Here is a 139,632-nt window from a genome sequence, read left to right on the forward strand (position 1 = left end):
ACTGCAGAGCCGTACAAAAGGCTGGTGGTCTGCTTTGTTGGCATCCTGCCTATCCATTACCCTACGTCAACAAGTTTGTTCAAAAAATACCAGTAAGAGGGGCGTCTTGCTGGCTCAGTCAGTGGAGCACTCAATTCTTAATCTTGGGGTTGTAGGTTTGAGCTACAGGTTGGGTGTAGACATTACTTAAAATCTTAAAACAACAACAACAAAGTTACTGCATGGCTTGCAGGAGTGCTATGACGCCAAACTAAAAGTTAAGACACTAAGATTCCAGATGTGTGCTCTCATGGGAAGGATTTAAAGACATTGGTTTAGGGGCGCCTGGGTGGCTCAGTGGATTGAGCCGCTGCCTTCGGCTCAGGTCATGATCTCAGGGTCCTGGGATCGAGCCCCACACTCCGCGGGGAGCCTGCTTCCTCCTCTCTCTCTGCCTGCCTCTCTGCCTACTTGTGATCTCTCTCTCTCTCTGTCAAATAAATAAATAAAATCTTTAAAAAAAAAAATAAAGACATTGGTTTAAATCAAAGATGTCCAATTCATAAACACACAGTCTAAGGAAAAGACCATGGACCCTGGATCCGCTGTTTTCCAGTCTCCAAATAGCAGCCTACATGTTCTTTTCAAAATACAAATATGATTATGTCACTCCTTGCTTAAAACACTTTGGTGTTTCTTACCTTACCCCAGAATACAGTCCAAAATCCTAATACAGTCTGACTTGGCCCTTGCCTACTTTTCCTCCTCCAATGGCACAACATTCTGCCTCACTCTCTATCCACACTGATCTCCTTTCAGTTTCTCCTTCTCAAATAAAAATCATTGTACATTTATTATGCCCCAGGCACTGTGTTAAATACATTACATTTACACTTAATTCCCTCAGAATCTTACAAGATAAGTGTAGTTATCTCCACAAAAGAAGTAAGTGCCTTAACACTGAGAGCCAAGTGTGAAGTCTAATAAAAGGATTCACTACATGTATTTCAACTATTTGCAATAAAGACTTGCAAAAATATGAAAATTTATTTTCAGATCACAAGCAAGCACTACTCTCAAGTTATTCAGTCATGTTTCTTTAAAACAAAGTAGCTATAAAAATGCAATAATGCTTCCACTTAACTCAGGTCAGACCTCTGACAATCTCTAGTCTTGTACTAAAAGTTGGTTTAAAAAACTCTGAAAGGCTTATCATGAAATCCATGAATGTTACACAACAGGAAAAGCAGAATTATATGTAGATTCCAACAACTTAGTAAACCATATCATGGTATTATATGTGGACACAATAGCCAGTGAGCAGTAAAAGCTGGTAGATCATTTAAAAAGAGTAGACCAGATCTCATTTTCTTTGTTTTTTCTAAACAATCTGAAGGCATTCAGTTTTAATGAATGATAATACAACATACTCAAAAACACGTCAGTGCATCACAGTTTAGTTCAATATTTGAGATTTAAATAGGATTTAAGGGAAGCCAATCAAGCATTATATAAATATTCTCATTTTAAAAAACTAAAAAGCTTTGATATTCATAGATTTAAGCTTTGGTTATTTTTAAAATTCTATATTATCTCTAAAACACTGCCTAAATGGGTATTAGTGTACAATATAATGGCTAGTCATATATTAAAATATTCAAAATATAATTTCTTTGAGAACTTGAGAACTCATTGCCCTAAATATAGGACATGAGTCTATTGTGTTAATGAAGACATTTGTGAGATTGTATTGTGTTTGAACATGTATGTGTAAATTTAAACACTGAGCATGAACAATTTGTAGCTGTTTTCTAAGCCACAGGAAGTGAACAAACCTTGTAAATTTTAGGTTCATTTATTCAGGAGAACAAAATGTATTTACTTTTTCTCTGTGTTCCAGTGTGTCCTCACTTATCCTACCATACATATACACACATGTTTTTAGGATTTATTATTTTTCTGATTGCAAAAGTAGTGACATACATTGTACATATTTCTGAAAATGCAGAAAGGGAAAAGGAAAATTTTAAATACCACAACTCAAAGATGATTACACCCATTAAAATTCTAGTATATGTTCTTCCAGTTTACATATTTATTCTAACAAAACTATGAAAATATTATAGAAACTGTGTAACTATTTTTAATGTAACAATTACCTTGCCATGTTCTTAAATAGTTTCTCAAACACAGCTTTTAAATAACTATGTGTGGGTTTTTACTGTAACCTAATTCAAGAAACTTATGGAAACTGGTAGACTACAAAATGGAAAAAAATATTAACTCTCATAGCATAACATTAGTTTAACCTGATTTTTATCATTATTGAAAGGAAAAATAATCTACATTATACTTTAAATTAAAATAAATTGAGGGGTGGCTGTGTTGCTTAGTTGGTTAAGTGTCTGCCTTCGGCTCAGGTCATGATTTCAGGGTCCTGGGATCGAGCCCTGCTTTAGGCTCTCCACTCAGCGGTGAGTCTGCTTCTCCCTCTCCCTCTGTGATCACTTTTGCTCTCTCTCAATTACATAAATAAAATCTTTTAAATAAATAAAAATAAATTGAAATATGACTCCTGAATTTAAATATATGTTCAAATTATTCAATAGAACAAGAACTCTGTAACATTCAAATTTTTCAAACATGGGGAATCATGGGAACAAAAATACATTGTTACAGGTTCTAAAATTAAATAATTAGTTTGATGAGGGTTGTAAAGACTATTTCTTTTACATAACAATAAAAAATAAATAGCCCACATAATTCAGGATTGGCCATGGTTTTGTTTTTGTTTTTTTTTTTAGTCACGTAATTTTTTTTAAAGATTTTATTTATTTATTTTAGATAGACAGTGATTGTGAGAGAGCAGGAGTGGGGGAGCAGAGGGAGAGGGACAAACAGGCTCCCCACTTAGCAGGGAATCCATTGCTGGATGCTGGGCTCAATAGGAGCTCAATCCCAGGACCTCAGGACCATGATCTGAGCCAAGGGCAGATAGTTAACTGACTGAGCCATCCAGATGCCGTTGGTCACATATTATTTTTAAGAGGATTCTTTCTGAGGGATTTACCCAATAAAGGAAAAGAGGAAATTCAGAGCACACAAATTACGGTCATATTTAAAACATAATTTTGAAAAAAGTTTATACTTATGGAAATATTATAAAGAAGGTTACAGCTTCCTTTAACCTCCCAGTCTTAACCTCTTACGTAAACATGATAAATTTAGCAAAACTAGGAAGTCAAAATGGGTGAAACACTATTAGCTAAAATTCAGATTTCATCAGTTTTTTGAGTAATGCTCTTTTTTTGTTCCAAGATCCAAACCAGGATATAAAGATAGTCTTGGTGTGTACTTAGTCTCCTCCAATAGCTGTCAATATCTTAGTCTTTCTTTGTTTTCCATGACTTTGATACATTTGTAAGGTACTAGTATCGTATTTTGTAGAATGTTCCTCAATTTGGGCTTGTTTGATTTTTTTTTCTCATGACTATACCAGGATTAGGAATTTTTGCGACTACTATAGAGGTTATCATCACATGATATCACAAGGTATATAATATCAACATTACTTATCTAGTGATGGTAAACTTAATCATTTGATTAAAGTAATGTCAGCCAGTTTTTAATGATAAAATTACTATTTTTCCCTTTCCATTCTACTTATTGGGAGTAAGTTCCTAAAATCCTGATCACCCTGAAGGGGGGAGAACATAACTCAACCTCAGAGAGAAGAGTATCAAAGCATTTTTACACATATATTAAGTCACCAGAATAATTAATAAGTATTTGAGAAGGTATACTTTCAGGTTATGCAAATATCCTGTTTCTCTTTATAGTGTTGCCCCCTAATTTTAGCATTCATCAGTACATGAATCATTATTGGGCTGTGCTATGATTTTCTTTTTTTTTTTTTTCCATTTTATTTATTTTTTCAGCGTAACAGTATTCATTCTTTTTGCACAACACCCAGTGCTCCATGCAAAACGTGCCCTCCCCATTACCCACCACCTGTTCCCCCAACCTCCCACCCCTGACCCTTCAAAACCCTCAGGTTGTTTTTCAGAGTCCATAGTCTCTTATGGTTCGCCTCCCCTCCCCAATGTCCATAGCCCGCTCCCCCTCTCCCAATCCCACCTCCCCCCAGCAACCCCCAGTTTGTTTTGTGAGATTAAGAGTCATTTATGGTTTGTCTCCCTCCCAATCCCATCTTGTTTCATTTATTCTTCTCCTATCCCCCTACCCCCCCATGTTGCTTCTCCATGTCCTCATATCAGGGAGATCATATGATAGTTGTCTTTCTCCGATATTTACCCTAAAGATACAAACATAGTGATCCGAAGGGGCACGTGTACCCGAATGTTTATAGCAGCAATGTCTACAATAGCCAGACTATGGAAAGAACCTAGATGTCCATCAACAGATGAATGGATAAAGAAGATGTGGTATATATACACAATGGAATACTATGCAGCCATCAAAAGAAATGAAATCATGCCATTTGCGACGACGTGGATGGAACTAGAGCGTATCATGCTTAGTGTGCTATGATTTTCTATTTCCCTCATTATTTTTACATTTATTATTTAGAATTCTTTTGTAAAAAATATTTGTCTTTTGTCCTTCATTCATTTATTTATTCAATTACTTATTTGTATCAGTATTGACTCACAAATATCTATTTTATTCTTTGAGTTATAATTCATTACTATTGCTATTTATTTTGTTGCTCAAATTATTCCATCTTTGACTATATGGTTCTTTCAGTTTGGTTCCTGCATCCTCAAAGCAGAGAAATTTTTATTTCTTTTTTTGGATGTCAAGGAAGAGGAAAGGATGGGTACACAGCACCACTCCCACAGGGCCAGGTAGAAATTATACTGCTGTCTCATCTCACCACACAAGAGCTAGAAGTACTTGGCTTGGCCACAGAACTCAGGTTCTAGGAACAGCCAGGCTAGGTATCAACTGGTCCTTACAGGTCCTTAGAGCAAGAGGACATGAAGGGATCAGGTGAGTTGGTAAGTGCCCCACACACCATGGATTGTGTTGTGAATGACAAAGCAGAATAATTTTAAGTGTACAGTCAGTGCCTTTTAGCATATTTTCAAAGTTGTACAATGGCCAACTCTAATTCTAAAACATTTTCACCATCCCAAAAAGAAATGTTGTTCTTCTGGCACTTCTTTTTTTTTTTTTTTTTTTTAAGATTTTATTTATTTGACAGAGAGAGATCACAAGTAGGCAGAGAGGCAGGGAGAGAAAGAGGAGGAAACAGGCCCCCCGCTAAGCAGAGAGCCTGAAGCGGGGCTCGATCCCAGCACACTGGGGTCATGAACTGAGCTGAAGGCAGAGGCTTAACCCACTGAGCCACCCAGGCGCCCCTCTTCTGACACTTCTGACACCAACTATGTAGAGTTTTCTCCACACCAACACCAAGTGGGTGTCCAACAGACCCCACAGGTTATGAGCTCAGTCCCACAAGACTGTGTCTACTTCAGATGCTGGGTACAAATGGGGTGCTCAGGCTATCCACACTTCTGCTTAGCCAACTACAAATTCAGAAGTTCCCACACCTATCATGTTCAAAAATTCACTAAAGAATTCACAGAACTCAAAAACCACTTTACTTATATTTTCTGATTTATTATAAGGGATACAACTCAGTTCAGCCAAATGGGATACATAGAACAGGGTATGGGGAAGAGGACTGGCACAAAGCTTCTATGCACTCTCAGGGACGCCACATTCCCAGCAAGCACATCGATGTGTTTAACAGCCCAGAAACTCTCTCAGAACTCTTATCTATTTAGCAATTTTTAATGGAGATTTCATATTGTAGGCAGTGCTGATTGACTCACTGGCCATTTTTTTTTAAGATTTTATTTTATTTATTTGACTGGCAGAGATCACAAGTAGGCACAGAGAGAGGTGGCAGCAGGCTGCCCGCTGAGCAGAGAGCCTGATGCGGGGCTCAATCCCAGGACCCTGGGATCATGACCTGAGCCGAAGGCAGAGGCCTTAACCCACTGAGCCACCCAGGTGCCCCTCACTGGCCATTTTTGACTGAATTCAGTCTCTAGCCCCTCTCCCTTTCCTGGAAAGTCAGTGGGTGTGGCTAAAAGTTCTAACCCTTTGGCAACCAACTCCCATCCTAAAGCCATCTAGAATTCCACTAGGTATTATTTTATTACCATACAAAAGACAGTGTCAAAATAAAATAAAATAAAATGGAGACCAGGTTTGAAGATTCCCTCAGGCAGCACACAAAACCATGCAAGCAAAACTTAAACTAGCTTACTTCATGAATGTAAGCAAAACTTAATTTAGATTATTTCTTATAAATGCCTCAGATAATCATAAATAAAACTTAAGCCATCTTCCTGAAATAGTATAAGATAATCACTTTTAACCAATCCCTGCCATCTGGAATCTCCTTTGTAATAAGCAATTATTGTAAAGGTTACAACATCCTCATTTTCACTTTATAAGCCACCCTGTAATGTTCTGCCTCTGAGCTTCATATCACTTCTAAGTTTGACGTCTCCCTGTTTATAGTTTGTTTCTCACCCAATATAATATTCATATCAAGTAAAGCTCTGAATTTTCTTTTAATAAGAGTACATTCCAAGTTCTTTAGGAGCCTCTGCTAGGAACACAGGACAAACACCAAATACTTATTTTTTATTATACCACAAAACCCCATTTCAGTTAGAAGTCATTCCACATTCCCCGTCCTCTGGCAACCACTAATCTATATTTTGTTTCCATGGACTTGCATATTTTGGACATCTCTGACAAAAGGATTCATGTAATATGTTCTTTATTATGTCTTCTTCGTTCATTTATTATGATGTTTTCAAGTTTCATCCATGTTATAGTACAATCAGAACTTCATTCCTTTTTTTGGCAAAATATTATTCCATAGGATGGATATAATACATTTTGTTCCTCCAATCATCAGTTGATGAACATTTAGATGGTTTCCACCTTTTGGCTACTATATATATATATATACACATATATATAAAATATATATATATAAATATATTTTATATATATAAACACATGTGTGTATATATATAAAAATGATGTCCTATTTTTTGCTATATATATATATATATATATATAAAATGATGTCCTATTTTTTCAATGGCAAATCCAATTAAAAAGCTTTTTTTTTAAAAATGAATATATAAACTTTTATGTATATATATATGGAATCGCCAAACACTTAATAAAATTAAATTCACTAAATTTAGTTATATACTTAAATCACATATAAGATTATATATAAATCTAGAAATATTGCTTTGTTCCACCTAGAGCTTGATGAAACAATTTTATTCAAACTCTTCACATATATCTCCAACATTTGATTCTTCACCATTAGCACAGCCATTCATACCATAAGGACATTTCAAAATTGGTGGCTAAGAAATGGATAGACAATTCACCTTTACCAAGTCTATAAAGCCTTGACCTCTAGAGTCTTCTTTGAAACTCCAAGTCATCAGAAAAATGTTTACTTAAAATCTTGTTTGTATTATTAGGTTAAGAACAAATCTTTTGTTAACAAAAGACCCCCAAATATAGTACTTCAAAGAAAGTAGAAGTACGACGCTCTTCCGAAGTATGATGCTCTTCCATGTAACATTCAGAGCCACGCAAGTAGAGTGGAATCAGAAGGCAGACTGCTCCTTGATGTCACCCAGGGATCAGGGCACTTCCACATTATTTTGCAGATATCCCCTCAGAGTATTGCCTTTATCGGCATGGTTGAAGATAGCTCACTACCATAACAGTTAAGGTCCAGTCTATACAAGAATAGAATAAAAGATGGATCTACAGGGACGCCTGCATGGCTCAGTGGGTTAAAACCTCTGCCTTCAACTCAGGTCATGATCTCAGGGTCCTGGGATTGAGCCCCGCATCGGGCTCTCTGCTCAGCGGGGAGCCTGCTTCCTCCTCTCTCTCTGCCTGCCTCTCTGCCTACTTGTGATCTCTGTCAAATAAATAAATAAAATCTTAAAAAAAAAAAAAAAAGATGAATCTACCTACCCAGTTGCTTTTTTAAAGGCAAGACTTAAAAGGTGCATTTATAATTTCTACTAACACACCATAGGTAAAAATTAAGATATGTAACCACATCTAGTTCTAACAAGGCTGAGAAATATCATCTCCAGTTTAGGGCCCATGTGCCCAGCTGGAAATCAGAAGCTTCTCTTGCTAAAATGAAAAAGGGAAGAATGGGCATTGGGGATAATTAGCAGACTCTGTTAACAAGTCTTATAAATAAATTCAAAATTAAAAATGAATATTGAAAAAGAAATTACTGAGGAAGTTTAACATGAAATGCTATATTCAGAATATACTTTTAAAAATAAAAATGTGTTTCTTTAAAAATTTAGTCCTAAAGTACCTCAAACATGCATAAATTATAATCTATCTTGACATTTAAGAAACTAAAGTTGAGATCTTTGGGATCTACTTTCAGTGATCTAGAGAAATAGTGGAAAATAGTGCAGAAAAAATCCTTAGATAAGCCAGGACCCTCAATGTAATGCCTTCAAACTCTCAAATATTTTATCTGAGCTAATAAAAACAACAATAAAAATAGCATAGTTTTTGTTTCATCTACTTTTATCCACCTATCCTGAGTTAAACAAGTAGGAAAATGCCTAGAGCAGGAACTAAAAGAAAAAAACCCAAGAGAGGGGTTCAGTTTATTCACAAACTAAATAATTCCTCCAGCGACTGTAAAGAGGCCACATATTACATACTAGAAGACATCACTTCTTTTATAGAAATAGTGAAAGTTCTAAAAATTACCAGCCAATGGGTTATTTTTGGCTAAACTATACTGTGTGAGCTTTATTCCGTGCAGGCTTAACATATGTTAGATATGTTCAGAAAAATAAATCAGTTCAGCATGAACCAATAATCAGGTGGCAACCAGATCAGTTAAAGCCAAGTTCTGACTTCCTTGATGAAAACTCCCTAGTAGGTTAATAAATGAGTTTGGAGTATCAGAGTATTAGGGACTATGATAACTCCAGTCACTTTTTAAAACCTAATTCCAACATTTCCTGATGTCCTCTGACTATAGGTGGCAGCTTAACAAAGTTGAGAATTCTAAGAGAACTAAACAATCTTATCCTTAGAAGTCCTGTTTGAAACAGGACACCTGCAGTAATAAAGGTTGAACCATCTGAACATGTCTAAAGAACACTGATTTCCCAAAATGAGAATGAAAGAGCCCATATATGAACTGCTCTGTTCAGGGTGGACTGTCAGCAAGTATGTTGAGGTATTTATATAAATTTACCTATAGAAAAGAATTTGCAGCATTTGGAGGTCTGGCATGAGTACTACCTTTCATTAAGCTTAACTAGAACCATTTTCACAATTTGGATCTTAGAGAATGTGTATTTTTGGAACATCACATATATTTTATATAGAAAATAAAAGTGTTTTCATTGATTATTATTTAAAATAAAGTTTCAACTGATAAACAGAAGTGACTAAATAACTACATTGTCATACATTTATTAATGTCAACAGACATTTTTAAATACTCTTCAGCTAATTAAACCACCGTTCCACTTTTGAACCTCATTTTTAATATTTTCTATTTATTTGATCATTTCCTACTATAAGTTTAATATCACATTTTATATAAAGTCTACTTTAATGAGAATTCCTTGTGAGCAAATAATGTTTTCACATTGAAGCGTAGCATATTAAACTATGTTAAAAGGGGAATAGTAAGAATGTTTAACCAAGTTTGGAATTCAAGCAGTAGCTTAGCCTAAAAAAAGCTATTCCAACAGAAGACCAGTTAAGTGTTCCACTGTCAGAAAAATGTTTTTAAAACCCAGACTCACAATTCAAAGAAAAAATCATAAAACTAAATAAAATTTAGTGTGTGGAAACTTAAAATTTGGAAGAGTAACTTGGAATAATAGGTCAAGTTGCTTAACTTGTATGCAAAACAATTACACTATTTTAGGGAACCCAAGAGCCCTTATTTATTAAAAGTATGTAACAGAATAATCACTTTTGATTCTTGTAAACAATAAAATAACAAGAACAACAACAACAACAAACTAAAACTGGTGCATCCATTAATTCAAGTAAAGCAATAAAGTAGAAGAACAAAAATCTGAAACAAGTTATTCATTCTCTAAATCAAGGTACATAAAAAGAAAACACACCAAAAAAAGACAAACCATAAAAATTCTCACTTGATAATTACTCAGTGCAGGTCTATAAGGTAGACAAATAGAGTATTAAATCTCAAAAATCTTTCAGAGATTGTGCCCGTTATTAAGCTATTGTCTCTAAGCTTCAAAATCCAGACCTCTAACCCCACTTTCTGGTACAAGGGCTGGAACCTTGTAAGCCACATTTCTGCTTTGCCAGCTAGCTCCACACTGCACTCTTCTGAAAAGCAATCCTAAAGAAGGAAGAATTAATTTGTTCCTCTCTGCTTCCTGTTTGCTTCCTCCAGGCTTCCTATGTATTTCATTTTTGTTAGCATTGTCCCAACACTTATTCAACCCAGCAGCATCTTTCCATAGCAACATCTGAATCTAGTTTGCAGTTGTTCCACACTTGCCAAACTAGTCTCATCAAGTCTTCCTGCTCCTGAACTATTATCACCAATCTGGCAATGCTCTGCCTCAGAGGTCTGGGTCTCAGGTCAAGGGGGCCATTCCCCTAAGCTTCCAAGTCATTTCAATTTTATTTTAGTTGCTCTAGCCTTAGTAGTGGCAGTTGTGGTGCCTCAGTATTCTCCTTTCCCATTTTCAGTTTTCTATTTAGCTTTATGCCAAATTCATGAGTCTTAATATTAACGTCTATGTTTAAATAACAAATATGATTTCTGTCCTGACTGAACTCAAAGTGATTGTCCAGTAGTTCCTTAGGTGCTATCAAAATCACTAAGGCTTGGGAGATGCAAGGCATATCTATTATCACATTACATAATTTTCTATTTGCAAAATAATCTTATTTTCATAAAATAAATCTTAACCAAATATTCTTGGTTCCTAGGGATATACAGAAAAGAGTGATTCTCAACTTGAGTGGAATGGAGATAATGGAGCTTGAGATGGAGACTTAAATTAACAAAAGGTTTAGAAACACAATTCAAGTTGAGTCCTTTCATAATATAAATAAACAACCTAAGCATCATTAGACCTATAAGCTACTTGAGGAAAGGAACTGAGTTTTGTTTACCAAAATATGTTGTATAATAAGCATTCAAAATAAAAACTTGTATGAATAAGAAAAGTTAAAGAGAGTACCTAAGATCAAAAAGCTAGTTAGTGGCAGAATTAAGCCTCAGTTGGCTGTCTTATCCTGCCTGTCCTATTTTTATAGCAGTGCCCTATTAACACTGCACTGAGGGCCCAAGAAAGCAATGGTAAAGGTTGAGTTCCTCAGGAACCAGATCTGTACTGTATTAGGGGTATTAATTACGATCAACCCCTGGAGGAGAATGGGGAAAGACAAGGAGTAAACAAAGAAGAGGTTGAACTACAGTGCAGTACCAAGGGAGGTTGCAGTTGACTCTACAAGGAGTTTGAAAGATCCCATGATCCTTTGGAATATGCTGAGTTATGCTGAGCTGGCAAAGAATTTGAGCCTTTAGACGTCTATGTCAATCAGCCATTGGATCCAGGCAAACCCAGAAAGGAGTATGACCTTCAGTGAGGTAGTTCAATCAACCTACGCAATCCCAGTGGAGGCTGACTTCTCAGCATTTTCTGCTGGCAGTCCTTCCAGGAGCTGGGGGTAGAGGGAGTAAGTCCTTCATTCCTGGAGGGGGACGGCGGGGTGGTATATCACTGTGTCCACTACAGTCCAATCCTCATGCTACTAAATGCAAAGACATGCATTTTTATAGGACAAAAAAAGAGAGAGACACACATAGAAATGGAGAAGGCAATGTGACTCCAGAGGCAGAGCTGGAGTGATACAACCACAAGCCAAGAAATGCCAGTAGTCACCAAATGCTGATAGAAGCTGAAAGAGGAAAGAAACTGATTGTCCGTTGGAGCCTCTGGAGGGAGCATGGGCCAGAACTGTAAAAGACTAAATTTCTATGGTTTTAAACCACCAAATTTGTGGTTATTTGTTACAGCAACCCTAGGAAAATAACACAAGGATAATAAAGAAAAATGTTATGGGATGAATAGTGTTTTATGAACCGTAGGTAAGACTTAGATATGTGGTGACTAGAAAGAAGGGGAAAAAAAAAGATGGGAAGGTAAGCATTACAGATGAAGGAAAATGGCAGTAAGACAGAAAATCAAGGGAACAGTACTTGACTGAACTGTAAGAAAAAAAAAAGTTGTTCAATTAGGCAAGAGCATATGTTATTTGAAAGTAAGCAATGATACAGATTATTGAAGATCCTGAATGTCAGCCTAAGAAGTTTAATTTAACCTCAGAAAAGAAGTTTGAACTTCCCTCTACAGATGGTCAAGATCCTCTTGCAACTTGTGAGGACAAAATGTGTGTGTGTGTGTGTAAGAGAGAGAGAGAGAGAGAGAGATGGGAGTCTGGGAGTAGGTAATAATATATGCTAAATCCTTTGCACACTTCTGTCCTATTATTCTCTTATTTTCTATTCATCTCCTTCTGCCTCAAGACTCAAGGGTTAGGTTTCTTTCCCCAGGACCAAGCAAAAAAATCTGGCATGTATTTCTGATAAACAGTAAATGAGTGAATAAAAAATACTGTGTATTTTTTTATTTTCATTACTAAGCATGGTAGGACAAAGTAAATCAGGATACTGAATAATACCTGAATCACTTTTACTCTTCAAGGGTCTGATTAAGATAATTGTATTAAAAATATACATAAATATTGAAAGTAGAAGAGATTTGGGCTCAGTGTGATTCTCAATTCTGGAATGCTCCAGAAACAGGACAACAACTGTAGCCAAATCCCATCAATTAGCAGTGGTTCTCTAGAGCACAGTTTATAAGTAACATAAGGTTTGTGCCTTAATAGATTAGCGATGTCTGCTAGAATGCTGGATTAATAATTGACAGCCAAATGACTTTTGTTTCCTATTTCACTCTCGCTCCATAAAAAACCTTTCATTTTATGTCTTATGTGAAGTACAGAAAGAAAAATTCCTCAGTGTAGGTTTCCAATAGTTAAGCATGGTTAATCAAAGGCTTACTGCATTCAATTGTGAAAAAGAAACCAAAGGTTGTAGTGTAAAGGGGATAGAAGATGGTTCTGCTGCTTGTATTCTACGGTTTCAGAGTATTAACTATTCTGACTTGGAAAGAAAGGGCATGTCCAATTGCTTGCCTGCGAACTGCAGTCAGGTTTTATGATAAAGCTAACGGTTCTGGCCAAAGAAAGATACTCAGTGGGGCCTTGGAGAGTTGGAATATGGGCCCACCCGCCAGTAGAAGCCCAGCAGGAAAAAATGGACTCTGTAAATAATGAACTCCAAAGTTTACACTTAAAGTTTTGAGGCTCAACCCAGAGAGAGGCTAAACAGCAGTCGCTGGAAGTGAAGTCAAGGCTGAAGGAGGCCACCATCTTCCGTGACCATATGTAGTACCCACACCCAACGTGTGAGGGGTGTACCAAAACAGGTAATTGTCTTTTAAAGGTTTAAGACGTAGTTCATGAAACAAGACAGAAACACGAACATTATCACACAAGTTTTGTTACCCTTGTTGCTTTTGTAGGGAAGGTAGGGTGTCCACCCTCTGAGGAGCAAGTTGTTGTAGGGGTGCCCCAGTTACCATTTTTGTGATGTGGAGAGGAGTTCCAGGTTCAGTGTGGGTAGCTCTCCTAAAGCTCTGAAATCATGGCTTGGTCTTTGATAAACAGCCCTCGTACATCTTTTCCAACTCGTCAAACTCGCCGGCTTTTCTCTGGAAACGCGCGGGAGAAGCAACCACGCCAGCACGCTTTCCACAGAGCCAAAAACCTCACACCGCTGCCCACGCCCCCTCCCGCCGCCACGCCCCCACACCCCCCACCGCCACGGCCCTTCCCGCCGCCTCGCTGGGGTGCAAGCGCATTCCGAGTCTGGCTTTAGGTACTGAAGAAGCGGAGAGAATTCTCTTTAGCCATGCCTTCCTCTTTTCTAAACAGGCGCTGTTAGGGAAGGGACTAGCTGCATGATTACTGTTTTTGTTTATTTTTTTAAGATTTTATTTATTTATTTGACAGAGATCACAAGTAGGCAGAAAGGCAGGCAAAGAGAGAGGGGGAAGCAGGGTCCCTGCTGAGCAGAGAGCCCCCATGGGGCTCCATCCCAGGACCCTGAGATCATGACTTGAGCCAAAGGCAGAGGCTTAATCCACCGAGCCACCCAGACGCCCCTTTATTTTTAATCGCCTTGTGTATCTGGACGCTCATGTGTTCATTTCACCCCCGTCTCTTGTTGGAACTCACTTTGCCTAAAGTAGGAGTTGCTGGTTGGGGATGAAATTTGCTCCTCCCGGTTGTTAAGGTTCTGCTCTCACAGGCGGATCGCGTCCTTTACGCAGCCAGTCCTGACAGATATGAAAAACTAAATGACTTGTCATAGACACTCAAAGTCAGTTCACTGACATGACAAAAATCCCCTTACAAAAAAAAATTCTGCGTTGTTCCATGCTACTTGCATCATAAACCCAGACTTTGATTTTCCCAAGCCAGACAAAAAAAGTTCTTCTATTTATTAACAAGGACCTGCCGGGAGGAGCAGCGCACGCGCAAGCCACCCGTCGGCTGTGAGGCGCCGGAGAGGTCGGTATACACGCTTACCTTGTGCTTTCCAGCTGTAGTGAAGGAGTTTCTGGCTTGGTCTCAGGCCGCCATGGGGAAAGTGAATGTGGCCAAGTTACGTTACATGAGCCGGGATGACTTCAGGGTCCTGACCGCGGTAAGAAGTTCGCTGTTTCTCCCTGCCCCCAGTCCTTTCCCACCGCGCGTTCTTCTCTTCTGCGACTCGGCTGAGAGCTGCGTGCGCTATAGGCCCTCTAAGGAGACTCAGGCTGGGAATGAGGAAGAGAGGACCCCGACGGTCAGATTCTCAAAGCCGTTGTTCGGAAGCTTTTGTCTTTCCCCAGACTGAGCAAAGTCCTCTCTTTTAATCATTTCCATCTTTTTCTGCTCCCCGACTTGTGCTCCAGAGCTACACTGGCATCTCAGTGGCCTGGAACGCTTCTCTGACCCTGGGCCTCCGACACCCCCCTCCCCGCCCCGAGAAGAGTTGAAGAAGACTCCTGAGAATTGATAGCACTGAGTTCCTCACTCACAGATTCCCTCACATAGCTTTTATTCGATTTCATTCTGTCAACACTTACTTGTCTGGGTTTTAGTAACAATTTTGGGGTACAAGACGAGGGTAACAGATCATCGAGTAAATGAGTAAATAAATGAGGAAGACAGCATCTGATAATAAGTTGTGAAGGTGATAAAGAGGAGAATACAATAGAAACTATTTGCACCTTTTGGTCTGGGGAGCATGAATGCCATCTTTAAATGGTGTAGTCAGAGAAGATTGCCAGAGTGAAAGAATCTTGTCTGTTAAGTGTTGTAGCCAAAGTGCTAAGGCCTTTTGAAAAAGTTCCAGTCATTTGGTAGGTATTGAATAAATATTTGCCAAATTAAAGAAAGACTGGCAGGGGAGAGGGGGAAATAGGAGCGGAGTGAGAAGGAGGTAATCCAGTGACCTTGGAAACAGCTATACTAAGTGAAAAGCTGAACTAGAAACAGTTTTTGAAGAATGGAAAGGCCAGTGTGGCTGGAGCATAGTGAGCAAGAGGTTGACTGGTTGGAGATGAAATTGGACAAGGTGAGACAGATCATGTGCTATAGAGCCTTGCAGGCTTGGTAAAGAATTTGGAATATATTCTAAATATAGGGGAGCCACGGAAGGTTTTAAGCGGGGAAGTGACAAAAACATTTTAATAGTGGTAGCCTTACGGCACAAAGATCAACAACATGTAGATTAGGCATCTCAAGAATAAAACAATGAATTTTTTAGAAGCTGTTATCTTTTGCATAAATAGGCAATACTTAAAATATCAAATTCAAATTCAGTATGAAATTTAGAAGGCACTCAATTCATCTTCACTTTCTCTAAACACCTACTGTCACTTCTGAAAGATACCTTCCTTCTCTGTTTCCTCACCACATTGATTTATTCCTACTGTGGGACAGAAACAGGGGAGCCAAGAAAGAGTATTAGAGGTTAGGGGCGCCCTGGTGGCTCAGTGGGTTGGGCCTCTGCCTTTGGCTCAGGTCATAATCTCAGAGTCCTGGGTTCGAGCCCCGCATCAGGCTCTCTGCTCAGCAGGAAGCCTGCTTCCCCCTCTCTCTCTGCCTGCCTCTCTGCCTACTTGTGATCGCTGTCAAATAAATAAATAAAATCTTAAAAAAAAAAAAAGTATTAGAGGCTAACAAGGGAATGAGTTAAGGTGTGAGATTTTGGTTGGGACATCATAACAGTTCCAGTTTTATCTTCCAAGTCTTTATCTCTGCAATATTTAACTTCTTTTTTGAAGCTCACCAATAAATGACCTACTTGTTAAATATATTTCGGTCTCTGTTGAGTCTTAACCATCCTTGATATCAGCATCCATCTTTCCTTGACTCTTTCTTTACTTCTCAGGCACTCCTACATCAATAATCATACTTTGACTGGCTGCCCTTACCTTTTTTTTTTTTTTTTTAAAGATTTTATTTATTTATTCGACAGAGAGAAATCACAAGTAGACAGAGGCAGGAAGAGAGAGAGAGGGAAGCAGGCTCTCTGCTGAGCAGAGAGCCCGATGCGGGACTCGATCCCAGGATCCTGAGATCATGACCCGAGCCGAAGGCAGCAGCTCAACCCACTGAGCCACCCAGGCGCCCCCTGCCCTTACCTTTTAATGTGAACTTCCCCCAAATTCTGTCCCTCAGCCCTCCTTTGTCTTCCATTATCCCTTGTTTGATTATCCTATCCACTTTACAGCTTTATCTGTCACCTCTATCAAATAACTGACAATTTTACCCTTTAATTATGACTTCATTACTGAGTATAGGTACATCTTTCCAAATTACCTTAAACATCTTCGTTTGAAAGACCTTCCAGAACTTTGAGTTGTGATTAATGTCCTTAGAACATCTCTGTTCATGTATCTGCCTTGTGTAAACACCTTCAGGGGTTTTCAGTTTTCCTCAACAAGAAATCTAAAACTCCTTGATCTACATTTCAAGGCCTTCCATACCTTTCTCAAAAGCATTTTCAAGTGCCTTTTCACAAATTCTGTTTGCCTTCGTATCTGAGGTAGCACTATCCTAGCTGTTGCTGTGCTTTGTATTTTCTTGCCTGTGTGTCATGTCCAAATCTTTTGTCTTTCTCTGATATTCTGATATTGTGTGTTTTTTTGGTTTTCCTGCATCTGAAAGTCAATCTCAAGTGCCGCTTCTTTGAAACTGATCCCTCAGCTGGAATTATTTTTGTTCAGCCCTGAGCTACTTCTTTTTTAGCTCTGCCCGTTTCTTTTCTTCTAATAAAGTTAGATGTCTAGGTTCTTATTTCCACAATCAGATAATAAATTCTCCAGGGGTAGGGATTATTTTTATATATTTTTAAATCTTCCACCATGGCTGCATATGATACTTTCGTAGTAAATAACTTCTCAATGAATATCTGAAATACGTATAGTTTTTGAAGATAAATATTTAGATGTCAATAAATAGCTTAGTATTTGCCACATCAGTAACTGTTAAGTACTTGCAATTTTTACTCTTAGAGTTTAGTAGAGAGGCAGAATATGAATATCTGTGATTATATAATCAGATTGTGATTAGAAATATTTCTAGAATTACATCTCAGAGTTGGCTGGGTAAGTGCATGGTTAGAGAAATTTGAAGAAGTTAATTACTTAGCAAAGTTTTGGTAGACAACAGCTCTATGTTGATTATGATTACATATAATTCCTTTAATTTCAGGTTGAAATGGGCATGAAGAACCATGAAATAGTTCCATGCAGTTTAGTTGCTTCTATAGCCAGCCTTAAACATGGTGGCTGTAATAAAGTTTTAAGAGAATTAGTGAAACATAAACTCATAGCTTGGGAGCGTACCAAAAGTAAGTATTTATGACACCATTTGTGATTTTACATGTATCTGGGTTCCCCCAGAGCAGGTGTTTCAAAAGGTGGAAAGTGAAAGTTGCCAAACCAGCAAAGTACTCTTTGTAGACCTGAAAGTGGCATACGTTTACCATATTCTATTAGAGCCTTCACAGGGTCCACCCAGATCAAAGAGAGTAGAGAAATGGCCTCCATCTCCTGTTAGGAGATTAACAAGTTCTAATTGGCAGAAGAGCAAGTAGGAGAGAATTAATGCCACTATCTTAGGCAAATACATTGTACTGCACTACTCTAAAGCATTAATTCTCAGACCATCTGCAATGAGGGTTGTTTCTTTTTTTCAACCTATCATGCATCCATATTTTAGTAAAGTAACAATAAAAAAGTAATTACTGGGGCGCCTGGGTGGCTCAGTGGGTTAAAGCCTCTGCCTTCAGCTCAGGTCATGATCCCAGGGTCTTGGGATCGAGCCCCGCATCGGGCTCTCTGCTCAGCAGGGAGCCTGCTTCCTCCTCTCTCTCTCTGCCTGCCTCCCTGCCTACTTGAAATCTCTGTCTGTCAAAGAAATAAATAAAATCTTTGAAAAAAAAAAAAAGTAATTACTAGAAAAGTAAAATTTAAAAACTGATAAAATAGAGGCACAAATTCCTTACTAGAGTTGAAGACAAAATAACTTGGTCTAAGTGATATAAAAATTTCTTAAGGTAACCACTTCATTTCAGTTTCTGTGTCTTATCACAGACTGGTAACAAATATTTAGAGACTGGTCTCAGTTTGTGAGTCACACTTTGAGTAACACTGCTCTAGAGAAAAAAATGCAAATTATAGGAAGAAATGCCACACTCTATTAAAGACTGGGTAAGCTAATCATTCCAACTAAGATTTCTTATGTTTAAATTGTTCTCATGACTTGAACTAATGTGACTTGATTGTACAATGTAAGTAACATACAGTCTTTTTTGTTTTATTTTGTCTAGCTGTCCAGGGCTACCGATTGACAAATGCAGGCTATGATTACCTAGCTTTGAAAACACTTTCTTCTAGACAGGTAGTTGAGTCTGTTGGAAACCAGATGGGTGTTGGCAAAGAATCTGGTAAGTGCTAACAGTACTACTGAACTCATTTTCTTCGCTCTCGTTTCTATTTATATTTCCCCCTGAGAAAGCATGATCTTTTAATTTTTCCATTTTTTCCAACTGAGCAGTGAATTGAAAAGTTGGTTGGAAACAATATAGATGATGAAATTACCCTTAGGTTAGGTTATTGTTTTTCATAAGTCTGTCACTGAAAATTCAGTTATAGCAGGAATTAATTTTCTCCTAATGAGAGATCTTTGGCAAATATTTTTTTTGCTTCTGTTTTATATATGGTAAATGGATATTTGTAATAGTTAAAATGTGTAACACAAAGGAGTATTAGAAGACAGTGAATATTTAAAAGCCACAGCACATTTTTCATCATAGAAATATGGTAAACGTAGATATTTGTAAAACACAGAAAAAAGCATTCTAAAATAGCATTGAGCAAATAAGTATTGCAGGAGTGCTATTTAGCACTGTTATGTTTATAACACTCTGTGTGTGAGTGTGTGTGTGTGTGAAATTTATTATGTGAAATATATAAAATGAGGTAATGAACATCTTTTCTTAGATATGCTGCCTCTTTTATTTAAGAACTTCACTACATGGAAATGATAAATAGTACAAAAGAAAGTACAAAAAAAATAAATCTTACTCCTAACCCAGGTCTCAATCTGTTGTTATTACTTCCCATAGTTGTTACTCTTGACTAATATCTTATATAACCTTCTAGATATATTTTGTTAATACTAGTACATAAGGTACTGACAATATATGGATATGCATTCACATATCTTTTTAATCACAGGTGAAACCAAATATTACTTAACTATTTTACACCTAGATTTTTTCCACTTGATGCTTTTATATATATATATATATATAATTTTTGAGTAATCTCTACACCCAACCTGGGGCTCCAACTTACAACCCCAATATCAAGAGTCCTATGCTCTACTGACTGAGCCAGCCAGTTGCTTCTTGATGCATTTCTGATATCATTTCATGTTAACAGATGGGTCTTTTTCATAGTTGCAGAGTTTACCTAGTAAATCAGTAATTGATTTACCAATCCCAGTTGTTAGGGCATTTATGTTACTTCATCTTGTCTTTTGTAAGTAATGACGTGGTAGACATCCTTGTGCACATATCTCTATGCAAATGTGCAAATAAATTCATAAATACAGTCTTAGAAATTGAATTATTAGAGCAAAGGTTATGTACATTTAAAACTTGAAACTTGTAGTAACAAATTTCCCTTCAGAAGTTTACACTAATTTATAATCCTGCCAATGTGAAAGATAGTTTCTTGATGTGTGATAATTAAAATTTCTCATGAATAATTAGGATGTGTTTTAAATATCAGGATTTCAAATAGCAACTATTTTTTGATAATTACAATACTTATGGGAAGATCTCCATTCTGATTACTATAGGATTTTATATATATATATATATATTTTTTTTTTTTTTTTTTTTAAGATTTTTATTTATTTATTTAACAGAGAGCACAAGCAGGGGGAGCAGCAAAGGGAGAAGGAGTAACAGGCTCTCCACCAAGTAGGGAGTCCAATGCAGGGCTCAATCCCAGGACCCTAGGAATCACGACCTGAGCTAAAGGCTGACACCTAACTGACTGAGCCACCTAGGCACCCCTCCAAGATTATATTCTAACAATTGAATATTATTCATTGAAGCAGTTGAAGGATTGAGCTTCATATTGTTGAAAAAAGGTATTAAATCACTTCTCATATATGTAGGACACTAAGGGACAATGAGATTTTGCCACTAAATTGAACTGAGTATTGAGCATCTTTGGGAGCAGTAGCCTTTGACACACCTCATCTCTTTTCTTTTGTATCAGATATTAATACATGTCATCTTATTTTGTATTGTATTTAAGAGAAATAATTTTGCTGAGTAGTAAATATTCCTGGTTATTGGGAAAGAAAATTTGATGCAAATCAAAGTTTGATACAAATGAACTTTTTGGAATGATAGTATAATAATGGTCTTTTCTAAATCTTGGCTCTAGATATTTACATTGTTGCAAATGAAGAGGGGCAGCAATTTGCATTAAAGCTTCACAGATTGGGAAGAACCTCCTTTCGAAATCTGAAAAACAAACGTGATTATCATAAACACAGGCATAACATGTCTTGGCTTTATTTATCTCGTCTCTCTGCCATGAAAGAATTTGCCTATATGAAGGTATTTGGTAAAAAATTTTATATTTCTTAACCAAATAATACATGTAGTTGAAAAGATGTAGTGACAGTTATCAGCCTGCTGCCCCTACATCTCTCTACCCCCAGTCCCAATTCTTTCACTTACTTTTAATTATTGCTTTTTTCTGTTATTTGCTTTTCTGGTGACTTTTTTTTTTCCAATGTGAAGGCACTTTTCATTGTTACTAATGCAAATCAAGGCAAAATGTGTTCAACAATATTAATAAAGTATTATCTTGTAATATAATTTTCTATAATATTAACAAATAACCTTAATAATTAATGATGTAATTGCCTCACAGATGTTTGTGTGAATGTATATCTATTCAGTATACATAAATATGCATACGTTTGTCTCTAATTGAAAGTCCCAGGGAATTACTATAGTAGTTATCTGTAGAAACCTTAGTGTCTCAGGTAAGTTGACTAGTATTTTTCCTTCATGCAATAGAAAAGAAATGTCGATTTACAAATATGCATGCATATTAGGAATGGTAAAAATCTTCAGCCTTTAACCTTTCACCTTCAAAATTAAGTTCAAGATAGATTTGTTAAATATCTTTTGTTTTTTTAAGATTTTATTTATTTGAGAGAGATAGAGTGAGAGAACACAAGCAGGGGGACTGGCAAAGGGAGAGGGAGAGGGAGAAGTAGACTCCCATTGAGCGGAGAGCCTGACATGGGGCTCAATCCTAGGAACCTGGGATGATGACCTGATCTGAAGGCAGATGCTTAACCGACTGAGCCACCCAAATGCCCCAAGATTTGTTAAATATCTTTAATAACCAAATTAAATATCTTCAACAACATTTAATTAAGCAGAAAATAGTATCATATTGTTATTATTCTCCAAAATAATAGTGTTTCTTTATTACTACTTATCTTAACTTTTTAAAATTTTGATTTATTAAAAATCACTCTAGGGGCACCAGTCTGGCTAAGTTGAAAGAGCATGCAACTCTTGATCTCAGGGTTGTGAGTTTGAGTCCCATGTTAGGTATAGAGATTACTAAAAATACATACATACGTACATACATTTAAAAAAAAAAAAAAAAGGAGTCACTCTAGTTTATGACCAGTATATGAAACTCTTAGGAGTGTTCTTTGAGTAGGTTATTTTAATTCATGTGCTTAAATTTTTAGTAATCATGGGAGAATTCTCAAGACAATGTAAGTGATGCTGATAACATACATGATAGATGTTTCTTGTCTTAAAGTAATGGTTTGTAACCAATGATAAACAATCAGTAAGTAGGCAGTTTGGTAGGGATTGTTACAGATCTTCCCAAAACTGTACTAGGTGTTTTCTCAGATGTTTATATGAAGGTACTAGAATAGAACCAGGTTGTGCATAAATATGCTTCTTAAATTTATTCCAAGAGTGTAAAATAAGATTAGGCGATACCTTAAAGGATTAAGCCATAGTGCAAGGGCTAGACCACTATGACAATAGTTAAGGTTATTATATGCTATTGAGCTGCCAAGGCATGTTCAAAAGTACTTGCATTGGGAGAAAAAAAAAATTATTTAAAGCCAAACAAGCAAAAACCTTTGGGAAATGGGAAGTAATTCAGTTCCTCTCACAAAAAAGGTAGGAAGTAAACAGCTTTCTAAAACTAACCCTGTTAATAGATAATATATTGAATATCAGTTGCATGCCTACCACTGTATTAAGTAGCTGGCATACAGTGGGATGAAGGTGTGTATACCAAAGAAATAAGTAATGCAGTCAGTGTCTTAAAATTGGGAACACAACATATATATATATATATATATATATAGAATAGTATAAAAATTAAGTTACATCTTATATTTAGAGAAACTTCTGTAGACTAGAAGAGTTGATAAAGGAGGTTTCATAAAACGAGTAGGAGTTGAGTAGAGTCATGAAGCATGCATATAATTTGTCTCTAAGGAGAAGATAGTAAGACAGTGTACTTTGCAGAGGAGCCACTATGGGCAAAGACATGAATATGGATGTAAGCCCTGTGTGTACTCCAGAGTGCTTATTAAAAAGAGTACTGGAAAAACTAGGACTGGATAAGTAGATTAAAGAGAGTTTTGAAAACCAGGAAAAGTTTTCCAGACTGAAATCAATACTTACAACATTGTAGGTTTTCTTAAGTAGAACATTGACATAACTATTTAAGTTTGGTATTGGTACACAGAATAAAGGTTAGATATCGTGGCAAAAGCTAGAACCACTGTTGGAGCACATAGGTGTAAGTAACAAAGGCCTACATTAAAATAGTAGCATTCCAAATTGTAGAGGGCATAAATTTCCCAATTACAACTTATTTCCATGTGGGTTTTTAAAGATTTCATTTATTTATTTGAGAGAGAGTACAAAGGGAGAATGAAAGGGAGAAACAGACTCCCCACCAAGCAGAGGCAAGCCCGATATGGGATTCAATCCCAGGACTCTGAGATCACAAACTGAGCCAAAGGCAGACACCTAACCAATTGAGGCCCCCAGGCACCCTCCACGTAAATTTTTAAGTACACTCCCAATTAGTGACAGAAATTTAACAAAATAAGAAGACATATCCTAAGAGACTGTAGGCTTCTTGGGGACAGACTTTTTAACATTCATTTTTGTAACCCTAACACCATGTATAATATTCAGTAAATGTTCAGTAAATTAATGATTGGTGAAAAAGTGAACTAAGTAAACTGGTTTAAAATTTTGTTTTATGTATAGTTCATTTTTGCTGTGAATAAGCCATATATAAATAAGCATGTGTTAACTGTAATTTTGTAAAGACTTCTGTGTTTTTTCTTCTGGTTGTGAGCCAGTACGTTTGCTTCTATTTTTCCCTAAAAATTAATGACGTCTTCATTAGTTTATACCTGTTTTGCTATGTTTCAGGCATTGTATGACAGGAAGTTCCCAGTCCCAAAACCAATTGATTATAATCGCCATGCAGTGGTCATGGAACTCATAAATGGCTATCCTCTGTAAGTATTTATTATTCTGGAAACTATGGATCCTAATAAATAAATGTAAGGTTTAGTTTTCAAAATGTGTATTTTTAATTAAGTGGAATATTTAATAGAGATAAAAAATTAATAGAAAGCTGTAGTCTCATGCAAATTAAAAATTCAGTTTTTTTCTTATGTTATGGATTTTGTAATCTCTGTGATTCGTTCAACAAGTATTTATTAACAATCTAGTGTATACCAAGCACTCTTCTAGGATATACCAAGGCTCAGCAGTGAACAAAACAAAATCTCTGCCTTCATAGAGCTTATATTCTGTTGGCAGGAGACATGCAATAAATAGCTAAATAAGGAAATGTATGAAAGGTTGATATCCGGGATTTATAAAGAACTCCTCAAACTCAACACACACAAAACAGATAATCATATCAAAAAATGGTCAGAAGATACGAACAGACACTTCTCCAATGAAGACATACAAATGGCTATCAGACACATGAAAAAATGCTCATCATCACTAGCCTCAGGGAGATTCAAATTAAAACCACATTGAGATATCACCTTTCACCAGTTAGAATGGCCAAAATTAGCAAGACGGGAAACAACATGTGTTGGAGATGTTGTGGAGAAAGGGGAACCCTCTTACACTATTGGTGGGAATGCAAGTTGGTGCAGCCACTTTGGAGAACAGTGTGGAGATTCCTCAAGAAATTAAAAATAGAGCTTCCCTATGACCCTGCAATTGCACTGCTGGGTATTTACCCCAAAGATACAGATGTAGTGAAAAGAAGAGCCATCTGTACCCCAATGTTTATAGCAGCAATGGCCACGGTCGCCAAACTGTGGAAAGAACCAAGATGCCCTTCAATGGACGAATGGATAAGGAAGATGTGGTACATATACATGATGGAGTATTATGCCTCCATCAGAAAGGATGAATACCCAACTTTTGTAGCAACATGGATGGGACTGGAAGAGATTATGCTAAGCGAAATAAGTCAAGCAGAGAGAGTCAAGTATCATATGGTTTCACTTATTTGTGGAGCATAACAAAAAACATGGAGGACATGGGGAGATGGAGAGGAGAAGGGAGTTGAGGGAAATTGGAAGGGAAGATGAGCCATGAGAGACTATGGACTCTGAAAAACAACCTGAGGGTTTTGAAGGCGCGGGGGATGGGAGGTTGGGGAAGCAGGTGGTGGGTAATAGAAAGGGCATGTATTACATGGAGCACTGGGTGTGGTGCAAAAACAATGAATACTGTTACGCTGAAAATAAATAAAAAAAAATAAGGAAATGTATGATTATCAGATGGTAGAAAATGCAGTGGATAAAAATAAAGCAGGTAAGGGGGACATAAAGTATTGATGTAGGTGGAGGAAACTGCTATTTTCACATAAGTGGGCAGGAAGAGTCTCATTGATAACGTGTTTTTTGAGCACAGTCCTAAAGAAATGAGAGAAAACCATACAGCTATCTAAGAGATCCAGAGAGAGGGGACAGCAACTACATAAATCCTGGGATAGGAACATGCCTAAATGTTCAGGGACCAGTTGAGAGGCGGGTGTGGCTGGACTTAAGTGAGTAAGGGCAGAGAATACAAGTGATAAGATCAAAGAGGCTGCTGGGAACTAGATCATTTAGGCTTTAAAGGCCATTGCTAGGAATTTTTAATTTCTTTTTTAATATATTTGATATATATAAACTGTGTAACATTTTGATTTCATACATTTATATATTGCAGTGTCATTGCCAATGTAGCAATAGTTAGGACAAGGGCTTTTTTATTTCGATTGGGATAGGAAGAAGCTATGGAGGATTTTGGAGAAGAGACATGGTGTGACTTTTAATAGGATTACTGTGGCTTTTGTTTTGAGAATAGACTGAAATGAGATAAGGACAGAATTAGGAAGACAAATTAGGTGATTATTGTAATAATCCAGGCAAGAGATAATGGTTGTTTAGATCAGAGTTGTAGCTTTTAAGGGATAAAAAGTGGTCAGATTTTGGATATATTTTTTGGGTAGAGACAACATCATTTATTTGGGATTGGATATTGATATGAAGGAAGAGGAATGTCAAGGGTAATACCAAGGATTTGGGCCTGAATAAAAAATTAATTGGAGGTACAAAGTTTTCATTTACAGAAATGGGAAAGATTATAGAAAGAGCAGCTTGGAGTTAGAGGGTAAATTAGAATCAGAGGTTCAGTGTGGAACTGAGATGTTAAGTTTGAGAAGCCTTAAGAGTTCAGAGAAGTCTAGATTGAGGTCAGTATATATATAGTGTTTAAAGCCATGAGCCTGAATGAGATCACCAAAAATGATTGTAAATAAAAGCTCCTAACAATAACCTTTGAGAAATGCCAAAATTTAAAAGTGAAAGAAAGATGAAGTACTAGTCAAAAAAAAAAAGACTAAGACTAATAAATATGGAAAGAGGATAGCCTGAAGAGTTGATATACCAAGGGTAAAGTGAAGGAAGTATTTCAACAAGGGTGAAGAGTTTAACTGACAGACCAAATAATGACTACTGGACTTAGCAACATGGAAGTCATTTGAGCTTTGACCAGACTTATTTCTTTGGAACAAGGTGGATGAAAATGTTTAAAATCAGTTCATTAGAATGGGAGGGAAGAACTGAGGAGAAGTTTGGCTCTAATTATCAGAGAAAGTCTGTAGTGGACAGAAGATAACAGAATTGAGGCAGTCATGGCTTCTTTTTAAAAAAAAAAAAATAGCTGTTATATCTGTATGCTGATAGAAATGAAGAAAAAGTTAGGGAATTAAAGAATGGAAATATTAATACACATATGTGCTTGCTTTCATGAAAATCGTAAATGAATACAAATAACCTATTTTCATACTTTCAGATGTCAGATACACCATGTTGAAGATCCTGCATCAGTATATGATGAAGCTATGGAACTGATCGTCAAACTTGCAAATCATGGACTAATTCATGGAGATTTTAATGAATTTAATCTCATTTTGGATAAAGATGACCACATCACCATGATTGACTTTCCACAGATGGTTTCAACTTCTCATCCCAATGCTGAATGGTATATGCCAAAACTGATTCTGGATATGGGTGTGTTTATGTGTGATGTAATAATTTTTTTCTTAATTTTTCAACATTGTAATACTCTCATTTGGGTCAGTAACTGGTTTGAAACAGCTGATATTAATGGTCTTTAAGATTTATTTATTTGAGAGAGCATGCATGCATGGAGGGAGGGGCAGAGGGAGAGGGAGACAATCCTAGAGCAGATTCCCTGCTAAGCACAGAACCGGACATGGGGCTCAATCCCAGGACCCTGAGATCATGACCTGAGCTAAAATCAAGAGTCGGACACTTAACTGACTGAGCCATCCAGGTACCCTAAAATTTAGTTTTTTATTAAAGGATGTCAGACTAGGATAATCCCCCCTATAAGAGAATCTTTCTTATTCAGTGTTTTAGAAGGGAAAAAAATGCACTTTGATCCTGTTTTTAAAACCAGCAGTCATTAAGTATATACTGTAAATGGGAAATCTGAAGAAACTGCCGCTTTATAACCCATCAAAAGAATTTGAATTACTTGTGTAATCTGACAGACTTTTGAAAGTCAAACTTCCTTAGTCTAAGAACCCTTTATTCATACTTCTGGGTGAAAGCCCAGTTTTTGAAACAGGCCTGCTCAGAAAAAGTAGAGACAGAGAGAAGGAAACCGTAGAATCTCGTCTTCTCTGCTCCATGGTTGCCTCCAAGAGTGTTTCACCGAGTATAATTTGATAATTATGATGGTCTTAATAAAAATTGTGATTTTGGAGTGGACTTGGTTGCCAGAACAAGAATATCTCTCCTCTTTTTTAGTTTTTATTTTATTATTAGGAAAGAATTCATGTAAAACCTCATCCCTGACACAGGACAGAATCACTTTATATACTGTGATAATCTCATTCCTCACATTACTTAACATATAAGCTAGTCAAGTTGTGAAATATGACAGAATATTTTCCCTTGTATTTTATGATGAAACTGATGGTAATCAAGTTACAGTTGAATATTTTTTCTCCTCCTGTTCCAAGTTACAATATGAGAAACTTCTCTTTATTCCTGAAGATAACAACTGCTATCACTTAGATAATAGAGATAATGAATTCTTGGAAAGTAGGAGTTCAAACCAGTTTGTGTTCAGTCAAGATTTCCTTCCTCCTAATCTTCATTAGAAAATGTCTATACTTATTCTAGAAAAAGAAATGTCCATTAAATATAAACTTAAAGAGTATTCCCAACCAAACAATTACTAATAGATTGTTAGGTGCTTGGGTGGTTAAAATATTTTTGGATGATGACTAATCACCATTTTTATTATATGGGGTAACATAGTCACAATGAAGGAACATCCAAGAACCAGCAGAATTAGAGAAGGAAATGATGACAAATCATGGCATTTGAAATGTAGGCTGCATTATTCCATAGGGAAACAGTGTGATTTAACTTGATATTTAATGGGCAAGTACTAGGGTATAGAAGTTGTGCTAAGCACCAGAAATTAAGATATAAATTAATAAATAATTAAAATATAAATAACACCTCTCTCTGCTTTTGAAGATTTTGAGATTTTATCTAGTTAGATGAGGCATAGACATATATAAAAAGATAATTTTAAAATAATTAAGGGTTTTCCCCCTAGTGTCCTAAAAGGAAGGAAGAGTGGCATTATCTTTCTGTTTCCAGACTTCATATTTTTCTAAAATATTAATTAATTAATATTCAAGCAGGTAGTCAATTCCACAGTACCCTGTTTCTTTATTCTCCCTTATCTAGGAACCTAAAGAATTTAACCTGTTCTCACTACTTTACAGTGGCCTAAAAGGCAACGTGATATTCACAGGTCCTTCTATGCTTGGACCAGATTAACATGTCTTCAGATCATTATTTATAAGCCACAGTATTATTTATCTCTCTTGGCTGTTGTTGCAAATTAGCTAACAGATAATAAAGGTATATAAACATAACGTAATTAATAGTCCCCAAACTTTTTCTATTTTATCTTTAGCTTTTGCAGTTGACTAGGTTCTCTTGGTATAGCTGATGAGAAGTATAACCAGACAGACTGGAAATTAAAGAGGAAAAGTGGAAACCCACCCCCACACCACAGATCCAGAATCTTCTTTTCTGAGATTCATATACATCTTATCTTCTCTTAGTATGTCTGTTACAGTATGGGAAGACCTTGAGTTTTCTAACTATGAGGACTTAATGCCTTTGACAGCTTTTATTTCCTGTTCATTTCTCTGCTTTTAGTTTTTCAAACACACTGGCAACTGATTTGTTTCTTTTGTTTTTTTCTCATGAGTAACTCCTTTTTCATACGATGATTAAGAGTGTCGTTATTAAGGGTATTGTCATTGACTAATAAGGGAAAACATGAGCAACACAGGCAATATAAAAATGATTCTTGCTTTTACAGGTATTTTGACAGAGATGTTAAATGCATTAGAGATTTCTTCATGAAACGTTTCAGCTATGAAAGTGAGCTTTATCCAACTTTTAGTGATATCAGGTTTGTACTCTGCTTTGTTTAAAATGATAAAACTTTAACCTGATTTATTTAGTTCTAAGAGTTTTAACAGTTAGTTTCTTTTAAAAATTTCCAAATAGTGACTGTAAGCACATTATAATTGTGGAGTATCATCATTGTTGAGTATCATTGCTGTCTAATGTATAAATGAAACTTAAAAACTAGAAAACTCCTACCTTTGGTCTACTAAGGCAATGTTACTGGATTTAGGGGAGGAACATACCTAGTTTCTTACAAATTCTCAAACTTTTACTACAAAGTGCAGCTTAATAGTGAATAACCCATTTTTAAGGAAGCAAGTCAAGTGTTCATTGGGGTTTATGTTTTCCTTAGTTCAGAAGAGAAGCTATATTTAATTGATTTATGGAACATAATTATATATAAATTCTCAAAGCAAAATTTCCCCATTTATTTTATATACTTAATTAATATACTGTTTTCTGATTTGGGATGATTGACATAACTTAAAAGAAGAAATCTTTAGCCCCTTTTGAAAGTGAATTTATTAAATAAATATCAACTGAAGTTAATACTTTGTACTAGTATTTGTTGCTTTCCATAGTCACTTTATTCTTACACGACAATATGCCTGTATCTTTTACATTTGAATACTTAACTAAGTATTAGATTTTAGGCAAAGAATAATCTTTAAAACATACAAACTACTAAACTCATTTGAGGATTATAATTTGTCAGAATAGTAAATACCCATGTCAGGTACATTTTTTTTCCTATTACTTAAGCAGTCATTCTTTTTTCCTAGGAGGGAAGACTCCCTTGATGTAGAGGTTTCTGCCAGTGGCTACACAAAGGAAATGCAAGCAGATGATGATCTGCTTCATCCAGTAGGTCCAGATGATAAAAATACTGAAACAGAAGACGAGTCTGAATTCTCACATTCTGATGAAGAGATGTTAGAAAAAGCAAAGGTTTATAGTTTAGAAAATCAGAGTGATCGAAAGTCTACAGATGAAAAAGCTGACTGCTGTTGCATATCATCTGGAGATCTTGAGCAAATAAAGGAAGATGATTTGTCAGATGAGAGTGCTGATGCACACAATTTTGAAATACCTGAATTCAGTCAAGCTTTAGAAGAAATAGAAGAGCAGGTTGTTGACAACAGTTCTGTAACTGAGTGTTCTGAGGAGAAAAACAAAACTGAAAATGACACCAGGCAAAATGGTAAAGCAGGTCAAGGAGGAATCTGCATGGGCTATGAAGAGTATGAAGATGTATGCCCTCATCTGATTGCCTTGTCATCATTAAACAAAGAAATCAGGCCTTTCAGGTATAGATGTCTGTGGATTGATTTGTTTTGTTTTGCTTTTTTTAACACTTTAATGTGGAGACCTATACTTTCTTTAGGGCTGGTAGATGAGTGGGTGTGTTTATTTTTTTCCCAAATGATGTAGCAGAGTTATATTTTTCCCCATTATGTGTAAATAATGAAAGCAAGTACCTTTTGTTGTTAAAATTCACATTCCCTTTACAACCTATTACGTCAGTTTTAAGCAGTTCTGCCTTAAAAATGCAAACCAATTACATTAAAAGAATCATTTACAAACAGTTGATAAGTTGATCTTTTTTTTTTTTAAGATTTTATTTATTTGATAGAGCAAGATCACAAGTAGGCAGAGGGGCAGGCAGAGAGAGAGGGGGAAGCAGGCCGCCCGCCAAGCAGAGAGCCCAATACAGGACTCGATCCAGGATCCCGAGATCATGACCTGAGCCGAAGGCAGAGATTTAACCCACCAAGCCACCTAGGCTCCCCAAATTGATATTGATAAATAGAACAAGTTGTAGATGGATAAATGTTCAGATATTTTTGTGATTTTACATCTAATGTGTGTTTGATTTATGTGTAGTCCAATAAATATGCAGTAAATGTGCTCTCTTCCTAAAATACCTACTTATAATGAATTTTCTCTGGTACTTTGAACCCTATATCCTTATTTGCTCATGTACAGTTAAGATTATATAATGTTACTATGTTATTTTTCTTGTAAGAGTTTTTTTCTTGCAAATATTAACACTAGCAAAAGATATAAAAAATTTAATATTTAGACTTGGAACAGTTTATCCAGAATCAAATAACTGTAGTTCAATGAAATGGAGTTTTTTTTTAAATAATTTTTATTAACATATAATGTATTATTTGCTCCAGGGCTACAGGTCTGTGAATCGTCAGGCTTACACACTTCACAGCACTCACCATATCACATACCCTCCCCAATGTCCATAACCCAACCACCCTCTCCACAACCCCCTTCCTCCAGCAACCCTCCGTTTGTTTTGTGAGATTAAGAGTCTCTTATGGTTTGTTTTCTCTCCCAATCCCATCTTGTTTCATTTTATCCTTCCCTACTCCCCAAACCCACCACTCTGCCTTTCAAATTCCTCATATCAGGGAGATCGTATGATAATTGTCTTTCTCTGATTGACTTATTTCACTCAGCATAATACCCTCTCGTTCCATCCATGTCGTTGCAAATGGCAAGATTTCATTTCTTTTGATGGCTGCATAGTATTCCATTGTGTGTATATATATACCACATCTTCTTTATCCTGAAATGGAGTTTTATTCAAAATAGTAATAATGACAAAATTAAATTAATAGTACACTTATTAGGCATTTCTCAGTACATGTTCAGGCTTATATCCTAAGGCTGTCTTAATCTTTAGTTTTATTGTGAAGCAGAACACAAATTTTGTGCCTTTTTTGTATAACCATATTCAGAATCTCAGGGCTATTACCAATAAATAGTAAGCTTGTAAAATTAAATTAAAATCAATTTAATTAAAATTAAATTAAAATTAATTTAAAAATTGAATTAAAATTAATTTAAAAATTAAATTAATTAAAATTAAATTAAAATTAAAATTGTAAAATTTAATTAAAAAATTAAAATCAGTGGCTGAGGAGGTTGAGTAAGTAATAGAAAAAAATCTACATAGGTTAAATAGTTTTAGTATGGAGTAATTTGTTCTCTTTGAACACGTTGGGCAAAATTTTTATTATTCAGAATGGAAACAAGATAACATTTTGATGAAAAATACTGTTAGGGGTTAATGTTGTCTGAGTTTCTTATACCTTGTATACATAAAAACTTTGAGCATGTGTAAAAAGTTATTTTCCATCATTTTTCTGCCTTAACAGAGAAGACTACGAGAGTACTCTGTGCCCTCAGTTGTTCAGGAGATGGCAGGAAAGTGTTACAAGGATTTACAGTGTAAGAGGCAGATACGCATAAAGTTCAGTGAAAGAAAAGGAGATGATTAGTGGGCAAGATATGAATTGTGGGGATGTGATAACAAATTGGGTGGCTGAAACATTCTACCATTTTGCAATTTTGATAATGACTATTTGAATGCTGCAAAATGAAGTGTTAAATTGGGCTGAATTGTGGATGGTTTTACCTACACAGAAATTTTAAATATAATGATCTTTCTGGCATGTATGTTTTTTAAGTTTTATTATAATGTAGGAATAATATAAGTTAATTGCCATAATTAAATAAAAAATTAACTGGATAATTTGTGGTTTTCTTTTTAGAGATGAAGAAAATACAGAAGATATTAAACAGTGCAGAACAAGAACTCTGAGTGTTACTTCTGCAGGCAGTGTTTTAAGCTGTTCAACAATTCCTCCGGTAACTATTTCGCATTTTCCAAATGTTGATTAGGTCATAACCTAACCTAATGGACAGATTGTAGACACTCATATATGGTCCAGTCTTTGCAGTTTAATAATGAGGAAATTGAGGCCCAGTTGGTTACATGACTTTGCTCAGGGTTACCCAGTGACAGCAGTGCAGCTGAAGTGCAAAGATGCACCAGTTTCTCTAGCTAGTTCTTGAATTTTGAAGGAGAAAAATAGGTGATTTTAAAATGTTGGGTATCTTAACTTTTTGTTACACATTTAGCAGCTGCATTCAAAACAATTTCTTAAGGGGCACTTTCTGTGCAGGAGAGTAAACACAAATAGTCCAGATTCTGAGGAGCTTTATTGCCTGCCATCCTTCTCTGCAGGGTACCCTGTAGGAAGTTTATTTCCTTAGTCAAAATTTTTTTTTAAGATTTTATTTATTTATCTGACAGACAGAGATCACAAATAGTCAGAGAGGCTGGCAGAGAGAGAGGGGGAAACAAGCTCCCTGATGAGCAGAGAGCCTGATGCGGAGCTCGATCCCAGACCCTGGGATCATGACCTGAGCCGAAGGCAGAGGCTTTAACCCACTGAGCCACTCAGGCACCCCTCCTTAATCAATTTTTAGGGAAAGAAAGAAAATTACATTGTTGGTGTTTTTCCTAATGCTTAAAGGCATTAAGTTAAATACCACTGAAACCAGTTTTTAATGATAACTTAAAATGAACAAAAGAAAATCAGTTTAGAAGTTAGAAAGGGGAAAATAAAATTATGTGGAATGTGAACTCAAAATAAAAGAACTTTGTTTTTACAGAACTTCTGATTTCCAAGTTCATATATTTTGCCAGGAAGTTAAAATGTATGTCCTATGGATATAATACGAGATATTTACAAAATTAAATCAGAATTATCAAAGACAAGCCTAGGGGCACCTGGGTGGCTCAGTGGGTTAAAGCCTCTGTCTTCAGCTCAGGTCATGATCCTCGGGTCCTGGGATCGAGCTCCGCATTGGGCTCTCTGCTTAGCAGGGAGCCTGCTTCCTCCTCTCTCTCTGCCTGCCGCTCTGCCTACTTGTGATCTCTGTCAAATAAATAAAATCTTTAAAAAAAAAAAAAAGATAAGCTAAAAATGACATTCTATATTTTATAATATAGCACACTTTTAATGGTTATAAGAACTTTACTTGATAGGAACATTTAGAGCTTGTCAGCCTAAAATAAAAGTGTGTAATTCTGTAAATGTATTGATTTTTTTTATGCAAAATATATATTTTATATATATACATATAAATATATTTACTCTTTATTGTTGGCCTTATAATTTACCTGATATTCTGGATGTAAAATTTAAATCTATGGAATTTTTGAAACATCTATTAATTATATTAAAAAACAAAAGTCTTCCTTTAAGTGTTAGCAACCTGTATTTATTAAGAATTCTCACACTTTTTTAGGGGTGCCGGAGTGGCACCATCAGTTGAGTGTCTGACCTTTGGTTTCAGCTCAGGTGTTGATCTGAGTCCTGAGATCAAGTCCCAGGCCCCAGTCAGGCTCTTACTCAGTCTTATGTTTAAGGCTCTCCCACTCTCTCTACCCCTCCTCTCTCTCTTTCAAGTAAATAAATAAATCTCTTAAAAAAGAAAAGAATTTCTCATACTCTTAATGCTACTTTCTTAAATTCTAAGTTATACTGTCTCCTGTATACAAAAATGATGACACTAACATTATCTTTAGATTGTTTTGACTTTATCCCATTTCCCTTATAGCTAACAGGAACTTAAAGGTTAAAATGGGGTCAAACCAGAATGAATTGCATTATAAAATACAAATTTGCCTTCTAAAGAGAAAAAAGAACTCTTAAGCCTAGTTTGATCAAAAAGTTTCCCTGTAGTCATTGGAAACAAATTGATCATCTTAATTCTTCTTTCTTTTGGAAATTTGGTCACACTGTTTTCCTTGAGGTCTTTGTTAAAAGGTCAGGAGAAAACAATTTTTGTTACCTCTCTCGCGCTCTTTTTTTTTAAGATTTTATTTATTTATTTGACAAGGAGAGAGACAGCAAGAGTGGGAACAGAAGCAGGGGGTGTGCGAGAGGGAGAAGCAGGCCTCCTGCTGAGCGGGGAGCTGAATGCGGGACTTGATGCCAGGCTCCATCCCAGACCCTAGGATCATGACCTGAGCTAAAGGCAGACACTTAAGGACTGAGCCACCCAGCCTCAGTAACCCCTTTTGTTACCTCTCTTAATTTGATGATTATTGTTTCACTGTCTGGTAAAAGATTTTCTCTGTGTTCTTTGAAACTGTAATTGTAAGATCTGTTTTCTTCATATAAATATTTTTATAGTTCTCTGTTTATTGGCAGTTGCCACCTGTCAACCCTGTTCTCCCTAATATGTAACAAATTCTAATTAAACATTAAGGTATATAGCTTTTTAATAAATATATATGGCCAACAATAACAAAACAAACAATGGAATCAACAAAATGCATGATTTTTGTTAATTTTTTAATGTACTCTAATAATACACAAGTATTTTATTTTGTTTCTTCATTTTAAAAAATATGTAGTAAGCGAGATTTTTCTCTCCCTTTTTTAACATGAAAAATTAACCTTGTAGGATTCATAAATTATTCCGGATTAGGAGTAGGTGCATGCATAGTAATCTGTTACCTCCTTATTTTCTTCAGCTTCTTGGTATGATTATTCTATGATCTCATCAAAGTGAAAAACCAAGGGAAAATTAAAGCAGAACATTTAGAAAAGAAATTGATTTTTCTTTCTTGGCAATATTCTAGAGACCCCTGTGAACTCTTGTAGTTTAAATGTGGTTCGTGTTCTACTATTGTCTTCCTGGGACTCTTAGTTTCCTATTTATTGGTTGCCTTCTTTCCTGTTCCATCTCTTTCTCTTACCTACTGTACTTCTTTATTTGGCAGTACAGATTCCAGTAATTACATGAGTGAATGGGAGGGTCAGTACTTTTTATTACTAAAAATGTCTTACCCTGTTTTCACACTTGATTGGGAGCTTAAGTGTTTGAGTTGTGGTTTGGGAATAATTTTCCTTCAGAATTCTGAAGGTATTGCTGTTTTGTCCTTGTTGTAGTTAAGAAGATGCTTTTCTAATTCAGGATTCTGGTCTCCTGTCGGGGTGAGGAGGTTATGATAGTTTGCTAGTCTTCCTAAGGTATGGAAGAGTCCTGGGGGCCAGTCACACTTATTCTAAACTTGCAGCCAGCCCTACAGCTTTCAGTTCTGAAACTTCGGGATACCAGTTCCTTCTAAGTCTCCTGCCTTACTGGTTTGGGTGACTACATCTCATGGGGTTTTCTGCAGGGACTTGAATTCTGATTCTTCCATCTGTTTCTACCCTTTATTCTCTTGCCTTTCTTCCCATTGAGAATCATTAAGACTAAAATTAAAAGGGATAACTTGTTAAAGCCTGTTGATTGAGTGTAGTGTCCTTAACTGTGTTAAATAATGCAAAGTCTCCACTTAACTAACCTGGTCCAAAGTTTTATAGTACACATATACAACCCAAGAAACAGTCTATTATTAGGCAGACTAATTTTTCTAGCCCATTTTTACCTGTTATACTTTAATTTTTTAACTTGACAGATATTTAATAAATGCTTTTTTGTGCCTAGCATAGGGGAGGCATATTAAAAAGAGACTCTTGCTTCAACCTTTGCAGTATCTCTTTTTTAGGAAATAAGTTGGATGATGCAAGGTTATATACAATTAAATAACAGGCAGTAGTGCTTCAGACGAAGAAAAGGTTATTGGGAACAGAATATTCAGACTTTTTATTCATATTGTAAGTGACACTAGGAGCCTGAGTCTTAACAAGAAATCATTTGAATTTATATTGAGAAATTATTCTACGTTTCCCAGGAATTGTATAAAGACTTTTCCATGTAAATGCTGCCATCAGGTCATCCCTACACCTGAAGTTAGAAAGACTCTTGGATACATTTTGACCAGTTGTGAATGCTTTCAAACGTACTTTTCTACTGCAACGTCATTTCTACTTTTACCTTGAACACAGAGAAACAGTTTTTAATCTTGGGTTTTTTGGTTTTCCGTTTTTTGGTTTCAGTTTTCCTGATGGACACTAGGTGGCAATATGGAGATTTCTTAGTCAAAGAATTGTGTACTACTTTTTGCTATAATCTGTATTTTCTGTTGATAATTTAATTTCTCCTATTTTGTAACCATTAGTTTGTGTTTATTTTATTGTTGGTTCATATAGGACTATCAGTATTTGGAATTCAAGAAATTCATGCTCTTAACAGATCTTTTAAAATATTAGCAATGTAAATCTTTGTTTTATTGAATATTTTACTCCTTATCAAAGTGGTCAGTTATCAGTAATACTAACTCATGAAATCTTTCCAGGAAATGGTGAAACAGAAGGTGAAACGTCAGTTGACGAAACAGCAAAAATCAGCTATCAGACGTCGATTGCAAAAAGGAGAAGCAAATATGTTTACAAAACAACGAAGAGAAAACATGCAAAATATTAAGTCAAGCTTAGAAGCAGCCCACTTTTGGGGAGAGTAATATATTTAAGATCTTAAATATTTTTCAAAAAGTTATTAGGATCCCCTTTTAAGCCACCCGTAGTCTTTTCTAGACCAAAACAGATATATAAATAGATAAATAAACTCTCTTTCTTCTACTAATTTGATTCATATAGTATGTGTTCTTCCAAAGAATAAGTATAGTAATTCTGCTAAAGCAATCTAATTCTTCCAAGTATTTTAGGTAACTGGTAAATCTGCCAAAATTTGTTTTTCAAAATAATCTTTATTAGGAATATTTGGGTAGTTAAAAAAAAAAAAACACTATTTTTGTTGCTTTTTGTTCTAACTACTTTGTAGGGTTGTTTTGAGGACTACATAAGGTAATGCACAGAAAGCACTTAGAACAATGCCTTGCACTTTATAAACATTCCTTAAAGTGTAGCTATTAGAATGAAATTGTAACGATGTTTATCTTTCTGCTGTTTTCTAATGATTTGGTTGCATTCCATTTAACCACTAGAAGAATTTACTGTAATCTATTTTTTTTTTTAAAGATTTTATTTATTTGACAGAGAGAGATCACAAGTAGACAGAGAGGTAGGCAGAGAGAGAGGGAAGCTGACTCCCTGCTGAGCAGAGAGCCCAATGCGGGACTCCATCCCAGGACCCCGAGATCATGACCTGAGCCGAAGGCAGTGGCTTAACCCACTGAGCCACCCAGGCGCCCTACTGTAATCTATTTTTTTTAGTGCCGGTATTAAGGATCAGCCACGTAATGCATAATTTTATTTTCTGCTTTTTAAATTGGTAATGCGATCCTGAGAACAAAAAGTTGCCATGGTCTCACCACAGTTTCCACATTTGCCAGTTTTAATGCAGGCCTAAGCAGAAGAGTTAGGTATGTGAGGAGGTAGACAGGATAAGGAATGAAAAACTAAGCAGGGTGGGTCCTAAACATTGAAGAAATATTTGACAGTAGCAAATACTTAGTACAGGAAAGAAAGAAAATACGTAAGACATGGTTCCTCCCTCAAAGACTTTATGATCCACTGAGATGTGAAGATGGGTGCTAAAGTGTATGTACCTAATGATGAATTCAAGTCTCCTCAACATTGCCCCGCGGGCCAAAAGGGGCATCGCCTATGGTGAAAAATGGCCACTAGATGGCAGTGTCACTCCACAGTCACCTGGCAGACTATCCTAAAATTACTTGGATCTGTGACAAAAATAATGAATTTGTTTCCAAGAATGATAAAGACAGCAGATTCCCTTTCACCTTTGTAAAATTCATTCTACTATTTGCAAGACCTATCATCTAATAAATTACCTTTAATAATGGAGATGCAAGAAAATGTCTAATTCAATTCTTCTAAAAATTATACTAATTTGGGGAAGTGTTTATCTAGCTTTGAATTTTAGGTGTGCCTTTAAAGCATTTACTAAATAAATCTATTTTAAAACATTTTAATAGCATAAAATGGTGTTGAAGACAGCTTAATAGAACCATAGAATATTTATCTTGTAATACATACTATAGTTAGAATGTCAAAGGTAAACTGGGAATAAAACTGTATGACTTCACCCTCAGTTTTACTGAGTTGATGAAGTCTACTTTTGGGTACCTACTACATAAAAAACAGCTGCTACTTAAGGAACATCGAAGGCAAGTAAACATAGTTCTTAATAGCCTGAGATTTCCTGTGGTTTTCAGAACAAATTAGTCAAATGCACAAATCTAAACAAATGACCCAGTGTGTAATCATGACAATTTCTAAAAGATGTTTTTGAGTAACCATCAATTAGAAGTCAGTTTGCCTTATCAGCATGTAACCCTCATGTTTTAAAACACCCATACTGAATAATGAGCAAAAATAAAATAGAAGTGCACTACTAATACAGTTAAGACATGTACGATGATTGCTATTAAAACACTTTTGAGTCTGGAGTTCCAAATTTAAATACTGGTTCTACCATTTCCCAAACTTAAAGTGCTTTCTGTAGCCTGTCTAACCTCACTTTTTTGATTTGTGAAATAAGGACATTTAATAGTGCCTGTCTTAGAGTTATTGTAAAAATTAAATAACACCTGTAAGGAGCGTAGCACAGTGCCTGATAATGTGCTGTATGTTAGGAAGTACTGCTCAAATGATATCAGGTTACCAAAAGAAGGATTCCTGAGGAATCTTCCCTATTTCCCAGGTCATTGAATTTTAACCATGAACCTTTCAGTGTTGTTTTATCTAGATGCATAAATGCATTGCTTGTAGGCTTTCATCCTCTACTTGTTACTCTTATTAAATAAGTTTTTCCTACATGATAATGCAGTTCATACTTGTTTTAAATAACTGTGATATTGTAAGCCATTGGTCTGTTCTTTGGTGCATAGCTGGCTGGCTGTCTTTAAAAAGCTTTCTCTAGTACCCTGTAGATCTTTACAGGGTACTAAGCAGAAAATAATCCCTCTTTTAGTCATATACTCAATAAATTCTAAGAAAAAAACGAAGAGTTGCCTAATTAAATAACTTTCCACGTAAACCTGCTGCCTTAGAAGTTTATCAGATGCTTCCACAATGTGGAGGGATGAGTTCATCAGGTTCTCAGGGAAAGCACTACCCTGAGGTATAGATATTTTCAAGTCACATGCAATATTCTGGGTGGTTAAGGTTCACCATCTCCATTGTTCACCTCTCTTCAGAACATCTCCATAGAGAGCATCAGACCATATCTTAGTTTGACCTTGATTTGCTGTATGAAGGTCTCAACCATCCTATGCAACTGTAGAAGGCTGGGAATGAGGTAAAGTTCATAATGTGACTTACACAGTTGTTTTATAACTGGGAGTGTGGAAATAATTCCAAAGTCTACAACACTTGGAGCGAGTGACTAATACTGTTATATTTTAAATGTAATTTTTCTTTTACCTTAATATTATAAATAGACATTAAAATCAGCATTTTATATACCATTTACAATCAGATTATTGTAGCTTAACTCATAAATAGGAGTATGCCTCATAACACAAAAATATATTACTTGGAATATTTGTCATGATATTATATGCTTCCATTTAAAAAAGTAACCACTTGAATGAATCAAAAAAAAAAAATGCTTACTATAACTCCTGTGGATAGAGGTTTGGCTTACACAGGGAAAAAAAATACAGTGTTCAGATAAGTTTTGCAAATGCTTGATGTTGTCTAAAGATATTAGGGGAGTATACAGATTTTTAAAATAAAATTTTTGTTGACTGAAGGCCTCCGCTGTGTTTGGGGAGACAAAAATAAACATGGAACAATTACATGACGGTACAAAGTAGACTACTAAAGAGCCTGGTATCATTGATCTCATGCTGAGGAACTTCAAAGACAGTGGATAAGTGAAAGAAAGGCTAGAGTAATTTGGTGAGTTGTGGGGAAGACAGATTTGTTTGAATAAGTAGACTGAAAAATACTTTACGAATAGCAAGTCATGCAAAAGATGAATATAATATGCTGTAGTTGGGAAGGGGATATTAGGCAGCAAAGGACCAAATTAAAGATGATTTTGAAAATTTTTATGGAATTCGATATATTGCAAAAGGAGCAATTGTAGACTTTGAGCACTGTAGTGATTTGATTTTAAAGGTGTTGGGAGGGTGCTTCGCTGGCTCAGTTGATAGATCATGCAAGTTTTATTTTTTTTACAGATTTATTTATTTGAAAGAGAGAGAGAAAGCGTACACACACATGCACACGTGAGGGCAGGCAGGGCGGGGGTGGGGGAACAGTGTCGGGGAGAGGAGCAGCCTCCCCGCTGAGCAGGGAGCCCTGCAAGGCACAGGATCTATCCCAGGACCCTGGCATCAAGATCCTAAGCTGAAGGCAGACATTTAACTGAGGTATCCCAATCATATGACTCTTGATCTTAGGGTCATGAATTCAAGCCCCATGTTGGGGTAGACATTATTTTAAAAATAAAAAATTTTTAAAAATTTAAAAAATAATAAAGGGGAAGGGACAACTACAGGAACTTTGTCAATGTTGGCCAATTTTTTGGAAGAAATCTAACAAGCTAAAATATTGCACAGTCAGCTTAAGTATTAAGGTTAAGAAAATCTGGGATGAATCCTATTAGACTAGAGGTATAGAGATTCTTGATTACCTTATTTTTATTTTAGAGATGAGAAAGCATTTTTAGATGTAAAATTACTTGCCCAAAGTCACTTGGACTAAATAGGGTTGGGAATGAGTAGGAGGAAAAGATGGAATTGATACATAACCAGAAAAGCAAAAGGTAGAAGAAGCAGAGTACTCAAGTGGTTTAGAACTGCAAAGTCACCAAGGTCCACAAGCTTTGACTCATCTTCCTGGTATGGAGGTATGAGAGGAGACAGTCCCTACAACCAGGACAAGGTTTTGAGTCCTGTCCCGCACAAAATTTCCTCCCTTTATAGAAAACACGTTTTTGTTTGTTTTTTCCATGATAAACCTTTCATTTTTCTCACAGGTCTAAGAAAACCCATCTCAATAGACTGAAGCCCTGAGTGGAACACTTCTGGCTTTTCATGGCGGGGTGGGAGGGGAGTGGAACACTTCTGGCTTTTCATGACGGGGTGGGAGGGGAGTAGGGTGCTAGGGTGGGGAATAGTACTTTTTTCTTTGATCTCAAGGCTACTGAGGTACCTGGAGAAGATGAGAAGAATATATTATTCTCTAACTTGGTCTTGCTGTAGTTTTCATTTTGTGGAAAAATGGGGCCCTTTCTATACAGTTTTCTATTTCCTTTAAACAAATTTTTGAAAATAAATATTTCTTTTGTGTCAACAGGATGCATGCTAAGTGCAGTACTCTGGTAGTTAACTGTATAGGAAGTGAAATGGAAATTATAGTTTACAGTGTGAAATGGATGGGCACAGGCTTTTATCTTAATATAAGCTATCCATAAATATAGCCTGAATTGAATTAAGAGTAATGATGCAATCTTTACAGGAACCTTCATCTAAAATATATGGAGCTATGAAATTACTGGCTTGCTTGAACCTAACATATCCATCAACCAATCTCAGGTTTAAGTCGTTTATTTACAACCAGTAAACATTCTTCCCAGGTTTGTTTTAATCTAATATTATTAATTTTTTTCATAGTCTAGGTTTTCATTTTACTTTGCTTATTACTGTTGCAAAGACTTAAACATTCCAAAGAACTCATACCCCCAGAAATATGACTATCAAAAGAAAGGAAAAAAAAAAGGTAGCTTTAGTTAGCCTATGTAAACATGTGTCTCATCCCTCAGCATGCCTTTCCTTTATACAACAAAGACTCAGCTGAAGTTCAGACACCTCTTTTAGAATCAATCTGACTACATAAAGTCACAAGTCACAACTTGTATAAAGTTGGTTTTTGTTTTGGTTTTTTGGTTTTCTTTTAGCACCCAACAAAATAAACTGTCCCAGACAGAAGTCTGTCCCAGGCAGACGGTGAGGGTGGGGGGCATGGGAGATGGTTCCTGTGAGGAAATGTAAGGAGAGGGAGAAGAACCAATAATTAGATAACCCTATATGAGAGAAAATATTATTATAAAGTCCACTAGAAAAATTCACTCCATAAACAAAACATTAAGCTATTCTTTCCAAAATATATATTATGCTGGATGTCAGCCAGCCACAGTTAAGGTAATGAGTTCAGTTTTCACAGAACACATATCTAATGACCCAAGGGCTTGGCATCATTATTTCCAATCTTGTAAATGAATATTCAAATTCTCCCACCTTTAAGTGTCTCTTGAGTTTATCCTGAAAATTTAACCTGTCAACTAGTAAAACCTCCTCTGGTGAGATCTTTGTCCTCTAAAGTATTTTTTAAAGAACCAATTCTGACTTTTCTTCCAAGGCCAAATACCAAGACATGGCCGCATAATTGCTTACTTAAAACAGTCAAGAAGGGGCGCCTGGGTGGCTCAGTCAGTTAAGCCTTCAGCTTAGGTCCTGGGATCGAGCCCCAAATTGGTTTCCCCGGTCTGCTGGGAGCCTCCTTCTCCCTCTCCCTCTGCTGCTCCCCTTACTTGTGCTCTTTCTCTCTCTGTGTGTAAAATAAAATCTTTTAAAAAAAATGTCAAGAAGGCATGGGAAGGTTCAAAAAAACAGGTATATTTTCATTGTGCTTTCTGGTTCAGAGTGTTGATTCTGAATGCCCGGACAACCTTAAAGAGCAGTTCACTAGCAGTTTTACCTGGGGGGGAAGGATATTATTTTAAGAAAGCCTTTTTTGTAATATTGTATGAAAATGAGGAGATGTACGTTCTTCTAACCTGTAAATGGGATATTAATTCTCTATCTGTTCATGTAGTTAATTAAACAAATTAATACTTATTGATGATTTCCTAAATGTAGTGAAATATCAAGGTAAAAATGTCTGAGATAAAGTTATTTTATGTTACCTGTGTTTTTTTAATTTTGTCTGAGGTTGCTTTTCTAACTGACCTTCTCATAAATACCTTGAATCAAATATCTCATTGGTCCTTTCCCAGTTGAGAGTTTAAAAAGTTGATGCTAACCAGCCATTCATTCTTCCTACTAGTCTCTTCGGCTTTGTTTAGCTGACACTAAGCCATTAGTTATTGCCTCTGCAAAGTCAGTTTCTTCCTGGCCTTGCCCTTCTTCACCCTTCAACATACCCCCAGAAACAATCTGGCTCACAGCCCTGACCCTCTTTTGCCAATCCAGCTCTTAGGCCCTTCCAGCTCCCTTCACCCAACTCCCATTGGAATCTGGAAGGAGCTGCTATCAGTCATTTCCCATTGTTTTTGTAGAGGACATACTCTCTCTATTTAACTTTCTTTTTCATTTTATTTGCTTTATCTTAAATTGTAAATTTTTAAGAATCAAAACATTAGCAAGAAAGTGAAGAAATTATTTCAGGAAAGATAGTCTTCCTAAGTTTCAATCCATGTTTTCTCCATCCCTCAGTCACTTGATTCCCTACAGATGAGTAGCTATGATTTGGCTCAGGCTCAGTTACTTCAGACCTCTTCTTTGTGGAGTCTGCATGCCTGCCCACCTGGAATTTCACCCTCTTCACTACAGCCTCACCTGCAGGCCCAGTCTCCTGGTTTACTGATTCCAGCCTCCTCCTCCTCCAGGACAGAGCAGATCATGAAGTGGGGAGGCAAAGAGAAGAGTAGAGGTTCTTTCCTATTTTTAACTAAAGATGATACTTTGATACATTTATTATGTGTTTTAACATGATGGATGTTATTTCAATTGGTGACCCCCCACTTCCTTACCCTTTTTGTGCCTATAATGAGCCACTTAACAACAAAAATATTACTGGAATGATAGGAATGAATTTTCTTTTCCTGTTTCCATAGACTTTTTGTTGCATTGTGCATGAAACGGTGCAAAATATACCACCTTGATTTCTTACATTCTCAGAGTTCTGTACTCTCTGGGAGCTTAGTAAGTATGCTGTTGCCCTGAGCCTTCCTCTTTTACCATAGGGTAAAAATTTTGAATACTAAATATGTCAGTTGGATGCCATTTCTCACTCTTCTGAGTAGTACAGAATTTGTAAAGACATCATTTTGGTTTGCACTGTAGTCATCTACCCTTGTTTTAATACTTGAGTTTTTTTTATGGCCTATGACTACAGATAGTTGAGGTTGATGGTGAAATCTAGCATGTGAACCATAGAACCTGTATGAAATAGACATATTGCATAGGGGTTAAGCTTTTCCAACTCCATCAGGTCCTTTCTACATCAAAGACAGAGAACCAGGAGAAGCCACTGAGTTCGTTTTTTATGTCTTACCTCAGAACTCTAGGGTGAGAAGTCTTTCTGGGTGGGCAAGGGAAAATGTTTATCAGAGGATTTGGAAAACTTCTGCTGAAGCTTTGGACCTGAGCTGAAAGAAGAAACTATACTATCGAACTGGAATGTTATACAGTCCCCTTTCTATAATTCTTTTTTCATTTCTTAAAATATAACTCAGTAAAGATCATGATATTTTTATAGAATTATCTTTGCAAAGCTGTTGTGTCGTTCTCTAAGCAGACTCTTACAGTCAGTCTGCCTTCTTTAGAAAAATCTTGGGGAAGTTGAAGATTAATTTTCTTAACAAACTCCTAGTTGGCATTAGTGATGAGTATCTTTGAATTGACCCTATTAATTTGTATCTCTCATTTGTTGAAGGGATATCAGGTTTACTGTGGAATTGTAAGTGATCTATTTGAAGACCAGTCCAGCTTTTAGGAAACAAGTGTTTTTTCAGAAGGCTAGAAAATGTGTGATAATATTTGTGGTCATTTGTAATATAGCCACAGTATCATAGATGTTAAATCTGAATGAAAGCATCTGACTCAGCTCCCTAATTTTCTAGGGGGACCAATGGTGAGGACACTGAGCGCAGAGATGAGTAACTTCTTCAAAGTCATAGAGGTAACAAAATCAAATCCTAGATCTTACTAATATAAAATTCAGTGTTCTTTCCACCATACGACAAAACCAAAATATTTTTATATACTGCTAGAATTAAATTTATGCCCATTAAAAAGTCCATTATTGATTGAAATCTGAGTATCAACCAATTTTTATATTATCAGTCTCATTCCTTTGAGAATTTCTGTTTCTCTAATGGGAACCTTAAATATCCTGGTTTCCAATTTAGCATGACACTGAGAAAGTACTTGCGTTCATTTATATGTTGTGTCCAATCACTGTACAATAATGGGCATTTTGTCTACAAACCATCTAGTTTCTCTCTTAAATTTATAAACTCATGAATGGCAAGGATACTGATGATTTCTTTTTCAGCTCAGCCCACATAAAGTACACTTTGGGACCCTAAATAAGTGTCTTAACATGAAGCGCTACTTCTTTCAAATTCTTTCTTTAATAGTATCTTTGCAAAATGGGGCAGCCCCATGTCTCTGTTGTGCGTAAATATACTCCTGGGGGCATTTACTAAGTAATAGTCATTATGATAAGAATTATTATTACAGGGGTGCCTGGGTGGCTCAGTGGGTTAAAGCCTCTGCCTTCAGCTCAGGTCACGATCCCAGGGTCCTGGGATCGAGCCCCTCGTCAAGCTGCCTGCACAGCAGGGAGCCTGCTTCTTCCTCTCTCTCTCTCTCTCTCTCTCTGCCTGCCTCTCTGCCTACGTGTGATCTGTCAAATAAATAAATAAATAAAATCTTTAAAAAAAAGAATTATTATTACAGCCCCTTTTCTTCTGTTTCCTTTTATCAAGCCCGCCCTTCTACCAACTAGCTGAAGAAGCCTATCACATGCAAAACATTTTTCTTTTATATTGTCTTTAAAGAACTGTTTTCAGTTAATCATATACCACATAATTATGGAATCTGAAAATTGGAAAGAACATTGGAGGGCACTCTTTTGTGCCTACTCTAGAAAAGTATTTTAAGTAAAAGAGTGGTCCCCAACAAGTCTTCAGTAACTCATAGGTCACAGCCATTAAAAGTCAGTTCTGGTATAAATCCTAATTACTGCAGTGGAATCCCATGACTTATATTTATGTCTCCTGTGGAAAAACTATTTAACCTTGTTGTGAGTGGAACGGGAATTAGAGAAATGTACTAAAATCTGTTAAGATATTTTCGTAACTATATTCTTTAGAAAAAGACATATTTTGCTTCTGAAATTTTTAATAGAAGGAGTTATCATGAACTAAAAGGAAGTGAGTGATATCAGATTTCACTAAACTCAATCCTAGGAATGATTGCCTTGAAGAATAAATAGGAAAACAAACATTCTCAGGCAAGCCAAAAGACAGTGTAAAGGTTTTACTTACTACTACCCTCAGAAATTACTATAACTTGGGGGGGTGCGGATTTTAAACTTGGTTCCCATAGAGATGCTCCAAATTCAAATAGAAAGCATAATCTGGTCCCTGGAGATATCCATAATCTTTATAGCACTTCTTTACCAAAGAATTTAGATTGTACTAATTCTTAACTGGAAATCCTGAGCTGGAAATTCCTTTGTTACTAAAGTAATTTCCTTGAGAAATAACCTTCTTGATTTTATACTGGGGACAGCACATTTGAAGGTGGGGGACCAAAAGAAATATCCAAGTCAGAAAGCCGTACATATTCAGGCAGAATCTGGTTGGAGAGGAAAGCTGGTCCCATGATTACCGAGCTTCCCCTGCTAGCCTGTAGGTGGGTGTGTTTAACAGAAGGAAGCAATGGGAACCAGCCTGTCAGCCAGCCTTTAGAGCTAATTAGCTCAGCCTACAACAAAGATAAGTGAGCCTGGGAGGAGGGCCCCCTGAGGGGTCTTTAGATTCTGGGAAATGTCTGATTGGCAGATGTTAAAAGGGATTCTTTGGTAATCCTGTGCATCAATGAGCTGCACAAATTCAGTCCAGGACTGCAAGAATTCAGGCATGAGGACACTGTGCAGCAGGCTCACACAGGCAGACCCAAGATGGACAGAACCTTGGAATCCCTGAGACACATCATTGCCCAAGTCTTGCCTCACAGAGACCCCGCTCTAGTCTTCAAAGACTGTAAGTACTGAAGGAGAAAAAGTTTTCTGAAAATAGTCCTAAACGTCTAGTCACATCCTATTTAAGTATGATTTCTCCTAAATCTCTGTAGTCGTGTGCTGTGTTCTAAGTGATATTTAACTTGTTCCTGACTTCAGTCAGGAGAATGATTTCATTTCACCTACGTGTATTAGTTGCTGGGTTATTTTGTCAGTGATACATCTTACTAACTGTTTGGAAGTCTTTCCTAAAATAAAGACTGTCCAGAGACTTAATGAACTCTTCCAGATGCTTTTATAAATAAAGAAAGGCTGATTGCTGCTGAGATTAAAGCTAAAAATAACTTAGATATGACATAAATATTCTGTATTTGTTAAGCTGTTTAATCCTTAAAACATATTAACTGTGTTAAATATTGTGTTTGAAAATTTTTTTTGCAAACAAACAACAATAAATAAATCACCAGTGAGCTTTTAAATTTTGGTAACAAATAATAACATTTTAGTTAAAAGGCCAATAAAATTAGAGTCTTCCACCTCAGCAACATCTCCCCCTCAAAAAAAAAAAAAAAAAAAAATCTAAACAGCTATGGCAAAGTTATTTCAAAATCTTTTTTTTAATGATTATGAAAAATAATTCAATCAAGCTCACCAATCCTAGCAATACTATTAAACCATTTGTCATGTAACTTAGTTTCTGGAACCAATTTGATTTCCTGCTGCTGCAAAACAGACTATCTTCGTGTTGTATCTTATCTACAGTGAGTTTCATATTACAAAGGGCTTCTGAAATAGAATTTTGCTATGAAACTGCCCAAAAGGTAAAATGCATATGGAATTTTTTTTTCTTCAATAAGTTACAGCTTTCTTTGTGAATCTTGTTATGTTTGTCTCCATCAAAACATCAATGGTTTGGATTTTTGCTCTCTGATTGCTGAATAATGTTAGTTTCCAGATGTCCTTTTAGTTTATATTTCTAATATGTATGATGAAGACAAAAATGTTAGGCCATTTTTTTCTTAAAATTTTCTTCTTAGAAATTAAATTGTTACCGATGTGCCCTTCAATACCATTTTTAAGTGCTCTATTTCCTTCCTTTCTTCCTTCCTATCTTCCTTCCTTTTTTCTGTCTTTTTAAATACTGTCTTCAAGAATATATTAATAGATATGCTAGACAAATAAAAATCACTCCTCCCCCAATCTAACCTGGAGTCTATTCAGGTTTAGTGTTTTTCTTTAAGTAAAAAGGGAAGGAAAGAACCTTTCTCCTACAATGGCACTGAATTCACTAGTGAAGGGTGAAAGGGCTCTTGACCTGCTCAAGCTTTGGATAAGTTGTATAGAACCAGGGGTCTTATGCTGCGGGTTTGGAGAGTGGAAGCAGTAAAAAGAAACCGAGGAGCAACTTTGCACTGAGTTTCTTGTGAATTTAAGAAGTTTAGTCTGTATTATATGGTCCACTTTTTAAGCTCAACTAAACCCCACCAATTGTTTACAGTTTAGCAGAGAGAATAAAACAGAAAGGGGGTTAAAATAAAACATATATTATGTTCTATCATCCAGACCTTTTCGGGAATTCTCTTATATGGAAAGATAAAGAAGTTTCCTATTTCATGTATCTCATTCATTAACATAGAACCTAAATTTGATCAGATAGCATTGCCTGCTTACCCTCAAATGGGTTGTACTCTGCAACTACTTGCATGGCTTAAATAGGTATGAGTATTAAACTGCTGATCCTCTCTACTCAGGTGTTTCTAATCTGAAAAATGACTAAGTGAAAGTAAGCCAAATGGCAAATTTCTATACCATCACTTTTTATAACATTGAAACATCCAGCCACTCACCATCCTCATGGAATAAATGGGAACAGGCTTACTCATTTTCTGGGGCAGGACATCAAAAGTCTGCCTGGGGGTTACGCCATGCCTTGGCAGCCTATCGTGCACATGCCAAGTTTAGCACGTGGACTCATTTTCTTTGGCACACCCATAAGCTGCTGCCACCACACTCAATCTTTTAACACAGCTTGTAAAAAGCTGCCATCAGCCCTGAATGGCAGGTTCTGAGCAGCCTCCTCTCCTCCTAGTTACTTGTGGCCCTTTTTCCCCCACCCCAGTTCAGTGTCTTCCTGCCAGAAGGACAGAGCTAAGCACTTGAGTACATCACTGCCAAATCCTCAAGAAAAATTGCTACCTTGCTTTCTTGCAAGGTGAAAAGCCAGTCCTAGAATTTTTAAAACCCAGCTCCGTTGAACAAAGGAGAATTAACACATACACACACACACATACACTCTCTCTCTCTCTCTCTCTCAAAATGTTTTTCTTAATTTTCTATAAATGCAGGGACAGGTTTTTTCTCTCTTCATTCTTTGGAAACACATTATACAAGAGATATAAATGATCATTTGAATTTTTTTTTTTTTTTTTTGGCCTTCAGTGTCTTTTGATTTATTTAAAAACAAGCAATTGTAAATTGGATTTTCTCTTCAAGTTGGTCAGGAAAAGTACCCAGAGAGTTTTTTGGTCTGAGACTGATACACATGGGGATAGTTACATTCATTTAAGGAAATATTATTTAGCTGCTTTCCTCAGCCAAGGAGGCTCTCCAAGTGGCATTTTGCAATGCATTAAATCTCTCATTTGTTTTAGACAAGGTGTTCATCTGGCAATAGTTGCACTTTGTGGGTTTTTTTGTGTGTTGTTGTTGTTGTTGTTGTTTTTAATGTTCTTTCCTGGAAGGAAATGAATTCCATAACAATTTTTTGCTTTTCTCCAGAACTATTTCACATTTCAAATAAAAAATAATGGAAAGACATTTTAAATAAAGTGGGCTCTCAATTTGAAATTTGCTCATCTAAGCTGATACTGGATTGTTCTCCACTGCGTAACTGTCTCAAATTTGTAACAAGTAGCGCTAGGAGTCTCCAAACCACCAACCAGAAACTCTTTGCAAGGAAATTAAGGCATATCTCCATGTTGCCTTCCATTCCTGGCTTTGTTCAACGTCCAATTTCTTTTTGTTTGTCATATGTCACAACCAAAGATGAGCTATCCTAAAAGCAGCCCTTGTCAGCTCTTAAAATGTGTGTCTAAACTTACTATTTGTTTGCCACGACTTGACAGTTCCTAGTGTGCTTTCTCAAAGGAAATCTACATGATTTCAAGATGGCTGCACTTTCAGATTCTACTCTGAATGTTAACTCTTCATATAACAAGAGTATAATATGCTTATCTGCCATCTTTGGGCTTGCTCTTTATCCATTCATAGTAATGCTAGGATATCAAGTCTTCATCATGTGATGACCGGCACTATGCTAGGAACATTTATTCACAACAAACCAGTAATGTAGGCCCTATTGTTGTTTGTAGGTGAGGGAACTGAGTCTCCTGGAGGTTAAAATGCCTTGCCCAAGTCCACACAGTTAATGAGTGATAGAGCCAGAATTCAAATGCTATTCCAACGCCTCACCTTTAGCCAGTAGACAATATCGCCTCTCAGAAGTATTATATTACCTTGTCATTTGTGCTGTCATGGGAAAATGGGGGGTTTGGAGGGAGGACATTGAAATGAACTCTTCTGGGAATATGGAGGAAACTCATTAAATAGGCCCATCTGAACAGGAATGTGACAGGAGAGACAGAGGGGAAGGGCATTTTTGAGGAGAAAGAAGAGCTTGTCCAAAGACATATCAAGCAATACAAAAACAGTGCATTGGGGAAGGTGGTGACAAGGCTATAAAATCAGGTGGAATCACACAGAAGTGCAGGCAACAGGGAGCCACTGGAGTTAACAGTGTTGTTAGATTATTTCGGCAAGTTTATGGCCTTATGTTGCATTGGGGGAAATATTACATTGATATGTGTTGGAGGTAAACTTCCTGATACTAAAGAAGAATCGCAGCTTTTTCAACAGCAGAAATTCCCTTGCCCTCTTGCCCAGCCACACAAGATGCAAAATCTGCAAATGTATACAGGCCTGTAGTGAGAAATCACTTTGACTAACTGAAAGCCAAAATCAAGGCAAACTTTCTTAAAGCAGATTGTTAAAAAACAATCTTCAGGGGCGCCTGGGTGGCTCAGTGGGTTAAAGCCTCTGCCTTCGGCTCAGTTCCTGGGATCGAGCCCCGCATCGGGCTCTCTGCTCAGCCAGAAGCCTGCTTCCTCCTCTCTGCCTGCCTCTCTGCCTGCTTGTGATCTGTCTGTCAGATAAATAAATAAAATCTTTAAAAAAAAAATCTTCATTGTCGTTGAAACCTTGAGATCTGTTGGTTTCCAGCATTGACTGATAAAGTGATGTTAGATTTCATTAATATGTTTTCCCAAATTTCATAATAAAAAAGTGAGAAGAAAACTTTACTAAACATTGCACAATTAGAAGCAAATTTCTCACATATTTGAGGTGCATTAACTTCCATTTGGGAAACATTTTTCTGCATGAAAGGTTTTATTTACATCAGATAGGTAAATACTTCAAAAGGTACATTTTTACCCTTTGGAAAAATTGGACCAGACTATAAAGCTATTAAAAACATCTTAGTAATCATGAATCTGGCTATATGCAACCCAAGAGAGCAAAAATCCTCAAGAGTAAAGTGTTTTCTCCATCCCATGCTTTTTAGTGTGGTTATCTGAAATCTATAAATTTGATGATACATTTATGGTTTTTGCATTTCACAAAAAGGAATGGAGTAGGATGTAAGGGATGAAGGTACTTGTGCAGTAAAATCTCTAACATATTGCATTGCATTCCACCACATAAAGTATGCCTAAAAGAATATGGTTAAGGAAAAAAAAAACCCTCCGCTGCTCACTAGCTTATTTTGCATTAACAACATCATCTTAATTACAATAATTTGAATTCTGATCATTTTAGCATCTAAAGTGTGAGCTGAAGCCTACTCACATGCTGGTTTTACTTTATTACAGGATACAACTAGTTTTATTTTAATTATACCAAGAGACAAATGCAGATTTTGGTTTCAGCCATTAGTGCCATAAGCACTGTTCTCTAATCCTTTATTCAGTATATATACATTTGGTAGATTTAAATACTGAAAGTCTCAGCCCCAGAGGAAAATTTTTCAAAATGGAGGAAAAAAATCAGTGGCCTCTTAATCACTTAATGGCCATCTGTCCTAACACGTTTATTTTTTAATATATAAGTAAGATTTAACAAATCAAAATAAACTACGATCGACATTCAACCTGTGATCAAATCTAGTCCTTCTTCATGGTCTGCCATCTCATCTCACCATAGGCTTTTTTTTTTAACATTTAAGATTTGTTAGCCTGATCTCAACTTTAACAACTTCTGAAACTCATGTGTTAAGTTACAGCCATAATAGGATACAGCTGCACAAGGGTGAGTTTCTAAGTCATGATTTTTCTGTTTAAATGATATGGTTTTACTGATTATGTGCTACAGATTGATTTAAGAAATGTAAGACAACTTTAGAAGCCTTTCGTAAAAGAATCTTCTGTATTTAATACATTTCATATTGAAGTTTTAACCCCAAAGGCTCTTACTTCTTTTCCTCCATGTTCAAATGCTCATGTAAGTTTAGTCTGTCACGGTAGTTAAAACCATCTTATTTTAAAAGAAAAAGAAAAAAAAATTCTTATTGAAAGCTTAATATTGATGAAAGAGTCAATTATTACACTCCCTGTAGTTCTCTATATTCTATATTCTTTCTCTAGTGTCTGTGGAATGCTGTCTGAATTACGGTCTTTCTTTTTTCCCCTACTGCGATGATAATCAGTTGATCCCTATTTTGACCTCACCCACTTAGGCAGCTGTGGGAACCCGTCATTTTGTCACCACTCCTTTGGCACTCATGGCCTATACTATGTAGTTTACATTTCTCTTGTGCATCATGAGTTACAGCTTTGCTGGCATGTTTTTGTCTACACCTAAGTTGGAAGTCCCAGGAGGGCAAGCCCGTATCTTGCACTTCCATGTGCCCTCCCACAGGGTCAGGCACCTAGCAGGTGCACAAAAGACATTTTTTAGTTCCTGAATGGTTGGTTTTCTCCCTCACAAAAAGGGAGAAAGATTTTTACTATTGTCAGATATTCTCCTTTACTGTAAAATAAACCGTACCTTCTAAAACATCATCACTGACCCCTTAATCACAGCTTAATTGCATGCAAGGTTAAAGTGACAGCCAGATGGGGGCGCCTGGGTGGCTCAGTGGGTTAAGCCGCTGCCTTCGGCTCAGGTCATGATCTCGGGGTCCTGGGATCGAGTCCCGCATCGGGCTCTCTGCTCAGCGGGGAGCCTGCTTCCCTCTCTCTCTCTCTGCCTGCCTCTCTGCCTACTTGTGATCTCTCTCTGTCAAATAAATAAATAAAATCTTTAAAAAAAAAAAAAAAGTGACAGCCAGATGGAACAGGATGGAGGAAGAAGGGGCTCTGGAAATAAACAGAGCCACCTCAGACAACTTCCCCAGAGCACTGTCTTGGGTTGCCCATGGTAGAGGACCCTAACTCGTTCCATACACCACAGTGGCACAGTAATTTAGATTGCCAGTCCTTATATTCATCTTCAGGGTCTAACCTCAACTGTGCGTAACTCAAAAGCCATGCACCATGCTCTTTAGAGCAACACTCTATCTATCTTTGAACTTGTACATAAACCCTAGTTAGATAGCTATTGCAGAGTCGTGAGGGGTTTTCTTATAATGACTTTTCCTAGGGAGAGTACATTGTATGCCTAAAGCCACATTTGCACAGACTGACCATTTTAACTAAACAGAATTTGTCGGCAAAGCAACCAGTGTTTGCTTTTATTTATTTAATCTTTGATTAGTTACCTATAATCAACAGTCCTACAAAGTCTCCTAAATACAGTGTAATGTCACTGCCTGACGGAAAATGGGAGAAATATATTCTTTCTGATTGGTTAAATAGATTACACCAGGTTTTTATTTTATGTAGCTTTTGTGATTGGATGACATCATCTCACCATGGTGCATGTATAAACCACACATGGGAACTCAGGCATATTGATGCTGTTTAATTCTGGTATACTTAAAGATCTTTTATTTTATTTTCATTTGTCTTTGTGATTCCTTCTTGCTCCTTCATATTCTCTCCCCTTAGCCCTTTTAAAAAAAATTATGCAGTACTTCCAAAGATATAAAAAAATAAATGTCACTTTAATTTGCCCCAAAATGACTTTAAGTTCAGCAATTTTAAACTAAGAAGGTGAAAATTAAACGAAAAAGAATGGGATACTTTTGGCACATTTTGGACAGTCTCCCAAGAGGTTAACTTTGTAGAACAGCCCAAAGGATCATAATTCCCTCAAGAAAAGTCTTCAGGGAAGCACATGGGACCAGAGCAGAAGAAAAGAAAAGGCAAATGAAAGGAGAAACACAACCACCTTTCCGGCTGCTCGAAGAGTCAGGTGCTGACTCGGAAACATTTATACTAAGGGGAAGTTCCTCTCCTGGTAGTACAGCAAGACTCCAAGCTGTCTCAGTCCTGCGGTGTAGCTGTAGCTATCTTTGAAAGAGTATCTACACGTAAGAAAAAGAGGCCCAAGATTCCTACAAGTTGTACCTGACCTGATACACAAGCTGTGTCAGCAAGATTCCATTAGCCTGCTCAAAATCTCGCAGGACCTGAAGATAGTTATAAATGATTAGACAACTAGGTTTTTTGGTCAGTGTCCTGGAGTTTACCAAGCCAACCACAAGACCCAAAGATACTCCATTTTACAACCCATTTGGCACAAATCATAAATTGACATCACATCTTGAGCTTGCCCCTTAAATTATTTGGGGGTCCCTTTTCTACTTTTCCTCAAAAAAAAAAACAAAAAACCCTAGGAAATCACATTTGGCAAGAATAAGTTGTACATGATCAAATTACTAGAATAGAAAATACTCATTAAGCTTATTTTAAAATGTCACCTGCAAAGCTAATTTAATTAGAGATTATATTAAAATATTACATAACATAAATCTATCTGGTTGGAGGCAGAGAATCAATTTGAAAATATGTTAATCATCTTGAAAGCCTTTTAATGGTAGCCTTTCCAATTTGTCTTTAACTGTTTGACAAGGGGTATTTTACCCAGCTAGAATTTTCTCTGTAAGGCAAAAAGAAAATGGTTCTTTTTTTCTGATAGATTTATAACATACTTTTAAGAGCGCTTTTTGCTGACAAATGACTGTCTTCACACAGGACTTACCACATATTAAGTAACTGAACTGGGCAATGATGTAATGTTTCTGGGCATATGTAATGTTTCATAACTGGGCAATGTAATGTTTCTATTTTCCTGAAGCATAAGCAGTCATTTAAACATTAATTTTAAATAAAAGTTAGCTCCTCTCATTGTTTCTGCTAAGAGCAGTTCTATTGCCTTTATCATCCATTAGAAAGTGAATAATTTGGACAAACATCCCTATTCCAGATTTTGAGATGTAGCATTTCTCCATTATTTTGTGGCTAGTTTGAAGTTTTTACTTTACTAGTGAATAATGTCAAAAGAGCCTTCTCGGGGCGCCTGGGTGGTTCAGTGGGTTAAAGCCTCTGCCTTCAGCTCAGGTCATGATCCCAGGGTCCTGGGATCGAGCCCCACATCGGGCTCTCTGCTCAGCAGGGAGCCTGCTTCCTCCTCTCTCTCCCTGCCTGCCTCTCTGACTAGTTGCAATCTCTGTCTATCCAATAAATAAATAAAATATTTAAAAAAAAAAAGAGCCTTCTCTTTTCCATCTCTGAATTCTTTATATATTTTGGAAATAAATAGCACAATATGTACAATTAGAGAATTTTCAGATGCGCAGACTTTTTTAGAATGTTTAGTGATATGGTTTCTAATCCAGGAATAGTCAGTTTCAAAGATGCATTATGCAAGCATATAATCATGCCATTTCCTTTCCTCCTTCACCTTCTTTAACCACAAATAATAGCTAACATTCTCGTGCTTACTATGTGTGAAGCTCTATTCTGAGCATTTTCCATTTAAGCCTTACAGAAACTTTGTGTAGGAAGTACTGCATTTCACAGATAGAACTGGGGCAGTTAGGTAGGTATCTTAGAGTGGTACGGACAGAATTCAAACACAGGCATTCTGGCTCCAGATTCCATGCTTTTAACTACTAAGTAAATTGCCTGCGGTTGATAAAATGTAGAGAGACAAGATCCAGTACACACATTGATGTGTTTGAAACTGTGACTATATTTGAGGACTCTTCTAAAACATATTCTCTAATCCATGGGGCATTTACATTCTATATATCTCAGAATGCCCATATGAAAACATAGATCATGTGTCCTTATTGGCATCTTTATAGCACCCAATCCATGAAAATGACAAGTTCTGAATTCGTAGGATAAAAGCCCTCTGAGTGTCCAGTTATTCATGATCTTGTCTGAAGGGGCTTTGTGCTCCTTCCAGGCTGCAAAATGAACCTTCTCTTGCTTGTCTCATCCCCTACCCACTTCTCATAGATTTTTATGCCCAAACTCCTCTCAGAAACTTTCTCCTTGGGGTCACCCAGATCTACAAGAGCAGCCAAGCTCCACATGTCTGGGCCCTGCTTCTTGAATGGAGCCACCATGAGCAGAACAGCATCTCAGGCAAAGACAAAGGGCAAGGGACTCTGTGCTCCTGCCATTCTTACCCACTCAGGTAAAGCTAGGGCACTAGAACAGTAGGCTTGATTTCCAGTTATTAGAAGAAACTAACTCCCCTTACCCTGTCTTCTGTCAAATCATACCCCTCTCCTATGCCCCCTTACGAAATTCCTTGGCAGAGGCATTTTAATTTTCTTACTCTTCTTGTCAAGCCATCCTTACTCCTTTGAGAGCACAATTTCTCTCTCATCATGGCTAGATCTCTTCTCAAGTGGCTCAGCTTAGCTTCTTCCAGGGCAGATTTTTCCTGAACTTTTCAGCCCATATTCATTTACTTTCCCCCCTGTGTTGATTTAATTATTGTGCAATAAATTTTTAGGTTTTAAATATTACTTTAAAATCATATCTGTTGGGGGATGCCTGGGTGGCTCAGTCGGTTAAGCCGCTGCCTTTGGCTCAGGTCATGATCCCAGGGTCCTGGGATCCAGTCCTGCATCAGGCTCCCTGCTTGGCAGGGAGCCTGCTTCTCTCTCCGCCTCTGCCTGCCTGCTTGTGTGCTCACTCGCTCGCGCTCTCTCTGAGACAAATAAATAAATAAATAAAATCTTTAATAAAATAAAATAAAATCATATCATATCTGTTGGGGTGCCTGGGTGGCTCAGTGGGTTAAAACCTCTGCCTTCGGCTCAGGTCATGATCCCAGGGTCCTGGGATCCAGCCGGCATCAGGCTTTCTGCTGAGCAGGGGAGCCTGCTTCCCCTCCTCTCTCTGCCTGCCTCTCTGCCTACTTGTGATCTCTGTCAAATAAATAAAATCTTTAAAAATAAATAAAATCGTATCTGTTCTACAATGTAACACTCTTAACATTTTCTTCACTAATTATATTACACATATATTATTTCTTCAATCAATCAATTTTTATGGGAAGAAGCCTGTTTTGAATTTTTTTTTTAACTCCATATCACCAAGGTCAGTGTCGCCAAATAAACCATGCCAGTGCCACAACGCTGGTTAATTCTGGTGTTCTTTTCCACTAATCCCAGAAGCTACTTTCAAATCCTTTTCAACATGATGTTCCAGGCAGCCAACATAAATGGATTAGGGTTGGCACTCCAAGATAAAATTACTCACCATCTCCATTCAGGATGTTTCTAAACCTTAGCTATCATGAAAGTAAACACCTAGCTAGAAAGTGACCCAAAAAACCATGTGTCTACTCTGACCAGGCATGATCTATCTGCACCTGCTCCAATCTCCAGCTGAAGCGCGGCTGCCACCACCACATCCGTGCTGTGTGAGCATCATAGTGGTTCATACATGATACCTCCTATTCAAGGAAGAAGCCTCAACCTCTCCAGGAATCATAGTGACTTCATTTACTTTCTACACATTCATTCAGTTGCATTCAAATGGCTCAGAAAAGTAGAGTCTTCTTATATTCCAAGTGAATTCAACAGTTGCTTCATGTGTTGGGTACCAAGGAGGCTGGAGAGAAGAAAGAACCAGAGTCTCTGCCCTCCAGATTCTCACAGTCTGCTGTGAGTTAAGTAACAAAACTGTATGATATAAGATGAATTCTTATCATAAGTCATTTCATTCCTGCGGCCAGAAAGAAGTCCAGCCAAGTCTGACTTGATCAATTTAGCCTGGAACACCACATCCATTTCATTAGCATGGTTTAGAGGAGATTAAGCGCTAGGACACAGGACCACTAATGGAATGAGAGCTCAGAAAGGGAGATTCATGTGGGCCAGAACCAGTGAGTAAGGCATGATGGAATAGGTGGTATTTCCTCTGAAGTTTGGGAGTAAGTGGGGTGGTTAGAGGGGAGCGGCAGAAACAATACTCCTGGGAGAACTTGAACCAAGGCACAGGTGAAAAAAAGAAAAACAAACAAACAAACAAACAAAAAACACACTCTGTGTTCAGGGCCAATAAACACACTGCTTTTCTGAAGCTGACTGAGGATTTCTGTAGAGCAGGTCAAAGGTCGGATGGTCAATGTATTCCACATTGTTGGATGTCTTTGCTGTTCAACTGCCGTGAAAGCCTTAATACTCACCTTTTTGTAATCAAAAAGAAAGCTTGAGGTAGGGGAAAACAAAAACCTCATTCAAGAGAGATTTACTTGGGGATTGAATTACCACTCTCAAAACTGTCTCACTCAAATTTCAAAACACTGTGACAAGAAGTTAACTATACTAATGCCTATAAACTACTTTGCAAATTGTCTTGTTGATACATAAAATATTCAAAACTGCTAAAGAGGTTTGTGTTAGTCAGCTCAAGCTACTGCAAAAAAAAATGCCTTAGACTGGGTGGCTTACGTAACAGGAATTTGTTTTCTCACAGTTCTGAAGGCAGGGAAGTCCAAGTTCAAGTTGTCAGCACATTTGCTTCCTGGGGATAGACCTTTTCCTGACTTGCAGATGGCTGCCTTATTGCCATATGGTCACATGGCCAAGAAGGGAAGCTCTAGCATCTCTAGTATTAGTGCCTTCTTAAAAAAGGCACTAATCCCATCATGGGACCCCTAGCCCATGACCTCTTCTGAACCTAATTATCTCCCAAAGGCGCCACTATCCTGTGGGTTAGGGCTTCAGCATATGAACTGGGGAGAGGGAAGGTACAGGGGAGAGAGGTAGAAGGTACAAATACTTAGTCCATATCAGGGTCAATCACTTGTGTCTGAGAAAGCGATTTGGGGCGATGCAATGGATTTAAAAGTTTGGTGTGCAAAGCATGTTCAGAGGCTAAATTGCTTTCTTTACTCTCAGATGTTGTAAACTGAGAGAAGTCACAAAAATAAGCTGGATTTCATGCAGTTATTCTAGGATCTCCCCAACAATTCTCTCTCCTCCTGCTTCCTCCCACATCCCTTATCTCAGCCATTTGATATTCTACTTCTTCATAGTAATTTTACCCATTTAATATCAGTGACCTTGATAAAGGTACCTCCAGTAGAGTAGACACACATGAAAACAACTTAAATTCTGTCATATTAGAGAGTGTCTTTGGAATGAACAAAGAGCATGGACTATGAACTCAAGACAGCAGTAGGTTAAAAATCCCAGGTCTAAGACTTTGTAGCTGTGTGATTATACCTTAAGCATCTTTAATTTCTAATCTGTAAATTGTGGATGATAATACCTGTTTCTTGCGGATGTTGTAAAGATTAAATGAGAAAATGCATGGTGCCTGGAATATAATAGATACATAATAAAGGAGATGAGAATAACAACTTCTTCCTACAAAAAGGCTTCTCAAACTTCAATGCACATGAGATTGCCTGAGAATCTCATTAAAATGCAGATTCTGGTTCAATAGCCCTGGGGTGGGGCCTGAAATCCTGCATTTCTAACAAGACCCCTGGTGATATCTACGCTGCTTCTTAGAGGGCTGCAATTTCTGTACAGGGGTTTAGTGATTATTTTGATTTTGTTTTTATTTTTAAGGAGCTGATGGTGGAGGGGAATCTTAAAAGATGAGTGGACCATACAGGAAGACAATAGTGGAAAAAGGGCATTCTACATGTGGGAATGGAAGTAACGTGTTTGCCAGTAGCATAGAAAGCAGAGTAGGTGAAGCCTGGAAGGTGACTTGAGGAGAGAAGTATGGAATGAGAAACCGTATCAAGACAGAGGGTCTTCTATGCATTGCCAAGGAGTTATCTTGCAGGTAATGAAGAACTCACAGAAGGATTTAAGTTGTGAGTGATTTGATGAGCTATGAGATTTAGATTACCTGGAAAACAATTGGAGGATAGGAGAATAAGGAAGTCAGGAGGATATTGTATATTTGGTGAGATATGAACCAATGCAGCAATGGCAGTACAAATTGAGAGGAAGTGAGGACTATGGGAGGCAGCAGGATATGGAGTCAATAAAACTTGGGGATTTATTAGGAAGGAAAGAGGACATGAAGTCTAAGGTGCCTGCCAGGTTTCTGATTAGGTTATGGGTAAGTGATAATATTACTTTCTAAGTAATTCAGGAGGAAGAGAAGAGTTTGTGGGAAAGAAAATGAGTTGAGCTTGGGAAATGTTGAATTTGTGTCACATCTGACAAGGAAGTATCTGTAAACAAAGTTGGAGTTATAGGAGAAGGTTGTGGAAATTGTCAGCTTATATTATGGTGGATACAGGGAGTGATGGAGATAGGTTCTGTCATTTAAGGAGAATGGTAGAAAGAGAGCAAGAAAAGACAAGAACAAGATTTTTATTCAAATCAACATGAAGGGTGAACAGAGGAAGAGAAACCCACAAAAGAATTTGAGAGGAAACAATTAGAAATAGAAAAGCAGAATCAGGACAAATACTGTCAGAAAAGCCTAGGGATATGAGGGTTTCTAAAAGAAACTGATCAGCTGTGTGAAAATGCAGTTAGACGTCAAATACATAAAGACTGAAAATTAGGAATTGGTGGTGTTTGCTAGAGCAGTTTCTGTGGAATAAATTGTGGAAGAAAGTCAGATTGTGGAGAGGTAAAAATAAATGGAAAATAAGGAAGTGGAGATAGTCGTATAAAATAGTCTTTCTAGCAGCTTCTTTACAATAGGAAAATATTAATAATTAGTATTCTGATATAGTCTCAAGGTTGAGTGTTTCATTTAATTAATGGATTGATTCATTTATTCCTTCTCTAAAGCATACTTTTAGCTGCTGAAAAGGTGTGAATAAGGAGGAAACCTTTAAAACTGAGAGGTGAAGAGAATTACTACTAGAACAATGCCATTTGAGACTGGAAGAACGTCTTACGGAGCTGGGCACTTGTGCAGATGGGTCACTAGATGTGGGGATGGATATCACATGCTTGGTAGCCCAAATCTGTTCTGACATAAGGAAGGCGGGATCAGCGCCAGAGCACTGAAGTGCAACTGAAGCTAGGGACTTAACTGTGCAATGAGGCCTCTCTTCAAACTTGCGCTTTTCGTCAGCAGAACTTGAGCTTCTGCTTGCATTATCTTTGACATTGTCCATGAACCTTGTTGTTGCTACTTCAAAAAAATAAAGAAGCGTGTGTTTCTTAAATAGAGCATCCTCTGATATACTGCTCTTTGGAATTCCGAATAGCAAGCTGGCCCTCTTCTCTCTGCACTCCATTCATCTGGTTTTCCAGTCGACAAGAGGAGATAGAGATAGAAAGATGGATTGTGTGTGTGCATGTACATACATTGTACTCTTTAGAGGTGATGACATACATAGGACTATCAAAGAAGTCTTCTAGGGTTGCAGAATGAAAAATTTGAGAACTGCTACTTTTATTCATGTAGAATTCTACTTAGTACATACCTTTGAACTCTTTAATCCGCTTTACATGCCAAAAGTCTCATGTGCATTTTACCTGGACAGTCGTGAGTCTTCATCTTCCTACTCCAGTACTCAGCTCACATCCACTCAGCAATGAACTAACTTAAAATACCAGGCTAACATGCCTTGTTGACTATCAAAGCAACAGGCCGGTTTTTGTTTTAGCCTTCGATCTTTAAGACGTCCTGCTGAATTCTGGAGGTCACCTGCAGTAGAAATGCAAGTCAACCAACTCAAAAATCCTTGTTTTCTTGGCGTTGGGAGGCAGGAGGAGATGGGAGATAGAAAATATTATTAGACATTTTGAATAAATGAAAAACTCTGTAATGATGAATGTCACCTTTTCCACTTCAAAATGTACCTTTTTGTTAATTCAGTTATTCCCTATGATAGTCTTACCTTTTCCCAGTATTTTTGTTTCCAAAACACTTCTTAAATACTGAACACTGCCGTTTTAAAATACGCACAGGCACCTAATTCCTTAGGCATCTTGAGAATTTGCCTGAACTACACACGGTGAAGCTGATCCGTGTCCTAAGGATGAGGTAAAGGAGCCAGGTGCTCTAGTAAACAGCTTGGAAAGTGGTTGTGCATTATTTTTGCCTCCAGGTCAAACTCTGTGACTTTCTTGACACCTGACAAGTATCAAAGCCCACATTTTGAAGCCCAGTTAGGAATGTGTTTCGGAGGGTGCCCAAGGGCATAGACAACATGTTATACAAAGCCCGGAAGGAAAAAAAAATGATATAATTGAGAACTTGAGGAAGCCTGGGAGTTCTCTGTTTTGGAATACTTTCATATACAAGTGAGAGACACCAGTTCAAAATGATTTAAGAAAAAGGTAGATGTGTTGCCTGAGGGGCTCAAAAGAACTTAATCTTTCTTTCTATGTCCTTTGGTTCTACCCTGCTCTCTGTTGGCTTTCGTCTCAGCCAAGTTTTCCTCTTGCTTTGCCTGTGCCACACTTATCTCCTATTACCCCAGCAACCCTAGCGAAAAAGGAGAATCTCATCTTCCAACATTTCCAGCAGAAGTCCTGGACTCATTCATTGGTTCTAAATGATTTTGTCTTTGCTCAAATCCCCATCCGTCAACCCCAGAGAAGACATGGTTGAAGGAAAGATTATTGTTTAAGGAAAACCTTGTGCTGTTCCTAGGCAGGCAAAAACACAGATGTCCTATATTGCCTTTGTGCATGCAGTGGACTCTCACATGGATAAGGGTATATAAACTTCTGTGAGCCCCCAGAAATGAAAAATAGACCACTTGCATGAACTTCACAGGAAAGCAGATTTCAGCTTACTCCCAAGAAGGATCTTTTCACGACAGGTAGAACCATTAGGAGTTGAAATGGGCTGCCTCAAGGTGTGCCAAGTACCAGGTCCTTCCATTTTTTCAGGCACAAACCAGATAGGCAGCTGTCAATAGTGTTGTGTAAGGAATTCCTACATTAGGCAGAGCTTTGCCTAAATGACCTGAAAGGTCTCTTTTGACGCTACAATTCTATTATCCTCGTTAATTTCCACAATTCAATTTGCAGTACAGGATAAACAAACCAACCAAATTTGATCTGAAACTTCTGCAGGCTATCACAGGTCATTTAATCTAAACCACATGGCTATAGCCATTACTCTGTTTTCTGAAGTCATCTAACAGACGTGGTCCTTAACAAGGTCTCCATGTTATTAGTTTCACTTATGGCTTTTTCCAGCCTCCTGCTTATTACACAATTGCCTTTCATTCTCCTTTAGACTGGCATGGAGAGGAGCATGAGAGAGTTTTCCTCTTTCTGCCTTTCACCTCTTAAACCTTATAATAAGTGGGCCCCAATTAAAATTACGTTGTTTATACCTTTACCTCCAAATTTGGCTTTCACTTGGCAGGTTCAAGAATCGATGAGAAACAGGGGCAGGAGCCATGGATAACCATAGCTCTAAACTTTATTGAGGCAAATTTTCAAAGAAGGAAGAGTGAGATTTTTAAACTTTTGATATTAAAAATTAATCTATAAAGTAAGTTTAACATATTGCAGTATTGTTAGAATTAGGGTACCAAACCACTTAAGCCATACTCAAGAAGAAATAAACACATTTGCGTTAAACAGGATTTGCTCCTTTCACAACTGAAAGCACTCCCTCCCCCCCATATACATATATAGTCTGTTCTGCTTAAACTGGAAATGACATGTTAACACAATCCAGCCCGCAAATAAAATTTTGCTTTTGCCAGAATACATCCATCCTTAATAACTGATTATGTTTGTTTATGTTTTTCAGTGAATGTTGTGTCAATGTTACAGGAATTTTGGGAAAGCAAGCAGCAGCAGAGAGCTGCATTCCCAAGTGAAGGCGTGGTGGTCTATGAGTCGCTGCCGTCTCCAGGACCTCCCTTTGTGAGTTATGTGACCCTCCCAGGGGGAAGCTGTTTTGGCAACTTTCAGGTAAGAAACAACCATAAATTGGTCAGTAAAAGTTAATTGGGTTAAAATAGAGTAAGTCCTTTAATAAAATGGTAACATTATCAGCTTTCTTGGTTGTAGTGAAAAGAAAGTTGTGTTGCATTCCATTATATACCCAGGAAAGTTTGCCAGGTGTTCCAATTTTTTAAAAATGCAAGTGTTTTATATTAGAGTGTCCCCTGATATTTCTTTATGGAAAATTAATTTTATATCATTTTATTTGCCTGATAGCTGCTGCCTTCCTCCAAAATATTTTGAAATAAACCATAAAGAGCAAGGAAACTTCTATAAAGTCCTTCCATCACTAGGAAGTCTCCACTTTCATGAATTTTGAATCAAGTCCTAATCAATCTACTATACAGCAAAACATGAACCAACAGCAAAGGTTAAGACTTACCAGTTTTGGGTTCAGGCACCTGTGCTAAGCCCAAGTTCTGCCTCTGAATAACTGTATATTCTTGGGACACTTATTTAACTTCTTGATTTCCCTGACTTTGAAATGGGGAATAATATCCATGGTGTTGGTTGAGAGTCATGAGATATACATACAATGTATTTATCTGACACATGCGAGGTAGTCCAATTATTTTTTATGATTATTATAAAGACCCTTCTCGTTGGTGAAAGCTTTATTATGTTTATGATAAGGGTAATGATGACCATCAACACCTGATTGTCCAGTGTATATGACAAATATTTGTTCAGTGACTAGGAAATATCAAGCGCTGGGCCAAGTAATGAGAATATAGTCCATACCTTGAGGAAATCAGTGTGCAAAAAAATTATAGTAATTAAATAGGGTTATATTTGGGGGTTGATGAAAGCATAAAGAAGAAACTTCTCAGTTTATGAGTACTCCTTTAGTGTAGTAAACTATCTCTCAATTTTCAATAACTTTCAATATAGACAATATGCTCAACAAGCATTCAAGTGTCCCTCAGAACTTTGACAAGAGGCAAATTTTCAGTGTATCTCTTGGTAGTGTAAGTCTACTTACACTAAAACTTAAAGTCATGTAATATTTTGGAATAATGTCATACTTGATATTATTTATATAATATAAATATAAATATATTTTATATTTCTACCTTTACTCTCCCTTTGAACCTAGCCGTGCCTCACTCATTTATTCTATCCTGTTACTGTGTATCTATTACATGTTATTGCAAACCTTTATGAAGTGAAGGGAGACTATAGTTTAATAAATAGATCCACAAACCTATGTCTGACCCAGATAAGTCAAAGGATTCATGGGGAATGCAAACACAAGCTGAAATATGCAGTCGAGGGTGTCTTTGCCAGTCACTGCCTGACATTCCTAGCATAGGGAGCAGTATGTGAAAAGGCTGGTCTGGAGCAAGAGAAAGCCACAAGCACTTTCAGAATTTGGGAAGCCTGAGTGCGTCTGTGGCAGGGAAGTGGTAGGAGATGATGAGTTAGGCACTCATATCAAACCATAATGGGTCTTTATGCTCTGCAAGGAAGGAATGCAAGGAAGAACAGGTTTTATTCCATATAAAACCAGGACCTCCGAAGGGTTCTGAGCAGGAGACTAATATATTCAAATATGTTTCAGAAAGATTATTCTGGCAGTAGCATGGGGGTTATTTTAAGGTTAATTAAAGAACTATTTTCAAAATTTCTGGTCCAGAGAGCCTCCAAAGTCTTGCTTCCTCCTACCCTGAACATTGGTCAACAGTGGACCTCTGTTTCCGCTCTGTCTAGTGACAGTGAATTGCCTGATGAGGGTGATTTGAAAGTGGGTCTAGAAGCCTCAAAACAGAGCTTAATAGGTGCTCTTGTGTAGCTAAGTTAATTAAGCATGTCCAGCTAATTTCGGCTCAAGTCATGATCTCAAGGTTGTGAGATTAAGCCCTGCATCCAGCTCTGCCCTCAGCAGAGAATCTGCTTAACATTCTCTTCCTCTCCCTCTGTCCCTCCTACTGCCCATAACCCCCTCCCCTCTCAAATAAATAAATTAATAAATAAATGCAGTCTTTTAAAAAAAAAGTAAAAAAAAAAAAAAAACCCACAAAAACACAGAGCTTCATATAACCGCAGACAGAAAAGGATGAGGAGCTGGAGAGAAAGAAGACAGCAGCAACTGAGGAAAGGATTTCCTAACCCATGTGAGCTTGCAGGTCCATCATCAAGCATTCTAAGGTGAAATCAGCCTACTCATTCAGAGCTTCCATCAGACTTCCCATTCAAGGTAGACCTTCTAGGGAAACAGACCTACTCAGACACAGAGCAAGGTCTTGCTCATTCAGCCAACTGAATGAATCTCTTTGTCCATGAATCTTAATGGACTAAAGACCACCAAACATTTGAAGAAAACCAAAAACAAAAGAGAAAGGCCAAGCTAAACAAACAAAAAGATATAAATAATTCAAGCCATAGATGACATAAGAGAAGATTCCAGTGAGTATCCTCAGAAAATTGTGGGAAGATATTTATCCCTAAAACAGCTATGAAAAAAGAAGTAATCAGGGAACAAGAAATTTAAAATATGATTGCCAAAATAGACCAATAAAAATAAAAAAGAGTGAATAGATGAGTGGACATAGGTCTCAGCCAAATTAGTGAAGGATGACAGAATAAAACAAATAATAAAGTAAATCTTTTAGAACATAGAGCAAAAAGACAAAGAGATGGGGAAAAAAAATAATACAGGAGACATGAAGATAAATCCTGGAGGTAAACATTAACAAGAGTTCCAGAAAGAGACAAGGAAATAGAGGGGTGGAAATAAGTAACAGAAGCAATTTTCTTTTCTGCCCCCAGATTCATTCACTTTCTTTCTTTCTTTCTCTTTCTTTCTTTCTTTCTTTCTTTCTTTCTTTCTTCCTTTCTTTCTTACCTAGTTGAGGTGGGGTGAGGGAGAGAGAGCATGAGTCTGGGGAGGGTCAGAGGGGGAGGGAGAGAATCTCAAGCAGACTCCCCACTGAGCTCTGAGACCCAGGGAGGGCTCAATCTCACAAACTGGAGATCATGGTCTGAGCTGAAATCAAGAGTTAGACACTTAACTGACTGAGCAACCAAGACAGCCCAACAGAAACAATTTTCTTGAGTTAAAGAAAAGCACAAATTTTCATATTGAATTGGCGCACCATATTCCAAACAAGATCATGACGAAAGAATCACAGGGCTCCATGGCTATTTGGAACTTAGGGACAACTCTCTGCATAAAAGATGGATAAAGGTGCTTTTTTTTGATACTGGATTTACAATTGATCTCTGGTTTGGTTTTTAGTTTTTAATTTTATTTTAATGTAGATTGAGTGTATACATAAGATGTGGAAGATCTAATGTAATAGGGCAAAAACTGGCAAACCCAGTCAACAAAACCAAACTTTTTTAAAAAAAAGATGAATAAGAAAGAAAAATCTTTGGCATTTCTGAGTAAGAAAAAATGCAAAGCATATACTACACTAAGCATGATAAGAGGAATGCAATCATGGGTGCATGATGTAAGAATACTACATAAACAATTACATTAAACAACAAAGATGATATTGAATGCTTTTTGGGAAGTCTTTGTATTATCTGTGAAACTCTTCCATAAGTCTAAAATTATTTCATAATTAAAAGTTAAAAAAACTTCAATGTGTCCCTATTACCTTCTTATTAAAGTCTGAATCTGAATTCTTTACTCTGAAAATAAAAGCTCTGCAGCTGACCCCAGCTTTCCCTTTCAGGTTTATCTCCCTGAATTCCTCTTCTGACACTCAGTGCTTCATCCTAACTGTTCCTCATTCATGCCTTTACTTCTTCTAGCTGCTGTTAATGTGCATATTCTGTCTCTATAATAAAACATAAATGCCTCAGGGACAGGGTCTGTATCTTCATATCCCTATGACTCCAAGCACTGTGCTTTGCATATAGTAAGTGCCCAATAAATTTTGTTGAATGAATAGCTAAGTGAGTGGATAAAAAATCTCAAATATCAATGGAGTTTATATTTTTCCACTATTGTATATAATCACTATTGATTGATACACAAAATAGTACTATTATATACAATATAACTATTATATACAATACAATATATCAAATAAGATATTTTACCTAATAAGATATTTTACTTAATATTTTACCTAATAAGATGGTGGGCTGGCAAAGAAAAGTCAGGAACATTAAAGTCAGGTAGTATTATTATGTTCATATCTGTGGTTTTAAGTTTTGAAGGTGGATTAGCTTAAAAATACTGATGTAAAAAAACATCCAGTTCTCTCTGAATTTAATTTGTGCATAGTAACTTCCCTTCCACCAAATACCCATGACCAAGAATAAGCAAGATCTGGCCATTTCCTCACCCAGGTGTGCATTGTGTTTATTTATATGTAATAAATGCACTCATTATAATCTCCTAGAGTGTAACATATTTGACAGATCAGTGAATGGATTTAGAGGATATAAATTTTAGAAATTCAAATTTCCTTATTTTTGTTTTTGCTTTCAGTACCTTGAGAATTATGAATTTCCCAATCATCTCATAAATTTCTCCTCAAAATGATAGGACTTCCCCTTGATAGTACATTCAACATCCTCCTTGTGGTCTTTAAAAAATAGAAGATAAAATGAAAAAAACTGAACTCTTCAACAGGGAGGCCTCTTGGTGATTTCTCTAATCATTTCAGGGCTCCTTTACCTTATGTTTAAATCATTATATTTTAAAGTTCTCAGGAGGATTGTTAACATCCTTGCTTTAAAAGACACAGAATTTCCTGAATCAAATGTTTTGAAAATGTGTTTGGTTGATTGGCTGACAAATCTGGCCCCTTAACCTCTTTGGCCCCCCAAAATATGATTTGAGAAAGGAAAACCAGGAAGTAAAAAAAAAGAAAGAAAATTTCTCCTAAAGCAACGTCCTTACACTTTTCTTTGACTGTTCAAAAGCTATCTTAGATGCTATTTTCACCATAGAACATTTCATCGTGTTTTTGCCAGCAATTGGCCAGTAAGAGCCTACATGCTCATTCCTGCAATGCCTTTCACATAATCAAATGTCACCCTTGTGCATTGCAAATCATTTCACGATGATTATTAATGCCAAGACCGTGTGCTGAGACATGGAGAAACCATTATGCCAGCAGTAGCCTTCTTACTGAGCCATGGACGTCACCTCCAATGGTGCCAAGGAATTGAAAATACTTGAAGTGGAGTTTGGGACTGGATTGAAGGATTAATCCTTCTGGTTTCATGAAAGCTGTAAGAGATTATGCCCATTCATTCTTTAGAAAAATGGTATTCAGACTGAGCTTTAGTTTTCTGATTAATCAAAGGAAAGCAGTCAAAGGCTCTGATGGACATAAACCACTGGTTTTATGCAAAGAAACCTCCCACTGAAGTAAATGGGAGGCTTGTGTGTCCAAGAAGACTAATTAAGGAATTTTCAGTTAGTCTTGACACCACAACCCACAAAAAACAGAGAGCCAGAGGGAGAGAAAGCAGTCACAATCTTGTTTAAACTATGCCTTCATAAGCTACTACAGTATTAGAAAACGAGAAGTGAAAATGATTCATTTTTGAATTTCAAAACAATAAATAAAATGATCTATTCAATTAAATTATTTTTCTTTTAGAAAGTTATATTGAAACACATTAGTTCTTATTGTGTCTTTTATAAAAGAAACCATCCTCTAATATTACAGGCATTCAGTAGGAATTCATGCATTTTGGACATATTTTCTTTATGCCATTCTCGTCTAGGCAGTTAATCCTTCCCTAGCCACATATCATAACCATGAAAACTTGCAGTAATTTCCATTTTTTACAATAAGAGCAACACAAGGGCCATCAGATCAACGTCTGGCTCCCCTCTTGATGAACTCAGAAGGAAAGCCACTCACTGCTTCAGCAGCTGTTTTTGTTTTCAACTGCAAAAGGAGAACTTTTTTGAGTATTTTGTCTTATTTTATATTTTGATTAAAAGGTTTGTGATTCAAGTTTTGTTTTCCAACCAATGACGTGACCTTCCATGTCATCTGCTAGAGTGATTTGGATTAATGAATTTCATTCTTATTTGGAATAAAAACCAAATATTCCTTTGAGTGTAGTATAAGACCATATGATTATTTGTGTGCGTAAGTTAGGATTGATAAAAAAATGTGTCCTCTGACTAAAACACCCATGTGATAGCTCGATTTATTTGAAGTGTAGGACACTAATTCATTTTGATATCATATCTTTTTCACGTTATTATTTTTTGTTGTTAAAATTTCTTCATGGAAAATAAATATAGGTGTTAAACATGGTTTAGGTATTTAGGTTCTTTGTGTATTGCCAAGCAACCCATGGAACTGAGACATTTAATATTACCATAGGCAAGCTGTTACTGGTTTTTGTTTTTTTTCATTTTCAACCAAAGCTTGGTGTCACATAATTGGGAGACATGAGAAGACAAAGCAAATGAGCTCCTGACAAAGCTCTGTCTCTAAAAGACTTCTTTATTTTTATGCCTCTTAGTTTTCAAACCAAAACCTTTGCTTATGAAGATACCTAGAAAAATTACTTTTCCAAGATGCTTACTGTCTAAAAGAAAATAGGACTGTTTGATTTTGTTGTGTTTAGTTTCTTGAGGCAGTGACCGTACTTCACCTATATTATCAGATATAAAACATGTTTTACACTTCCATGCATTGAATGATTCTTCTCAAGGTCCAGGGAATTGAAAGTCTATTTAAAGCACAATAAACTAAGTTTATGAAATTAAGTTTTTACCAGGAGAGAAGGACTAAGAGAAATTTTTATTAATTCATAGACTTGGCTAATTCAAATCGTAAGGCTCTTTTCACTGCTTATTAAATGAGGCTTAACCTTAACAGTCTATGTCTCAAATAGAGATTTATCTCCTGCCATAAAATTGAGACTATTGCCCTGCCCTGAACCTGTTTTAATGCCAAGTATTTCTATTTAAAATCATCCATGACCTCTTCTTTGTCTCTAGACTTGTATACCTTGACTCAAATGCACAACCCACCATGTAATGTAACTTTACTTTAAAGGAGGCATTTCCTGGTAGAAATCTCCACAGGAAAGCATCCTGTTTTGTAACTAATGAGACCTAAAGATAGGAAGGTTAGTTATAACCCCTTCCCATTTGAAAGTCATATGTCAAGACTTTAATGACTTGCCCATGAAACTGGGAGTGCATATTGTTTTAATGAGACGTTGTATTTATTCCCCAGTCTCATTCCCTAACTTTAATCTGTGTCTCTTCTTAGCAAGTAAAGTAAATAGAGATGCTTGGCCTCCAAAGAGAACAGGAGAGTGCAGTGAAAGAAATGCTTAGGAAGAGAATCTGAGTGGTAAAGACTTGGGACTATCTTCACAGAAGTCTACAAGCCCCTAGTTGGTGAGCTTTGGGAAGATGCTAACTGTCTCGGGGGTTGCTGAGTGAGGAAGAAAAGCTGACTCCATCTTTTCCCATCCCCCCTCCATCCCTTTCAGTGCAATCAGAGCCAAGTCCTTTTACATCAAAGCAACTATAAAAATAAACCAAAACTTTGAGCCTGATCAATTCATCTTGTCTTCACCTTAACTTGAAGAAAGAAAAAGAAGAAAAGAAAAAAGGGAAAAGAAAAAAACCTCAAGGAGCAAAACACAACATGGTTTTGTAATAGTTACCAGGGACCTTGCTCTACGTATGTGTGTAGAATACCATTTGTGGCAGAGGTAAACGAGGAGGAGGCCAGGTGGTTTATATTATAAAAATAACATTCTGACCTACCATGTGCATGAAACGTTTCTTTCAGTTGACAGGAACTGGTGAGTTTTCTCTGAAAATTGGACTCCCAGACCACTCCCCTCCCCCATACCTAGCAAAGACCCCCATTCCCAGCACACACAGAGCTCCAAATTGTTCCCAACATATTTGCAGGCAGCCTGACCTAGGGAGAAAGAGACACAATATTAACTTGGGTGACTGAGTTTCAACGGTTGCCCTTTTTCACATCACCATCTGGAAGGGGGGAAAATGCTAATATATCCACAATTAGATAAATTGGAACACATGCAAATGTTCATGCTTAGACCGGGGCAGTCAAGGTCTTAAGGAACTGAAAAGGGGACAATTAACAGCAAGGCCTGGCTTGCGGCACTCTTTGTGCCCATGCCTTGCTGTCAGGATGAAACAGAGGTGTTGGTGACACTGACCAGAGCTGACAGACCATACACACAAACTCTGCAAGACACTTGCTGAGACTTGAATTCTGATTCACAAAAGCGAAACATTCCCAGCCACCTGAATGACAGACTTGACAGCCTAAAAGATTTGGGCAAGAATTCTCACCTCTCACAGGGTCAGTTTATTTGGTTTTGCCACCTGCAAAGCCCCAGCTCAGGAGATCCCTTGGGTAAATGTGCTATTGAGTGAATGCCACCTAAATAACATTGACCAGCCCTTGACCTCCCCCCCCCCCCAGGGGGAGTGGGGACAACATCTACAGCCTTGAGTTCATATGTACATTCAATCTGTCACATTTGCTACTATATTATTGTTCTTATTCAAAAACCTCATTCCTTACAGACTATTTTTCAACTCCTTGACTACCATTGGTAGTGACTGAGTACAGTGTACCTAACTTGGTTTTACTACATTTTGGATCTACAAACCTTTTTTCCTTGATATCTTTAAAATAAAAATATGAAAAATCTTTAGAAGTCAGTTAAGATGGAGAAAAGTTACTTAAATTGATGTATTTCTACTTGCTTTCCAGTAGGAAACACTGTAGTTGAGATGCATGTGCAATTAAATCTTGGCGTCTAGAAACAGCTTTCAACATGTGTATTCTGCCTATTTTCTAATACTAAACCTGGGGAAAATTATTAATCAAATGAAGACTACCAGGAAAGTAACCATTCAGAGAATGTCAGCCTTGCTAGAAACGGTTCTATGAACAACTAACACAGTTGTCAATAATTCTTAAATATTTAACATATAATTAACAATAAAACTAGTTTCTTAGTAGGCATTTATATTTTTATACACATACATGACTACCAAAATTTTATTTCACTTAATTTAAGAACCGTACATCTTGGGGCACCTGGGTGGCTCAGTCATTAAGCCTCTGCCCTCAGTTCAGGTCAAGGTCTCAGGGTCCTGGGATCCAGCCCTGCCTTGGGCTCTCTGCTCAGCAGGGAACCTGCTTCCCCCCACTCTCTGCCTGCTGCTTGCCTAATTGTGATCTCTCTCTTTCTGTCAAATAAATAAATAAAATCTTTTAAAAAAAAAAACTGTACATCTTAAAAGTTGATAAGTCACTATTTTATTTCAGGACAATCTACTTGGCCCATGAATTAATCTTGGTTGATTAATTTGTCATTGTACAGTGTCACACTTTGGAAAATTATCATGGTAGAAATAAAAACTGCTCAGCAGAAAAGGAAAATTGAGACCTCACTTACTTAAGTCAGCAGTGCTTATATACTTCCTAAGGGCCTAATTTCAGAACTGTCATACAAACTTTTTTTTTCCAACCTGAACACTGCTTTCCTTGATTCTTGGGTAGAGCCAATGTCACTAGTGAGAAATAAACATTTTGATGTTAGCAAAGGTGGACTTACCATTGTGATATTGTGATTTATAAAAAGAAATATATATTTGGTCTTTATCCTGGTCCCTGGCGCAGAGCTCCTAAAACCCTTAGAATTTCCTAAGTGGTAAGAATGAAAAAGGGATCTTTTATTATTCATAACAAAACCCTTTCTACCATACTTAAGTTTATGTTAATGAGGTGGTTTCTGAAAAGCCCCTAATGATGGTGACTGGTTGCCTAGGTAACAAATCACATGATCAGAAGGTTGAAAGTTTCAGCCCTAGCATCGGCCCTCCTAGGAAATGAGAAGGACTAAAGATTGATTTAATCACTGGTGGCCAAAGATTTAATCAATCATGTCTAGGTTATGAAACCTCCATAAAAATCCTAAGTGTTGGAACTCGGAGAGACTCTAGGTTGGTGTACATATGGAAGTTCTGGGAGGTGGTGCACCTGGGAGGGCATGTGCCTCTTCCCACACTTGTGTTCTATGCATCTTTTCCTCTGGCTGTTCCTGAGGTCTATCCCTATAGAATCAACCGGTAAGCTCTTAAGTGAGCCATCTTCCTGAGTTCTGTGAATTGTTCCAGCCAATGATAGAACCAGAGGAAGGGGTCATGGGAGTTACTCATTTTTACCTGGTTGATCAGAAACCCAGCTGACACCCTGGAATTCCTATTCATGTCTGAACTGGGGGTAGTCATGTAGGACAGAACCATTGGTCTGTGGGATGTGATGCTCTCTCCAGGTAACTAGTTTGAGAATTATGTTAAATTGTAGAACACCCAGCTGGTGTCATGGAATTCATTGGTGTGACGCAATTAGTTGTGTTGGTGAACAGAGTATAGAAGTGTAGAATGATACAATGTAGCAGAGGAGAGACTTACCATTTTCATGAAGCCAGTGAAGCTTCTGCTCAGACTTCTTCAAAATCCAATGTCAGTTTTTTAATTTCTTATTGTTCTTCTTAAACAAGATCCCCCAAATTATGTAAACTTCATGCCCCACAAAACCTGGTTCTGCTGCTGACATTTAGAAACGGGACACAGAAGAGATAGAAGTTAGGGCAGTGTTCCTCTGAAAATAGTCATGGGTTCACTTGCCTCAGAATCACCTGGAAGCTTGATAAAATGCAGACAACACCCCCCCTACCCGCCCCAGTACAATACAACTAAAGATACTGATTAAGTAGGTCAGATTGGGGCCTGGGAATGTTCATGTTTAACAGTTTCCCCCAGGTGATCTTACTATCAACACTAAAGTTTTTGAACTCTTGGTTCAGATTCCTGGCCTAGGTTTATCATTGATCTTCATAGTGTACTCTGTGGGCTTCTAGCATCTTGTTGGTGATCTAATATGCAAAATAAAATATAAGGCAAGAATGAGTTTTGTCTTGGGATAATTTCTTATCCAATAGAGCTGGAAAAGTTTAATTTAAATGATTTTTGCTTTTGAAGAATTAGCAAACACTTCTTAAAATTATTGAGCAATCTTATGTGGCAGAATTCCAAATTCTCTTGGCCCCATACTTAATCAAGGGGTCACTTTCAGGAGAACCCTCCTACACTGTTAGTGGGAATACAAGCTGGTGTAGCCACTCTGGAGAAAAGTATGGAGGTTCCTCAAAAAGTTGAAAACAGAGCTACCCTAGGATACAGCAATTGCACTGCTGGGTATTTACCACAAAGATAAAAATGTAGTGATCTAAAGGGGTACCTGCCCACCAGTGTTTATAGCAGCAATGTCCACAATAGCCCAACTATAGGAAGAGCCCAGATATCCATTGACAGATGAATGTATAAAGAAGATGTGGGGCATACACACACACACACACACACACGAATATTATGCAGCCATCAAAAATGAAATCTTGCCATTTGCAGTGATGTGGATGGAACTAGATGTTATTATACTAAGCAAAATAAGTCAATCAAAGAAAAATAATTATATGATCTCACTCATATGTGAAATTTAAGAAACAAAACAGAAAACCAGAGGGGAAGAAAGGAAAAAAAATAAAACAAGACAAATCAGAAAGGGAGACAAACCATAAGAGATTCTTAGGAAACAAACTGAGGGTTGCTGGAGGGGAGGAGGGGAGAGGGTTGGGGTAACTGGGTAATGGACATTAAGGAGGGCTTGGGATGTAATGAGCACTGGGTGTTATATAAGACTGATGAATCATAGACCTGTACCTCTGGAACCAATAATACATTATATATTAATTGAATTTTTTAAAAAGGGGGGGGGGTCACTTTGAGCCAGCATGAGAAACTTCCTATAGGACATTTGATCTTCTCATCTAATCAAGCTGATGCCTCTCTCCATTTTCCTTCTCCCTATAGTACAGGTAGAAGAAAGCATTGAAAAGACAGTAGAAGGGAAGCAGATATTAAAATAATTGTCAGCACACTGCCCTCCTCATTGAGCACATTTGCTTGCCACAGTGTGCTGCTTCCACTTTTGGCCTTTTGTTCGGAATGAAGTTAAGTTTGTTATGCAATGGGTAGAGATAAGCTTGAAGTCTTTTGTCAAAATGACCCACAGAATATCAAAGTAGAAGGTTTGGCTAAAAAACTATATTGATTTGTAGAGTGCTGTGAGATTTTTAGCCAAATTATATATTCTATTTCAAGGTCAGTGATCATTTCTGTGATAAGCAGAATAGTGTAGTAGTTAAAAATTTGGACTCTCAAGTCAGGCAGACCTGGAGATGAATCTTTTTTTTTTTTTTTTTAATCACCTTTTTTTGCAGTGGGGCAGCGGGTGGGGGGGCCTTGCTGTGCAGAGGAAGAGAGAGAGAATCTTAAGCAGGCTCCACGCTCAGCATGGAGCCCAACCTGGGGCTCAGTCTCACAACCCTGAGATCATGACCTGATCTGAAATCAAGAATCAGAGGCTTAACTGACAGAGCCACCCAGGTGCCTCTTTTTCATCACTTCTTAAGTTGTATGACCTTGGGATATGACTTGTTTCCTCATCTGCAAATTAAGGATAACAACAAAGAGAAATGCCTTTATATTAGTGATCTTTGGCTGGGTAACAAATTGCCTCAAATCTTAACATTCATTGTCTCATATTGTTTCTGGGGATCAGGAATCTGGAAACAGCTTAGTTGGGTAGTTCTGGCACAGGATCTCCTGGACGTTGTAGTCAAGCTGTTGGTTGAAGCTGAAGTCATCTGAAGTCGTGATTGGTTCTGGAGGATCAGCTTCAATCTCATTCAGATGTCTGTTGGCAGAAGGCATTAGTTGCCTACCATGTGTGTCTTTCTGCAGGGCTGCTTACAACATGGCAACAGACTCTTCCCAGAGCAAGCTATCTAAGAGAGAAAGCAAGTGTTACCAAGGCAGATGGTCACAGTGTCTTTTATAACCTAATATTGAAAGTGACATACCATAACTTCTGTCCTATTCTATTGGTTACATAGACCAACCACAGTATAGTGTAGGAGGGGACTGCATCAGGGTGTGAATGCCAGGAGCAGAGATCACAGGGAGCTGTCTCAGAGCTGGTTACCCCTGCCTTCAAATAGTTTTCCTCAGCAACGAGGCACTCTTTTATTTTTCTATTTTTTATTTTTTTGCTTTAATTTTAGATGAGAGCCAGGAGGCTTTGAAATGATCATAGTGGTTTATAATGTAGCAGCAAATGAAAGGCATCTGAACATCAAGATAAATGTCTGAGTGGGGTCTACTAGCCACTTGAAAAGCATGTGGCTCCACATGCCTAAGAAATCCACAGCTGACTTTAGTAAAATCTCAGATATTAAATATTGCAGCTCTGCACTTTAACAAAGTGCAAAGGACAGAAGTTGTCTCTCTATATTAACAAGTAAGAATGGTGGGCGGATAAGGCATGGTTTACAAATCTGTATTTATGATTGGGGTCTGGCTGAAAAACAGCAAGAATAAACCATACAACCTGGGAAGTCTAATTCTAGCAGGAAGTTGTTTTGAAATAACATCATACTTCATTCACTCCCCAAGTATGTCTTTGATGACCGGTTTAGACACATCAGTAAGATGTCCTGTCACTTACCATATTTTATTTTCTTGCAGCATTTCCTACTGATGGTAATTCTAATGGTGCCTGTTCTTACAGTGGAATCCACACTCTGATTTAGATTTGCCAAGCAGATTGCTCTTGGCTAAATTTCTTGCCCAAGTGCAGGCCCTTATGCTTTGAGAGATCTCATTTAAAGATCCCTAAAGAAAAATATGCAGCCTTTACGGGCTTGGATTTGTAGCTCCAAATTTTAGAAGAAAGCGGATGGTTAACATTATAGACATTTTGAAGTCCTTGTCTTTCAGAAATGCGAAGAACAATAGCAAGAAAAACCTTTTGATGGTTCAGAATTTATTTTATTTTATGTACTTATTAATTGGTACACTTTCTCCCCCCATTTTAACCAAAGATTCTGTACATTGAAACAATAAGTAAAGACATGTGTCTGCTTTAAAATCTTGATATTGGTTAAGTCTCCGTAGTCCTTTTTCATGCTTTCTGGGAACAGGCTCTTCTGTTCTCTCAGCCCAGCAGTACTTTGATCTCAGAAGCAATGCCATTTGGTTGTAAATGTATGTGGTGCCTTTGATCTACTATTTAGCTGGTCTTTCTTAAAATAGATAGCTTCTTTTATCTAAGTAGTGTTTACTAGGTCTCTCTCTATGAAAGATGGCTTAAATTGCTCTTATTTAGGTAGAAAGCTATAAAAAGTTTCTTAGGACTACCCAGGTCTGAATCTAGTTCTCTGAACTCTAAAACCCCAATGGCTCTATTATAGATTTTGTAAAGCAGATTCCTATTAAAATGGGCTACTCCTACAGATGTCAGGCAATATTTGCAAAGACTTTGCGTGCTTTTTGATAGGAAACTGATTTTCCAAAGAATAATAAACATATCCTACACTTGGGCAAAATGATAATTTGAGAGTGCCTGAACTTAACCAACTACCCCCCTGAAATTCAAATATTTATATATTTTTATATTACATACCACATAGGGTCATTGAGATGGGATTTTTTTTTTTTTTTAAGAATGAGTATATATATATTTAATTCTCTTCTTTATGAGGATTTCTTTGAACATTTTGTCAGGTGTCTTAAGGACTTGTGTTTGACTTTTCTAGGCCTCAATCAGTTATTCATGCAACAAAGTGTCTATTTCAAGTACAGAGAAACAAAGATGACTTAGTGAAAGACTCTGCCTTTAGAACGCTCACAGCCAAGGGTTGTAGGGCAGAGCACTTGCAGACAATTTCATGGCAGTATGCGTGAATGCCTCTCATGGACGGTGATCCTCCCACCCTGGTTTTGGGAGTGGTCATGGAACTTTCTAGAAGACGTGGCATCTGAGCTTCTCTGCAAGCCTGTAATGAAGAACTCAATGTCCTATAAATTTCCGGCGAAGTCCATAAGTCAGAATCAACCTATCTGTCCAGACCTCCGTCATTTAATAGAAGTGTCCTAAACCATAGGAAAGGTCTAAAGCCTCGATGGCTTTTGCTGCCTGAAGCTACCCCAAAGCCTTCTTACTTGTCTTTCAGCTCTAAGGAGGAAATCCCCAAACCACTTTCACATACATTTTGGAACTTTTGCACCATTCTTTATTTAAAAGGAAGTATTGGAACTCTCTTTGTGTTGTAAACAAAAATAACTGTGTATATTGCTACTTTGTTGGACTACCAACGCGTGGTTTGTTTTTTTTCCCCCCAGCCTCCTTGGTTTCATGTTCCTATTTCAGAAGTCTTGTCATTGCTTCATCTGAATACTAACCATGTATGAGCACTTCCAAATGCTGACCCTGAGAGCAGGCACTCTGGAGGACTCTCAAGAAATATATAAGTGACCCTTCCCAGGCCTGAAGGTTGGGAGAGGGACAGAAGGAAGCAATCTGTAGTCACTTTTGGGATCATTACAGTAGCTGTCACAACTCTCCAAAGAGGGAGGTCAAAGCAGGAAAATCAGAGGGACCTGGGTTCTGACCTCAGGGAACTCCTCCAGTGTTCATGGAGATGGAGAGGAGAGGCCAGCCTCTAGAGGATACAAGAACATGAGTTTCGAGCATTCTTTGGTCAGTGCAGGCATAGTCAGTGTGGGACAGATGAGGTAGAGGCGGGAATGTGTGGAAAGCAAAGTGAAGGGGTTTGGCTTTTTCCTAGGGGAGTTACTGAGTCCTTGAGGCTACAAAATGGGAAAATAAAGTGGACTCTTTGGTACTTGTCCTGTTCTTTCACATCAGTCACCAAACACTACTGATTCTGAGAAGTATGCATTTTAGGTGGTAGAGTCCTAGAGATCAGAGAGACTGGCCTTCCCATTTGTCCAGTGAAGAAATAAGTCCCAAAGTTCCAGAGGCCTGGGTCTCACAACCACTAAGTAGCAGAGCCAGGGGCACCAGTCCACCCTGTTGACCAGGATCTGAGCCTGAGCTTCTCTTCCTAGGGCTTGTTTCCCACCAGGAGTTTTAAAGTAGGGTCTAGGACCTTTGATAGTTCCCAGAAACCTATAGGAAAAATGGCATCCCACCCTCCATTAAGAGTGGGCTCCCGTGCACTTCTCATAAGGCTCTATCCCTCTGTATGGACCCCCAGGGTCCACACCAAACAAAAATTTGAATGAGAGCTGTGGTTGGTAACAAAAGAGACAGAGAGGATAGAAAAGAATCAGGATACATTGAGCAGGCCCATATGAGCCACAGGAAAGCCAGGTTAGGAGAATAGAGAGCAATATTACTTTTAGGAGAATTTTTTAATGAGTTGCTAATCATAGTCTGCCTATGGTTCCTAACTTCAGAAAAGCCTAATGGAGCATGTCCCACCCAGACTATGGCCTGAGAGCAAGGTGGACATGGTAGTCCTCAAGAAAATCAGGGAACTATTAATAGAAGGAAAGTGGGAGGATAAATGCTGGAAAAACCAAAACAACAGATTTTGACAGGAGCTCCCTTGTCCTCACCTGGACATGTGAGTACATAAAAGACTGGGATAGTCCCATAGAATATTACCATGTGCCACGTATTCTTATTGCTTCATGTATATTTAGTAATCGTGTCAAGCCTCAGCTCGATGACATAGGCATTACTATTATTCCCATTTAGAGAGGAGGAAATTGAGGCACAGAAAGGCTAACTTGCCCACAGTAATTCAGCTAATAAGTACCATAGTTGGGATCTGAATCTAAGCAGTCTGACTCCAGAACCTGTGTTCTTAATTATTGCGTTAAAAATATACCATTTTCCTTCTTTCCTTACATTTTTTCCCTCTGAAACAAGAATTTGAGGAAGGTCCTGAAAGTGAATGTAATCCCTAATTATACCATGGTAGCTATTATTACTTTTATTATTATTTATTAATAGTATGAAAAGTCTCTGATGCAGAGTAGACATTTGAAGACTGCAAAATAAGACAAAAATCATTTGAAGATCAACCAAGACATTTGCATGGACTCTAGGGCAGAAAAAAAATCTGCATGATCTTCAGGGGATTAGCAATGGGTAAGAAAGAATAGGAGCAGAGTCATGTATGAATGAAAATGTCCAGAAATCCACTGAGGCAGTGACAAAAATGGTGAGATGCCAAATCCTGTAATAATTTCCTTTCTCCTTCCCTTCTCAAGTGCTGCTTAAGTAGAGCTGAGGCCAGACGGGATGCAGCGAAAGTGGCCCTAATCAACTCCCTCTTCAATGAGCTGCCCTCTCGAAGGATCACTAAGGAATTCATTGTGGAAAGCGTGCAGGAAGCAGTCGCCTCCACCAGTGTGAGTACCCAGCAGGGTAGAGAGCTGGATGCACTGAGACATCGAGGCCCTGGAATCTGGGGAAATACTAAAGTGAGCAAATTCATTGAGAACGGAGCAAGTTTAGGAAGACTGGCTGGCTTGGTCGTGAGTCTTTAAAAAAAAAAAATAGAATTGTGCAGGCTTCATTTTGACCCATGAAATCATTGATTTTCAACAAAATGAACACTTGGATTGGAAATCAAGAAATTGGAGCTGGTTCCCTATGCCACATCTCGGAAATATTTTTTAACTGCCCTGGATGACCATTAATCAAATTTTAAATCGAAGTAGATAGTTTGATCCATCCTGATTTATTTATTTGAATGTTTGCTGTTTGAAAAGTATTGGGTTTTTTAGGGCCTGGGAATGCATGCAATTGAATACTGCTTTAATCTAGAGATAAACTAGCTCATTTTTTCCCCAAACTTGACTAATCATAAAAATTGTCCTAAGTGCTTATTAAAAGTGCCAGTTCCGGGGTACCTGGGTGGCTCAGTGGGTTAAAACCTCTGCCTTCAGCTCAGGTCATGATCCCACGGTCCTGGGATCGAGCCCCGCATCGGGCTCTCTGCTCTGCAGGGAGCCTGCTTCCTCCTCTCTCTGCCTGCCTCTCTGCCTACTTGGGATCTCTGTCAAATAAATAAATAAAATCTTAAAAAAAAAAAAAAAGTGCTAGTTCCCCAGTCACTGTGGGGATCCTGCAACCTGTATTTTTGTAAAGATTTTTTATTTATTTATTTATTTATTTGACAGAGAGAGAGAGATCACAAGTAGGCAGAGAGAGAGGAGGAAGCAGGCTCCCCGCGGAGCGGAGAGCCCGATGCGGGGCTCGATCCCAGGACCCTGAGATCATGACCTGAGCCGAAGGCAGTGGCCTAATCCACTGAGCCACCCAGGCGCCCCGCAACCTGTATTTTTAAGGAAAGGCTGACTGCTTAGACATGGAAAAGGCATATGTCCAATATTTTTTAGCTCTTAAATTATCATGCTTAATATTAATTCTTTGAGAGAGCTGAATTTTTTTTTCATAGAAAATTTTTGTTAATGGCCATAATTAATGCAAAATGCTTTAAAAGCAAAAACTCTTGTTTTGGAAATTTAGATAGAATATCTTCTCAGCAATCCAGGAGTAGATGATTTGCCCCATGAATTATTTAGAACTTCTGATACTTGATACCTACCAATTACAAACAATGGAGGAAGCCTTGGTTTCCCACTGTGGCAGGTGTCTCCCTGTGTGTCCACCAAAGGTAGAAACTTGGCATTACTGAAGGAATTAGCCACCTCCTGGCTGTGCCTTTAGCTATGGACAAACCCCATCCAAGATGCACATTCTCTGATCACCTTATTATCATTATAAATGTTCTGTCATTTTGGAGAAGCTGCTGAAAATGAAGGACACATTGTCACTCTAGCAGTGACCCTTTTGTTCCTTTTTCCCTCATAAAAGCTCTTGTCACTCACAGAAGAGATAAGAGAATGGGCAGCGGACAGAGAGTGGTTGACCTGGCAAGGAGATCTGTCCTGTATCTGCTGTCAGGATGAAAGGAAGCTTTTATTTCCTTGACTTGTAAATTTCAAGGGCCTTTGAGGAAGCGAAGTTAGGAAAATGATGCCTGATTCATATGTGTGGAATTTACTCAGGAGCATGGAGGGGCCCTCAGTGTAAATGTAATTTATCATTTTTTCATGGAAATTTCTAAGGAAAGAGAATATATAAAGTTTGCAGGCTTCTGGATGGATTTCCTCTGGGATATTTAAAAAGCCAACATAAATATTTCAACAGCAGCATGTTAATGTTATTGCATCCAGAAGCTATAAATTTGCTGCTATCTGATGCTGGCAGTTGTTTGTTCAGTCTCACAAAGGCATTGCCCACCTTCCCAGAAATCTGAGGCCCTGGGATCCTGCAGGATAGGCCCCAATGCCAATCCAGCACTTGCGTTAGCTTTTTTTTTTTTTTTTTTTTTTTTTTGCCACTACCCCTAACCAAATTGAAGGGCAATTTCATTTCTACTCGTCACCCCACCCACCTTGTTTCCTAAAGATTAAGTAGTCCAGATGTGAAAAATAATACATACCAAGATCCGTGTCTCTAGGTCAAACACCAGCGTATTATAAAAAGCTCCTATTAAGAATCATGGCAATAAAATATGAATGGTCCAAACAATCAGAGAATTCTTTCCCAGTCAGTTATATAATCTTGCCTGGTTACCATCAAATCAGAACAAGGTTAGCATTTCAAGATTTCAGACAGATGAAGGCAGCCTTCCAGAGGGCAACCACCATCAACAGCAAAAACTTTGTGCAAAGATACAGGAATTTCTACTTTGGGAAAATTATTCTTTTAGCAAATATATAATCAGTTAACATTAGAATGAATGTTCAAATTGTTTACAAAAATCTCCTTCACTCCAAGTCATGGTGAGTGTAAGAACTTTATCCCAAATCAACTGGAGACCGGGTTGTAGAATGCACACCTGAAGGCTCAATATAACAGAAGTTTCACAGTCGGGCTGCAGCATTAGCTCATGACCACAAAAGAAGAGGAGGGGAAAATTCATACTATTTTCGTTTTCTGGTTTCTTCCCAAGGGCACTTTGGATGATGCAGATGACCCCAGCACCAGCATTGGAGCCTACCACTACATGTTGGAGTCAAACATGGGGAAGACCATGCTGGAGTTTCAGGTACCTGACTTCCTGCTTTGTGTTTATTTCGCTACCCAATCCAGAAACCCAGGAGAATGCCTCTCTTACCGTTAACATCTCCTGTCCCAAAAATCTAGTCTCTTTGTTGTTGTTGTTCGGGTCATCTTAATTTAACCCTCTTTGACTTCAGCATGGTAACTCTGTCTTAGCCACACTTCAGGAGGCTAAAACAAACAAGCAAGCAAGGCAAAGTCTTTGCTTTCTTGAAGCAGAGTAGAGCACTTTCTAAGAAACAGCTGCGGAACCCCACCATCTGACCTGCAACGTTTCACCAGCTTTCCAGGACGAAGTTCCCTTTTAAGCCAGCTGAACAGTTTGAAATGTTGGTTGTGACCATTTGGTTCTTAATTTTCCGAAGTCATAGACGTAGTTGTCTGTAATGTACATTAAACAATGCCTCCCTCAGTTCTGGTATTTCCATTAAACAAGATCAGCCACCACCCGTTGTTAACTAGATCAAAACATTCAGCAAACTGTAATCCTGTTTCCTCCACTGCTGACAAGCGGTAATAGAGCTGAGGAACAACACTACCTATTATTTGCAAATTAAATAACTACCTGAATAACATTAGCAATAAGAATAATAGTAGCCAACACCGATTGGATGCTTACTTTCTCTGACACTGTGCTCACTGTGCTAAGCATTGAACAAATGTAGTTTAACACTCATGACAAACATGAGTATTTACTATCCCCAAGTCATTGTTGTAGGAAGGAGTGCTGTATAGCTTAGTCAATTGCAGAACAAGGACCCACACAGTCTGATTTCTCAGCTCACACCCCCAACTCTTATCTTTTATGGGCTGGGCAGATGAAAATTCAGTAGTGATTGGGCATGACATGTGTGCCCTCTAAAAAAACTAACTTTGAATGTTGAATAGCCGCATTTATACAATGCTAGTAGGAATCAATACACGGTGTTATAATGAAGAGATTGTGCCCCCAGTATTTCTATTGCTTTAGGTTAGAGTCCCAGAAGCAATCAGAGATACAAGTTTTATGGACCAAAATATTCATCATAGTGTAAATTACAACAGTGTTTCATCTGCGCCCTGAATCCACTAGCTTTCAAATACCTTTCAGACTACAGTGGCATAGTCACTTTGCAGGCGGATATGTACCTCCTGACCATTTATAAAAAAAATCAGTATTTTTTTTTTTAAGATTTTATTTATCCATTTGACAGACAGAGATCACACGTAGGCAGAGAGGCAGGCAGAGAGAGGAAGGGAAGCAGGCTCCTCGCTGAGCAGAGAGCCCGATGCCGGGCTCGATCCCAGGACCCTGGGATCATGACCTGAGCCGAAGGCAGAGGCTTAACCCACTGAGCCACCCAGGTGCCCCCCCCCCCCCAAAATCAGTATTTTTTGTCATTAGTCCCCATGTTTACCTGAAGCAAAAATACTCTCTTCATTTGGTCATCCAGTTTTTTTTTAAGTGGCAGTGGTTTCACTGAATTTTGATGTTGATTGCCTTGGGTTTGAAGACACCAGGTATCCCTAAATCCTACCCTCTGGAATAGACAGACATGGATTCTGAGCTCAGACGCTGAAGTGGGCAGGTCCGGTTTAGCTTGGCTCAAGTCAACTTTTCACCTCTAAATCTGTTTCCTCATTATATGTCTATTAGGGAGATTAATAGTACTAGCGTTACCTCCCAGTACCCATGTGAGCATTAAATGGGACAATAATTGAAAGAGTCCAGAGGAGTTCCTGGCATATGGTAAACACTCAGTGAAGACCGACAACTGTTATTATACATACTTCTGAAGAAGGACCGCTTCACTTGAAATGCCATGCTACCGGATGGATTCCCTTGACAGCTTGATCTAACTTAAAGGTTTCAAATGAGGACAAGGCAACACACTGCAAACATTTCAGGCCTCTTGTTATAGAATAAAAAGGTGGAACTATAAAGGGCCCATGCTTTTCCCCCGTAATGATCTAAGGTCAAGCAGAGTAAAAAACTAAAGGGAGGAGCATAACACAAGCAAATTTTGACAAACTGAACAGAACTGTGTATGAAACCTGCTCTACTACTTCCTGCCTGTGCACATAATTACCTGAGACTCAGTTTTCTCATCTATAATATAGGAATCATAATGCCCATTGTGTAGGATTTCTGTGGAATTGACATAACATGTAAAACATAGCCTCTAGTATAGTAATTTCCCCAAGGAAGAACCCCATTTATTTAATTCCTCCCCTCTCAATCCCAACAAAAGAATATTTTACTTCTCTTACTATAAAATGAATGTTGCCTGCCCTGGTATGTAGTAACTTGTATGTGATTTAGTAGCTATTTTCAGAAAATTAAGAATGAGTTTTGAATGCAGTCAAGTTAGTCTGCCAAATATGGGGAAGGCAAGATTTTTAAAAAATTATTAAAATTTTGTCCAAGTACTATGAATGGCTGTACTCAACCACCTTTTAGTAATTCTTAATCACCCTGCAATGGGCTGTATATTTTCTGTGTGGTCTATGTAGTAAGTTACTTAAATATGTGAAATAATAACTTGAATCAAACTGTGGAAATGCTTCATAAATTCTCATAAAAGAGGCTGGGAGCAGGATGGGGGACACAGGAAGAAGAAGATGTGAGGGCAGGAAAAATCCAAACTCCGTCCCGCAGTAGGGATGCTGGCAACCCAGGAGGAGGGCCGTGGAGCACATCCCTTTTCCTTCCGCCAGTTTGAGGTTGCCTGCTGGGTCGAGCACATTCCTTGGTGGCCTGGGTTAAATGCATCAGCTTGTTTCTGCACATAATGGAAATTGACCACAGACCCGGGCTGTTTGTAGCCAACACAGCACTTCAGTGCCCTGGTGGGTAATGGATGTGTGTCTGTATCTAGCTACGGAAGACTATCCCATATAAAAACAAGGCTGGTGTCTCCTGACTGCCTGCAGGCTTTCCAGGGAGGCTGTCAAGGAGGCAGCACTCAGAGGAAACATGATAGGCTTCTGCTTACCTTTACTTCGTGGGAGGGAAGCGGAATAGCCTTGCCATACAGAAAACTGCCTGGTGTTTGGGGGGAGGGATAGCGACAGCATTAGCCACTGGGTCTTGTCAAGGTCAGATTTGAGACGGACTTTGACTGAAGCTGGTTAATATATTTATTCTGAAGCCTAATGCAGTCCGAGAACGAGTTGTTTATTTACATCTTTGCTAAATTCTCCAGGTCGCCTTTTAAAACCTCATCCCATAAACAAATTTCCTCTTAAATCCATTCTCTTGGGTGGGGAGATGGTGCCCACCTGTTTTTCAAGTTCTCCATTTACAGTGTTTGTTTTTCTTATTTCTGATGAATCACAGAACCAAGCGAGTCTCCCAGACAAAGTTCCAGAGAGAAGCATAGTGCATTTTCTCCCCACAAAGTAGCTGAAAAGACAAACATTGCTCCTAATAGGAGGCAACATCAGGAAGCACTGTGAGGACAGAGCCCAGCTGTTGGTGGTTTAAAGGGAATGAATGACAGAAGGAACCAGGAAAGCTGTAGAATGAAAGCTGCAACTTGCAGAAATCACAGAACTTTCTTCTCCATTTGATTTCAAATTTACCTTACTGGTTGGGACTGGCCACATCATTCTTGGGGCCCATACAAAGTGAAAATCCAGGGCCTTTTGTGAAAAACTTACTAAGAATTTCAAGTCAGTGGAGCATGAAATCAAGCTTGGGGCCCTGTGTGATTGCCCACACCACAAGCTCATGAGGCCCACATTGTCCCTGAGACAGACTCACCAGAAGGGACCAGACTAGGGTAAGGAGAGTTAGGCCTTCACCTCAGGCACAAAATTTAAAGGAGTGTCAAAAAACTCAGTGATCAAGACAATATTATAAGACACTATTTTAAAAACTCAGAATGAATGTGTAAAAATTCATAACAAACAAAATATCAAAATTTTAAATAAAGACAAAATTTAAAAAAAAAGATTTTATTGAGCGAGAGAGAGAGAGAGAGGGAGTAGGGTGTAGGGGCAGAGGGAGAGAGAGAAGCAGGCTCCCCACTGAGCAGGGAGCCTGACATGGGGCTTGATCCCAGGACCCCGAGATCTTGACCTGAGTAGAAGGCAAATGTTTAACAGACTGAGACACCCACGTGCTCCTAAAGACAGAATTTTAAATAAAAGACCCCGAACTTTCATGATTCACCTTAAATCTTGCTTCACTCTCCTCAAAGTAGTCCCAACCCAACCTATATGCCAGCTTCTTGTTTATCTGTCAGCCTACCCTAATTCCTCGGGGTTCTAGATCAACCACCTAACAAATAGCACAGCCCAAAGACTTGCATGAGGAGCAGGACAGATAGCTCACCAAACAGATTTCCTTTAAAGTGATAAGGCTTTGACAGAAAAACAGAACTGTGAAAACCAGGCAACAAGGAATCCTGGTGAAACTAGGAAGTCCTTACTGAAGTCCACAGCCCTCTCCTTGCCAGTCTATTATAATGCAAGGATTGCTGATGGAATCCATGAGAGGCATACAAGGATGTCCTGGGCTCATAGCTTCAGGAAGATCTGAGGATAGTGAATTTGGTCACTATCAAGGGGGACATAAAGAGGTGGGACACAAAGAATGTGGTGATATTTCCATATATGTTACATAGTGATGGTAAGATTAGTATCTCTACAGAGGAGGGCAAGAACTAGACTGGGACATAATGTACAAAGGCAGAAAGAAGGTGATTTCCCCTGTGGGATTTTAGGAATGAGAACAACACTGAGAAAGAGGCAGTTATGTTACAACAAACACTCCTTGGGGATGGAACAGAAATTTAGACAAACCAGAAGGGGTGTGGGGATGACTCTCCTGCAGTCAAAAACAGTTCAAGTCTCTGTGGGGAAGTTTTTGAGAGATGTACGTTGCCAAGGGACAAGAGAAGGGTTTCTGCCTCTGTTCACAGCAGAATTGTGGGTCCTTAAAGTCTTAGGAGCCTTGCTGGGTGGAATGATGGGAGTTTATCTGGAAGAGGGGCAATGGTTAGTATATAGATAAGAATGAGACGGTCGAAGACATTGGAGGAAGACTATGTTACAAGGCATATGTTGCATTTGTTACTATGTTTCTGGATTATACAGAATTTAAACGTTATAAACTTCAGTTGGGGGGAAGGTGGAGGACTGGAGGTGGTATTTATTATTCTAAAAAGTGGACATATACAATAGAATGCAAAATTCCCAAATGGAGTCTTAAAACATTCAGCAAAAAGAACTGTCTTATTTGGAAATCGTGGCCATTCCGTAACACCACAGAGACTGTTCTGATCAGGACCTAAAAATGTTCCTTTTCATATTTACGGCTACAAAGTCTTTAGTGCGAAGATTAAAGATAACAATAGGAAAGGCAGCACAGATTTACCCTCCTCAGTCACTGGAGTTACTTTGATGAGAAGCACAGGGTGAGAAGCAGATTATGTAAGATTTGGCCATAGAACTAACCGCACTCACGATTCCAGATTATCACTGTGAAGTGACAGAGTGCAAATCTGGATGGGGCAGGGAGAAGCAGAGGAGAGAGGGCCTGAGAGAGGCGGCTTCCCCCGGCAGTGGGCCCGGGACCCTCGGCAGATGGTGGCATCTCTGTTTGGGGCAGGAGGAGTAATTCCCCTGGTATCCATGTCGCATTTTAATTAATGGCAACACATGGTTTTGCTTTTACTGAGGTCTCTATGGGCTCTTCGAGTGCTTACTGTATAGTAAAATATAGACAAAGTCCCCAACTGAAAAGAAGACGAAAAAACCCATCACATTATACTGGCAATTTCAGACATAAGAATGGTAATATTTGCTCTTCTGAATATCTTATAGTTTTAAAATTTACCTAATAATTTTAAGATGTCTGAAATCTTAGAATGCCTTTGGTCTCCTCATTTTCATAATTTAAGCTTTTTGGTAAGGAAGCAGAGGTAAAGACAATAAAAATCAGTTTTTTCGAATGGTCAGTAGGACAACTGTCTCAATGTTAATTAAGTTTTCATAACTAGTGTCATAACCAAAAATTTCCTTAATTTCCTGAGTTGTGTTGAGTGTATATGATTTGTGCTGTCAATACACATTATATGTCTCTTCACCAAAAAAAGAAAAAATGCAGATAGCTTTCAATTGAAGGTTGCTACTTATAATCACATTAGGAAAATAAAGTCTTCAGAGTTTATACAGTTTAGCTTGCCCTTGATATCATGAAGGAAAAGGATGCTGATAGAATCTTAATGTCGTGCTCAACACCGGCCATTGGGTGTGGAAACTAGGGATTGGTTTTAATGTCAATTCTACTTGATTATCCATATTTTCAGGCATTTTCTTGAATGAATTGAATGAATGAACTGTATTTTACAGTTTCTTTAGTTTGTCCATTATATGTTATCTATATTCCTAACTGAAATTTTTAAAACTTTAAGTGGTTTTCTTTAATATATATCGTCACATGATTCAAAACTCAAAAGGTACAAAAGAATGTCAGTCAGTGGTCTCCCTTGTACTTCTGCCCCACGGGCATTCCTGTTTCTACCCCAGAAACAACTATGTTATCCAGTTCTTTCATATCTTGCCAGAACTCTCACAGGCATTTACAAGCAAATATTCATAGTTATTTTCTATTCTTTTTTAGTCAAATACTCATGCACAGTATATATGGTGTGCACCTTGCTTTTCTTTTAGCACCACATCATAGAGATTCTTTCTATTAGATCCTAGAGGGGGATGCCTGGGTGGCTCAGTTGGTGAAGCGTCTGCCTTCAGCTCAGGTTATGATCCCAGGGTCTTGGGATCAAGTCCTGCATCCGGTTCCTTGCTCAGTGGGGATCCACTTCTCCCACTGCCTGCCACACCCTCTGCTTGTACTCTCTCTCTGAAGAATAAATAAAATCTTAAAAAAAAAAAACCTGGGAGGGCCTTCTCTTCTCATCCCTTCTCTATGAATGAAAGTATTCAGTGGTATGACTTCATTGTAGGGGAGGAAAAATAATTTTTTCTCTACCCTTCTGAGTTCTTAGGTGAGAACCCTGTAATAAAAGATTAATAAGAGAAAAACCGAAGTTTTGTTTGTTTGTTTGTTTTTTTAACACATATACTTCATGTATACATGAGAGATACTCAGGGAAAAATAGTATCTTCCTGAGGTGGCTTGGAATTTAGGATCAAATATCATCTTAATAGGGAAAGAGGAGGGGGATGTAGGCCTCTTAGGAGATAGTAAATGATTCTTAAGAAAGATGAATGGGCCCTTAGAAGAATAGATGGGAGGTATGTTAGTCTGTGTCTTCTTTTGTGATAAGAGTCAACCTTCCCCAGTTGATGAAATTGCTCAGGAGGGGGTTTATCATAATTGGGTTCCTTCTGGAGGATGTGTCTTTAGGCAGATAAGGGGAGTTCAGAGAAAGCCTTTCTATCCATTTTCTGTTTTTCAAGTGTTTGCATCTTAAAATGAATATAACAAAGTGGCATGTTTTGGGGTGGCATGTCCTGAACTCATATTTTGGGGGCAGCAAATTCTGCTACTCTTCAGTATCATTCTTTTTAAAACTATTCCTTTAAAAATGAGCTTTTAGGGGTGCCTGGATGGCTCAGTGGCTTGAGCTTCTGCCTTCGGCTCAGGTCACGATCTCAGGGTCCTGGGATCGAGCCCTGCATCAGGCTCTCTGCTGGGCAGGGAGCCTGCTTCCCTCTCTCTCTCTGCCTGCCTCTCTGCATACTTGTGATCTCTCTCTCTCTCTTTCTCTGTCAAATAAATAAATAAAATCTTAAAAAAAAAATGAGCATGTGAGGAGTGCCTGGATGACTCACTCAGCTAAGCATCTGAGTCAGTTTTCGGGTCAGTTCATGATCTCATGTGTGGTGAGATGGAAACCTACCTTGGGCTCTGTGCTCACCCAGCAGCCAGCTTGAAGATTCTCTCCCTCTGCCCCTCCCCCCACTCACACACATTCTCTCTCTAATGAATAAATCTTTAAAATTTTTCTTTAAGATTTTACTTATTTGAGAGAGAGAGCGTGAGCAGGGGCGAGAAGTGGACTCCCCACTGAGAAAGGAGCCTGATGTGGGGCTTGATCCCAGGATCCTGGGATCAAGATCTGAGCTGAAGGCAGATGCTTAACCAACTGAGCAACCTAGGCGCCCCTAAAAAAAAAATGTTTTGATGATGTCCACCTCAAGCTGACACCATCTAATTAGATGCAGGAACCGAAATCACCTGGGAAAATAGTAAATTTATTCTCTGCCCTACAATCAGAAAACTGCACCATTCTGTAAACTAAAAACAGAGGTTCTCACCCCTTGGCCAATGGCAGTTTTTCTCAGCCGGTCAAAACTGCCCACTTCCTGGAATGGCATGGAACCTACAGCAAAAGAAACAAAAGTCAGAATCTTTACCGTTGCTGAGCCCTTTGATGCTCATTTATATCAAATTAGTGCCAGCTAAGACACAGGGTACATCAATCAGTACCTGTCAGTACATCACTCAAACATTCATAATTCCGGACTCAAGAAGAGCCAGGTTGAAAAGCAAAGTAGATTATTATTACTTTTCCTTTTCTGTATCTTGTTCTCAGTGATACACTGTGCTGAAGAGGATTACAGTGGAGGATTCACTATTTAAATAAATCCTTAAAAAAATAAAAATAAGCACTTAAAATATTTTCAACCTCAGGCAATTTTAAAAAACAGTACAATGAAAAATTTTACCTACACATTACTCTGAGATGTGCTGATATATTTAGATAACTTCTTGGGGGTAGAATTGTTAGAGCATATGTATCGTTATTTTATTTTTTATTTTTATTTGTGGAGAGTTGGTGGGGAGAGGCAGAGGAAAAGAAGGAAGAGAGAGAATCTTATGCAGGCTCCATGCCCAGTCTAAGCTTGATGCAGGGCTCCCATCTCACAACCCTGAGATCAAACCTGAGCTAAAATCAAGAGCCCGACGCTTAACCAACTGAGCCACCCAGGGACCCCAAGCATATGTACTTTTAATGTTGAAAGATATTTGTCAACTACTTAGTCATTTTATTGTGCAAATATGGATATAACAGAGGAAGGAAGGAAGAATACTCCAGAGGCTTGCGGACTCTGGTGTTTGAAAGGTCTCTAAGTATTCTGATGATATTGTATATTCTGTTTCCCTGAGACAGCTGGGAAATCAGAGTTATGCCCTACCCAGCTTTCACACTTTCTTTTTTTTTTTTAATTTATTTAATTTTTTTTCGGTGATTCATAATTCATGCACCACACCCAGTGCTCCATGCAATATGTGTCCTCCTTAATACCCACCACCGGGCTCACCCAACCCCCCACCCCTCTCCCCTCCAAAACCCTCAGTTTGTTTCTGAGTCCACAGTCTTTCATGCTTTGTCTCCCCCTCCGATTTCCCCCAACTCACTTCTCCTCTCCATCTCCCAATGTCTTCCGTGCTATTCTTTATGCTCCACAAGGTAGTGAAACCACACTTTCTTTCACATTTCTTCTTGGAGAGTAATGACAGGTGTTTGGGTTTTGTAGGAGCTGATGACCATTTTCCAGCTATTGCACTGGAATGGAAGCTTAAAAGCCCTTCGTGAAACAAAGTGTTCCCGACAGGTGAGGTTTTCCAGTCTAAGAATGGGTTTGTCATCTTCCTAGATTTCCCTTATTTGGATTTTTCTCTGTCTAAATCTGATACTTTATCTATTAAGAGCAGAGGATATATGAAAAAATATATATAACAGTCCATTTGAGTCAGGGACTGATCAAATATGCACACAAAGGAGAATGTTGCCTACACATAGGACTGATTCAGATACCCGTACTAAATGCCTAATAGAGGGATCATTAAGACAGACTTGGTTTCTAAGTCAAATGCTCACTCTCTCTATGCACCTGCCCTGCCTTAGAATTTGTGCCCTCTTTTACTCTCCAAGGCAGATATGTGCTATGGTGAGTGCTGTGAATTGTGTAAGACTGAAGATTCACAGACCTGTGCCCCTGAAGCAAATAATACATTATATGTAAGTAAGTAAATAAATAGATTATACAGCAAAAATAATTAACACAGTAAAAAAAAGAAAGAAAGAAATTTGAGAATGTACTGCTTCTGAACCGCCTCACTTAAGAGTACTAAAGTTGATTGTAGCAGGAAGATTTTTCTCACCCCCACCAAAAGTCCCCAGAAGACAACAAAAATGATTATAAAGTTGGGCAAGCTGGCGTTCAGTCACCTCAATTTTTTGGTCTGGAAGTTTCTTCTTTATTTTTCAGAAACAAGGTCTTACTATTTCTTCATTACCTATGAGATGCTCCCTCCCCCCCCCCCCTTTTTAATGGCAAAGACAAATCCTCTCCTATGTCTTTAACAGTTTTCACCTTCTATCCTGCAAGACTCATCCTTCCTTTTTGCACCAGTGGAGTTTAAAAGATAGCCGTTTATTTTTGAGAATTTGCTAACAGAAATTTGTATGAGGATTAAAACCTCTACCAGTCAGCTGGATGTGGGTGGATATAAGAGTTTTCCATGCACTGCAGCCCCAGGAGTTTTTTAGTTGTTCTTTGGTTAGAAAGTCTGGCTTTCAAAATGTCAAAGATGGAAAAGAAATGAGTAGTTGACAATGGCTAGGGCTATTTTTTTCTTTTCCTTTGATTTTATAAAAGGTCTTTGAAATTCACTGGGTTGGTTATAAACACTTTTCCATGGTTGTTTTTAATTTGTTAAGGTCATAAATAAATACCATATGTTCTTGAAAATAAAAGTAAGCAATGCATCCACTCTAGGAGATCTTCTTAAAGTGTATCCATTAAACCTATACATGATGTTACACTGTATTGGCAGATTTCTCACATGAGAATTGACAAGTAGTGATTCATTTCAACTAATTTACAGAACAGACAATGTCCATTATTATGATTATCAATAATGATAATGCCTACATTCCACAGTACATTCTTAAAGTTCTTTCTGTAGTTTCTGTGAACCATTTGGACTGCCATCTATCTTCCCTACGCTAACAAAACAGCAGTTAGGAAATTGACCCTCCTTGATTTCTAAGCCTTGTCCTGACTCAAAGCCTCTTGCTCTCTGCAATGGGTGTGACTAAACCGAATTCTGCCCTAACCCTTCCATATAATTGTTCTGTCTCTCTACCTTGCTGACAGAGATAATGTTGGGTAAAAGAGTTCAAAGAATCAATGAGGTAGTAATAGTCATGCATAAAGGAATGCATTTTCAAAGGAAGACATTTTCTAGTAAGGTCAGAGTTCTGTTTGTGGACATTATTGAGTCATTCTGATGGTAGTGTTTTGACACAACCTGCAGTGACTCTGTTTTACCTGACCAGCTTAGCCCTTCATTTGCTTTAAGAAGTGTCTCTTGAGATTTGGCCTCCGTTTGTGAACATCAAAGAGGTTCAGTTGTTGGCAAAGCTCCTATGGATATGGATGTGGCGGGGGGTGGCAGAGACAAAGGAAATGAGGTTTGGAGAGCCATGAGCACAGGTGCCTTTATTGCTCTTCACTGACACTCTGGACTTTGTCTCTTGGCTCCCAGGAAGTCATCTCCTACTATTCCCAGTATTCCCTAGATGAAAAGATGCGCAGTCACATGGCCCTGGACTGGATCATGAAGGAGAAGGAGTCGCCAGGAATCCTCTCTCAAGAGCTACGGATGGCCCTGAGGGAGTTGGAGGAAGCCAGGAAAGCGGGACAAGAACTGCGGTTTTACAAAGAAAAGAAAGAAATCCTTAGTTTAGCCCTGACTCAGATCTACAGTGATCTTGACACCTCCTCTCCCAGTGATGATCAGCTGAGCCTAACAGCCCTCTGTGGTTACCACTAGCAAGACCAAGTCCCGGCTGCCCCAAGGTTGGCAGAGCCGGACTAACATTAGGAAACCCAGTGAAGGAGGTCCATCCCAGGCTTTAGCAGCTACAGCTACTACCTGAAGGCTGTACTAATTCTTCCCATCCATTCCATTCACAGAATTCGAGAGTAGTAGGACCCTTACAGGACCCAACATCCCACTCGATGCAATTTTCCCATCATGCTTTCCAGAGTTCCGCCTCTTACTGAAAGGATGGAGGAAAGATTGTTGGAAAAATATTTTCCTAGTTTGGCTTCAGCCTAAAGCCCTGTTGACATGTGCCTTGCTAGATTCTATGTGTTGTTTTACACAATGGGCCAGTGTAGCATCCCCCAAAAGAACATCAGTCAGCATTGGGGAAAGGAGCATGAGAGCAATTTTTAAAAATACTTGGGATTAAATAAACAATATAGAAAAAAATACACTGGTTGGAGTTTCTTCTTAAGCTTTAGAAGCTAAGAGATACTTATACTCTACTAGGTGTAATCCAAAATTACAGTGGGGATTTTATCTGGACATCCCACTATCCAAGATCTTAAAGTGGAAATAGTATGAAAATACTTGATAAACTTAATTTGGCTTAAAATGCCAGTAATAATCATTTTTAAAAATCTACACTCTTCCATATGGGGATGTCACCTAAAGTAGTACCTTTACTTGTGTTCCTCAAGAAGAATTAATGTCTAATGTTTGTGAGTCCTGGAGCCACTCATGTTTATTTTTAATTTGCAGATAGATTACTTGAATTGATTTGTTTTTATTTTTGCCACCACAGTCATATGTCTATAGTGTAGAAAATTACTGGCATTTTAAAGGTTAAAGCTTTTAAAAAATTATTAGCTTTTAACAGTGCTTGCGTTTGATTAGTTTCTCATGCATTAGAGAGGAGTCTTTAGCTGTCTTTTTGTTGTTGTTCAAGAACATGAGCCATGAGTTGCTCAAATGGAGTGTCATTTTTAGGTTTTAATTAGACATCTCTCTTTGAAAATGGCTTGGGTCAATTAATTGATTAGAAAACCAAAAGCAAATAGAGACCAATTTTTGGATAGTTTCTGGTCACTCAAATTTAAGAATGGCAGCGGCAAATTTTAAACATTTGTAGGAATTTCCATATTTATAACATGAAAACCATTATCTTACATTTAGTTCCAAATTTCAAAATAAAGAACACAGTTTTTTCAATATTAAACAGGTTTTCTTTTTCTTCATCTTTAGGCAAATGCAAACTAGGTCTCCTGAAAGCTAAAATCACTGTATTTACATTGAAATTTACAGAAACATGATAGTTCAACTTCATATCTAAATACGTGCAGATGTAATTGTCCCTCCTTAAGTCCCCATGAAAACTATGTATACTGATCATGTATTTTGGAAGTAGCCTTGATAATAAAAAATTAATTTCATATATCCTATTTCTCATACCAGGGGAGAATTTAGCTTCATGTCTGCCCTACTCTAATGTGGAAAGGTAATACTATATAATATTAAATAAATTTAATTTTAAAATATTATTTTAACGAATGTCACATTCCTCCCCATAATGAGGCTAAATGTCACCTAGAATAAAACTGCATTCCCTTATAATTCCAAAAAGGAATTAGGATTAATATTTGTAAGTTGAATAAATTTTAAAATTAAGGAAACTTTCTATTTAAAGGAATCTTTTCATAAAGTAATTATTCTTTAACATTTCAAAAAGCCATAATTTCCCATGTCGGGTCTATGAAAAGCTAGGTATATCTTTGCTAGCATTTGCAGACTTTGACAATGACTACCTCAAACTGACACCATCTAATTAGATGCAGGAACCGAAATCAGCTGGGAAAATAGTAAATTTATTCTCTGCCCTACAATCAGAAAACTGCACCATTCTGTAAACTAAGAGCAGAGGTTCTCACCCCTTGGCCAATGGCAGTTTTTCCCAGCTTGTCAAAACTGCCCACTCTTCCTGGAATGGCATGGAACCTACAGCAAAAGAAACAAAAGTCAGAATCTTTACCGTTGCTGAGCCCTTTGATGCTCATTTATAGCAAATTAATGTCAGCTAAGACACAAGGTACATCAATCAGTACCTGTCAGTACATTACTCAAACATTCATAATTCCGGGCTCAAGAAGAGCCAGGTTGAAAAGCAAAGTAGATTATTATTACTTTTCCTTTTCTGTATCTTGTTCTCAGTGATTCACTGTACTGAAGAGGATTACAGTGGAGGTTCACTATTTAAATATATGGAGCTCTGGGTCCTAAACTTTTGTAGTGACAACCCCTTTGAGAATCCAGTGAAAGTCACGGACCTCTTCCTAGGAAAATAGAGTGCAGTATATACATTCAAATTTGCATAAACAGTTTCAGAGAGTTTGTGGACTTTTCCAAAGTCGATTACTCCGTCCAAGAACCTTCAGTTCAGAACTCTTAATTTTCAGCACAGACTTACTGTCTCTTAAACTTTTCAGCAGGGATCTGAGCTAGTTTAGACATAGCCCTGTGTAGCCTATTTCTAAGATAAATGTCATTATCCTTACATACAGAATCATACTGTGTCTTGAAAAGAGATAGTTTAATTTTCACAAAATCCAAATACACCAAATTGTTATGAAAAAGCAGTTGAAAGCAAACTAGTCACTAAATGTGTGTGAACCTATCATAATATTACTGATTTAATGAAGTCATTGTTCCTCTAATGATCAGAATTTTGTTGTCCATTTGTTCAAAAGCTATAGTCCACTGATATGTTTTCTGTTAAATTCATTCACTTACCTCTACAAAAGAAGAAGAATAAAATCACAAATATTCTTGAAATGCTGTACCCACACCAACTTTGAATGTGATTTATGTCTCAGGGCAAAGAGGAAAAAGCATATAAAGATTTAACACTTCCCTGACTCTTTAGAGGAAAATTTTGAAGCTAGCCGTATTGGTGTAGCTGACTTTATCTCTGAAATGCTTTAGAGAATTCTGAGTTGTATCATGCTATGCCTTTCGTTCTTGCCAAAGGACGGAAGAAGCCAGATGAAGAACATTTTCATTATCCTTGACTATGTTTACAAGTAAACACTATTCAAGATATTATCACTTACATATTTTTGATACTTTTTCGTTTTGCCTTGTAGAAAGGCAAATATTAAGTTTTCTTCTATGGTGTCTATGGTGTTAAAGTGTGAATATTATTTTTAGTCAGGGCTCTTAGGAACATGAAAATCACTTTCTCTGCCACAGTGGTTCTCAACTTTGGCTGCACATCAGAAATAATTAAGGAGCTTTAAAAAATCCTAAATGTCTAGACTATACTCAGACCAATGAAATCAAACTCTCTGGAAGCGTGGCCCAGGCATCAGTGTTTTTTTAAAACTCTCCAGGTTGTTTCAATGTGCAACAAGATTTGAGAATGACTTCTACCCAGGAAGGTCCTTGGCCTCGCTAGTGGGAGCTACTACTCCATTTGGCCTTGGCCCCGATTCAAATGTTGAGCTCCTTTGAGCGAGGTATGACCTGTGTAAGCAACAAGCTTTCCTGGAGCCCAGATCTAAAGGAGGGTAAGCACATGCACACACGTGCAAACACACACACACACACACACACACACACACACACTGCATCTTACCAGTACAGCCAGATTTTGCCCCAGGATCTAGGCTTTCTTTCCCAAATATGATACATAAAATATCCATACCAGAATCATCTGGGTTACTCATTTAAAAATAAAAAGTTCCTGGGCCACACCCAGACCTGCTGACCAAATTACAGGAGAAGATCTGGATAATTCTCCACTTTACCAGGTGTTTCTGATCAGACTTAAATTTGAGCTCTTGGCCTAAAGCTACCTAACACATTCTTTAGAGTGGGCAGCACAGCCCTGCCCCTTTGGACGTAACCAGCCTCTCGGGGTAGAGTGCAGAAAGGAATAAAGGAGAGAAGGGAAAGTTGCCCCTCTACCTTTTCTGGAAGCTGGAGAAAAACAGAAGGGACAAAGAGATATGGCTGCCTTTTTTCTACCGAAAGAGCAGCTCCCAGTCTTTTATCACTTTGGCCCAAACAACATTTGGACTTAGTTTTAATCCCTTTACCAGAGACCATGGAAATCTCTTTTAGCTCTTGTTAAAGTCACTTCTCTGAACCTGACTAAAGCCTGGTAGCACTTTGTACCTTGGAACAAAGTAGGCTGTGGGAAAGGCAAGCAGAAGCTGCTTCTCCAGAAGCATGGGTTCTTTAGTGGTTTGCAAGTGAAAACCCCAGATTGCTAACTATAGCACTTCCCACTTTGTAGGGGCAATTATGCACCACAAATACATTGTAAGTCAGTTGTTCAACCCTGAGGGTGCATTTTTCTATAAAAGCAAGGTCATAAATGGGGGAAAGTTTCCCAAACTAGCCTTCTCCTACTAGCCTACCAGTAGGGCACCCCAAATATTGATCTATGGGATCTAACCCTAGGTTGTGAGTAGGCAGGGGAAGGTAGAACAAGGGTAGTCTGGGTCTAGTGCATAGTATTGAAAAACCTCCCGGGTATATTTCTCAGCCCCAAACTGGTTCTCCAGTCTCTTTATGTTCTCTTTGTCCCCCCTAGATTACCTTGCCAACACCCCACCCACTGCTATTACTTGTTGCTTCTTCTGATCATGGTTTCTTCCACTTGCTGACTTACCGAAGAAAAGGTAACTTTTTCCTGCCTTCTTACAAACTCTCTGAAAATTTCTAAGAGTTGGTATCACCAGAGAAATAGGAATATTTGTGTGACCTACAAATGGCAGCTACTAAGCCTCTCTGAAGACTGTTTTCACCAGGGCTGGTAAGGAAAGGCACAGACACACAAAGGAGGACTACACTGAACAGGGTAGCCATGAATGGTACAGAGAGCAGAGGCAGAGAAAAGCAGAGATGCAAGGAGAAGGTGAAAGTATGACGTCCATGCAGGGATGACAAGAGCTGCCGGCCCAAGCGCCCTGCACTTAATTCTGACTTTTTGTCTGAGTGGGTCACATACCTTGCAACCAAAGAAATCGGACCGTTCTCATTTCAGAGCAAAATCACACTACATTATTCTGGTTGGTTTGTTTGTTTGTTTGTTTTAATCCTCCGAGTAGAACAAACAAACAAACAAACAAAAAAGCCCGCCAAACTGATGTGAGGAAGAGCCTCTTCAAGTGAAAAAAAATGCTCCTGAAAAAAGTCGATAGAAAACTGGTGACAGAGTTGACTTTTCCCCCACTCACTGCCTCTCTCACTCCAGTGTCAGGTCTCACAGAGTTCAGGAGTTCTTCCAACTCTGAAATAAATTATGTATTATGTGCTCATCATCCTCCTGCTCCCCTACATAGAAATTCTTGTGTTCTCAAGTCCTACAGGAGGTATGACCACAGAAGGAAAACGGGACTCTATTTTTAAAAAGATAGAACTCATAACCTCAAATAACTGTTGTCTTCTTAAAAAAATTAGTGACCTCAGGAAACTAGTAACATGCTCTGACAATGCTCAAGAATGCCATCTTTGGCAAAGACATTCCAGCCATGAACTCGTCTTTGGAAATGAATTCATTTGAGTAAAGGAAGAAGAAAAGTAGTGTCTATTGTTGGCTGAAAACTCCTTCCCCTGCACCAACTAGTTTACTTTAGCATCTGGACTATTAGATCAAATACTTAGCAGGTGCTCAATGAATGTTTCTTGAGTAGAAATGTATTGTCAGTGTATTGGTGTCTTCCTTACTCCTTGATGATGAGTTAATTCATTCACCAGAACTGGCTTTGTTCTACTGGACTAATCAGGGCTCATTTGGTTGTAAGGTAGAACCCCAAATGAAACCTCCTAGGCAAAGGGGGAATTTACTGGCTTGTGACACAAGAGATTTTGTTCCAGATACATCTGTATCTAGGAGCACAAACCAGGACTTGATCTCTCTCATGATATTGATGTGCACGTATGTGCATACATGTGCATCATTGCTCACTTCTCAAATCAGTTTTCTTTTGTATTGACTCCATTTTTAGGCCTGTCCCTTTGGAGCAGCAAGATGATGACCTGCAGTTTCATGCTCCCCTCATAGCAGCAGAAGAAATTCTCTGCCACCAGTTCAAATCCAAATTCCAGAACTCGGTGCTATACTGGTATTTTAGTTCGATTAATCACTGTACCATTCCCAAGTCACACGCCTGTCCCCCCAGAACTAGTGGTCAATGTATCCAATCTAAACAATGTAGATCTTGTGGAGAAGGAGGAGTCACCTGAGGTAAATATGGGTTCAGTTACCAAAGTGAGAAAATGTGGCTATTTCCCAAGATATTTTAAAAATATTTGTCCTTAAGAGCCTTTAGAGACAGAATGAACAATAGAAGAAATGCAGTCTCCAACCATTAATTGGCGAAAAGGATTCTGGGTAGACAAAAAAATCACAGATGTCCACTGTGAATACATTGCACCATTTCCAAAAATCAAATCCAACCTCAAAGACAAATTTTGTCACCATTAAGGATATTCAAAAGAACATTCTCCCCTGAGGGGAAGTCTAAAAGTGTTTCCAGACCAATCACATCACTGGAATAAGCATACAAGTTCTCTGAGGACTCGCCTGAAGGGGCCAGTACTCATTTATATGTAAGAGTTCTGTCATGTGGAGAAGCCTAATCACTAACATTAATCTGCAGTCACACTTCATATATCTTTCGTGCTGATGAATCATTGCTATGCAAGTGAGTCAGGAAATTTCCTTCGGTCTATTTCTGGTGGGCCCTGGCTTTCATTATTAGTGGCCGCTAACACTGCTTAATAGAAAACAAAACAAAACAAAACAATTTACACCACCAACTGAAAACAGTTGTGACAAAACTGGACAGGGTACTTTATTTTCTCCTACTTAGGGCTGAGCACCTTACAACCTCACGAATGGCTCCATTCTGACCCATAAGTTGTGACATAAAATGACTTTGGAAACAGTTTATTCTGAGGCAGTCCATGGTATTTCTTCCAGATAGTTCCATGTTTCCATGTAGCGATTTGTTAGTTTATGTCTGGAAATGAACAGGCTGTACATAGTGCAGGCAGGTTTTTGTAGGGAAATCTTGAAAACACAGGTGACCCGATGAAATGCCAGATCACCAAGAGAGTTAAAAAGTCAACCTGAAGACATAATGAGCTAAAACTAAAAAAATGGAAGTGATTTTTTACCCTCTCAGTTAATCTGTTCTCAAATGACCTGGGAATTTTATTTATTTATTCACTTGTGGCTACTTTGACATTTAAAAAATTTTTTTCACAAGTCCACCAAAGCAAATAAATCCAAAAAATGGGAGAGGATGGGTCAATTCTCCTGAAGGCTGAAATGGATCCTTGTATCTTAAATGGTAAGTCACATCAATACGTTTGTTAAAGATTGGGTCACTAACGACGTGACTTAGAGCGAGACAATCATACTGCCTTTCCTCCAGAGCACTCTAACTGGGAATGTGTTCAGCGTCCTTTTTATTTTCTTCGTGGAAACCCAAGGATAGTAGCTCCTTGTCCAGTTTACCAGTCGTCTGTGAAAAGCCAAGGGGGCTCAGCTCTCACTCCGCTGAAAAGAGGTTTCAGTAGGCTATGTCTCGCCACAAGGGCCACTTCATCCCAGGCATTGCACGTGTCACAGACGTTGACAGTAGGATTGGCAGGGTCTAAAATGAATGGCCTAAAACAAAACAAAACACAAAACTATTCATGTCTGACCTCAGTTTTGATTGTTGTATAGTGAGAAAAGGGGATGTCAGAGTTAAAGAAGGAACGTGGTTAAGAAAAGGGGCCTTGGAAGGGTGGAAGCAAGCCCATGGAGGGCTAATACCCATCAGGAAGCAGCATCTTGCTTTTGCCTCCCCACTGCACCCCTCCAACACAGCCGCCTTCTCATTTTTCCTCTTCACTTCAGGAGGCATTTCCTCCCTGCTTTCCTGTCTTCAATTTCCTACCCATTTGCCATGTGTATCCACATTTGATTCATTCCGCTCAAATTACTCGTAATTCACACTTGAGAATTAAAGTAATCAAAGGGAATTGACTCTGTGCTAATTAAGGACTTCTCATTTACAGTGAATCACAATAAAGCTATCTTTGCTCCAGACTTTCTTTGTGGATGACAAATATGCTGCTTCTTTCCTAAGGGCACAGAAAAAGATAGTTACCTTGTGTGTTTCTGCTTCACCTTTACAAAAATGGGGAACTTGGGATGGTAGTGTCTGTGCCAAACAACCTCGATTTCTGCGTATCGAACCAGAAGCTTGAGGACTGCCCTCATTCCCTGCACCAGGCTGAAGAGCAGCGGCTTTCCCGCCAGTTCCCAGATGTGAATGGTGAGGAGCTCCACGGTGTAAGAGGAGGGAAGTCTCCGGAACCTAGACACACAGATGGAAGGGCTGTCTACTTCCCAGAAAATGAAGACAGATTTATTCAGTTATGAGAAAAATTTAAGCCCAACAGGCAATTTACAGTAGAAGAAGTTCTATTTTCAATCTCACTGTTTATCAAACAATAATTTTCCCCCCAATAGATTGACAAAATATAAAGAATGATAACATCCAAGGTGGGTGAGTTTGTGAGAAAACAGACACACTCTATTGGTGAGAATGTAAATTAATACAGTCTTTTTTGTAAATTAATACAATCAACTCTATACAAATTGGACATATGCATCCCTTTCGTCAGCATTTTCCACTCTATTCCTTCTGTAGAGAATGTGGCTCAAATGACTTGAACACACTCTGGATTTTGAAGACTTATATTTTTTAAAAAGGAAAATATTAATAAGTTTTATATTGATTGCGTGTTGAAATGGTAACATTTTTGATATAGAAGACTAAATATATTATTAAAATTAATTTCATCTATTACTTTTTACCTTTCTATATATTGCTACCAGAATATCTAATATTGCATATGTGGTTTGTATTTGAACCTTACATTCTATTTGTCTTAGCAGTGATCTGTACTGTGCAGTCATTAAAAGAAGGTAGATCTCTAAGATCTCTAGGTACAGACATAAAAAGATATAATATAGATTAAATGAAAAAAATTTTTAAGTGACACATAAACTGCAAACCCATTTGTCCTTTGTTTTTAAAAAACTAAGCATACATAAAAAACAAATTTGGCAAAATATGTCCTAAATGTTCTTAGGGAGGTGGGAATTTGGGGCAAAGAAGGAAAATTTTTTTACATTAATCTTTTAAGTTGCAGTTTATGTTACACCAGGGAAAAATGAAATAGAAATTAAAGCTGAGGGTTAAAAACAAACTCATGGGAGAAAATAAAACAGGTGGTTTCAGGATTTCGTGTGGATTGATATCCAAGTATGTATTTTTATCGCCTTGGCATTCATTAGCCCTAACAATCTCTTTTGAGGATATGTTGCAAAATCAAGCAGTTTTTTCCCCCAAGCAGAATGGAAATATTTTCATACTATCACTATTGGTCGTTTGTTTTTACTTCAGTAAAGGAAATAAGAAAAACCAGAAGTAAACAACATTTTTTATCCTGGTCATGAAATAACAAACCAGATTTCAGCTGATCAATAATTCAGTTCCTGCAATACTCCCTTAGGGATTGACAACAACAAACACCAGACTCCAAATCCATCTCCACTCGAACCAGCTAATATTCCCATGCGCCAAAAGGAAACCATGGTTGAAAACCACTCAAGCAGGAGACGCTCTTCATATTTCATGAGAGTAAATGTGGGGGGGGGGAAGACATTTTACGGCATGTTCTCATGGGTGGTTACGTACCTCTAACACTTGTTCTTATTATCCTGTGTTCTATTTGGGCCATTTAACACTGTTTCATTTAACTCTTTCCAGTTGTGTGCAAGTTTATTTGTTCTTCAGGAGCATTTCTGTTGTTCCCAGCTTTCCTTATCATGGGAAGCACAATTCTGAATATATTTATATGAATTCCTTTTTAAAATGTGATTTATTTTCCCCAAGGTTGGTTCCCTAGGTAAACTCTTTTTTTAAACATTTATTTTTAGTACTCTTTTTATAACATTTTTAATAAATGGGCTCAACCTTTTTTTTGAAACCAAGTAATAAATAAACATTTTTTGTTTTATTATCACTTTTTTTATATAAGAGAATTACCTTGACAAATGCTTGAGTATTTTAAAATCCTTAACACATAATAAATATTTAATACAACCTTACCAGATTACTTTCCCAAAATAGAAAACCAATTACCATATTATAACATGTGTGGTCCAATTTCCCCACAATACTACCTTTTTAAAGTCTTAGAATTATTGTTCTGCTATAGCAATAGATAAGTTTCTTCTTCCAGACCTATAAATGCTCTCCATTTAAAAAAAAAAAAAAAGTGTTAGATTTCAAAACCAGTGCTTGTCATCTGACCAAGAATCTTACTTAGGCAAGAAGCTTTATTTCTTTGTTCTTCTGTTCTTCTATCTTTAATAATAAATTTTTACCCAACCAAATGAGAAAAAATATACAGGATGTTTAAAGACATTTAGAAACAGGAGGATATTATATAGAAGTAATACATGTTTTTGCAAAGTGGCTAATGTTTTCAGTGGTAAACGGAAAAATACACAGAGAGTAGAATGAGTGATTAAGATGAACAAATCAAGATTATTAGCAACTTTATACAAAGACAAAGAAGACATAGTCCTTGTAGAAAGTGCCATGTATAAATACGTTATAGTAAATACCCTGTCTCTGCTATTTCTGCCAAATGGAGAATTCATTTCTACATCTTTATGAAAAGTTTATCTTAAAATACTCAGATGAGTCACTGAGTCTCCCTCACATCCCTTCATCATAAGTTAGAGCACTTTCCTACCAAAGGCAAGGAAAGATACAAGAACACGCACACATCAGCTTTTGAGGACCCCTTCTCTGAAAGACAACTCTGCCCCTGATAAAACTGGCTAAAGAGGAAGGAACAATTGAGGCTTCAAAGAGTAAACATCCCACTCGCATTGTGCTAGTAGTTTCCCTTTTCTTTTTCCTGTGCCTTCCTTCTTTGCACCAATCCACCTAGTTATGCCAGTGAATATTTTTGTTTCTGTTCTTTGGTTCCTACCAAACCATTATGTTGTTTTAGAATAATGTGATACAGATGTCCCATATTCTAGACAGACCTTTCTCCTTCTCCCTCACTCTCTCCATATATTCCCTCTCCTCCGCCTACCAAGGAAAGAGGTGGGGCCTGGAAGTGTGAAGGAAAGGGATATGAAAAGAGGAAGGCTCTCATGGTGTCCATGTGCTGGTACATACTTATTTTCCTCTGTGGAGCTGGCAAATGATGTCTTGAGCCAATGTATCATTAAACGAGTGAGCTCCTTCACCCTTGCCACAGACGCCTTGACAAAATCCACTTGGTATGGCAAGAGGGCCAAGGCACACAGCTGCGCCCTGTCACTGTCGTCACAGAGGTACAGTCTGCGATAAAGGTGAAGTTTTAAATCTGTTAACACCAAGGAACAAAGACCATTGTGAGTATGTGCTCCCTCCTCTCCTTTCTTGGTTTCCCCTGATACGATGCTACCCTGATTAATTAGACCTTAGTCATTCAAAACAAAACTGTTTTTTTTCTTCTTGGGAAAGTTGTTCCAGTTTGCCCAAATCATTAAAAGAGAAAGCTTCAACATCATGATCCCGGAGCAGTTCAAATTGAACAAACTCTGCTAGGAGCAACTCTGATGAGGCAGATTTTCTGTCTATTCTTAGAGGAAGTTTATTGCCAGAAGCAGATTTCATTACCTTACTTCAAATATCATCTACATATAAGCTAAATGTCATCAGGCTCTCTCAACAATAACCTACATAAACACCCTTGTTTCATATCTAAATTGTTCCTGTTAGTATACATACTTGCAGAAGAGATTCTACCACCCAGACTCTTGAGGAAATTTATTCTATTTATAAGGGTAGAGAAGATTTAAAGATGTGTAGGTCAAATTTAAAACACATAATCCAGGGGCGCCTGGGGGCTCAGTGGGTTAAAGCCTCTGCCTTTCGCTCAGGTCATGATCTCAGGGTTCTGGGATCGAGCCCCGCTTCAGGCTCTCTGCTTGGCAGGGAGCCTGCTTCCTCCTCTCTCTCTCTCTGCCTGCCTCTCTCCCTACTTGTGATCTCTTTCTGTCAAATAAATAAATAAAATCTTAAAAAAAAAACAAACAAAAAAACACATAATCCACTTCAGTTAACTGTAAACTAAAGAGGGAGGAAAACTAGATTAAATGGCAAGAATGATCAAATAATCATCTGTAGATTTACTACTACAATCTCATAAAACATCAACTCAGGTTGTGCTTACTCTACTTGTAGGAAATATAAATGTTTAGTATCTTTGATCATAATCTATTTAAATTTTCCCATTCAACATAATTAGAATTTCTAATATGATTTAATTTTGGATAGCCCTTATACATACCTATCCTACTGCCCAACTAAATTGTCCCACAATGACACCCTTGTTAACTGTGGCAAATTTTGAATCTACAATACATATTTTAAAGTTAACTGGCCAGGAACTTATTTTACAAAAAATAACATATATGCCTTGATCTAGAGTCCTAATTTCAAGCATATCTATACAGCCTTTTCATACTGGTCCAGTTGTTGAGGGTCAAATCAGAGTTCTAAAGTAGGTTGATTATCAACAGATTAGAGAGTAAAATCAAATTCCTATGATAAACGTAAGCGAATAGAGTTATATATGGCAAATATTCTTACCAAGGCATATTATAACACACATATTTTAGCTCCAAACTTTCTAAGCCACAATTGTTAGAACAACTTCCAAAACACATTTCAGTTCTACCAGGAGGCTCTCTGCCTTTCTTAGCAATTAGACGGGACAGAAACTCAAGATTTATGATGATAAAGATAAAAGAAACAATATGACCTACTCTAGCTGATAAGATGTCCTGGCTGACCCAGGGATTATCTACTCAAAGCTACTACTGTATCAACATTTACTTTCCTTCAAAGTTCCTCACTGGCAGGAACCCAAGTTAGAGGTCTCTAACTTATTTTTGAGGCTTATGATTTTTTGTTTCTTCTCTGTGTGACGTAGGTGAGTTTATTAAGCTTTATTTTATCATCATCCTATCTTAGCCACCACTTGTAAAGCAGGAATACTTGGCTCCCTTGCTTTGAATCAAATACTATTCTAAGTGCTTAATAATTGTTAACACATTTACTCTTTGACATCCCAGAGATGCAGGAACTATGATTCTCGCCAGCGTGTAAGTGAGGAAGTAGAGTCCGAGAGGTTAAGTAGGTTGTGCAAAGTCAGCATGGCTGGGAAGTTAAGCCATCTGTTGTCACCTTTCTGCCCTCTATTGCAGGTTGGATCTGAGCCCAAATGCTTCCTTACTGGTGGCTAATTCAGGTGTTCTTAGACTTTAATGAGTACAGGAATCATGTGGGAATCTTTTGAAATGCAGTTTCTCATTTAGTAGGTCTGGGATGGAGCCCAAGATTCTGTATTTCTGGCACGTTCCCAAGGGACGCTGGTAGAGCTGGTCTGAGAATCCTATCTGGAGCAGAAATGTTATCAATCAGATCTCGTCAGATCTCTCGGCTCTGGGCTGCATTGTGGCACACGGGCGTGCTATTAATTGCTCAGCGCGTAGGTAAGATGTGGAGGGAATAACAAGAAGATGCCTATGAAGATTTGAGGCGATCATCGGAGTCTTGCTCTGACAATTATTAGTAACATAGAGCTGCCCACTAAAATTCCTTGAAATCCGAGGACTTGTTGGAGTTGCTGGACTCTTGTTGTTCTATAAAACCCACTCCCCAACCTCAGTGGAGAGAAGCGGGGCTACATAATAATTTCAGGCTTTTTCAATTCATTTCACACAGCTGTGCTCAAGAACTTAGGGGACTTAGAAGCCAGGGTAAAAACATGCTTCTGCTCCTCTGGGGAACATTTTCACCTGAGAGCTACTGATACAGCCTCAAATCCTCAAGACAATTACCCAGGAGCTGCTGTTAGCTAACCACTGTGCTTTTGACGTCTACACCAAAGAGAAAGAAAGCAATTTGCACAAATATGAGAGCATGGTGAGCCTATGGTAAGACTTAAAGGGACAGAATTACCTTTTTAAAAAAAATTATTCATTGTACTAAGTATTCTGCTACATGATTTCAAATTAAATCTCATTATTATAATTCTTGCAACTATCTCTGTTTTATAGATGAAAAAAAATGAGGCTTGAGAGTTTTACAGGACTTACCTAAGGTCTCATAGGTAATATGAAATAGATCTGGGATTTGGCTTCAAGCCCAGGGTGTTCTCTCCATTACAGAACTTGGAGGTTGTATCAGTCTACACAGGTCCTAGACAGTCTGAAGGCCCTGGATTGACAACAGCCCCTGTATGTACTGGTGACATAACTGCGGGTAAGTTGCTTACATTTTCTAAGGCTCAATTTTTTATAATATTAAAACTGGAGATACTGTCTTTCTTTTAGGCTTTTAGTGCAAGTCAAATGGGATCATTTATTCAGATTAACTTTAGCAATGAGAATTATATATGGCATATAATGGGTGCTGGATACATCACAGCATTTCGAAAAAATCTGACAGGATCAGCAAGATTATCAGAGCCAAGAGGACTTAATAAAACTGCAGGATAGTCTAAGAGTCCACACTCCCTTTCCCAGCACCCTGTCTTATTTCAGAGTTCCCCATACTTTTGTCTTATTACAGGTGATGTTATAGTAAAATGACTTATGTATGTATCTGTTTTCCCCTCCAGAGTATAAACCTCATTGGGTCTTATTCATGTTTGCAACACCAGTGCTAATAGCTTCTAGAAGGTGGCAAGCATGCAATATATGTAATTTTAACATGAGCAGCACACTGTCCAACAGCACCGATAAGTAAAAGGACTGGATCAAGAAAGTCAACATGTTCCTCTGGAGTGTGGCTGAGAGGGTAGGACCAATGTTATATGTATTCATTCCCTTTATTCCATAAGCAGTTATTGAATAAAACAGTGCCAGAGGGGCACCTGGGTGCAGTGGGTTAAGCCTCTGCCAGCGGCTCAGGTCATGGTCTCAGGGTCCTGGGATGGAGCCCAACATCGGGCTCTCTGCTTAGCAGGGAGTCTGCTTCCCTCTCTCTCTGCCTGCCTCTCTGCCTACTTGTGATCTCTGTCTGTCACATAAATAAATAAAATCTAAAAAAAAAAAAAAATTAAAACAAAAAGAGTGCCAGGCACAAAGACAAAGCTTATGCTCACGGAGCTCAAAACACTGTAGGAAGTCAAACCCATGCACAGTGACAATACAGGACGACTGTGCTGCGGCAGGTGATACAAGGAGAAAGGAGAAAAGCAGAAGAGGCAGGTCTAGGAAAGATTAGAGAAGGAAGCTGAACTGACACTGAGCGGAGTCTTGAAAGGTAAGCAGAAACTACAAGGCAGAGTGTAGGATGGGACCAGTTTAGAAAAGTATACCATTAGGGGCACCTGGCTGTTCTCAGGCAGGAGAGCTTATGACTCTTGATCTCAGAGTCGTGAGTTCGAGAGCCCCACGTTGGGCAGAGCAATTATTTAAATAAATTAAAAAAAAAAGAAAGAAAAATGTATCAATGGAAACAGTGTGCAAAGACACAGAGATAGGAGAGAGCATGGAGCGTTAGGAAAAACAGATACTTCAGGGTTACTGGGCTCATGAATCTCTCGCCTACAAAATGCGAGCTCCAAAAGAACAAAAATCTTGATCTCCTATCTAATCCATTATAAGTATTTAAAAGCACATGGTAGATATTGCACAAATAATAGTCCAAAGGGATAAATAACAATGAAAATGTTTAATATGTCCTGATACACTGCAGAAGAATCACTGACCATGTATTGGCTCATGGCAATTTGGCAATTTGTTTCCACCTATTGCCTCAGAGAGAATACACACACACACACACACACACACACACACACTCACATATACATATATATGTATACAAGAATATACATATTCTTCACACAGAAGCCTAGGTTCAACTCCCAAGTTCTCTGGAGAATGTATTTATATCTATATAAATCAATCAGTCATCTGGGCCTCTTCTTGGGCTACTATAACAAAATACCAGAGACTAGATGGCTTAAACAACAGAAATACATTTTTCCACGTTTCTGGAGGCTGAGAAGTGCTGAGGAGTGGTCAAGGTGCGGGTAGATTTGGTTCCTGGTGATAGACCTCTTCCTGGTATGCAGTGGGCTGCCTTCTTGCTGTCACATGGCCCAGAGAGGAAGCTCTGAGGTCTCCTTCTCTTCTTCTCAGGATGCTAATCCCATCAAGGGATCCCTAGTCCCATGACCTCATATAAATCTGATTACCTCCTAAAGGCCTCTCATCACAATACCATCACACTGGGGTTAGGGCTTCAATAGGTGAATTCAGAGGGGTCCATGACAGGGCCTTCATCTTCTTGCCTAATGGAGATACTTTATCCTCCCTTTTTATACATCTGACTAAATTTTATATTTCATATCTCATTCCAGATACCACAACTTCTTAGGGATAAATGTACCATCACAATGGCCATAACAACGTCATTCTATGACTCTGTCCTTCTCATTTCCCATTTCCTGAAGGCGTTCCCTCAGATTCCTCCCCTATCTAAGATGCCCCCATTGACTAGCTCACATGTGTTTGTAGACTCCTCCTTTCCATACCACATGCTATTTGTCATTACCATCTTCTCTGGATCTTTTGTGTGGTCCAATGTCTTCTATGGCTGCTGTTACCAGAAGTATTGAGGGTCCTACCAAAAACAGTAATGCCATCAGGGTGGTCGTGCTCGCCAAAGGCACAACCATTTCTGCCAGTACCAGGAAAGTAAGAGCATCAAGGAGAGAGGCCTGTTCTTGCCTCTTCTCAAGGTAGAGTGAGGGTGCCTCTTGACTCCTCAGGCCCTCTGGACGCCTTCCTCACTCCACAATAGCCCCAGATCTACCCTCTACCACTTCAGCCCACTCAAAGCTGGGCTGACTTAAGCTCTGGCAACCATGGCAGGTAGCCAGAAAACAGCTCTTCCAGCTTTCACTCAAAATTTTCTGAAATCTTCCCCCAAGAGATAGGGAAGGGCAGGCATCCACTGGTGCTAAGTATTAAGCCCCTGTCTCTTCAATAATGATCTGTTGAGTTTGGGCTAAAGTTGTGCTTCGAATCCATCTCTCCCCCTGGAGGAGACTCATTCATCCTCCTGAGTTTGCCTGATGGTGAGTGAATCCTGGTGCAAATTCAACTTAGGCTCAAAAAGGGATTCTTGCGCTCTTTCTCGACTCCATTATACCAGACAGATAGTCAATCCTTGATCACGCTTCTTAAATTGAAAACTGGTGGCATACAGATACATGGTGTTCACGTGCTATAGAAAAGTGCCTCCTAAAAACACTCCATGTTCCAATTCTACTATAAGCAGTCTGGTTCCCTATGCCTCAATCAATACAGTGTCCAGAGTGGTCAGCCCTCCTAAATACAATCTGAAAAGGCACCCATTCTAAGGCTTCCTGTGAAACAAAACAAATATATCTTACCTGTGGAGGGGGCAGGCCCCAGGATGTCACAGTAGGCCATGATCTCAAAGGAATGACTGTGAAGACCTTCGGTACATACAAAATTGAATCTTAAAGACAATGGTGCTCTCTTTCCCATTAGGATCCTTAAAAAAGGAATATGACATGGCATGAGAAAGAATAGAGAAAGAAAGAATGAAACACAAGATGATTTTCAACCATCCTTCCCTTTACTCTACCCCTGCTACTCTCTTGACTATTTCTTGAACATTCCAGAAATGTTCCCTCCTCAGGGTCTTTGCAATTGTTGTTCCTATTCCTGTAATACACTCACTGAAGATGATCCACGTGGCTTCAGCCCTGGCTTTATTCAGGTCTCTGCTGTACCAGTTGCCCTTTCCTGGCCACCCTTTAAAACCAAAGCTCCCTCCCTGTTTCCTGCCCCTTACCCTGCTTTATGATTCTTTACAACATTTAGTTACCACTTGGAATTATATTATTTGCTTATTTCTCTCACACTTGGCTATTAGTTGAACAAAGGCAGGAGCTGTGTATATTTTCTTCACTCCCCTGTCCCTAGTAACTGACACATAGTAGGTGATTAACAAGTAACTTAAATGAATTAGCATCTGAATATGGACTGGGGCACAAGATGCAGCCAATCATGAACATGATGAAGTAAAATATTTTAAAAGAAATCTGGCTTCTACTTCTGGGTATAATGGAGTAGTTTATAAGACTGATGCTCACTAAGAACAACCAGAAAATTAGATTTTAAAAACCATGTGTACGGGGTGCCTGGGTGGCTTAGGGGGTTAAAGTCTCTGCCTTCGGCTCCGGTCATGATCCCAGGATCCTGGGATCGGGCCCCACGTCAGGCTCTCTGCTCAGCAGGGAGCCTGCTTCCTCCTCTCTCTCTGCCTGCCTCTCTGCCTAATTGTGATCTCTGTCTATCAAATAAATAAATAAAATCTTTAAAAAAATAAAAAATAAAAATAAATAAATAAAAACCATGTGTGGGCATATTTGAGAGGCACCAGGGAATTAAAGCTAGAGAGGCTGAGTTCTGGGGAGGGTGAGGACAGCGGATCATAACAGATGGGTATATACTCTGCTGCTTTCTTTCTGGGGACATACAGTGATTTGGGGAATAGGTTAGAGGATGAAAACATGGATTTTGTTTGGGCAAAGAGAAGCTGCTGGGGGTAAAGAAACCAGCAGAACCCTGCCAAGCTCTTGGGCCTAACACAATGTGGAGAGACTTGGAAGCCACAATCCTGATGAAAACGGAATGGTGGAGAGTTGAACCTGAAATATGACCTTTTCTTCTCCCTCCAAACGTCTGCTGAATTCTAAAGAAGTTTGAGACAGGTATGGTTAAAGAAACAAAGCAGGACGTCTTGAAGAGTTGAATGGGATTGTTGACAGTCTTACTGTGTTGAGACAACATGGATTAGGGTTCAGTCTCAAGGGTTGAGGTGACATGGCCTAGTGGGGAGTTTCTGACAAACATACCAAGCTGTAACAATGGTCCATTAACTTGGCCACATGATAGAATCACCTGGGGATCCTTAAAATATATCAATGCTTTTGCCTCCACACATGTTTTTTTTGATGGGTATGAGGTGTGACATGGATAATCAGCTCTTACTCTATCTATTTGGTGAAGAAAGAAAGAGTAAACCCTCATTGGAAAAAGAACATCCCCTGATGCAACTAAGATTTTTTATGCACGGTGTCCCGGCTTCAATCTTTAAAAATCACTAGAAATTCCAAGAGATAGGGCTATGGGAGACATGGCCATAGGTGTGTGAAGCTTACTCTTGTGAATACCGAAGAGTTTGAATGAAGTATTAGATCTACTGAGGAGATCAGAGTTCTAGAATGGGTCAGGATTAAAGAGAATGCCAGTACTCTCTTATGCTACCCTGCATGTACCTTACTCTCCAATGAGTATCCCAAAAGATTTTTGCTAATATTATTAGTAGAAATTAGGCATGGGTCATAGCAGAGCCTGCTCATAAACTCTCAGGTGATATTTTTTTCCCATTCTGTTCTTGTCAGCCCAGTCCCTGAACAGGTCTTGTCTTGTCCGTATCTTATTAAGAGAATGCCTGCAATGTCCTGCAATGTCCTGCGATGTGGCTCTGAAAAACTATTTCTTGGAGGAGAGCCTTAAGATGCTCTGACTGGATACTATAACGAAACAGAGATTCTTGTTTTCAAAACCTCTAAATCAAAGCCATAAGAGATAATGGGGAGAACTCCCCATTATAACCATAACCATTATAGGCATGACGCATATTTTATAGCTGTGTCTCCTTAAAAGCTGAGAGTATGTTTTCCCATTGTGGTTTTTTAATAATAAACACACTGACGTGTAAAGTGAGGAGCACAGTTCCTCTGGCGTGTAAATGATTTCCAGTACCTTGGGCTTAATGGGAAAGTCTCCTGAGATTTCATTCACAAGCAGGCCCAGCAAATGACTGACACAGAACAGTTGCTGTTATTGGTAGGTTAAGACATAGAACAGTTTCAAAGGAAAAGAAAGAGTTTGTTGTTTTTTTTTTCTTACACCCATCTCTCAAAATAAAGTAACTGAATAGCTTCAAAAATAACAGCAACAAACAATATATCACCAAAAACCAGGCATCAACTGAAACAATAAACTCTATACTCTCAGTGGGTGGGAGTCAAAACCAACTGTCAGACCCACATATCTGCTTCTTTTCCATGTTTAATTCAATTTTCCCTTCAAATGAATTGTGATATGGTCTCAGTTGCTCTGAGCAGTGGAGAAGAAAGCCCCAAAAAAACACCTGCTGCGTACAAATCTCGGCATAGGCCAACACCTTCGACAATCTGCTTCCTTCCCTGCCTTCAGGGTCCTTCCTCAGTTTGCCTTGAAGCCTCATTCCTCAGCAAATATGCTCCTTTTCAGCCATGGGAACCATCCAGCAAAATAAAACGTGGGCTAAAATGGATTCTGGACTGAATTAAAACAATTCAGTCCCTGGAAAAATCACTCGGGGGAAGAGAAAATGAATAGGCCCTTAAAAGGTGCAAAGGAAAGACAGTGGTTACCTGGGAATTCGGTTCAACCTTAAAGGGTTTCAATTAAATTATTTAATGAGTTGAAAGACTAGAAGGAACACAGAGGAGAAAATGAGTTTCTTGTTCTTAATCAGGAACAATTAGAGTAAATGAACCAAGGTTTTCAGGGCTGTTATTTTTCATGGGTTTTACTTCAGAACTCATTCTGGAAATCTAAAAAGTAAAGACCTTCAAGGACTGGTTTTGGGGTTTTTGTTTGTTTGTTTGTTTTACTTTGTTTTGTTTTGTTTTTCCAGGAAAAGGGCACCTGAGTTGTGGAGGAGGGGAAAAAGCTTTAGGAGAGTGTGTCCATAAGGTTCTTTGAAGTTGGGTGGGCAAGGAGTATAGAAAAAGGACTTAACAATGAAAAACAAATATTTTGATTCCAAATAAGGTCACCATGGAAAGCGTATAGCCTAACTCTTATTTTTAATGTGCCTTTAGAGTACATTAACATTCTGTTTTGATAAATAATAATAACAATGGTATAATGTACCATATAGTTTACAAATTTAATGGGGAAAACTTGGAAGAAGCAAAGGGTAAAATGAAAAACACACTCTCCCATTTCTCCTTCTTGTTTTCTTTTGTCTTAAAGGTGGTCTTTCTCCATTCAAAGCGTAATCCTATGTGAAACTCCATCATTTCCCTTTCTGCCTTTCCAACCCAATGGACTTCATCACAGTTACCATCATGCCATTCATTCATCTGACGTCTTTTGCTAACTGCCACAATTTAGTAGGTGTTTGGTATTCCTGAAGGTAGTGTTTTTCAATAAAAGGCACATTCAAGCTACTTCTCTATACTCAGTTGAAGCGAGGACTTAGTAATGAATCTATTATTTAAATTAAGAAACAGTTCTGAGACACTGTTTTAAAACGCTGATCTTATTTTCACATTCAAGCGGCACCTAGCTTGGTCGGTTTTACGCAGGAGAACTGTTTTCTTCATTTTATAACACAGGTATTTGCATTTTTCTTCAACCACAATTCACTAGACTGGAAAAAGTAACAGGTGATATAAAAATGAAATAGAAAAATAACAGCAAGTCAAGTCTTTTTTATTTCTTTCTTTTTCTCTTTTTGGAACTTACCAAAACACACACACACACACACACACACACACACACACACACAATCCAGGTCTGATTAGTTCAACATTTGGAGCAAAGAGGAGACATTGTGCGTAATGTCAGCAAAGCCACATCAGCAAGAGACTCCAGGATACCACTGAAGGGAATGTTTATCAGACAAATGTGTCTCAAAGATTCTTGGTCCTTGGAGGCACCTTTCCCACCCCTTCCTGTTTGCATTCCTCAGAGTCAGATTTCAGCTAAGGGGATGGAAATTAAATAAAGGTGCGTTGGAGAAGACGTAATTAGTCCTTAAATCATAAGATCTCAAATTCATGAACTTTCATTGGAAGTTTATCTAGAAGTCTTTAAAAAAATGCCTCCGAGGCATTCTCTCCAAATTTCCTCCTAGGAATTTAATATTAGCATACACACGTAATTATTATTTAATAATGCCCTTTTGTGCCAAGCTAAGAGTTTTCCTTAGCTGACTTTTCCAGCTATGGAACAAGAGAATTCACAGTAACACCTTCACCCAGACCTGTTTCCATGTGAAGTTTGCTTCAAGTTTTCTCTCAGGGCATCCAACCCTTCTGTCAGTTGTTTCTTGCAATGGTTCACATCGGCAAACACTTCACTGAACAACACGATGTCAATCTCAGAGCATCCTCTGGTATCAGTCCCCTTTATGTAAGAACCACCCTGTGAAGACAAACGATACAATGTAGGTAAAACAAACTAACCCTGAGGGAAGCACAGATTTCAAGTTGTAGCATGTTAGGGTCAATTGACATTGTGGAATAGCTCAAATATGTGCAGCTGAGCCCCACTCACCCTGAAAAAAAGAAAAAGAAAAGGAGGAAGGAATCTATCATGGTCTACTGAGAACTTAGCCTCGCCTATGAAAAAGAAACTATTCTTTGCAGAAAAAAGCCTGAAAATCCTTGGGAACACTTAGCACCAAAAGTTCTTAGATTCTTTCTGCTTGGGAGCCACTGGCCTGGAGCAGGAATCAAATTCGCCACTGTGTAGCCCAAAGCTCACAATGGCAGCCCTCAGTGAACACCCAGACAGGCAGCCCCAGCCCTAAGTGTCCGAACACACACCTGACCCGGAAGAGTTGTAACCGGAAGTGACAACAATTCCTGGTAGATGTTCGTTTGCTCTGCTTCTAAATAGATCTCAAACGATTTTTTAATAAAATGTTCTGTAATAATAATACATTATATGTTAATAAAAATTTTTTAAATGTCCTGTAATTATAATTAATAAGATTTTACTTCAGATCTCTTGCTAAATGTAATTTTATAAAAGTTAAAACGTTAAGTAATTAACAGTACATTGTTGCCTTCTTTAGCACTCAAGGAAAACGTAGGTTGCCAGTTCCCAAAGGAATCTCTCTGTCAGTAAAAGAAGCTTGTTACCTATGATTTGGGAACCATAATGTCCCAGATAAGGCAAAAGCAATCTGTCAAAGGAGGACTGTGACATACAAAGGGACAATGTCACGTGACATTAGAAAGCATTCCAGGGTTTGACTCCAACATCGTTCTCCATCTGCTCAAATGGGTGCCTTGTGTCCCCCTGTCTCTCCCGCCCCGACTGTTCTTAACACAGTTCTCGCTAGTGCAATTAATTTATGAAACCTATTTCCCATTAGAAATTATAGTGACAAAGGAATATGAGAAATGGCGTTTTGAGCAGTCTTAACCCAAGAGTTCTCAATACACTGATGTGTACTGTCAGTCTCCAAGAATGGAATAAAGGGCACAACAATTCTGCAACTTAATCAAACAGTGGCCCTTGTTTTGAGCGAGTGTCGTACAGGACCAGAATTGAACACTGGCTCCCAATATCCAGCTCTGTGTCCACACCACCTCTCTGTGGAAGAAAATACAACATTCGTATGCAGGCTTTTGTCATAACTATCTTAAGGAAGAATTTAATCATACTCAAGTCATATTTGCTATTGAGTTACATTAAAAATCACTTTTTACTTCAAATGAATGCATGGCTTAAGGATGATTTTATAACAATTATATGTGCACTTGGGGGCACCTTTTTAAAAATTCTTTTTTATTTATTTTTTAAGTAATGTCTACACTCTTCCGCAGGCTCAAACTCATGACCCCGAGATTAAGAGTCTCCTATTCTACCTACTGAGCCAGGCAGGCACCCCATCTGTGCATTTTTAAATGAAGCAGCAGAAAAATTATTGGAATGAAAGGCCCTCAGAACTGCCCTACATTGTTTCTCTAAAAACTGATTCAAAAGTATGCACTGATGGTATTAATGTTAACAATAATAACAATAGGGAGAAAACCATATCATCCTTGTTATGGGGATCTCTTTCCTGCGTTCAGGCCATTTTTCGTCCAGGAAATTTTCTGTGCTCTGCGGACAGCCATTCCTGGGCACACAGAGCTGTCTTTAGGTTGACAGGGAGTCAGTCTATCAGGGCAGCACCTAATTACTTCCACAGGCAGACTGCTCAGCCATGAAACAGGGCCCTGGGGGACAGGCTCACCTCCTTTGCCTGAAAGTCCCTTAAGCATTTACAAACATCGGTCAAGTGTGAGCCAGTTCCCTGGTCCTGCCAATGTAAAGGCACTTGCATCCCTTGGGCAAAAACTGCCAACCCTAATGGGCTCCAGATGTCGCATGGTTGCGTGCCTGCTCCACCAGCCTGAAGCCTACCCTGGCATTTCAAAGGGCTCCTTGCAGGCCGTGTCACCCCACGCAGGAGGCAACACTGGCCTTTGAACACGTGACCTTGCCCAATTGATGTGCATTACCTCCATGAGAGAAGAATGGCTTCCGTAGGGCTGTGTGGCTCCGCCAGAGGGCCGGGGGCTCAGATTACCTGGATCACTCGGGAGGTCGGCACCGGAAAGCAAGCCTGGATCAGCGTGAGCAGGGCTCCCATCTCAGCCACACAGGCAGCGCTCCGAGGACCTGAGGCCGGGCGGATATTTTCATCTGCAAATCTCTGTAGCTCTTGGGGACTCTTACACTCCAACATATGATGAGGTGAAAATCCTAAAGACATTTGGGCTGTACAGAGAAATAACCAGGATTTCATATTTGCTGCACAGAAATAGATGTGTGTCAAAGGCAAGAATCTAATTTTACATGCAAATTCTGTCTAGTTAATCCCCAGGACTACCTAGCTGTGATAACGGGGACGCTGACTCTGCTTGCTGGTAAAGCATCAGGTAAACAGCAAACGTCACCCCCTCTAGACTTAGCTGACATTTAACCCTAGGTCTTTATAGAAGAATGGCTGAATTTCTTAGAAAACAGATATTCCGACCGTTCTATGTAAGAAAAAAAAATCTTTTGTTCCAGTTGATGAAATCATTTAAAGTTTCTAAATGAAAAACACGTCTGTTAACAAGTTTCAACAAAATGATCCCAGGGTACAGAATTCCAAGTTAAACCATCTATTAAAAGTCTGGAACTAGCAGCCCACAGGCCATATTCTACCTCCAGAATGTTTGGTTTGGCCTGCATGGTACTTTCAAAAAGAAAAAACTAAGCCAACATGTAGAAATCTGGAGATAGTGCATTATTTTTAAAGGGGGACATCGTAGGTGTGTGGGTTTTTTGTTTGTTTTGAGCCAGAAATGCTGACAAGACTGACCCCACCTTCACAAGAAGGAAGTGAATACTGAATTGCTAGGTTCAGTGAAAGGGACATGTGAACTAAACTGACAACAGACAGAGTCACAGCAGAAGAGGCATACACATTTTATCACTGTCAACATTTTTTTCAATATGCACAGAATTCTTTACAGAAAAGAACTCAAAGTAGCTATGAGACCTGGGGGCTTGTACACCACTTATACAAAGTACAATAAATTGGAGACAAGTGACTAGACAAAGGTAAGAGGGTTTGGGGCTTCTAAGGCCAATAAATTGTGGGAAAATGGCTAGGAAGTATAAAAGGGGAACTAATGGCAGATAAAGGTTATAAAGGTTTGTTTGTTTGTTTGTTTGTTTATGAAGACTCATATGCCATCTATCTCTAGGTCTCCAGTGATAAAGGCTACTCTCCTGGTCCTGGTCCAGGGGAGGGGTGATCACTGGCTTGTTTTTAGGTAGGGAAAGCAGAGTGTTCTTGTTTTTCCTGTTTCCCAACTGCCTCACCTCCAAATAATCAAATTGGCATAATTTGGGGTGGCATATCCTGAGCCCTTTCAACAGCAAAGAAACTTTCATAATTTCTGCATTGGATGGACCAGGAAAAAAAAATCCCTGAGTATCTGCAATCACAAAGTGTCCCTCAATCAGGTTTATACAACCAATTCATATTAACACTGAGAATTAATTTTAGATTGGCCGCTGGCTAGAAGAGAGCTCAAGTGCCTTAAAGCATTCACTGATGCTCTCTGGGAATGAACTTCCTCCTCAAGACGCATGGAACATTCACAAGAATTGAATATATACTCAGTTACCAGTAAAAGCTAGCACGTGCCAGAGAACTAATGTCCCACAGAATACATTCTCTGGTCACTGTGCAATTAAATGAGAAGCCAGTAATAAAATAACTAAAAATACTTCAAGCTTTAAGGAATTTTAAGAACCACAGACTTTAAATAAATCATAGATCCCAGAAAAAAATCATAGTGGAAATCAGAACATACTCAGCACTCAGGGGATACAGAGCCCCTTGGTTAAGCTTTGTCAATTAGGCCAAGTTAACAGATTGTTGGTTTTGTTGTTGTTGTTGTTGTTGTTTTGACATTCTGATTCTTCTGCTTGAAACATAATATCCAATTTATATACTACTCTCTTTAGGGAAAGTTCATCAAAAAACGATTACTTTTCAGTGACACCTGTGTATCCAGAATCAATGATTACTTCCTGGAAAAAAGTTTTATTTATTAAGAGCCTTTCAGAGAGCAGCTGTCTCCAGTTAGTTTAGAGGACAGACTGCACATATGAGAGCAAAATGTGTTAAGATCCTAGTTCTGTGGTTTATCTTGTTTTTGACGTGGATAAACCATAACCTGACTCCCACCTGAATTCCTGACACGGTTTCACTTTTGACTGCAAGCCCACAGAATTGTGCTGTACTGTCTCTCTGAATGATACCTTGGCTTTCCAGCTTCTTCTTCAAATTTGGCTTGGCAAAATTATTCTTCACCCCTGCCACCCCAAGAGCGTGTAGTCCCAAGCCACACCCTGGTTCCATCCTCCGTTCTCTATTTCCTGTTCCTGGAAGCAACCCTAAAGCCTTGCGCTGAGGGAAAACCAAAATATGGTTTCTACATTGCATAAATATACACAGAGGGAAAGAGCAAGGCATATTTTTTACCTCTCTTACTGGCTGTGAATCGATGTTCTTGTAGTTCATGGTTCTCCCGACTAAGGATTGTTCCAAAGCGCCTCGGACACATCCTACAGGTTTTTGATATTTCTGTAGCCATATGATTTATATTTCTTTCTTCTAGATTTTCCCACCTAAGCTTGTGTGTCTGCATGGTTGACCTCTCATGTACAGACTGAGAAAAAGTAAACACATAACATAGGAATTACAAGAGCTGTTTGAAAGGTCTCCTCATCTTCGTTTAGCTTCTGACTAAATGCTCTAAATCATGAGCAGAGAGATTCTCATTCTGTTTCCTAAACACAGCAAAATGCATTCATTCTTTAGATATAGATGGAACACTGCTGTAGTTTTTTTTTTTTAAAGATTTTATTTATTTATTTGACAGACAGAGATTTCAAGTAGGCAGAGAGGCAGGCAGAGAGAGAGAGGAGGAAACAGGCTCCCTGCTGAGCAGAGAACCTGATGTGGGGCTCGATCCCAGGACCCTGGGATCATGACCTGAGCCGAAGGCAGAGGCTTTAACCCACTGAGCCACCCAGGCGCCCCTGTAGTTTTTTTTTTTTAAGATTTTATTTATTTATTTGACAGAGAAAGCACAAATAGGCAGAGAAGGCAGAGGGAGAAGGAGGAGAAAGCCCAACATGGTGCTTGATCCCAGGAACCTAGGACCATGACCAGAGCAGAAGGCAGACACTTAACCGACTGAGCCACCCAGGCACCCCTGAATACTGCTATAGGTTAATAAATGAACCATGAAAACCACAGTGCTGAAAAAAAAGGGTACTTTTTTTTTTCAAGCACTAGGTTTTGTTTTATAAAATCAGAAGAATGATATACTGGCTCTTTTTCTGACAGTTACTATTTGGAGACTTTGGGCAAATCATTTTCCCTAATTGGGTCTCTGCTCCCTCATTTGTGAAAGGGAGAGGAGGAAGGTGGGAAGTATATACATGTACCTCTAAGGTTACACTAGAAGTAAAAATTCTAGAACTGTGAGAATCCCAACACGTTGGGATGCTGCTCTGAATACAACACTTGTGTCCAGTGAATTCTGCTGAGCATCCTAAACAAAGGGAAGCCCCAGGAGGTGATATTTCCTAGCGGACACTGAAAAGTGTGCTTTCCCACTGCATCCCACCACCTGGCCTATGGCCACGAGCTCTGTTCTAATTTTTAGTCTCCTGTCAACAAATCTCCATGAAGAGAATTAAAAACCAAATAAAGAGCAGGGGTGCTTTTTCCACTTGCACCTCACTGTGATCCTGCAGCCTTTCCCTTGGGACTTCGTGGCCACATTCCTCGCAGTGAACTTTTCCAAAATGCTTCTGTCGAAAGTGATACTTCAGAGCCTTGCCGCTGACAAAATCACTCCCGCAGCACTCACACTTATAGCATTTAAGAGCCCACATCCTCTCCCAGTGAAGTAGTAGATGTGGATCCTGCTGATGACAAAAACAAAAAGCATAAACCCTTTGAAGAAAATCTAGCCCCTCACAGTTAACTAGAACACAGATGTTACTTCTAGTGCGCTAATTTGTGCTCAGTCCCAGGAGTGTCTTCTAAGAAATTTCTCCCTCACTAACATCAAACATAATACTTATTTAGATGAGCTGTTTGTAAACTTGGGCGTGTTAACAGGAAGGAAGCTGTAACATCAGTAAAACCAAATGTAAAATCATGTCTATGCACAGTTTTCTAAAAAGGATCTCAAGTGAGTCTGTGACCCAAAAGACGTTAGTATCTGCTCCTTTAGACGCGCTCTTTACTCAAGGATTCTCCAAGAGCCATCATCTCTTCAATTTTTACCACCCCCCGAATCCCATATTTGAGAAAATTTTCATGAGTAATGACTTACACATGTCTTTTGAATCACTCCCTGGACTTTTAAAAGTAGTTAGAAACAGACAAAGAACAGAAGTTTGTACCAGGAGATACAGTAAGGTTGATGTCCGGGATTCCAGTCTCCAGCAGGCCACTCCTGAAATGGTTTGTTTTTCTGGTTGCCAAGTAACTCTGCTTGCATTGGTAAAGCTGGTCCTGAAGCGTAGACTTCCTTTCTCAGAGGTTAGAAGTCTGTGATTTATAGTTACCAGTGTCTTGGCAATTGATTAGATCCAACTTCTATTTTGATTTTTTTAAAGATTTATTTTTTTTTAAGATTTTATTTATTTATTTGACAGAGATCACAAGTAGGCAGAGAGGCAGGCAGAGAGAGAGAGGAGGAAGCAGGCTCCCTGCTGAGCAGAGAGCCCCATGCGGGGCTCGATCCCAGGACCCTGAGATCATGACCTGAGCCGAAGGCAGAGGCTTTAACCCACTGAGCCACCCAGGCGCCCCTGATTTATTTATTTATTTTAAAGGGGCTGGGAAAGGGAGAGAGAGAGAAGGAGTGTTAAGCAGACTTCCTTCTGAGCGTGGAGCCTAACACAGGGCTCAATCCTGGGACCCTGAGATGAGAACCTGAGCCAAAATCCAAGGTGGGCTGCTCAATTGAGTGAGCCACCCTGGCACCCCAAGGTGCAACTTTTCTTTTTTTTTTTTTTCTTTTTCTTTTTATTAAAGATTTTATTTTTTTGACAGATAGAGATCACAAGTAGGCAGAGAAGCAGGCAGAGAGAGAGGGAGGAAGCAGGCCTCCTGCTGAGCAGAGAGCCCGATGTGGGGCTCGATCCCAGGACCCTGGGATCATGACCTAAGCTGAAGGCAGAGGCTTAACCCACTGAGCCACCCAGGTGCCCCAAGGTGCAACTTTTCTAACTGCATGCATAAATTATTTTGCATCTGCTGCTGTAACAAATTATTACAAACTTCAGTGGCTTAAACACACAAAATTATTACCTGACAGTTCTGTAGGGCAGGAGTTTAATAGGGATCTCACAGGCTAAAATGTAAGCATTGGCAAGGCTGAGTTCCTTTCTGTAGGCTCTGGGTAAGATCTACTCCCTTGCCTTTTTTCAGCTTCTAGAGTCAACCCATATTCCTAAGCTGGTAGTTCCCTTTCTCCATCTTCAAATGCCACAAAAACGAGTGGAGACCCGCTCACATTGCATCATTCTGATCGGTCTTCTTTTTCCACTTTTAAGGACTCCTGTGACTCCATTGGGCCCAGCTGGATAATCCAGAATAGTCTCCCAGTTTTAACGTCAGCTACTGACAATCTTAGTGCTACCTGCAAACTTAATTCTCCTTTGTTTCACATAAGGTTACAAAAGCTTCCTACGGTCAGGACATGGACTTTGGGGGACCATTTTTTGCTTACAACATTGTAGTTCTGAACTTCAATCAGAGGCAGAAATGAATCCACAATGTATCTGTATAAAATGAAAGAGAGGCAGGGCACCTGGGTAGCTCAGTGGGTAAAAGCCTCTCCCTTCGGCTCAGGTCATGATCTTAGGGTCCTGGGATCGAGCCCCACATCGAGCCCCACATCGGGCTCTCTGCTCAGCAGGGAGCCTGCTCCCTCCTCTCTCTGTGCCTGCCTCTCTGCCTACTTGTGATCTCAGTCTGTCAAATACATAAATAAAATCTTGCAAAAAAAAAAAAAAAATGAAAGAGAGGCAAACTGTTTCCTCCCCTTGCAAAAATGCCCATGCTTAAATGGTTTTGGAGTCTGTCCCATAAATAGAGAGCTGCCGAGCATGTGTACTTCTCACTGAAGTACGGTACAGCTTGCCAGCTACTACAGGTCTTTCTATTGCATTAGAAAGATGTGAAAACAATTTAGTAGGTTGTGACTCATGTTTTAAAAAGTCAAATAAAACAAAACGAGAGCATACTGAACATAGTGAAGGTAAATAATGATTTGTGAAACATTAATGATTTGTGAAACATTTGTTACAGCTAAACATATGTTGCAGGGTAAAATGCATTTTGAAAAACCACAATTACTCTAATTAATTCATTTCGTATCTTCTCATTGGTCAGCAGAAGTTCCATCTCTTGTTTTATTTCCCTTAATCCCCCATCCTCCACTTTCATTTACCTCCTTGTCCCCCATAGGCGATCATTATCACGTGTTAAATGTGCTAACTTTTTTTGTTATACATGTATGTTTTTGTAAAATATTCCTTATTCTGGATTCATGTTTTTTGTAAGTTACATGAAATGAAACTAAAAAGACACTGTCTATACTCTGGTCCATTGTTTTCATTGCTGCAGAGTAGTTCATGGTGATATCTACCATATTTGCTGTATGTCTTTCTCAGGGTAGAAGTAAAAAACGTCTGAAGGCCACTGATCTAGCGAGAACACCCAGGATTCATTGGAGACCTTTTAGAAAGGAAGGAACTGGAAGTTTTCTTCATCCAAGTTGCATGTCTAAAATGTCTGTTTAGTCTTCTTGTTCCCAATCGTTAAGACCTATGGATGTCACTGTTCCCAAACTTGGTCCTGTAGGAGGATACAGGTTGACATATACCATAAACAGAGAGTCCTTTATCCACTGATGTGAAAAGTTGTGGAATTTTTAAGCTGAAACACCCTCTTCCTGCCCTCTTCTCTGTGCCCTCCATCATTTTAACAGACAAGTATTTAAAGATAGTTTGATTTCAAGGAATAGAGACTCACTGAACATAAAATAGAATTTCTTGAAAGGGTTTTGGGTATCGTGGAAAACCCAAGAATGGGAAGAAATCCAGGCCTCAAGACCATCTTTATCCCTACCAAATTGCCTAAAACAAGGTGAATGTTCAATAAACTTTGGTTCAATATTAGATGAATAGGTGAGAAGGGGAAGGACCTGGAAAATCATCAGGAGAAGAGGCAGCAGCTCTCGCTGATTCTAGGGCTGGCCTGTAATTCTGCATCTCTGCTTACATACGTCTGCTTCCCTTGTCTACTTCTGCACCAATATGTATACTGGCTCCACAGTGGCACCCTTCTAGGGTGACAAGCTACCCAGTTTGCCTGAACTGTGGGGGTTCTTGTGATGCAAGATTTTCAGTGTTAAAACCAGGAAAGTTCAGGCAAACCAGGAGTTGGTCACTTTACCATTGCATCAGGGTATGCTTTAAAAATCAGCTTCATAAATACAACCAGTCCCGGTGAATCGATGGACTGAGTTCCTCCAAGCCCCAGTGTTGTGAAGTTTGGATTACTTGATTGGATCTACCCAAATTGTGATTTATTTCCCCTACACCAGGTGTTCTCTCCTGGGTCAATCAATCTTGACTAACTCATCCATAAGCCAATGGACCAGCTTCACCAAGAAAGGTGTTCAGGCAATGTTGGGCCTTTGTAGTTCACAGATAGGACCTAACACATCACTCAGAGATTTCCAGCATGAGCTCTCTGTCCAGGATCAGAAGACTGAAGAAATGATAACAGTGAAATTATTAGACTTTCTCAATGAGATGTGTCTCCTCCCACCTTTCACTTAGTATAATGTTTCCAAGATTCATCCATGTTGGAGCATGTTATCATTACTTCATTCATTTTTACAGCTGAATACTACTCTGTTGAGTGGATATGCCACTTCTCTTATTAATTGGTGAATTAATTGACATTTGGATTGTTTCTGCTTTTAGCTAATATGAATAATGCAGTGATGAACATCCACACATACATCTACAATTTTTTGTGTAAGCATTGTTTTGAATTTTTGGGTACCTGAATGTGGGTCTTACAGTAACTCTCTTTAATCCTTTGAGGAAGAGCCAAACTGATCTCCATGTTTCATATTCCCACCAGCCAATGTATGAGGGTTTCAATTTCTCTATTTCCTCACCAACACTTACTATTTTCCAGTTTTAAATAATAACTATCCTCATAATTGTGAATTGGACCTCATGAGTTTTGATTTGCATTTCTTGATGACTAATGATGTTAAGTATATTTTCATGTGCTTGCTGACTATTTTTACATCTTCTTTGGGAAAAGAAGATCAGATCTTTGCCTATTTTTTAAGTGGGTTGTCTTTTTACTGTTAAATTATATGAATACTTGATATATTCTGGATACCAAACTCTCACCAGACATATTATTTGAAAATATTTTTTCATTCTGTGGTGTATCAATTAGTATTCTTCATAGTGTCCTTTGATGCACAAAAGTTTTTAATTCTAATGACCTCAGGTTCATTTCACTTTTGTTGCTTGTTGGCAGTTAGGCCATTGCCTAACTGAAGGTCATGAATATTTACAGCTGTTTTTCTTCTAAGAGTTTAAAATCTTTAGCCCTTACATTTAGGCCTTTGATCCATTTTGATTAATTGTTGATTTTTGTATATGATATGAAGTAGTGGTTCATATTCATTCTTTTATATGTTGATATCTAGCTGTTCCAGCACCATTTGTTGAAGAGATTGTTTTTTCCCCATTGTATTACTTTGGCACCCTTGTCAAAAATCAATTAACCATGGGAGCCTGGTTGCCTCAGTCTCTGGGACATGCAACTCTTGATCTCAGGGTTCTGAGTTTGAGCCTCACAATAAGTGTAGAGATGACTTTAAAAAATAAATCTTTAAATCTTTAAATAAAAAAAAAATTGTCTGTAGCTGTATGGGTTTATTTCTGGACTTTCAATTCTATTCCATTGATCTGTATGTCTTGTATGTCTGTCCTTATGGCTCTACCGTATCTGTCTTGACTGCTGTAGTATATAGTAGGCTGTGAAATTGTGTAGTGTGAGTCCTCCAACTTTGTTCTCCTTTCAACATTGTTTTGGCTATTCTGGGTTCCTTGAGTTTTCATGGAATTTTAGGATGTGGTCATTAGCTCCTACAAAGAAGCAGCTGGGATTCTGATAGAAATTGTGTTGAATCTCTAAATAAGTTTGAGGAGTACTGACTTTTTTTTTTTTTTTAAGATTTTATTTATTTATTTGACAGAGAGTGATCTCAAGTAGGCAGAGAGGCAGGCAGAGAGAGAGGGGGAAGCAGGCTTCCTGCTGAGCAGAGAGCCTGATACAGGGCTTGATCCCAGGACCCTAGGATCATGACCTGAGCCATAGGCAGAGGCTTAACCCACTGAGCCACTCAGGTGCCCCGAGGAGTACTGACTTCTTAACAATACAAAGTGCTCCAGTGATCCCATGAACATGGGATCTTTCCATTTATTAATATCTTCTTTAATTTCTCTAAGCAATGTTTTGTAGTTTAGAGAATACATATCTTGAAATTCTTTGGTTAAATTTATTCCTAAGTCTTTTAATTTTGGGGGGTGCTATAATACATGGAATTGATATCTTAATTTCATTTTTGGCTTATTCATTGTTAGTGTTTAGAGACACAACTGACTATACATTGATCTTGTCTTCTGTAATCTTATATATTCATTTCTTAGCTATCACATATATATATATTTTTTATACTTTAGGGTTTTCTATGTATAAGATCATGCCATCTACAAATAGAGATGGTTTTACTTATTCCTGCCTAATCAAGATGCCTTTTATTATTGGGTTTTTGACTACCAACTATTTGCAGAGCTGGCCTGGTAACAAGTGAAAGAGGACATTTGCTTGGAGCAGCTGGAGGCTGAGGACCCTGAGCTGCCTTTCTCTTCTGTACACTCAGTGTGATGCCCTTTGGAAGCACATTTCATGGCAAATAGTCAGTAATTTGGCCTCTGTATGGATCGCACATGCTCCTGGGCTAACTCGGGACAACCATCTGCAAGGTAACCAAGGAACAGCTCTGAGGATCATACTTTTCTGGCCTAACCCTCAGAAACCCTTATGTCACAGATCCTAGAGAAGATCCCTTGCCTGCAGGGACCTGGCAGCACATTCCCGCCTCTGGGAGGTGGTAACCTCCATCCAAGGCCATGGCCTGACTCCTCCTAGATGGGATCTGGCTGTCCTGGGAAAGCACCACCTTCTCAGTCTCCTGCTGCAGCAAGTCCTGCTTAGGACAGCTCAACTCAATTCTTGGTCATTGGAGATTTCTGGGCTGCCTAAGTCAGATCATAGCTCCAGCCACTTTGCAGGAAGGTATGGGATGTCCATTAGAGCTGGCTAGCCATCTCTTTCAAACTAGAGAGAAGTACTTTTGTCTTTGTCCAGTCTTCATAGACTTGTTTTCTTTAGTGTCCTCTCACAGGAGCACATTTTCCAGGATTCCTTCCATTTCACTCAAATTTCCCTTGTCTCTATATGAGTCTGGGATTCCTTCTGCATGGACTGTATGGCCCTCGGCCATCTCAGGACATACAAGTCTTCCCACCTGCTTTTGGTCACTCCTGGTGAGCACTGGCAAGGACAGAAGCTATCAGAGGTTTTTGTTTTTTGTTTTTTATTTAATCCACTGGCTGCTGCTGATGCATCCCAAGCACATTCTAAAAGGTTTCTGCAGACTGCTGTTAATTTAAAGCAGGGACCTTGGAGAGATCAAGCCTCCTTGCTGAGGCTCAGGGGCAGTCATTGAAATAAAGGAGGCACAGTGCCTATCCTCTAGAAGCCTCGCAGACAAGCAGTGCATTTCCCATATGGCTCATTTAACTCATACTCTGGGACGTCACCTATTGGTTTTTCCATGACAGGCAAGCCTTCTACCTTTTATTGAACTTTGGTGTAAATCAAGACTCCCTGATTTATGAATCTACCTTGAAACACTCCTCTTATTCTTGCTTGGCTATACGGAGCAACTTAGACAAGAAAACACTCTTACAACTTGGGTTGAGGTGAGCCAAGCTCATTTATGTCTAATTAGAACTTGGGGGAACCTGGAGTAAAACTGCAACAGGCAATTAACTTCCTGCCTCTTGTCATTCACTTGGAACACCCTCAGGAATGAATACCTGAGTGGTCACTCAGAGCCCAGCCAAAGTGCCTTTGGTTCCCAGTCAGTGACACAAGGCATTAAATGTGGCCACTTACGCAGTCCCTGCGGAGAGGCCTCCGTTTTTCTCGGCGCTGCACACCCAAATGAGCAGAGGTGAATTCTGGTGGAGGACACGAGGGTTCCCCCAGCCCCGCCCCACTCAGGGCGGTGCTGTTACTGGGGTGGTTGCAAGCACTCCAGGCCTCAGAGTTAGAACCTCCCATGGGACGCCCTTCACTGCTGTTCCTCAGGAACCCAAACGCCCTCGCCGGTTTACCACCCACCGCGCAGGCAGTGTTTATAAAACCCAGGTGGCATTCTCCCAGCTGGAGCCAGCTGCTCACATTAGAGCCGAGCCTCACATACCCACCTCTCACAAGGCCTGGTGCAGAGTAGATGATTACAAATATTTATTGAATGAATGAGCCATGAAAAACTTTGAAAACGATGGCCTGGTTTCCGTCTTCTACCAGTTCAATTTAGGGCTGCTTTCTCTCACCCAGAGTCAGGATATGCTCAGATATTATAATCTCATTCTCATATTAACCTAGAAAAAAACAGGAAAAAATTGGTTGCCATCAAATGAGGTGGATAAAGTTTCTTTTTATGAGAACAATGTGCTTGTCTGAAACATAGTTGATAAGGTGCTGGGAGTAAGATTACAAAGAATATAGCAAAATAAATAGCAAAAGGCCACAGAGGGGTCCTCTAAATCACCCGGCCAGCTGCTCACTGCAGGCTATTAGCTGCCCTGAGCTCCTGATGCACTTGGCCGTGTGCAGCTGGGTGTGGCTGCTGATGTGCGGTGCCACAGAGGAGAGACGTTTCAAGTTCAAGGAGATGTCTAGGAGTGTGAATGAGCAGTCAGTGAGGCATGTGTATGTTTGTGTGTCCCGGTGTCCATGTGTGTGCACACTTTGGTGGAGTACAGTGAATGAAAAGATCCCACAGAAACAACAAGGTGAGGGAGGGGCTCTGGAGAAGAGAAATATTAAGTGAGGATGAAGCTGTTTGTTGTGGCACGAGAGAGATTCTCCCCTATGTAATCCTGGGGCAAATTTGCAATGCTCAGTAATGCTTTGGCTGCAGTGGGTTTGTAGGAAGGAATTGTAAGAGGCACTAGGCTCTAAGTTCAGGTTTGCTCAGGACAGGAAAGAGACAATGGGCATAGACGCAGGGCAGAGGAAGGTCAACTGACATCCATTATGCCCCCCAATTCTCAATAAAGATTAAATATGTGAAAACGATTCTAAAATTACATGTTAATCCTGTGTCTTTTCCCATGACTTTAAACTTCCTGTGAACTTCCTCATCTTCTGCCTGCAGTTGACCTGCAGTTGGTGAAGCTGATATCTATGTTCCTCCCATCCAGTTCATCACCCATGACGGCGATGGCCCCTCACCATTGTTAACCACCGCTCTCTCCTCCCTGGTGTCTCCCATGGGGGTGACAGAGGGCTGTCTGAACCTCCCTGCCGTTAGCATCTCCCACCCGAGAAGGGTTACTTCATTGAAACCCACTTACTTCAAACATGCACAAAAGGGTATGTGGATGAGGTATATGGATGTTAACGTCTGTGTACCGATGCTTTGGAGATTGTAGTAGATTGTTCATGCTGTTTTGTTTTTTTAAAAGATTTTATTTATTTATTTGACAGGGAGAGAGAACACAAGGAGGGGGAGAGGCAAAGGGAGAAGCAGGCTCCCCACTGGGCAGGGAGCCTGATGTGGGCTCGATCCCAGGATCCTGGGATCATGACCTGAGCCAAAGGCAGACGCTTAATCAACTGAGCCACCCAGGTGCCCCCACATTGTTGAGTTTAAAGGTTAAAATACTAGAGTAGTTTTTAGCTCCACACTCTACATTAAAATAATCAAACACCTCTTTCGATAGTGAATTCTACTACTCGTTTCCAAGGAAATGGTATCCTGCAGGCCAATGCACATAATTTGTGTCAAAGGCAACACAAACTTTTTCTAATACAAACACATACACAAATTCAACATATAATGTTATATTCTGGGGGTCTTCGCTAAGGCATAGTCTCTGGTGCCCTTTATCAGTAAAAGGAGGGAATCAGACTATGTCATATAGGAGGTTTTCTCTAGCACGGAGATCTTTTTTTTTTTTTTAAGATTTTATTTATTTATTTTACAGAGAGAGAGAACACAAGTAGGCAAAGAGGCAGGCAGAGAGAGAGGGGGAAGCAGGCTCCCTGCTGAGCAGAGAGCCGGGTGTGGGACTTGATCCCAGGACCCTGAGATCACAACCTGAACTGAGGGCAGAGGCTTAATGACTGAGCCATCCAGGCGTCCCATGAAGAGAGATCTTAACACATTTGGCCAATTTCTCTACCACATACTAAGTTGTACATAGATTTTTCTGGCTAGAACTAAGACTTGTATATGCTTAATTCTTTTGCATATTTAAGGCAAATAAATCACTGAAAGGAAAAGAGTATTTACTGAGTACCTACGAAGTACCAGATTCATTTCCCATATACCTGTGCCTGCCTGATGTTATTCCTACAAAGTAGGTATTATTACCATTATTGCAGATTAGTCAATAACCAGGATTTTATTTCATACGTATTTATAATTAACCAAATTCAGTGACAGGACATTATTTCAGTTGTGAAACCTATATAACTTCATGCTTTTTCTAATATACTATAATAATTCTCAAACCTGCATATTTATGGCTTACATTTATAAAGAGGATTAGACCAAAATTATTTCTCTAATTTCCTTTTTTTTTTTTTTTTTTTTTAGTATATATGCTGCCAAAGCAAGCCCTATTTCTCTAATTTCCTAACTGGCAAGTTATATAACCTATTCAATTAAAAAAAAAAAAAACAACAAAAACACCTCATTTCCATCTGGAACTGAGGGTATTAACATCTGTGTACCCCAGAAAGCAGCAAAAAGTTTTATCAATAGCAGTTGACATTTACTATCTCACTGTGATATTTATAGGCATTGTGCTAGGTAATTTATAGATAATTTTATTTATTGTGAGGTGAACAACCTCATAAGGTAGGTAGTATCCCTGTTTCATTATTGGAGGAAATTGAGGCTTATGGGAATTAAGTAACAAGCGGCAAATGACTGAACCGGGAATCGATTCCAGTCGTGATCGATGCTAGTCTATATTCCATGGCCTTGCAAATATTTTAAATTTCTAGGAATAGGAATCATTACCTTTTGCTACTATGTCATACTAGTGATACTCCAAGAATTCAGCTTCAATTAAAAAATCACAAAGGGCTGGGAGGTGATGTAAATGAAGATAGAAGCAGCCACTACAGGCCTCGTGCAGCCAGTGCACCAACCTGCTCCAAGAACCCGACACTCGCTACATTCACAGAGAAGGGTCATGTCAGCAGACACCAAACCCAAGGGCTCACAGCTAGCCACACCCGCTTTTAAACAAACAGCCTGTGAATAAGCAACACCTGGGTCAGCTAAGTAGCCTTTCCTAAGCTGATGTGGCTTCCTGTCTGCCCCTTCAGCAACATCATCTACTCTAATCCATTTTTTGGATCATTTTATTATGTTAATTACATTATGTTCTTCCTTCAAAAAAAATAAGTGGGATGTTAGGGGGAAAAAGTTATTATACATATAAGCAAAAGTCCTGATTCTAATTCAGTTCAGCCAACAACAGAAATCACAATCACATAACTGACTGGATGACTATCCCTAAGAAAGGTAATAAAAATGAAGACCAAGCAGAAAGCACTGGAAACCCATATTGCTAATTAGTGAAGGTGGACGATAATGATTTAAAAGTGTGTTTTTGCTCTCTGGTAATAACATGCCTGTGGAGCATGTAAGTCAACTGTTCACTTCACACACAAGTTTTAGGAAGCCCTGGATGCTTGTGCATGTGTGTGACCGTGCGTGTGTATGCTGCAGTGGGTGTGGGGGCAGGTAGGGCTTTACGGTAAGAACTGAAGTAAAGCAAAAAGAAATATAACTGAATCAAACTCTTCTATGCCATGAATCCTAAAAATGACTTTAAAAACTAAAGTTCTATTACTTTCATCAAAAAGTCTTTCAAAAATCAAAAAGATTTCAAAGCACTTTGAAATCAAAGTGCTCTTCTCTACATTTATAAAGGGTTTTAGTTCAACTGTTTTTGCAGATATCAATGAATAAAATAGTATAAAAACTGTAACCAGTAGCTTTCGATCAAAAGCTCCCCAACTCCGCATTGGTGGTATAGTGGTGAGCATAGCTGCCTTCCAAAATCTCCCCAACTCCTAAGAACATTTCTCTAGCATATTACGATTATTAGTTGAAGTATAGTTGACAACACAATGCTACATGAGTTTCAGATGTACAACATGCCTCAACAGCTCTTCATTAAGCTCCCCACAAGGACAGCTGCCATCTACCTCCATACAACACTGTTACAATACCATTTACCACATTCCCTATGCGGTGCCTTTCATCCCAGTGACTTACTCATTCCCTAACTGGAAGCCTGTACCTCCCATGCCCCTTCGCCCGTTTTGCCCATCCCCGTACCCCTCACCACTCTGGCAATCATCAGTTTTTTCTCTGTATTTATGGGTTTCTTTCTGCTTTGTTTTTAGATTCCACATATGAGCAAAATCATATGGTATTTTGCAGTCTCATTTCACTTAGCATAATAACCTCCAATTCATCATGTTGCTGCAAATGGCAAGATCTTATTCTTTTTTATGTCTGAATAATGTTCCACTATGTATATATATATACACACATAAAATCCATTCATCTGCCAATGGGATACTTAAGTTCCTTCCATGTCTTGGCTATTGTAAATAATGCTGCAATAAACATAGGGTGCATGTATCTTTTCAAATTAATGGGATTATTTTTTTTTCCTTTGGATAAATGACCAGTAGTAAAATTACTGGATCATATGGTAATTCTAATTTTGTGAGGATCCTCCATACCATTTTCCAAAGTGGCTACATCAGTTTACATTCCCATCAACAGTGCGTGAGGGTTCCTTTTTCTCCATATCCTCGTCGACACTTGAAATCTCCTGTCTTCTTGATATTAGCCATCCTGACAGATGCAAGGTGATTTATCATCGTGGTTTTCATTTGCATTTCTCTGGCGATGAGTGCTACTGATCATCTTTTCATGTATCTGCTGGCCATCCATACTGTCTTCTTTTGAAAAATATCTATTCAGGTCTTCTGCCCATAATAATCAGATTATTTGGTTTTCTAGTGTTAAGTGGTATGTCATTTATATATTTTGGATAGTTACCTCTTAACAGATCATTTGCAAGTATCTTCCTCATTCAGTAGGTTGCCTACACTTTGTTGATTCTCCAATATATATCATAAGAGATTCTTAAAAGGTATAGCTTCAAGATAGTTTTGTGTCTCAAGAAATAAGGTTTTGGGTAAGGGGATGACAAGACACTGTATTTGCCCTAAAATGCCCAACTTTAAGCCTTAACAATTACTTGTAAAAGAATACTGGTTCTAGTTACCCCACCTGGAAGCCTAAGAAATTTTTAATTGTCCCTCAAGACCACTCATGGTGGGTTAGAATAGAGAAACTTTTAGTCGACGTGACTAGGAAAGTTTAATGAAAAAAATTAATAATAAATAATAAATAAAATATATAGTTTTAACTTAAAAAAAACCCTCACCATCTCCCTTGAAAGCTGTGCACCTCTGCTCCAATTATATGTGAATCACAGCAAAGGGGGCGAGTGTTCCTTGGTAACATTCAGTGTCCTTTCACCTTCAAATTCAGATAGTGAGTGATCTTTGGTTTCACTGGCATAAGTCATTACACGTCTCATACGGAGTAAGGTACTTAACTATTACTGTATCAACTGGTACTGAGCATTCATAAGAAGCAGTTCAGTCTAAAAAGTCAATCATTGCCCTAGAGCGAGCTCTTGTAACTGTTACTGAGCTTCCTGCTCCAAGCATCCACTGAAAGTTTTAATCCCCACTGCATCACAAGAAAAATTTGGCAACATCTAGAGGCATTTTTCACTGTCACACTGGAGTTGCTATTTACATTAGAGGCTGAGGATGCTACTAGTCACCAGAGAAAGCACAGGACAGGCCCAAATATCAATAG

The 139,632-nt window shown here is 38.5% G+C and overlaps 2 protein-coding genes across 3 annotated transcripts; both read left to right on the forward strand.

The window, feature by feature from the left end:
• Positions 1-14,739: 14,739 nt before the first annotated feature.
• On the forward strand, positions 14,740-38,241 carry RIOK2 (RIO kinase 2). Of its 2 annotated transcripts, XM_046000837.1 has the most exons (10): positions 14,740-14,890; positions 17,950-18,088; positions 19,070-19,186; positions 21,207-21,382; positions 24,269-24,357; positions 27,212-27,403; positions 29,801-29,893; positions 30,675-31,199; positions 33,465-33,561; positions 37,955-38,241. In XM_046000837.1, the coding sequence occupies exons 1-10, from the start codon at positions 14,825-14,827 to the stop codon at positions 38,117-38,119; spliced, it is 1,659 nt and encodes a 552-aa protein (XP_045856793.1). In that variant the 5' UTR covers positions 14,740-14,824; the 3' UTR covers positions 38,120-38,241. The 2 variants fall into 2 exon arrangements, with proteins under 2 accessions (XP_045856793.1, XP_045856794.1); XM_046000838.1 differs by lacking the exon at positions 17,950-18,088 and having other exon boundaries at positions 14,741-14,890.
• A 10,027-nt stretch (positions 38,242-48,268) lies between these two features.
• LIX1 (limb and CNS expressed 1) lies at positions 48,269-98,163 on the forward strand. Its single transcript, XM_046000496.1, has 6 exons — positions 48,269-48,585; positions 65,738-65,901; positions 83,081-83,221; positions 85,837-85,932; positions 95,442-95,519; positions 97,459-98,163. The coding sequence occupies exons 1-6, from the start codon at positions 48,504-48,506 to the stop codon at positions 97,744-97,746; spliced, it is 849 nt and encodes a 282-aa protein (XP_045856452.1). The 5' UTR covers positions 48,269-48,503; the 3' UTR covers positions 97,747-98,163.
• The last annotated feature ends 41,469 nt before the right edge of the window (positions 98,164-139,632 follow it).

The sequence above is a fragment of the Meles meles genome, chromosome 3 (genome assembly GCF_922984935.1).
Source record: "Meles meles chromosome 3, mMelMel3.1 paternal haplotype, whole genome shotgun sequence".
NCBI lineage: Eukaryota > Metazoa > Chordata > Mammalia > Carnivora > Mustelidae > Meles > Meles meles.

Excerpts from the sequence above, each read along its gene's own strand:
- LIX1 (XM_046000496.1), top strand. The coding sequence starts at position 48,504 with ATGGACAGAACCTTGGAATCCCTGAGACACATCATTGCCCAAGTCTTG. Across the intron at positions 65,902-83,080 it reads GCTGTTTTGGCAACTTTCAG|TGCTGCTTAAGTAGAGCTGA; the intron begins GTAAGAAACAAC and ends TCCCTTCTCAAG. Across the intron at positions 83,222-85,836 it reads AAGCAGTCGCCTCCACCAGT|GGCACTTTGGATGATGCAGA; the intron begins GTGAGTACCCAG and ends TTTCTTCCCAAG.
- RIOK2 (XM_046000837.1), top strand. The coding sequence starts at position 14,825 with ATGGGGAAAGTGAATGTGGCCAAGTTACGTTACATGAGCCGGGATGAC. Across the intron at positions 19,187-21,206 it reads GGGTGTTGGCAAAGAATCTG|ATATTTACATTGTTGCAAAT; the intron begins GTAAGTGCTAAC and ends TCTTGGCTCTAG. Across the intron at positions 21,383-24,268 it reads AAGAATTTGCCTATATGAAG|GCATTGTATGACAGGAAGTT; the intron begins GTATTTGGTAAA and ends GCTATGTTTCAG.